The sequence below is a fragment of the Pogona vitticeps genome, chromosome 6 (genome assembly GCF_051106095.1).
Source record: "Pogona vitticeps strain Pit_001003342236 chromosome 6, PviZW2.1, whole genome shotgun sequence".
In the NCBI taxonomy this organism is placed as follows: domain Eukaryota; kingdom Metazoa; phylum Chordata; class Lepidosauria; order Squamata; family Agamidae; genus Pogona; species Pogona vitticeps.
Genome location: NC_135788.1, coordinates 17,578,431 through 17,722,609, shown reverse-complemented (window position 1 = coordinate 17,722,609; position 144,179 = coordinate 17,578,431). Strand labels below are relative to the sequence as shown.

The window sequence follows — 144,179 nt, the reverse complement described above, 5'->3', positions numbered from 1 at the left end:
ATGTAGTTCAGATATATTTGTAACAAACATGATCTGCAGAGTTTATTAGAGAGAAGCTTTTCAGCTGTAGTTGGAAGGTCAATTAAAACTGTAGGGTCCCTATTTCTGAGTATGTGAAATTTAATATGAATTTCTTAACTTGTTTCCTTTTTTAAAAAAACATTCATTCAGAATGTTCAGAACTGGGTCTTGAAGATGAAATAGACTGTCAGTGACTTGCCTTGCAGGAGGTATTCATGTAATTCTACTTTACACAGGTAGATGAGGTGGAGAAAGGCTGGAACCTCAAGAGTGTGACGGGGAAAAATAACTAATGTCACAATGCTTGCAGAAGTCAATAGCATGAGACTCTGCGACCCTTTTATGCCATTTTCGACAGTATAATGAGATTCATCAATGCACAAGATTTTCAAGAGGTCACAGAGATCTCTTTACATTCTGGAAAGAGGATCTATATGGGCATGCCTTGATGTGCTACTATGCCAACTAAACTAGACTTAATATGCCAGTCTACTGTATAGAGGTGCATAGTTATTGTTTTTCATTCAGTGTTATAAAGTTGTTTTGTTGTATGACACATTTACTTGTTTTAAAAAAGGACAATGCCTGAAATCCAGTAGCAAGCCACAATAGGCGCATTGAATCAATGGAACTTAAAGAGTAAACTCACAAAATCCCTGATGATTCAATGGGCCTACTGTAGTTGCAACTTACTACTGGATTTCAGTCAGTATTATATCATGGACCGACAAATGGGGAAATTTTTCCTGATACCAGGGATGAGAATGTTATTCTGTGTCTGAAGCTATGCAAAAACTACTGTTTGAGGAGTACAACTTAGTTTGGTAGGAGGGCTCACACTTGTCATATTATTCCAGAATAAATTAGTGATCTAAACTGGTAATATATGAGGTTTTCTTCTTCTTTCAGAAAACAGAACTGAGAAGTCAATTTCGAATTTTACTTAAAGACTGTTAATATGAGGAGACTCCAGAGGATAGTTTTGGAAATCTACAAGAATCACAGACTCTGGGATGGCTCAATCTTCCTTGTTTTTCCTTTTGCACTACCTGAGATAACACACTTGAACAGTCCCTTTCTCTTTGGTTACAAGTAGAATAAACACAACTGTCCTATTGAGCAATCACATGGACCTTTAACTGTTTTGGAATGTACATTCTTGATAAAAGACTTGCAAAGTTGAAGGTTCTTATTGCAGCTCTTACTGAGAGAGGTTCATTCTAGCTTTCAGAAGAAAAATCTCCCTTAGTGTAGAATCTTGCAAAAAAAAAAAAAAAAAAAACACAACCCCATAACAACCTTGTAAATTGTTACTTTAATATGACTTATTTTATATTTTTGCTGAGGTCTTTCCCCTTGGCAAAAGACAGTGGAAATAGTAACTCTAACATAATCAGAGTTTGCCAGATACATAACTAACACCATTGCTGAGAGGTTTAACATATACTTGCTGCTACATAGCGGAGTAAATTGTTAGTAAATAAAGTACTATCAAATGTTTGAGACTACAGATTGTACTTGCATAAGTACTATCTCCACTGTATCTTTTTAAAACTTGCTAGATGAGTTGGAATGTGGCAGGATAACCCAGTTAACCCAGTGCACAGGCTACAATGCTGGGAGAGAATGACCGTATGTTCTTAGCTATCTAGTAATCCAACCATCAATGGAATCTAAGTTCTTATTCCATTGATTTCAGTATGACTTACGTTGGTACAGTATATCTGGATTACATCAAGAGGTAGTCATGTACTTAAGTTTAGTGAAATCATTTTATGAAAATATCTTCAATTTTATCTGAATTCTGTACCATACATACAGTACTCAAAATGCATGCTAAAATTAGCTACACATTGCTGTCTTAGTATGTGTGTGGAAACAGTCATAATTTGGCAAGGGTCATAGGCAAGGGCCACTCCAGAGAAAGCCTGCACCCAGTACCTAAAAAGGTACAAGCAGAGTTCTTTAACTTGAGCTACCTTTGTGGCTTACGGCGCGTAGACAAGTAGTGTCTATGGACAGGATATTAATAAGCATTTCATTCTTTCTAAAGCTGTGAACCTCTAACTGGGCTGTACTGATCTAAGATAGCAGGTGTTGGCTCACAAGATTGAATACTCCTACTCAAAATTCCCCGCTGAGGAAAGCCAAGTGTTAATTGAGCAGATTAGGCATGAACTTTTCCTTCTGACACATAAATTTTTTTGGTATAAGCTGTCAAGTATTGGGACCTCCTGGCTGAACAGTCCAGAGGCATAAGGCTACTGACGTTTAAGGCCAGGTCAACTCTTTATTGCTCATGTTAACTCCTCATCAGCATTCTCAGCCTGGATACCTGTGAGACAGCAGTTGGTGCACCAGCTTTTTATTTACACTGGGCTGGGACCAATTCATTGTTTTAAAAAATCTTTGGTATAAAACAGTAAAGAGTACAGAGCTCATCCTTAATCTGCGGCCTTTCCTCCTCCCTGGACCCCCTACAATGGCAATTTCCTTTATTCTGTAATTGATTGAAGACGATTTTAGCACAGTCACTTTACTGAATTTTTAATTGTTTTTATTGAGAATATTCATCTTTGAATAGAACTGCCTGTTAATTCCAGCATCTCTCAAAATATAACTGGAAAGAGGAAAAAGAAATAATGAAGGCTAATGTTTCTTCATGTGATCACTTCTTTGTTGCTACGATGAAAATAAAAATGGCAAACCTTGGAAATAACGTTGTAAAACATAAGCCGTGTACCCTGCATGAATCTACTACAGTCAATTAGCCAATTTTGGACTAAGTAATAGAGTATGAGATGTTTCTCACTATGAAGTCTTCAGACGGCTACATCAAGAAGCTCATGACCTTGAACTTTGAAAAGCACCTTCACCTGTTATATGCTATAAATAATGTAATTACAGGAGTAAAGTTTCTGCCTTGCTTAACAGAACATGATTTCAAAGTTTAGTTTTACAAGGTAACTCATTTTAATCTATTGTAAATACATTTATCAAATAAAAGGTGTATATTGCCTCCAAATACTTAAAGCCATTGCATGAGTGTATGCAGTAGCAGAGGCCAGTTCAGTGACTTAAGGAATATGTCTAGTTTCTTAACTGCTTAGATGTAAATAAGTAGAACAAGTATACTGTTGGTTGAGGGCCTATTGCTTTGTCATGGAGAACTGTTGTTGTTGTTTAGTCGTTGTGTCTGACTCTTCATGATCCCATGGACCAGAGCACGCCAGGCCCTTCTGTCTTCCACTGCCTCCTGGAATTGGGTCAAATTCATGTTGGTAGCTTCAATGACACCGTCTAACCATCTCGTTCTCTATTTTCCTCTTCTCTTGCCTTCACATTTTCCCAACATCAGGGTCTTTTCCAGGGAGTCTTCTCTTCTCATAAGATGGCCAAAGTATTGCATACTCAGTACCTGGAGCCCAGGAAAGTAAAATCTGCCACTGCCTCCGTATCTTCCCCTTCTATTTGCCAGGAGGTGATGGGACCAGTGGCTGAGATCTTAGTTTTTTTGATGTTGAGCTTCAGACCATTTTTTGCGCTCTCCTCTTTCACCCTCACTAAGAGGTTCTTTAATTCCTCCTCACTTTCTGCCGTCAGAGTGGTATTATCTGCATATCTGAGGTTGTGATATTTCTTCCGGCAATCTTAATTCTGGTTTGGGATTCATCCAGTCCAGCCTTTTGCATGATGCAATCTGCATATAATTTAAATAAGCAGGGAGACAATATACAGCCTTGTCATACTCCTTTCCCAATTTTGAACCAATCAGTTGTTCCATATCCAGTTCTGACTGTTGCTTCCTGTCCCACATATAGATTTCTCAGGAGATAGATAAGGTGGTCTGGTACTCTCATTTCTTTAAGGACTTGCCATAGTTTGCTGTGGTCCACACAGAAAGGCATTTGCATAGTCAATGAAGCAGTAGATGTTTCTTTTTCGTGGCCTCTTTGAATGCACACAAATGGGTCTTGTCTGCGCCTGCGCTGATGTTCTCGGAAGATTCTAGAGCTAAAAGTAACAATTTTATGGTGTGATTCCCCCATGAGACACATACTCCTCCCACCCACCCCTCCTCTCAGTTCCTTTTTTCCATCGAGATGTATGGTTCTCTAGAAAGACAGAGCTAGCCTTTAACTCTTTTGAGACTATTTCCTCTCTTATCAATCTTATTCTTTAATTATGTAATCAATTGATCCCCTTCATTTCGCTGTGTTTTTTCGCTTTCCCGCCTTTTGATTCCCCCCCTCCGGTTGGCACTTATGGCCTCTCCAGCACCTTTCAATGTTTTTCTGGAACTCTCTGGCTTTGTCCATAATCCAGTGCATGTTAGCAATTTGGTCTCTAGTTCCTCTGCCCCTTCGAAATCCAGCTTGTACTTCTGGGAGTTCTTTGTCCACATACTGCTGAAGCCTGCCTTGGAGGATTTTCAGCATAACCTTGCTAGCATGTGAAATGAATGCAATTGTACGGTAGTTGGAGCATTCTTTAGCACTGCCCTTCTTTGGGATTGGGATGTAGACTGATCTTTTCCAGTCCTCTGGCCACTGTTGAGTTTTCCAAACTTGCTGGCATATTGAATGTAGCACCTTAACAGTGTTATGTTTTAAGATTTTAAAGAATTCCACTGGAATGCCATCACATCTCCACTGGTCTTGTTGTTAGCCATACTTTCTAAGGCCCACTTCACTCTCCAGGATGTCTGGCTCAAGGTCAGCAACCACACTATCTGGGTTGTCCGGGACATCCAGATCTTTCTGGTCTAATTCCTCTGTGTATTCTAGCCACCTCTTCTTGATGTCTTCTGCTTCTATGAGGTCCCTCCCATTTTTGTCCTTTATCATGTCCACCTTTGTACAAAATGTTCCTTTAATTGCTCCAATTTTCTTAAACAAATCTCTGGTTTTCCCCTTTCTATTATTTTCCTCTATATCTTTGCACTGTTCATTTAAGAAGGCCCTCTTGTCTCTCCTTGCTATTTTTTGGAAGTCTGCATTCCATTTTCTGTAAGTTTCCCTATCTCACTTGCATTTTGTTTCCCTTCTCTATTTGTAAGGCCGCGTTGGACAGCCACTTTGCTTTCTTGCATTTCCTTTTCTTTGAGATGGTTTTTGTTGCTGCCTCCTGTACAATGTTACAAGCCTCCATCCATAGTTCTTCCGGCACTCTGTCCACCAAATCAAGTTCCTTAAATCTGTTCTTCACTTCCACTGTGTAGTCACAAGGGATTTGGTTTAGATTATACCTGGCTAGCCCAGTGGTTTTTCCTACTCTCTTCAGTTTAAGCTTGAATTTTGCTGTAAGCAGCTGATGATCAGAGACACAGCTCCAGGTCTTATTTTTGCTGACTGTATAGAGCTTCTCCGTCTTTGGCTGCAGGGAACATAATCAATCTGATTTTGATATTGCCCATCTAGTGATTTGCATGTGTAGAGTCGCCTCTTTTGTTAGAAAAGAATATTTGTGATGACCAGCTTGTTCTCTTGACAAAATGTTATTAGCCTTTGCCTTGCTTTGTTTTGAACTCCAAGGCCAAATTTACCTGTTGTTCCTTTTATCTCTTGACTCCCTCCTCCCATTCCAGTCCCCTATAATGACAAGAACATCTTTCTTTGGTGTCAGTTCTAGAAGGTGTTGTAAGTCTTCATAGAACTGGTCAATTTCAGACTCTTCAGCATCAGTGGTTGGTGCATAAACGTGGATTACTATGATGTTGAAAGGTCCGCCTTGGAGAACTGTTACCTGTTTTTTTATAGGACCTTCCTAGGAAGACAAGCTGCTTAATGTTCTCTGGTTGCCATCTTCTCCAAATAAGGTAGGTTTTAAAGTAAGTTGGCAGGGGAGAAGATTTGGAGTCATTTAATTCTTGCCTTTACTGAAGCAAGAGACTAAGAAAAATGTGGACACACATGGTCCCTGCAATACATCATGAGGTGACTTGAAATTCCACTTTTTAACTGGTCTGACCTGTTATCTGAGCCATTATTGGTGCTGATTTTGAACAGAAAATCAAACGAGTCCCAAGTTAGTAAACTCTTAAAAGCTAGTTGCTTCACAAGTTGCTATTTACCGTTCTGTTTTCCTAGGATGACGTTCAGCATAGTGTTTTTAAAACCAACAAGCCTTATATACATTACAGATCAGCAGCACTCAAGCTGATGATATCCTGTAATTCATTTGGTCCCAACCATTTTGACACCAGGGACCAGTTTAGTGCAAGATCATCCTCCCAAGGACTGTGGTGGTTGCGGTGGTGTGTGTCTGTCCATGCAGGGGGGCATGTGTGCATGTGGAAGGTTGGCAGGCATCGGTGTGTGCATGTGTATGCATTCCTTTGGCCCTCGAAAAACTGTCTCAGCAGCCTGGTCCTTCCAAGACCACAGACCGAGAGCAGTCTGCGGACCGGGGGTTGAGGACCCCTGCTGTAATTGTTTATTTTTCATTAACAGGATCTATGAATAACGCCTCTAGGCAGAATAATGCTGAATTCTGCCTAGAGGCACAGAAGTGGTGCTAAATGAGTGAGGCAGTCCACACCATGATTGTTAGATGGGCCACTGTTAGTTGTTTCGTTTTCAATGTGACAAATGATGGACTGGAGAGTGGACTAGAAATGACAAGTCTTACCCACGGAAATCACCTAACAATATGACCAGCAAAGACAGTAACATTTCAGTTGTACAAGCAATTAAGTCCAACCAAGGCACTGATAACAAAGGCTGTCTCAAGCAAGGCTTACTCCGGCTTTTTTGTTTCATTTGTTGAACGGGCCTTAACTCAGTTGTCATCACAATAACCAAAGCAGAAATCTAACAGCATGTTTGCTAAAAGTACTATTAGTAGCATAAAACCCTGTCTAAGGGTGGATAAAGATAGGCTATCTTGCCATCTGAACTGCGGATGTGATGCACTGCACAATTAAGAATGATAATGCAACTATTTTTGGTAAGCTGCAATAATACTGATTTTCTGTATATCTTTGTGATCAGTTTTTGAGAGCAGAAAAATAAAAAGGTGCTCATTTTTATTTAAACATGTTCCAGTAACAACAAAAGAAGCAAGGTCCTAAAAGAAATGACTCATTTGTTGTAATCATCTGAAACACCTAATTCAAGGAAAGCTACAAATCTCACATTTGTACTGGCTTTTAATCTAAATTTTAAAATATATAATCAGTTTTAATTCAGAATTTATTGAAGCTTCACTTTGATGTTTTTTGTATTGGATTGTAAATCTATATGGACCTCAATATACACTTCATGATCTCATTTTGCTCAGAGTGTTTTAAGTAACTGGCTTGTAGAAACAACCAGTTTTTGGTATTTAAAACTTGATAAGTTGCATCTGTAAAGCAAGATATAACAGTTAAAAGCTACTGGGGTTTTTTGATAGTTTTTACATCTAAGATAGCTACATTAGACACTGACAATATATTTGGAGACAATTAAGGGCAATGATCAGTTAGCAGCAGAACCTAAAATAATCCAAAGTCTGTAAATAGTCTGAATTGCCTGACAATTTCTGTCTCCCATAATGCCTGGCACCTGGAGGGACAGGAACATTTGGCCTGCACAGAAATTTATTCTCAAGTGCAGCTTCAAAGTGGTCTCAACACTAGTTTCAAATAGATGCCTCCCATCATATGCAATCCCTAAGGTGACTAGTATTTCAAAATATAGCTGCATAAATATACAACACATTTCATCTCCCAGTTATGCTTCACAAATAGAGCTCACCCCCCCCAAAACACTGGAAATATTCCATAGCAGCAGAAAAATACATTTTGTTCAGTGTGAAAGTGTCATACCACTGTTACGTTATACATGGCAAGATTTACATAAGGTGCAGTAGTAATTAGAATAAAAATACGATGAGAAGCTGTTTAGAATTAAACAGTTCACTACAGCTTGTAAGAACAAAAATATAGAGAGCTAAAAATCAAACCAGGTTTTAAAAACACGATGGTTAGAAAATCAGGATAAACCAGTGTTAGGAAGTGCAAGGATCTGGACAAATTCCATTTTCTCTGATACTATAAGCTGAAACCAGACACTGTTAGATGCTGAGCATTATTCCTAGCGTCGAAATAAGAAGTATCAGTTTCATCATTTGGCTGAGGTATGAAGGGCATGGTTTGATTATGCAGATTATTCCAGTCTACGCCATGAAAGAGGGGGTGACGTTTCAACTCTAAAATGAAAAAGCAATCAAACATTAGGATCCACAAAGAAGTCAATTCCTTTGAAACCAATTCAGTATGAAAGCCTCACATTCTTCAAGCTCTTCCCCTTCTGGTTCTGAATGTATTCTTTTGAATTAAGACCCTGAACTAGTCCATCTTCCATGATCATAGTTTAAAAGGAACGTGTTAAAAGCTTTGCCTACTCTGCTTTAGATCTGCATTAGGGCAGCAGTTCCCAGCTTTAAGTAACCCAGGTGTTTTTGGACTGCTATTCCCAGAAGCCTTCACCTCCAGCTGTGCTGGCCAGGGTTTCTGGGAGTTACAGTCCAAGAACACCTGGGTTGCTGATGGTTGGGAATCACTGCATTAGGGCGTTTAAAAAAAAAAAAACACTGCAGCAACTCTTGCCCAACACTTGTTTCTGGGAGATGCGAATGGCAGCTTTTTGATTCCCAAGATCTACATGTCAGTCTTCTCCATTTCCACATACTGTGAAACTGTCCTCAAGGAATGCAAGAACTGGGCAATCCGGGAGTGGGAAATCCACAACAGACAAAACAAGTAAAAACCTGTGTGTTGAACAACAATAGAACTTTTGATTCTCTAGGTATTTTCAACTTCCAGCTCTCAGAAACTCGTCACCATATATTTCTGTATCGGCCCACATCCTGTTGCTTAGCACAGTAAATCACAATAGAGTAGGTCCACTGAATCAATGGGAATTTGGTGAGTCAACTCCTCCGTAAGTTCCACCAGTTCCAATGGACCTACTCTAACTGCCCTTTATGTTAGTATACTAAGTAAGAGCAGCATTCTTCCTTTGATTTTTTTTCTTCTATAATTTCTCTTCCATTGACCCCACTGGGAAGAAAGTGTGTACAGCAGCTATAAGAGAACATATCTCCGATACCCACCTCAATTCTAGGGTGGTGCTGGAAGAAAAGGAAGGTTGCAAATCCAAGCCTTTGCCTCCTCTTCCTCTCCAGTACAATCTCAGAGTGCTCCCTGTGTGTGCCTCTTCCAGTGTCAGAGCTACGATGTGAGAACCAAGTACAGTGGTGCCCCGCATAGCGAGGTTAATCCGTTCCGGATTAACCATTGCTATAAGAAAACATCGCTAAACGCGATGGAAAATGCCATTGGAACGCATTAAACTTAGTTTAATGCGTTCCAATGGCTTCTGTACTCACTGTTAAGCGAAGTTTTCCCCATCCGCAGCCATTTTCGCGCCCTCGGTAAGTGAGGGCAGGGCGCGAAAATGCTGCGCGTGGCCATTTTGGGCGTCTGGCGGCCATTATGAAACCGCCGAACAGCTGATCCGCGGGCGTCGCAATGCGAGTTTTGCCCATTGCAGCGGTTGGGATGCCTTTGCATTAGAGATCCCAAAAAAGGGATCGCTATGCGAATTCATCGTTATACGGTGCGCTCGTTAAGCGAGGCACCACTGTATTCTGCAAAGGGCAGGCTAAAAAGCTAGACCTCTCATTATGTGATTTAACCTCTTACTCCTCTCCTGGAAAAGGAGATCCACAGCATCCTATGACCAAAGGGACATCTCTCTTGGGACCACTGGATTGCAACTTCAAACTATTTAATATTTGTGCTACAGGCTTGTGAATTGCTATGTGAAGCTCAAATTGCAAGGTTGTAAGGTTGACTATAACATACTAACCCTTGAGCCCAGCTCGCTTGGTACTATCAATGGTCAAAAGAATATCGATGGCACTCTGAGCATTGTCCGACAGCTTCTCTTCACCTTCAGGCCAAGGAATATCTGGGGAGGGGGGGGAAGCAACACTTTGATATTTATGCTAAATAAAAACAGCCTTTGAACTCAGTTTTGACAAAACAGATAGTTACCCCTTTTCAGAATATTCTGGAATACTTGCTGTGGTGTTTCATCATTGAATGGTGGAATTCCAGTTAAAAACTCGAACAAGCAAACGCCAAGTGCCCACCAGTCTACCGCATGACCTGAGGTAAGGACAGTAAATTTACATTAACAGAGGCTCCACAAGACCTATCACAGGTTGGCAGCTGTGTGTGTCAAGGAATGAAGCAAGCCTGAGCTTTGTAGTAACTAATCACCTCTTGTTTACAAAGTAGAAATTGCCTAAACACTTTTTCTTCAAATGTTAAACTTTCCTTAAATGTTTCATGACTCAAAACAGTGTGATGCTTTTCATTTCTTAGCACACAGGGACTTCCAAAGACCAACTGTGTGAGAAAAACCAGAACATTCTGTTACATTTCCTTTACTTTTGAAAAGTGTTACTGGCAAGAATCTCAAATTTAGCAACAAATTGTATAACATTACTTTCTTAGTTCCATAACTGCGGAGACTTCTGTGTTTTCAACTTCTCTGCATCGGCTACAATACTAGAGTCTAATGAGAAGCTTACACTCAACTGCAAGTTCTCCGTTTAAATTTAATTAAGACAATGTCTACTTCTTCCTCTTAGTTGGTTTTTAGTTAGAAACTTCAGTATATTGGTAGAATAAGTGTAGCAAAGCACAAGCAGGCAAGACTGCTGAGACACCACAACCCATTAATAAGCAGCATGCACATTACAGCTGCTGAACTGCTCAAGCTTCAGCCAGTGCATTGTGTCAGGAGCTGTGGGACACATTTGTGTGAGAACCTGTTTGGCTTTGCAGATGGAATTACACATTCAGATAATGTTCCCTCCCTATGTAAGGATGGCTCAGCATCGCAAAGTATTAACATCTGTATAATACAGTGGTGCCTCGCTTAACGATTACCTTGTTAACCGACGAAACCGTTTGACGATGAGGTTTTTACAATCGCTTTTGCCATCGCAAAATGATGTTCTAATAGTAAAAATTCGCTTCATGATGATCGGTTCCCTGCTTTGGGAACCAATTTTTCGCTAGACGATTTTAAAACAGCTGATCAGCGGCTCTAAAATGGCCGCCCACTATGCAAAATGGCTCCCCGCTGTGCTTTGGGACGGATTCCTCGCTTTACAGGTACTGGAAAATGGCCGCCCTATGGAGGATCTTCACAAAATGAGCAGGTATTTAGCCCACTGGAACGCACTGAATGGTTTTCAATGCATTTCAATGGGTTTTTTAAATTCGCTTGACGACGATTTCACTTAACAGCGATTTCAACGGAATGGATTATCGTCGTCAAATGAGGCACCACTGTACAGTGATGAACTGAGCAATCACAGAATTCAGCCCATAGTCATTTCTGTAACTGCAGAAGTTGTTGCCGATAGCAAGGTATTGTTTGTCTCACATGCTGCTCATGAATACTCAATTGAGGATGGCCAGGACCACCCACATGATCAACAAGGTAATATCTGAAACTAGACTATTTCATTTAGATGATTTTGCCTAAAAATAAATGGTTAGATGTCTCCTGAAAGCCTGCTCATATTAATCTGCATCTTTATTTTGAAACCTACAGTGAAGCAAATAGCATTTCATTTATTCAATCTGATTAGATCATGCTCTGCATTTTCATATGGTTGAAGTTGTAGAATAGATGTGATCAAATTATCCCAGCTAAGCTTGCAAATTTTAGCTGCAAGATATAGGTGTTATATGGCCAACACTTCCCCAATGTTTCCTTTGAGAGTTTGTTCTGTAGAGTGCTATATACAAACTTACCAGTGATCAGAACTCCTGTGTGTGAAAAACAAATCATGTAAGCATAGTGGTATTTCTACATTTAAAAAGGATCATACTGCATCTAATTACTAAATTATGCTAACAATGAACAAGTATTCTATCACACAAATGGTAGTTTTCCAAGAATAGCTCTCCAAATTTCCTTTCTTTAAAGACTGTTAACTAGAGATGAGGGTTTTCGTAGACAAATACAAATATCTCCCCGTAGGTGGAAATAACGAGGGTCTGGCCTCCATTCGACATTTGGCTGCTGCCGTGGGCACAGCGGTGTCTTCCTATCGCACTGTGCTCTGCAATGGATTAGCCACTCCTGCCTAGAGGCGGGATGTCAAGTCTCGCTGCCAGGTCACAGTGTGGCTAATCCACTGCGGAGCACAGCATGATATGAAGACGCCACTGTGCCTGCAGCAGCATCCAAACAGTGAGTGGACGGTCTGGCTCCATGCGGCCAGACCCCCGTTATTTCCACCTTCAGGGAGATATTTGTATTTGTATACAAATAACCCCATCTCTACCATTAACCTATTTCTAAAAACACATAATAACTTGCATCTTACTGAAAAATATTTTGCTATAGTAAATACACAAAAATATAACTGTGACATTTTCAAACAACAGCCACAACTTCCTACACAATATGCAGCCCACTTTCAGATCTCTCCTTCCTCCTGCAAACCCCCCCCCATTGTAGTCGCTCAATGAATTTAAGAGTTTTGAATGTCTATGAAACAGCGGAATAATAACAAATTGGCTAGCATCCTACTGCCTCGTTATGAACACCCAAACCCACAACCAGCACCTCATTAATGAGTGCCAATTAGCCACCAGAACGTCTGCAACTTCTCTTACACAAGCATAAATTGGCCGATATACCATTCTAACTGTTAAGAGAAACACCCAGCAAGTGCTCTCGTTATAAATAGATCCAGGATCTTCTTGAAAGACTGAGGAAATTCATATAATGATACACAAAAATTACACTGCAATAAATTGAATTACTTACCATGAGCTTTACATAAAAGCAGCTCAGGTGCTAGGTAGTCTGGAGTTCCTAAAATACGTTCTTCTACTGGGGCTGTCCCTCTTCGGACACTCTTTGGGGTTCTGTATGGTGTATCAGCATTTCCCTGAGGAGTCTGATGTCAAGAACATATGTCAGGAGCAAGTATCACACAAGCTGGTCAAATTATTCTTTGGTTGTAGGTTGGAACAATGCATTGCAGAGCTGAAAACAGTTCCAAACCAATGGTTCTCAACCTTTGGCCAGGCAGATATTTTGGACTTCGACTCCCAGAAGCTCCAACCAGTTTGGCTAATGTGGAGGGATTCTGGTAGTTGAAGTTCAAAACATCTGTGAACCAAAGGTTGAGAAACACCAGTCTAGTCAACTGCAGCAATGAAGTTCCCTCTGGATTTAACATCCTGCACACTTGCACAACGTTACAGTTTTCATTTATACCCACTTTCTGATGAGAGGAAGGCTTTGCTTGTCTTTTATATTAAAATCTCTACATATTCCATCAATTGAACAACTTGTTATACCTTGAATATTGCATGAAAGACAATATTTTGTCTTGGATAGCCACTATTTGTACTTAAGATAATTATTTAATGACACCCAAGCAAGGAGCCTGACAAAAGCAAGGTCTTGAGTCCAGAACCTGAGAGTCTGTTATGCCTCTCTTTTCCCCCCAAACAAAAATAATTATGTACAACTACAAGGTGCCTTCCCTTTTATAGAAATCTACATAACGCACATGAACAGCAAACATGTGTTTATTTCACTGAACTGTGACTACTGTCAATTGTCAATGAATTCCTACAGTATACACATGCAGCAAACTGGATGTATATATCTGTACTAATGCACATGAGATAAATGCTAATTCTGTACTTTTCACGTATCCATTGCCTGCATTCCTCTCCCAACCAACACAAACAACAACTGTGTGCCATCAAATCAATTCTGACTTATGGTGACCCTTTCCAGGATTTTCCCTATTGTGTACTCAGAAGTAGTTTACCACTTTCTTCGGGGCACCCTGGGACTGTGCAGTTTGCCCATGATCACACAAGGCTAGCTCTTTTCCCAGGAGGCACAGTGGAGAATTAGACTCCCAACCTCTGATTCTGCAGTCAGATATCTAAGCTATCCATCCAGCATATACACAACCTAGCATGTGTATAAATATATGCCAACCAAGGCAACATTCCATGCATCTGATGAAGTGGGTTGCAATCCATAGAAGCTTATGCCAAATAAAGCCTACTGAAGTCAGTGTAAACATAATCTTGTCGCATTCCACAAATTGTTTAGGTTCACAAGGTGTAGAGAAATAGTTGTCATTTGTAACCTCTTCCTAAATTGCTGTTTATTGTACAGATTCAGATTATTATTAGCCTACTAACATTAGAAGAAACACACACACATGCACACAAGATAGTGTACTTGTGGGGATATACTTGTGGTCGAGTAGACCACATAGGCAGGGTATAAATAAATAAATAAATAAATAAATAAATAAATAAATAAATAAATAAATAAATAAATAAATAAATAAATGCAAATTTCTGTATGGAGGCAATGCTCATGCAAGAGATTTTTTTTCTGTAGCAAGCGGCTCCAGGAATTATGCTATTGGTGCCTTTTTCATACCAACCTGATATGGTCTGTAGGGTGTCCCCTTTTGCGCAGGTGTAACAGTCATTGGATAAGAGCCACTACAAGCAGAGACATCCATCCCTTCCACAGACATCATACTAATTCTTGACGGCTCAGACATATTAGACACGTTAATCTGACTGTTATAACTCCGAAAAGCAACGACATTTTTCTTGAGGTGGTTCAGTGCTCTCCGCATCTCCGCTGATGAAGAAGAGTGAATGTCAACAGGTGTTTCAGTTACACTTCTCAAACTCACGTCCTGATCATGAGGCAGTGGCTTGCCTTGCTGGACTGTAGGTGCCTCCTGACCTCGCCAGACCTCTGGGCAACCAGGTGACACTGACGCAGCCTCCACTTTTAGTTCCTCAAAGGTGACACCTTTCATGCTCCCATCTAAGTCAGAGAACTGTTTTTCTAAATGACTCTCTGCAGCAGACACTTCTGGTAGGGATAGATCCGAATCCACGCTCATGCTTGCTAAAGGTTTCTCATCATCAAGGCATAAAAAACTCGAATTTGTCAGTTCCTTCTTCCCGTCCTTTTCACAATCTGCATCCAGATAATCCAGAAGATTCTTGGCTATCAAGGGAGTTGCTGGTTTGCTACCCCTGTTTCGTTCATTGCAAGTGCAGCCTTTTGCTTGCTGTTTGTTCATACAGGTGTCTTGCTCAGATCCATCAAGGTTTAGGCAACAGATTTCAGTGGTTAAGCCAGTGCTTTTTTTATCTGGAATCTCAATGATTTGACACCCACGTTTGTATTCTGCATTGTTTTTCTTAACAAGGATACGGTCTTCAGAAGGACTGGTGTCAATTAAGCCAAAGCATCTTTTGACACCCAACTTCTCCACCTCTTTCCTTTCTTCCCTAAGATTGTCCAATCCTGAAGAGATGAGGTGGCAATTAGAGGAATTTGATGCCTCCTTAGCCAGAGCAGCTTTTTCAGTAGAGAGTTTTTCTTCCCATTCTTTGTATTCTGAAAGACACTTTCGGACCAGATCTTTCACATCACAAGTCCTTACAGAGGTTTCAGATAGGTTACATGGTTCGGTCCTTCCATCAAGTCTGGTCCCGGAATCGTTGCTGCTAATAGGAGAGATGGCAGACTCCAGTGCCTTTCGTTTAAGGCTTTTAGTGCCGTTAGCAAGCAGGAGATCTGTATTCTCAGGCTTCTCTGAGGCATCCATTTTGCCCGGAGCAGAGCACAGCATGCCTTCCGCTTCCTGAAAATCAAGTATGTCTAAGAGTTTATGAAAATGCTGAATAAATTCATAAGTGTCATATATTTATTACATTATTCACATCCCATCTTCAGTCCAAGCACTATCCACACATAAAATCACAAAAAATAATTTTTAGGGTTTAAAACAAAATTTTGATTTGGGAAGCCAATAAGCTTACAGCTAGAGTAAAAAAAAAAAAGAAATTAGCAACATATCATGCTTTGGAGATACAATATCAAAGCAAATGTATAACAATATGAATATGCAGAAATAAGATTTCAAAGATAGTTGTGATACTCTTGGGGGGGGGAACCACCCATGACTGCAGCTCTAGGGACCACATCAGCTCATCTGAATTATACTGCAAGTGATTGGAAGGTCACTTCTAATCAGGGGAAAAAAAATCAAACTTTGGGCTTTTTTAAAAGAACCCTCTTCTCCCTTCTTGAGGCCATAAAAACAAAACCAGCAGACCATACGTGTCCCAGAAATCTTATAATTCCGACCCATTTCAAAGCCTTGGGAATGTTCTATGCTCCTATTCTATGTACTTGAATAATTTCCTAACAAGAGAGAGGAAACAAAGTCACCAGAAAAGAAAGAAGCAGTGCTGACCTGCAGGTCCTTCTCCCACTGGGGGCTGCTGCAACATTCCGATTCCACGCTAGACAACTGCGTACGGGAATGGCTACTGGCGCTGGAGGTTCCGTACCTTTTCCTGGACTGAAGCAAAGTCGGCGTCAGACTCCTCACGGGCATTCCAGGCGTGACAGCTGACGAATCAAAGCCTTCAGCAAAACAGATGTTTTTAAAAAGTCAGGATTATACATCCATCCAAAAGCACAGACATTCATTTCAAAGCAAATCTGGTGAACTGCCCTATGCAAAATAAGGAAAATTAGATTCAATATTTGGGAAGCTTACTTTTTTTGGACTATGACTCCCCAAATGCCCAAGCCAACATGGCCAGATGCCTCAGAAAAAGTTGTTTTTCTATGGCCGGTGTGATATAATCAGTTTGTTCTTCCATACAACTAAATACTTTTTCCTCATTATTTCATAGTGCTTATTATTTTTACTACAATATACGACTAGGATACAATAAATTATAAAGCAATTCTGCACAAGACAAGAAAACAAAACAAGTTAAAAGTCTGCTCTAAGGTATTAGATATACTGTTGAACCACTGAAAGGAGGAAGAATCATAATAAAATGTATCCTCTCTTTTCTCTCCTATAAACTGCTTCTTAAACTGTACTGTCTAAAATTGGGCATCTGTGCTACTGGAAAAATCTGCTTTTAAAAAACTCTGCAACTGAATAAAACAAAAGCAACAGCAAAACACATGTATGTGTATATGCTTGTGCACACCTCACACATTAAAATGCACCGAAAAAAGCAACAAGTTTTATTGCACACTTCTGATATGCTGTTCTCCACTAATCTGATCTCAAACCTGATTTTCTCCTGCTTAAGATCAACATTTAGCCACCAACTTGGGTTGATGCCAAAACCCTTGTTCTAGACAAAATACAACTTTCTCAGTACATAAAACTCATGATTTGGCCTTCACAAGCCCTACCAGGGCAGCTCACAACACAGATAGATATACAGTGGTGCCTCGCATAGCGAGGTTAATCCGTTCCGGATTAACCCTCGCTATGGGAAACATCGCTGTACGGAAATAAAAAAGCCATAGAAACGCATTGAACTTTGTTCAATGCGTTCCTATGGCTTGAAAACTCACCGTTGTGCGAAGTTCTTCCATAGCACCGCCATTTTTGCGCCCTCGGTGAGGGCAGGGCACAAAAATGAGGTGGGGACCTTCCGGCGGCCATTTTGGAACCACCGAGCAGCTGTTCTCCCCTGCTTCGTTATGCGATATTCGCTAAGCGAATCGCTTAGTGAATAGCGCAATGCGAAAAACCTCCATAGGGGCCATCGCTGAGCGAATGCTCCAGCGACGGCCCAGAGCCCCTCGTTAAGCGATTTAATCGCTCTACGGGGCGCTCATTATGCAAGGCACCACTGTATATGATAATGAAACATCCCATTCACAATTAAACAATAGAATAAAAGCAACATCCATCTAATCAATGCTTTTTAAAAGAAGAAAGCATTGGAATGAGAGCCAGGTGGACTGCCAATAAGCTGTGTCGTGGATTATCTTCTCCAAATTGAAGACCCCCCTTCCCAAGTAACCACTTGGCAAAGCTCTCCTGGCAAAGCATTCTCAAGAAGAGCGACTATTGCTAGATGAGTAGCTTTGCATGGAGATAGGCAGTCCTCATGCTTCTCACACTTGTTGAAAGAATCTTCCAGAACATCACCTCTTTTGCACCTGTCCTCATGCATGCCCAATAGGGGCATTCTGGAAGTGAAAATGTAGCTATTCCTTTCTCTCTCTCACTGTCCTTTTGCTCCTTCTAAAGACTTAAAAGATTCAACACTTTCTGGCTCCTCTTCTAATCCTTTCTAACCCACAAGTTGTTAATATTGCTTTCTTGAAAGTGGTCTAAATTCCTCCTTCTCTGGACCTTGTGCTCAGCCCTTGAGACATTGTTTTCTATGAAACTTGGGGTAAGATAAACTATACAGTGGTGCCTCGGCTTTATGATTGCCCCGCACTAACGACAAATCCACTTTACGACGATCTTTTTGCAATCGCAATTGCCATCACAAAACGATCGTCTAAATGGGGGAATTTCGCTTTGCGATGATCGGTTCCCTGCTTCGGGAACCGATTCTTCGCAAAATGATGATTTTTAAACAGCTGATCAGAGGTTTCAAAATGGCTGCCGGGTTAATAAAATGGCTCCCTGCTGTGTTTAGGGATGGATTCCTCGCTATACAGGCAGCGAAAATGGCTGCCGTATGGCGGATCTTCGCTGGATGGTAGGTTTTAAGCCCATTGGTACGCATTGAAAGGTTTTCAATGAATTTCAATGGGCTTTTTATTTTTGCTTTACGATGTTTTTGCTTAACGGTGATTTTTCTGCAACGGATTATCACTGTTAAGCAAGGCACCACTGTAAAATGTCTTTTGAAATAAACTCAGTAAATTTTGTTTAAGATGAACCTTTTGTCTGGTTCATTGCTTCGGAAAATAAAACAAAGTGAGTTTAAAAACGGACAGGAACTGTTTAGTCTAACAAAGAGTTCTAACAGAGCTTCTCATAGACTGAACAGTTTGAATCAAAATTTACAATAATACTTACATGCTCTCAGGAGCTTATTTGATGCAGAAGGATATTCTTTGTGACTTACAGACAGAGGGGAAACAAATCCTTGAGAGCTGTTGGCACAAACCGGACTTGGGCTAGGTGCGTGCACTTTCCCTCCAGCTGGAGCGCACTGTGAAAAATAAGAGGAGCCTTTTTAGTAGAGAGAAATATATATATGGACCCAAAGATATTAGAGCAAGAATTTATTACGTCAGATCCCATACTTGACACAACTGCCGATTTTTACAGCAAAAGATTCATAGAATAGATTTTACAGTAAAGGAAGGAACAAAATGGTAGCAATGCTGTCCTCTCAAAAAACATGACATTGTTTTAAAAAGCCAAAACAGCTGTGCTGAAATAATCTGACTCCAAATTACAAATCAAATTGTCCTAACTGGTATGAGGCCCAGACTGAAGCAGAAAGGCTAGATTTGGTTCCAAGGTGAACCAAAGGAAATTTACAAATTGATTCTGATGCAGGGCACGAATCATACTGGAGGGGTACATCATCATCATCATCATCATCATCATCATCATCATCATCATCATGTACTGTCAAGTCAATTCTGACTTATGGCAACGTTTTTCAGGGTTTTCCAAGTACAGAATACTCAGAAGTGGTTTACCACTCCCTTCCTCTGGGGGCATCCAGGGATTGTGCAGCTTGCCCAAGGCCACACAGGCTGGCTCTACTCACAGGAGGCACAGTGCGGAATCAAACTACCAGCCTCTGCCTCCGCAGTGTGATATCTAAACCACCAAGCTATCCAGCAAGCTAGGTACAAAATACCTGAGACCAAACTGGGAACTGCTCCAAAGGCCTGAACTGGCCTGTGAGCTGAACTGGGAGGACCCACGCACAGCCCTGTATTGGGCTTTACAGCCCTGTAAAAGGATTTACAGCCATTGCCTGGAATTCCCAGATACAGCTGGGAAGGATTCCTGTATGGAATTGTGGAATGCTGCTGTCAGTCACTAAAGACAATACAAAGGTGGCCCATATAAAGCAAAGGTGACAAACCCATTGCTTGCAGCCTGTATGAAGGCCCAGCCTGTTTTGTTAGACGCCAGGCCTCTCCTCACAACCCGATTCTTTACACATGGAGAAGTCGTCATTTCCCAAAAAAAAGCTGCAGCCTTTACCTTGTTTTGCCCAGTACTCTGCTGGGGTTTTTCCAAAACCAAAATTGGATGTTCTGCTTTTCTTGGTTTCCATTTTAGGGGCTGCTGTAGCTCCCAGCAGATCCTAGGAACAGAAACTGGCCCCAATCCCCCAGAGCTTAGGTAAAGATAAAGGCTCCCCTTGACATTTTAGTCCAGTTGTGTCCGACTCAAGGGGGTGGTGCTCATCCCCGTTTCTAAGCCACATAGCCAGCGTTTGTCCGTAGACAGTTTCCATGCTCATGAGGCCAGCGTGACTACACACGGAACACTGTTACCTTCCTACCATGGTGGTACCTATTTATCTAGTCACATTCTTTCAAACTGCTAGGTTGGCAGGAGCTGGGAGAAGTGACGGGAGCTCACTCCATCGCATGGATTTGATCTTATGACTGCTAGTCTTCCGACCTTGCAGCACAGAGGCTTCTGTGGTTTAACCTGCAGTGCCACCACTCCCAGAGCTTGCTCACCTTCAAATTATACCATAAAAATTCTAGGGGAACAAATTATTTTAAATACTTACAAAACCAAAGGAGCTGATGAGAGACAACACTTGTCCAGGAGTGCGCGAATAGTCTTGCTTAGGTTTGGACATGGATGGGGTAGTGAGGATATCCATCATATTAAGCTCTGAGAAAAGTTTGAGAGTACTAAGCTTCACATGAATTATTTCACTGAAATAAACTGAAATAAAATATTTCCTCCTAACATTTTTCTGTGGTTGTGTTACGGGCTCTATAAAGACAAGAGCAACAGCACAGCAGTTGAATCCAATACCTGGGGAGCAGCTTTAATATCATAGGACCATTCCTACCACAAAAGACAGAAGTATAAAGCTGAAAACAGGGCAGTTGTGTGCTCTATACAGCTTTTTTGTTTTGCTTTGCTTTGTTTATAGGGGCAGTCCCTATAAACAACAGGAAATCAAATGTATTTAATAAGCTTTTTTGAAAAGATAGATCGAAGCTATTCATACTGTGTTGTTTGGGAAAAAATCAAAGCTGAAGGACTCATCTGTGGCAAATGGCCACTTCACAAAGCACTACTTTAGGCTCGCCAGAGTTTTGGTATCACCACCAGGATTTCTGCCGTCTTTCCGTGAACAGCAGACCCCCTCACCATGCCACATCAATTAAAAGCCACTTTAGTTTCAAAGTTAGATTGCCAGATAGCTAGGTATTTCTGTGCAACTATGTTCAAAGCCCTCTCAGTCACGCTGCATGAGTTGTGCTAATCTTTGAACATCAAACCTAGCATCTGCACACAACTGTGAGTCTTGGAAAGATCAGGATTGTTACTAAGGAGGGAAAATGTCATCTGATCCGCCTGAAGTATATTTAAGAAGAAGAAGAGTATCTTTCAAACACCATTTTGCAAATTATTCCACAAATGATTAGACTACCAAAATTCTGATTTGTCCAAGTGTTTACATTTATCAAGTGTTTACATACCTTTGACTGCAAACACAATCCAAAGCCTCTTTGTATTAAAGAAATTTTACTTCCTGTTTAAGTAGACTGCAAACAAAAACTAGCCTCTGCCTCAAAAAAAGAGTGAACCAATAGAGCACTTTTGCCTTTCAAACCAGAAAATTATCTTTAAGCCGCTCTGTACCAAAGTGTTGTGCATTCACTCTGACCCATCTAAATTTTCTGTCATCTCTAGTTTTGGAAGGGAAGTTTTAAATATATATATTTAAAATGCCAATGTAAGAATCCTTGAGATTCTCGTGAGGTCAAATTGTGTTCATATATACCATCCTTTTTAACATGATATAAGATTTTTTTTAATTTAACCTTTCTTATTGGAATTTCCAGGATTGGGTGCATTCTGTATGATTAGCATCTTATACCATGCAAGATACATGCTATATTTTAATGAACAGTGACCATAATAAAGAAATTGATTGATTGATACTGCCTGTTTAGGATTGTACTGGTAGACATTATGAATCTGGAAAAATAGAGAACAAAGCGGCTTGAAGGTAGTGTCCTGGAGGACATGTTAGTACAGTGGGGTCTTGACTTGAGAACTTAATCCGTATTGGAAGGCGGTTCTCATGTCAAAAAGTCTGTAGGTCAAGTCTCCATTGACCTACAGTGCATTGAAAACCGATTAATCCCGTAACAGGCCGTTTTTGTTCCATTTTGGTTTTTTTCTGGTCTGTGTCAATTCTCAGGCTGCAAGTCAAACCTAAATTTTGCGGCCAGAGAAGTCTGTAACTCAAAAAGTCTGTAAGTCAAGGGTCCACTGTAGTCACTGTGTTATAAGGAGTAGGTGGGCAACACTTTTGGCCTACAGCGTTCATTAGCCCTAACCAATAAGGCCAATAGTGAGGGATTACAGGAGCTGCAAACCAGAAGCGCATGGAAAGCCAATTACCTATATCTGCCACAGACAAAGAGCTATTCATAAACCTGCATGTGTTGACTTAAGGACAGAAATTTCCAATGTGGCTTCTTCAAATATTTAATTCACTATATTACACAAAAATATTCACTTAAAACACAGTACATTGCAGACAAACTATTTGCACTCATAAGTAGGCATAAATATTACCATATGTTTGGAAACCACATGCTCATTCATATACAGTGGTGCCCCGCATAGCGAGCACCCCGTTTAACGACGAATCCGCATAGTGATGTGGATTTTGTGATCGCAAAAGCAATCGCATTGCGATGTTTTTAATGGGCAAACATCCCATTGTGATGATCGGTAAGCGTTTCGCTTACCGATTTTTGCATTGCGATGTTTAGAAAGCAGCTGATCAGTGGTCCCAAAATGGCCACCGGGTAAATAAAATGGCCCCCGCAGCGTTTTTGCGCCCTTTCCTTGCTTACTGGGCAGCGAAAATGGCGGCTGGATGGAGGATTTCCGCATAGCAGTGAGTTTTTTCCCCATTGGAACGCATTAAACGTGTTTTAATGTGTTCCTATGGGGGTTTTTTGCCCCGTATAGCGACGATTTTCCTGGAATGGATTATCGTTGCTATGCGGGGCACCACTGTATTCACCAACATACACACACATATACATGCATGCACACTTCTGCATCTGTATGTTGTCTCACCTCTGTTCAATGTAACTCTGGACAGTCCAAAGTCTGTCAATTTAATGTGGCCCTCATTTGATATCAGCATATTGTCTGGCTTCAAATCCCTGCAGATACAAAGAAAATTAAATAAAATTAGTGGTATATGTGACATACTATAGTATTAGGTCATATTAGTATTAGTGTGCATTTACAAAGATCCACAACTCTACATTTGGTGCAATGTAATACTGTAACTATCCATCAGAACTAAAAGCTATATGCATTGGCTCAGCAATTCTAAATACTGTACTACATGCCTATCACAAACAATTAAAGGGAGATTTCTCTACTAGATACACGTTACATACAGTATTTCTTTAAAGGAAGGAGGCCTAATTGTCAGGTGAGTAACATTGCTATAGTTCTCAAGTAAAAAAATTAATCACAACAAACATTCATAAAATGCCCCCCCACCACAAAAATAACTTTTCCCTGTAGACTATTGGTTCCCAACCTTGGGTCCCTAGATGTTCTTGGATTAAAACTCCCGGAAGCCTTCACCACTAGCTGTGCGGGCCAGGCTTTCTGGGAGTTGTAGTCCAAGAACACCTGGGGACCCAAGGTTGGAAACCACTGTGATAGACCATTGGTTCTTGATCAACCTATTCCGCCTCCTCCCTGAAAACATGAAGTCATTCCGAAATGTAATAAGTTATTTATTCTAAGTTAAAACGAAGAAGGATGTGTATTCAGAAAGATATGTCAAACTAAAATCCCATCTAGTTGTTATTCATCGACTTAGCCAAGCTGCAAGAATCATGGTAGCCCCACCTCATTTCCACTCTCCTCAAACAAAAAGCAGATGATGAAAAAAAGAGGTTTCTGTATACACAGGGCTTTCCATTTGTGGAAGAACCCAAAAATCTTGCTTACATGGAAAGCTTCCACATGCAGAGGAACTCTACCTTTTCAGACTGGCCACTTCCCTCACGCACAAAGTGATAGGAGGAGGCTAGCACATCCAACTCTTCACATCTTAGCTCAATTGAGTAGGTAGTGATTCTATAAGGCTTAAGTGACATAGCATCTGTTTGGCTTTGAAGAGGTTTGGTCTTTTGTTTGGAAAACAAAATCCTACTAGGAGAGGGACAAAGAGCCTCTGGCCTACAGGTTACATTTGGCCCATTAGGCATTCCCATCTACCCCCAAGACCTCTTCCCCCTCAGAAAGAAGGAGGAGGTCTGAAAATGGCTCCTGGCTAGACCATTATCTCAAGGTACTTCTGGCAGCTTGAGTTGCTCAATGTTAGGATTACAGGAAAAATGTACTTGGGCCAAGAGACCTCATATTTGAGGAACTGTGATGAACTGCTACAGAAGTTATACTAAAAGTGGCATGAGGGTGTAGTAGGGCAAATCATATTGCTACAATTTAAAATGTGCCTGGTCTACCAAACGTAATCTTGGCTGGAAAAATACAAAGGAGTAAAACAAAAATAAACCAAGTTTACCTATGGATTATTCCATGCCTGTGAAGGTAATCAAGAGCCAGAGCTACCTCAGAAATGTACTTCACTGCCATTTCTTCATCAAAATAACCATATATGTGAAGAAGAGATTTAACATCTCCACCAATGAGATACTCCATTACCTGCCAATGAAAAAAATCACTGTGAAACACAAATCAATTGCTATCCTGGCATACAGTAGCAACCATATAATTATCTCAAACACATTTTATGGAATATGCCTGACACTCTATAAACATCTATAATGACCTCCAACTATATGCAATTATTATTAGCTATATTAGCAACTAGAATATAAGCAAAACCTGAGATTCAGCTCAAACACAATAGGTCCATATTAAAGTTACCCTACTGAAGATTACACCTATGGTCTCTATTACTTTGCCCAGTTGGCTAGCTCAAAATAGTCACAATTAGTGTTCAAGAACTGAACAAGAGAGATTTTAGTTGGGTAGTAAGCTAAGTACAATGATAATCTATATATATATAGGAAGTTGCTTTAAAGTATTGTTTACTCACCAAATAGACGTTATTGGCAGATTGAAGAGAATAATACAAGTGCACAATGAAAGGACTTTTACTAAGAGCCAGAGCATCTCTTTCTGCCTGCACCTGGTGGACCATATTCTTATTGATCAAATCAGCTTTTTTTACTACCTGTAAAACAAGGTATGTAGAAGTTAGGGCATGGAAGAGAAGTCGCTTTCTCCTTTACTTTTTTAATTACCCACATTAACTCACTGGTAAAATCAGCTTTTTCGGACAAACCTTTTCATACTGTGATCCATCACAGATTATTATCCACATTTATTTCCCTCACCTAGCAGGGTGGATTAAAAATAATAATTTTTAAAAAAAGTTTATTTAAATCCAAATTTAAATTTTAAAAAATCTATTTTTGATTTAAATTGTAAACAAATCTGATTTTTTAATATTTAAATTGTGATTTAAATTGTTTTTTATCATTGATTTTTATTCATCCTTTATCCATTTGATTTAAATCAAATCCACCCTGTCACCTATACCAGAATCCTACTGCATTTTACCATAAGCAGATTTTGCCGTTTCTAAGCTGTCCTTTGAATTATTAATTGATTACAGAACTGGAAAACGGCCAAACATGAAAAGGACAGCTGGAAAGATAGCTAGCACTGGTTGTGCTACTGCCCTTCCATGATCATACAGTATAACCAACAGGATTCTGGTCCTAAATATTAAGTACTGTACAAGCTCATTAATGCATGGTTTCCAACACTTGCCAACCTAGTTCACTGGAATGCATATTCCAAGGACACACCTATCCTCAAGAACACCTCTCTTAAGCATTCTAGAAAAATTGACCAAGTTTCCTCTTAACTTAATTTCTGGACTAACACTGGAGCCTTCTAAAAAATCTTGTGTTCTCAAACTTTTTCCTGTTTCTCAAGGCTGATGTCACAGATCTAAACCTGCTCATATTTAGAGTAAAATAATATTAATTCATTACACATTATCAAGCCAAGGTGGATTTATGATGATCCTTCCATGGTTTTCTGGCTGTTCTGCCAGGAGGAAAACCAGGGAAACAAACCCCTGACCTCTGGCTCAACAGTCAGTTACCTAACTCACTAAGCTATGGGTAATTTACCACTAACATGTTTGAACAACTGAAAAGGAATGAAATCCTATTCACTATGATACTATGCCATTTCATATATAAAACTGCACCAGAATTTTTGGTAAATGCTTCCTTGATATAAACATCTGCAGTCTGACAAAGTGCAGCAAGAAGCTATAGTACACTTTTTAAAAAAAAGTTTTACATATGTGTCATACCAAATTTATATATTAAGGCATGTCTGCACAGCTGACTAAATATCTGAACAGGATACAACTCAGTAACTTATAAAAATCACCTGTACAATTGTATAATTTTTATAAACATTGGGAATAATATGAATGGGCATTTTCAACACACCAGACAAATTTAAGTTCAATTATTATGCCCGTTAATGCTTTCTGAACTGGGAACCTACCACTTTGTGTTATATATAGATCCATGGTCACTATCTGACTGGTGCTCATGTTTATGCAACTTTCAGTGTTTTAATAGAGGCTAAGTGATGAGGTCTTGGGGGTGCACCTGGATCACATGGCTGGTCACAAGCCTGACTGAGCCACAGATATGCAGCCTGGCATCTCACTGACTAGTTATGCAAACCTTTCCAGAGCAGGAGTACAGCACCTTGCTCCTTGCTAATTTAGCTACTCATGTGAACATAGGAGCCCCAAAAGCTTTTTTTTAAAGGGATACATGTATGACTCTCATGGAAAATTGATCAATATTGGGGTGTCAATTTACAAATGGAAACCAGGACAGAACGCCTCGCCTGCAAAAAAAAAACAACTACTGTGTTCTGATGCTTCTGGCAAAGGCTTGGATCCACTTATACCGGCAAGGAGACCCACGTTGCACCTTCTGTCCCGTTGATTTTTCACAGGACTTTTCTAAGCGTGGCCACGTCTCCGATCCACAGCCATGTGTCGATGTGCAGCTGCCAGGGGAGGCGGCCTGCAAGGTGCCCCCCCCCGAACACCAGCCCTGCCATTTCTCCGCAAAACTACAGAGTGTTTGCTTGCTCTCCCCCCCCCCCCTTTGCTTATTAATCTCCGGGCGCTTCCGAGAAGGCGAGCGGGCTAACTCCGCACATAAGTCGGCAGGGCCGAGCCTCCCTCCCTCCGAGCAGCCCCACCCCGGCGGCGGGCGGCTCACCTTGACGGCGTAGAGCCTCCCTCCCTTGCGCCCCAGGTAGACCTTCCCGAAGGCGCCGCGGCTGATGGGCTTCACGATGGCGAAGTCCTGGATGGAGGGCGGCCGGGGCACGGCGAGGCGCCTCCCCAGCAAGGCGTCGGTCTCTTCCGCCGCCGCCGCCTCTTCGCCCGGGCGGCCTCCGGCCTCCACCGTCCCCATGGTCGCCCCCCGGGGGTTCCTCGACGCGGCCGAGCCCGTTGGGTCCCTCCCGCTTCCCCCCCACCCGCCTTCCCTGCGGAAGCCTCAGCTCTGCCCCGCGACAATTCAAAGCGAAGCTCCGCCCCCAGGGGGGGACGGCCGACGTCACACGTCAGCAACCGAAAAACGCACCGACGTGCCCGTTGCCAAGGCAACCGGGAGAGCCCCGTTATTTTCATATCGGGGGAAAATTCGAAGAAACAAAACGAAAGGAAACGAAAAAAGAGAGAGACTACAGCAGGTGGTATCTTCAGAGCTATTATATTTTAATGTGAGCTTTCGAGGACACGTCCACTTCGTCAGACATACGGGGAAAATAAATAAAATGCTAGATAAAATGCTTATACACAAATGAAACATAACTAAATATTCATTGGCTCTGAGAGTAATACTGTACCTGAATGGGAGTAATATCTGAATTGAGTACAGTATTTGGTTACAGCTCACATGCAGTGATTTACGGCCTACAACTAGAAACATCATTTTCAGTATGTCACTTTTCCCCATCACCTTGTATTTCCCGCCATCCACTTAACTATTGTGACACACACACACACCCATATTAACAAAAATAAAATTGAACATTAATCCCTGGGGCATTTTAAGATCAAGAGATTTATTTGAGTGTGAATGTCCCTGGGTTACAATCCATTTCCTCAAATCCTTGGAGTGTAATATTTAAGACACAGAGTTACACAGTATATGATATATATTTATATTATGTAAAAATGTTATACAGGGATAAGAATGAAACAGGGCGCAGAAAATGACAATTGTACTATTCACACTGGTTATAAACTTTGAAAGTGTTGACCACAGTTGAACTTTCAAGGTGAAACAGAAAGATAAGCAGCGAGAAGTTACTGACTGGAAAGCATGTGAACCTTTTTTGGATACTGGCACATCATTGTTTGGAATGGTTGCATCCAAGGTCAATACAGCTATTATGATAACCAGTGGGAAAAGAATAAGAAGTAAAAGAATACATTAAAAACCTAGAACATTATTTATTAAATAATAATGGCATGCTGTCTAGTCAATAGTGACTGATTGCAACCCTTTCCAGGGTTATCTATGTAGAGAATGCACAGAAATAATTTAGCATTCCTTTCTTCTGAGTGATGTGCCCTGGACTGTGCTGAAGGCCAAACAGGCTGGCTTCTATGATACACAGTGGGGAACTGAACTCCCAGTCTATGGCTCTGCAACCAGATGCCTATAACACAGAGCTGTCTGGTCAGTTGGAACAGTAATTAGCTCATGCTAAATGTCTGCTGCACAATAATAAAGCAGAAAAGTAAAAAGTCATACTACAGTACAGAGCTATTTTTAGTGAAAAATATGTAGTTCTTCAGATATAGATGGATTACAACTATTGTGATTTCAATTACTGACTATGATAGCCGAGAGTAACAGGAGTAACGCAACATGTAAGAACCCTGAATTAGAGCAACATGACCCTTGCACAAAAAAAGTGATGCATTTGATTCTGGGCCAAATCAGAACCAGGAAAAATCATTTCTTCCCCTAAAAAGGTATGAGATTCAAACTCATTTTCTTTTCTAAGAGATTTCTAAATCTCAGAGATTCTAAGAAATTTCTAAACTTAGAGTGCTGTCCTCTGAAGATGCCGGCCAGAGACTGGCAAAACGTTAGGAACAACAACCTTCAGAACACGGCCAAAAAACCCACAACAACCAGATTTCTAAATTTTTGCTGGTTTTGGGTTTATAGCAACTTAATGGCCCCATGAAAGTGTGAGGGGAGATTTTGTAAACCCCTTCCAAATGTCAGAATCACATTTGAAAGAAGGCTTGTCTCACTTACCCTGGGCTTTGTTTTTAAAGGTGTACAGTAAATCACCATAGCCTTCCTCATATGGCCACGATCCAGGATTAGAGCGAGGAGCACTCGGGGAAACAAATTAACAGAACTTTATCCTGATTACACCAATGGAGTGGGTGTTGGAATATTGGAATGCTCTCCACTAAGGCTGGGTTGGGGGCAGACTGTAGACCACAAAAAGCCATGCTGTACATGCTCTACTCATTCATATACTGTACAGTACTTGAAACTGGCTACTATATTTCTGGCCTCCAGGGCTCTCGAAGCAATATACAGTATTAAAATTATTAAAAGCAGATGAAAAACATCCTCTAAAAAGTTTTGAAAACCAATCCTTCCAAAAAGCCCACACGCTCTCGAAACAGCGCACGGGCCATCACAGCCACTTCGAAATCAGTCCATCTACTGTACAGAAAACCGAATATTATAAATTAATAAAACATATGGTTCGTCCTACGTAAGCCCAACGGTCTATGCCTACGTCATCTGCTACATTCTGTCGAAGGCCTGCCGCTTCACCCAGCCAATCACTGGACGGGGGGGGAGGAGGAGGAGGAGATGGTAAACAGAATGACCCGGAAGTACTATAGTCACGTCTTGTTTCCGGGACTGGAGTCCGCCCTAGGACTGGAGTCGGCGGAGCCTGTGCCGGCGGAATGAGGCGGCCATTTTCCTATAGAGCGGAATAGCTGCCGAGTCGTTTTTTCCTGCGGAAGGCAGAGCCGGAGAAGCTAAGAAGCCGTCTTCAGAGTGCTGGTCCGCCTGCCTCGGGGGCGGAGGCGAGGAGGATGTTTTCCTTTTCTACCACCGTGCAGCCTCAGGTAAAGGAAGGCCCGCGGGGTCGGTAGGGGAGGCCGCTGGAATGCGTTGTGGGACGTCGCTATTGTTCTGCGTTGCGGAGGCTGAAGGGGGGTCCCGTCCAACCGCGATGGCCGCGGGGGTGGAGAAGGATTGGTAGACTGAGGAAGGAGGCTGCCTCCTGGCGGGGGTCTGACGGGGGGGGGAGTGAGGACGGCGAGCGTTGACCTCGGTGTGTGTGTGAGAGAGAGAGACAACAGTGGGAGGCGGGTGAGAGGGAGAGAGAGGACTTCCAGCGGGAAAATGCTTAAGAACGAATAAGGGATTTGTCGGGTTCTTTGCTTATTCGCGAATAGCCAGGGGCCTCGAAGAAGCCTGCGAGCCAAATACGCTTCCTAGTCCGCAACGAAAATCCCGACCCAGCGAGCCAGCACACACACACACACACACCCCGATTGAATGTTTTCGGCCTCTGGTATTCGGAGGTGTAATGCCCTTGAATGTGGAGGCTCCCTGGAATTGGCCTTGATGAAGCGGATCCCTGGTCTGTTCTTCATCCTTTTATGTAATCTTCTGTTAAAGCTGAGGAAACAAAGGATTCTTAATGCATCTTCTGCAGGATAATTCTAACAGTTAACTGTGAAACAGCTTTTTCTGTTAACATAACCTGCTGTTCCTGAATTTCTTAGGATATGGAATTCTGGTATAAAACAGTGCAGGGAAATTATCCACTGGAAATTATCCAGTTTCGTAATGCTACAAAGTTTTTTTTATGTTCTAGTTTAATTGCCATTTTATGAACTATACCTCCCACACGCCTAAGCCTTTTCCTGTTGGATTGTGGCTGCCGGTATAGAAAACCTGTAGGTGAATTGGCAGTGCTTTAGGTTCAGAGGACAGTTGGGAGCACCGTTTCTGAGACCTCAGAGGCTGTACTGTACTAATACAGTATGTAGTGGATAAGAACAAGGAACCTATGTAGTTGCCTTACATGATTATTGATCAATCTAGCCCAGTACTGTCTTTGAACAGAAGATGTTCTTTTCAGAAAGCTCCAAACTGAAGTAATTTGATCACATGTGGAAGAATTTTGACTTCTATCTTGGCTTGATTTACAATCTGTGGCAGTTTGAAAACAGTCTCTGAGTGATATGCTTGGGGTATCAAATATGGACAAAATCCCAGTGGGCAATCAGTAACCTAGATCAGTGGTTCTTAACCTTTGGTACTCAGGTGTTTTTGAACTGCAACTCCCAGAAACCCCAGCCAGCACAGCTGATGGTGAAGGCTTCTGGGAGTTGCAGTCCAAAAACATCTGAGTAACAAAGGTTAAGAACCAGTGACCTAGATTATCTACAGTGGTGTAGTGGATAGAGTAGGGCTCAGGAGGGCTGGGTTTGAATCACTACGCAGCCATGGAAGCTGACTGGGGATATATGGAACTGGTAAAACCACTCCTTACATATTTCACTTAGCTTGGAAGCCTTGTTCGGGTTGTTATAAGTTGGTTCCTACTTGACAGCAGGTAACCCTAGTAAGTGACATGTGAGATCAGCTTGTTGAAAGGATTAGAAAAAAGTGGCAGCTACTTGCATCTTTTACATTATGTGAACTTGTGTTAGTGTAAGAAGTCTGTATTCTTCCTTTCAGCAACTCAGCTTTTTGGGCGAATGTATGTATTCTTCATCTTCAGATGAGATGTCTGAGAATTTTGAGGCAGAGCAAAAGCAAAGCGTGCTGCTTATATACCGTCCCATAGCGCTTCAAGCACTCTCTGGGCGGTTTACAAGTTACTTATGCAGGCTACACATTGCCCCCCCCCCCCCCCCCAGCGAGCTGGGCATTCATTTTACCAACCTCGGAAGGATAGAAGGCTGAGTCAACCTTTAGCTGGCTACCTGGGATTGAACCCCAGGTCGTCAGCACAGTTTTGGCCGCAGTGTAGCAGTTTAACCACTGCGCCATGAGGCAGTAGTATCCAGTGAGAAAATTTCATCCATCAGTACGTATGTAGAATGTTTGTTGGGCATAATGCAACTAGGAATTTGGGAAGGCAAGAGCATAAGGAGGGCTGGAGAAGTTTATTAAAAAACATAGTTGTAGGGGGAGAGAGATCCAGAAAGCCACTTTTTTGAATGGTAACTTCCAAGCTCCCCGAGTGTAGGAGTTGCAGCCAAAAGTAATTTCCGTAATCTCTTTCTTGGAAAGTTATAACTTTGCACTATAAAATCCAGTAGCGTGTATATTTTGTAAAGTGAAGCTACTGACAGAAAGGTTATAGACTGAAAAAGCATTTAAAATATAGAGAGATTAAGTTTGTTTATAGATAAGATGTTAATTAAGTTGGCACATATCGGGTTTCAAAGCCTAATTGGTATCATAGTAACTTCATTCTTACTGACTGCATTTTTCAGTTTCTGTCTCTAAAGTGATTATATTTCTTCCTTATTCTGTGGAGTCCAGTAAATATTTAAAGACATTTAGAGATAACTAGGCAGGCAGTATGTGTTGTATTAATATTTTCTGTCTAAATTGCATAGAGTGTTTATAAATGTTTTAAAAGCAGAAACATTTTAAATGATTTCACATAATTTTTATATCAGGTCACAGTTCCTTTGAGTCATCTCATCAATGCCTTCCATTCACTCAAAAGTCCAGTTCCATCTTTCACTGCAGTATCTACTCAGTATGTGCAGAAGGAAATAGCACCTGAACATGATGTGCAGAGCAGTGAGGTAAGAGTTCTCGGCTGGGATAATAGATTTATATGTGTGTATATTGTTTAGGATTATTCACATGTAATATAATTCAAGTGTTACTTTCAAGAGATTCTTCCCATGTTGTTTAAGGTTTGGTGCTGTCTGCAGAAATCCAACAATACTATGTGGTTTTTTTAAGTATACAATCAAGTTACTGTGCAAATATTTCTTTGTGCATAGTTGATTAAGTTGTTTTTGTTAACTTCAGTTATAACTTATTATTCATAACAGTATGAAAAATTAGTCTTTCATTGCCTGCATGTACTATTTTCCTTTATATTTGAGTAAAAGAAACCAAATTCAAATTTTGGACTGGAGGACCACACAATATAATTAATTGATAGGAAATTTAATAGTCTGAAGAAGTATTAAACACAAAATGAATGCCTGGGCATCCAGAAATGAAATAAAAAGTAAGTGGTTTCTGGCCTGCTTCTTCCTTTCTGAACATTTTTAGAAAGAAGACATCTCAATGCTTAATTGTTGGATCTTAATTTTGGAATAATTTAATTTCCATAAATGTTTGGCAGCTTTATCTATTTTTTTACAGCCAGTACTTAATCTGCGTGACCTGGGACTCTCTGATTTGAAAGCTAGACAACTTGAGGAACTGGTGGACAACCTACTTCCTGGGTTCTCTGTAGAAAACAAAATTCCTTCACATTGGCAAACATCGTATATATCTGCGGAGTCCTTCTTTGAAAATAAGTATGGTAGGTTTTTAGATATTGTCTTAGCATAATGGGAGTGTGGAGTCACTTACCGAATTGAGTCTTAGGCAATGTTGTGCCACATACCCTGATATTCTGATTGTGAAGAAGAGCAGCCTAGTGTGCTGTCCTCCGAGGATAACAGACAAGAGTTAGTGACTGGCTGTGCTGTAGGAGAGTTGATCCAGATAGATGAAAGAGAAGTGAGATGGAATAAGGCAGTAGAGGTATTCCTGGCAGAGGGTAGACAAGCCAGAGAAGGGGAGGAGTTGATCTGATGAGGTGGGACGGGAGTATAAAGGAGGAGGAAGAGAAAAAAAGGAGGGAGGAAGTATGAAGTTGAGAGAGAAGATCAAGCTGTGCAGACAGAGGAAAAGGGGCTTCAAAGCTATGAACCAGTTGAATTAGTTCATGAGTTCCCAAACCTCAGAACTGGAAGAGGTTTACTGCCATATCCCCCGAACTTGGTGGAGAAAGACAAGCCTAAGTTGAAGATGGAATGGAATATGGTAGCGGTGCCACGTCCCCAAGATATAAGGAAGAAGGTAACTTACATTGGTACCACCAGTTACCTGCCATATCTGGAGGGGAACTAGGTAAAACATCCCTGTTGCGGGATGATTTGTGCAGCCTTGAGTTTCCCAACCTGGAACCAAACTGTTCAAACCCCTCATGGGATGAAGAGGGAATGAAGAGTAAAGAATGGAAATGGAACGAATGTTAAGAGTTACAAGTTATTGCCAGAGTTGAGTTTGTTGGACCCTTTTTGTGTTGATAACTCAGAAGTTAAAACGAATAAAGAAGCCCTGTTTGTACCTTTATCCTCGTCTCCGTCTATTTTTCCTGTGGAAAAGAAAGACCCACCCCCAACAGAGAAAGAACCCAATCACACTGGTATTGAGACACACCTGTTTTCTGTGTGGTTGCTATGCCAATTTCTCTGAAAAGGCCATTTTTATGCCAACAGGAGTCAAGAACCTATGCTAGTTTTATTTTTGCCATTCTTTGTTTTTGCCATTTTGCTAGTATTGCCATTCCCTGTTTTGCTTACTTTATTTACATAATCCTAGTTATAATATGCAAACAACTACTGTTGGTATTGGTGGTGGGGATAATGTTATCATCAACCATAGAAGAATTAGAAATTTGTAAAACAAATATTGACAGCCTTACATTTATAAATATTAGTAAATATAAATTTTATAAATATAAAATTTGTACACTACCCAGTTTCCCCAAAAATAAGACCTAACTTGAAAATAAGCCCTAGTATGATTTTTTAGGATGCTTGTAACATAAGCCCAAAAATAAGCCCCAGTTAGGTGAAATCTCACCCTCCACTATTGTGCAGCAACCAGAAGAAGATGGCATGACTGCATTTGAATAAATGTAGATTGCTGTACATGAAAAACATAGACCATCCCCTGAAAATAAGTCCTAATGTGTTTTTTTGAAGCAAAAATTAATACACTATAAGACCCTATCTTATTTTGGGGGGAACACGGTAGTGTCCATCATCTTGTAACTACTTTGCCCTACCTTCAGAAGCTTCAATGGCCATTTTTCACTGCCCCCCTCCCCACACAAACACCACTAGCTTTCTGCAGTTCTCTTGCTCCTTCCTAAAATGTAGGAAATAATGGGGTCACAGAAATGGGTTTCGAGGCCAGATTTAAGAAGTAATTAGTCCACTGTGCCAATTTCTGAAACTTGTGTTTATTTTGTCTCTGTTATTGAACTGTAATAGCACACTTGAGGTTCTGAAGTGCTTTGTTGTCCAGAAGCTGCTTAGGTTTAGCAATGGTGCTGTACCATGTGCCTTTAAAATATATTTTCAACTGTTTGCCACCTAACATTGCTTCCAATAATGATCTTTTTCTTGAAATTTTAAACTATTGTACACTCTCCATCTCTGTTACTGTTGTTATATAGGCTGGTATAGTTTAGTAGGTTGGAGCACCTGTTTGCAGAGCTAGGGAGTGAATAGAGAAGGAGCTCAAACCTACACCCAGTGGTTTTGCCTGAGCACTGGATAAGATATGTGGAGGGTTCCATGCCAAGAGTTTGCTGAAATTGATCAGAGAAAAAAAAAAGGAAATGTAATATTTATTCTATAATTACATATCCACAAATTTGTCATCAAATTGCGTTGTAAAGATACAGTAGATAGGTCGCAATAATTTTAAATAGTACAGGAATGCACACTATGTTATGTTTCATTTTTTAATACTGAGGGCTGCAGGTGCACTTCTATTTCAAAAAGTTTTCTTTTATGGTAACCCCCCTGCAAACTATAGAAGTATCTGAATTTTTTAGAAATTATAGAAATATACTTTGTTGAATCTGTATGCTACTATCTACTCTTTTGAAGGAGCTTTCTTAATGGCAGTAAAGTGTAGATTTGGGGCTAAATCCAGTTTTAAACCCAAATATTTTAACCTCATTTTAAAATATTTTTTATAAAGTTTCAAAGCAAAATACCAAATTTTACCAGTTCTAGTCTTTTTATGTCAAAAGAGAAATAAGTAATTTTTATCATCATTTTTTAGGTTTCACAGATGTCTTTAGAGTCTTGCATTCATCGTACCCATACAGACGAAATCCTAGCCTCCTCCAGAGCATACGTTCAGATCTTCAGCGTTGGCCAGGTAGGAAGCAGGAAATTCCTTATTTCTGAATATGGTTAACAAATCAAGGAAGGAAGTATGCTGTGGTTTAGATACAGAACTTTCAACCAATAGAACTGTGCTCATGGAAATAATTCTGCTTGAAGGAGAAGGTGATGCTTGCCGATTTCTTCCCCTGAAATGTTATTCCAGAATGTTGGGTGATCCCTTGCAATAGTGCAAGAAGTGGTTCCCTAGGATTAGGGGGAAGGAAGAAGTAGAAATCACCTCACCAAGTTTCTTGGAGTTCAGTCCTTTCTGTTTGCAAAACAAAGAATCTGGATATAGGCTGATAACATTCCATTTTTCTGTTAATCAAGTATAAAATAACATGTTTGAACTTGGAAATAGTTGCCATAGTCTTTTATTCTTCCTCACAAGAGTAAATGGCTAATTATGGCCATTGAGCCATCCAGTATCGTTTATTTATTGCTTAAGTACAGAATTATGGGTTGAACTCTGGTTAAGATCAAGAGTTGGCATGTGAAGCTAGCATGTGCTAGTGTGGCAATGGATACATGGGTTCAAAGTTCAAATTTGTGATTTGAATGATATCATCAAAAACAACTTTTTTCTGCAAGTCCTCCCAACTACAGCAGCTTTTGAAAACTCAGAAATGTCCAGGAAGTTAACTGTTTGAAACTGTTGACTTTGTTACAATGAAAGCTACAAAAATTCTTGTATTAACAGGTTTTATTTGGCTTAAGCATTTGTGAACCATAACTATTTGTGAGAAACTAGTCCATAGGCCACAAAAACCTTTTGTCAAATAAAACTAGTTACTTTCAAGATCCCCTAAGTCTACGTTCTTATATAGAGAAGATCTTCAGTTGCTGAGCCTCTCTAGAAAAATATAAGTTTCAAAGTTGTGCTTAAAAACACAGTTACATCTCAATTACTGTTCTGTCTTGTTATGGCACCTCTATAATGTACATTTTAGTCTTACGCACTTTTCCTTGGAATAGGCCTCATTGAATACTGTGGAATTAGGGTCTGAGGAAACATCCTGTATAGGATTGTACCAGCATTGCTTAAATAGCATAACTGTTATCAGGATGCCTCTTCTAAGCTTGTTTGAGAGATTTTGCTTTCTTTAATTTGAACAGTAGACACCCCTGTGTAATATCATAAATTGCTTTACAAGGAAACTACTAAATGTGTAGCATGATGTTGATCAATCTTACTGGGGAGTCACACCAGTATAAGTGTAATTGCATAAATTGCAGCAGTGGATGCTTCTGATTGAGTTGCCATTTGCATTACTGGTTGTGTGCCAGGTCACAACACGTTAATTAGTGGTATCACCATAGCAGGTCACATAATTACACTTGATGTCAACATAAATATCCAACAGGACATTGGCTGTTTAAGTATAATACATCCCTGTATGTTTTAAGTTTTCATTCAGTCCCGAGGTTTTAAGACTCTGAAATCAAAAGCAAGACGGCTGCAGTCAACATCAGAACATGCAACAGAGACAGAAACTGTTGTTCCCTCATTTGTAAAGGTAAGGATCTTTTACATCATGATTATGGCATGACAGATTCTTCAGAAGATTATTGTTCTCCTAGCTTTTTGCTGGAGTCACTGAAAAAAGCTAGGAGAACAATAATCTTCTGAAGAATCTGTTTAAAGTGGAAAACAAAATAGGTAAAATTGTATAAAAAGTAAGTGTTGGGTTTTCATATCAAGATGAGTGTGCAGATGAGATTAATTATCTAATTGGAGTGTTTATGTAGAAAAAGATAACTAAGGAAGAAATTGCACTGGGTATGCAGGAGAAACCACCATGAACTAAATAATAAATAGCAATCTTTCTTATGTAAAAGCTTCGCAAGTTCAGTTGAGTGGAACTGTAATGTGTAGCCTGTATAAGTAAATTGTAAACCGCCCGGAGAGTGCTTGTAGCGCTATGGGGCAGTATATAAATCCAAAAAAATATATATATATATTTTATAATCCAGCAATAAGAATGTCTTATCAACTTCTAGATAGTTGAGATTTCACTTCATTTATTTTAATGATTTTTCAGTATTCTTAGAAAATAGTTTTCTAAGCTATGAATTAGATTTCCAAGTATGTGTGATAGTGGGCTTACAGCTCTTAATCACCTATTTATGGAAGGGTTCCAATGGCGAATGTATGGTGGAAATCAAGAAATATTAAATCCACAAAATTTATTGATGTTTATGTTAGAATTCAAGCATTTAATATATTTAGTTTGTTCTTTTATTTTTATTCGTTTCTTTTACAAACTAATTAAAAATCAAACAAATCTTTAAAAAAGCTTTTGTACTGATACTTCTTAATTTTTTTAAATTAAGTGTTCTTGATACCAAGGAACATTACAGGGCAGAAACATTTGAATAAAATAAGGGATTTGGTTGTTCCTTGTAAGAATTGGTTGTTATTTAAATAGTAATATAGCTGGTTTTTAAATCGTATTCTTAGGGGTTTCTACTAAGAGATAGACGACCTGTGGAGGAAAGTTTAGAAAAGGTGATGAAAACAAAACACATACCTGAAGCTCATCAAGAAGCCTTTAAAACTGGGTTTGCTGAAGGTTTTTTCAAAGCACAGGAGCACTCTCAACGTACAAATGGTCAGTTGGTGTATTTTTTTATCTACACTGTTTATAGAAAAATGTTTTGGCAAATAAATTTCCATTGTGACCATTCTCCTGTATTGCATTACATTTGTAGAAGAAATATAACAAGATGTAAATTTCTCCTCTATCTACTGTACTTTTGTCACTGTTCTCATTCCCTGACACATCCATCAGCTGATCTAGTTGATTCTGCTTATTGGCTTCCTGTATCTTGTGGGAAGTTTATCATGCATTCATATGTTATTTTCTTCTTCAGATGCCTTAAGACGAACCCGTCTCATTCTTGCTGCTATATTGATCCTGGGTGTTTATGGTTTGTTTAAAAATCCATTTTTATCGGGTAAAGGCTCCTTTTCTGATACTGGTTTGTTAACTTTTCATTCTTTTAAATTTTCACTTTTTCTTTATGCACTAGCTTACAACTGTGTTAGATATAATCATTTAACAATTAATATCATAAGCTGAATAAACTCACAAATAGTTCATTCTTGTCTACAGTAATCCGCTGGTTATGGCTAATGTTTAATTTTTCTAAAACAGTATTTGGGAAGAATATATCTTTTAATTAGACATATTTTGTTTAAGCTATAGGCAGTTCAGTCTTAGCATGATCTTGAGTGGCATGATCTTGGTAATGTTTTCCAGTACTGTACAGTGCAGATGCTTTTAATTCTGTTTATGCTGCTATTTGTAAACATATAATTCTGTACCAGGAAGTCTTAAAAGCAGATATTCAATATTATATTTATATATTTCTCCATAATCTTCTTTAAGATGTTGTTGCACTTATTTGGGTAAATGCTCTCCCAATAGAAGTTTGGTTACATAGGTGATATGATTCAGAGGGTGCTGAACTGCTTAAAATGTTGTGGGAGAAACAAACATTTGCAGTATTTGTTTGGGACTCAGTGACTGAAGTCCTGTTGCTTATCTTAATAAGTTGCACTAGAGCACACTCATTGAATTAGTGGGGATTTAGTAAGTCGACTCCTCCATAAATTCCATTGATTTAAATGAGCCTACTCTAGTTGTGACTTATGGTGTAGTACCTATGTGAATCAATGGAACTCACCAAATTCCCATTGAATCAGTGAACCTTGTTGCAACTTACTGTGCTAAGAAACAGAATTCAACTGGTTAGTGTTATAGGAATACTTGGTGTTGAGGTACATTATTTCTGAAACTAAACAGTTCTTGGCCCGACCTCTCCTGACAGTCACGTTAGAGTGAGGTATAAGTATAATCAGTCATATTTTTGAAGAATTATTTAGTTGTACATTCATCAGTGTAACACTAAGAGTAAAAAAAAGTGTTGTGAGAAAAATGTAGACCTAATGGCTTTGTCTACTTTGCAGTGCGTTTTCGAGCAGCCTCTGGACTTGATGCATCAGTGGACCCTGTTCAGATGAAAAATGTAACTTTTGAACACGTCAAAGGAGTAAGTTAAGGTGTTGGGATGTCCAGTAGTTGTTCAGATGAATTGAAATTTACCTTCCGAGGTCGGTAAAATGAGTACCCAGCTTGCTGGGGGGGCAATGTGTAGCCTGTATAATTAAAATTGTAAACCGCCCGGAGAGTGCTTGTAGCGCTATGGGGCGGTATATAAATCCAATAAATAAATAAATAAATAATCAGTTCCTGAAAATGGCAGAATTTGGCAAAATGAGAATTTGTAAAGACTTTCTGCATAAAATACTTCCTTTAGATCAAAAGAATTAAAATGACCTAATAATAATGTGAATGAATCTACATAGCAAAGTAGATTTTCAACTCTGGGAGGCTTGAAAGTAGAGACATCACTGCTACAGTTCCCAGGAAACCAAATAATCATGGGCATGATACAGATTCTTCCAGTGCCCAAGACCATATTTGTTACTGATAGGTGTGTGGGGTGGGGAACATCTTTAAAAGTGAAGTGTGTCACTGGAAAGGAGGAGGAATCCTCATCAAGGGAGGAGGTATGGGGTAGCCCTGTTTCATTGCAGAAGGCAAGGAGTGTATCCCCAGTGAGTGCCAACTGTCAGATGCCATTTCTGGAACTGGATGGAGTGATGCATAACAGAGGGGTTCCCTTGGGGCCAAAGAGGGAACAAGAGCACAGAAAATAGTGTAGAAGCCCCAGTGTCAGGTCAATTAAAGATCATGGCGCTGTTCTGGTCGTCGATTTCCTCCAGACTGTCACCCAGGCGTGTTTTTACATTGCTCCCTGAGAGTGTGTAGGGTGCGCTCTCCCTGCAGCCTTTGGAAGAGAGAGCAGGACTTTCCTTAGTGAACTTTGGCAACCCAGCGATCGGAGGATTGCCAGTCATCAGAGTGGGTTGCGGGCAGCGGGATTGGCTGCTCATTGCAAAGACTCACCAGCTTTCATTGCTAGACTGTCATTGCTTCAGCCTAGGAGAGACAAAGGGAGGCGCACTCTTGTTTGCGGCGAGTAGGAAGGGGAGACTCGGAGGCATGCCATGTTGCCGATGACATTCAGTCACTCTCTTGCATGCCTTCAGGGGACATTTAAAAGTAATTTTCACGGTTGTAATTATAATCTACCTAAAATTAGTACAAACAGCCCAAACTATTGTAAAAATGTTGTTCAATATGAAACATTGACACAATTTATAAACAAATGTATTTCCCTTCGTTTCATTGAATACAGGTTGAAGAAGCTAAGCAAGAGTTGCAAGAAGTTGTAGAATTCTTGAAAAACCCTCAGAAATTTACTGTACTGGGAGGTAAACTTCCTAAAGGTAAGTTTGATTTTGCATTAACTGACAGCTGCTTTGGTAGAGATATTCTGACAGGGTTTTTTTTTTTTTTAAAAAAATTTAATTTAACTTAATTTTTTTGGTAGTACCTCTCGATTTCAGTGAAGCAGTGTTAGGGCTATGTGACACTTTGTCACATCCTCTTCTTACAGATTGAGTAGATTTCAATTTAAAAACATGTCTAGATAAAAGTAGTTCTAATGCAGTCCAATTAACTATTTTCACAAAGGTACATGGAAGAGTCACCTTTGGAAGCCTCTAGCAAAACTTGCTCCTCCATGCACCTTCAGCAGTCTCAGGGCATCCTCACAACTCTAATGCCATTTTCTAACTTTCTGAAGAAACAGCATAGGAATGGCATGGACATGAGAGGACTACCTCCTGTCAGTTTGAGGGCTCCCAATCATGTAATTTGGCCTGGAGGGGGAACAGTTTCCCGCCGCGTTATGGGACTCGGAGTTCTTTAATTCTGAAAATCCCATCCATATGTTCATATTTTTAGTATGTACAATTAAACACGTATCCTTTATTAAACAATTGTCCTAGTTGTAGGTATGCTGAAAACTGTAATGAGCAATATTTGCACTTATTAAGATACTACAAAACAGAGAACAAGTGTATATTTTGATGTAATTAGATTCCGATGCCTTTATTTTTCCAGGTATTCTGTTGGTGGGCCCCCCAGGTACTGGCAAAACCCTTCTTGCCAGAGCGGTAGCAGGAGAAGCTGATGTTCCCTTTTATTATGCTTCTGGGTCTGAATTTGATGAGATGTTTGTTGGTGTGGGAGCTAGTCGTATCAGAAACCTGTTTAGTAAGTTGAATATAGTTTATCGTTTCTGGCCTTGCAAAGAGGTGTCAGTAATGTGGATAGACCAGTAATATAGGACTAAATTTTTTCAAGACTTATATTTATACTTAATTTCTTCACACACACACTCCAGCCAACTGAATAGATTGCAGTGTAGTGTTAAACAAGTTTGACAGTTTCAAAGTTGTCTTAATTTAAAAAGTTGCTTTTATATTCTTCAACAATGTTAGAACCCAGAGCATTAATGCTGCAGCTGTTACAAGATAAATATTTTTTGGGTGAAAGCATATAAGCCACAAATACAAATAATAATCCAAAGTAATATCCATGTACGAATTGACATTTTGGATATATACCTTTAATCCGAATTAAAATTGTGATTAATGTTTCATTTTCAACAAACATACATAGAAAAGTCTCTTCCCCTCCTCCCCAGAACTTTTATTTTTTTTCCTCCCACAGCTCTGAATCTCTGATATACCACACTGGCTCTTCAGTTATAATTCTGTGTGGTCCACTGATACATTTTAGATTTACGAGGCAAGGCAAGCAAAATGTTGCCTTGCTGGTAGTCTCTTGTTTTGTTTGGGGGGGGGGGAATTGAACATTTCCAACCACCCCTCCTCTCCGAATTCTGAGTATCTCTTAGGATCCATTTGTTATGAGGAAACCTTTTTGTTGTGGGGACACAGGATGGGGGAAGGTGTAATTTCTGAAAATCGCTGCTGGGATTTTACTAGCAGTGCACTTGTTAGAAATTAAATATTTCTACAACCATCTTTGAACCCCTTTGAATCCCATCACTGGGGCAGATACACTTGAAGGTGTAACTCTTTATTACTGCAGAACACTTTCAGCTCTCTATTAAAATTAAAAAAAAATCAAACTGGCAAATCTTACAAGGAATCAAAAATGTTATCTTTTAGGATTTGCATTTTTCAGGAATGTGAATTCTCTTGGACCCACTGTGATATAATATCTGGCCACTTTGGAGCATGTTTTTTTGCCCAGTCTGGAGAGAAGTGTTTTATTTTTTCCCCCTTTGGAAAAATAATAACAGTGGTAGTTTATCTTATGGAAAAGTGCAGGTTTTATGGCAGAAACCCTTTGGAATTTTGTATTTAAAACAAGGGAAGAAATGAACCACTGTGTGAAGAACTAAGATGACATATTGTATTCTTAGGGGAAGCCAAAGCAAATGCACCTTGTGTCATATTCATTGATGAGCTGGATTCTGTTGGTGGCAAAAGAGTAGAGTCTCCAATGCATCCATACTCAAGGCAAACTATAAATCAGCTTCTTGCTGAAATGGATGGGTAAATACTCAATTTTGTTTCTAATTTGGGGGATTATTGCTTGTGTTGTAACTGTATGGTGTAAGGATAATAGATGTTGGGTTCAGAGAGAGAAATATGTGGCCTCAAAAGTAAAGAATGTGAAATCTGGTATAGACTTCAAAAGTGGAATATTTTGGCTATTTACAAGATGATCCTCAAACTACCAATTATGGTGCATCTGAATGTCCAGTCTTTCCTGATTTTTCAGTACTCCAGGCTTCATGTTTGGGGGCATTGAAAGAGGGATGCAGACACTCAGGAGAGAATACATTCCATGTCTTAGTAGAAGGTGGTCTAAGAACTTCATTCCTTACTTTCCCATTTACCTTTAAAGGTATACTTGTGGTTTTGGCTAATAAAGTTCTAGAATCACCGTGGTCACATACCTTATGCTTTGAAAATGGCTTGGGCCGGCCATCAATAACCATAGGATAGGCTATACAGTCATTGTCCCAATGGGAAGCTCTGATCTGCACTTTTGTGAGAAGAGGTACATTTATATGGATGAATAGGTTTGGGATGGATGGCAAAGCATGGGTGAATGGATATGTGTGAGTATGCACTCGAGAGAAAGAGAATGAAAAGGGAAAGAGAAGATGAGGTGACAGAGAACAGGGCTCTGCCCACTAGCATGGCTTAGCATTCTCAGTGCACTGGATCTGCCCACCAGGTACATGGTACCCAAGTGCTATTCCTTGAGGAAATACAGCCCTCAGTTTGAAAAAGATTCTGAAGCCTTGCTGTATGAAGTATCTGTGGTATCTGTTAGATGCTTCTCTAGATAGTATTGGAGTTGGGCTGGGCTCCAGTTCTAGGTTTATTCCGATTTGTATTAACTGAAGCTCTTTTTTCTTTTCAAAGGTTTAAGACTAATGAAGGAGTCATCATAATTGGTGCAACAAACTTCCCTGAAGCATTAGATAAGTATGTGAGCAAGATATGTAACTGCTATATGACAGTTATGACACTGGTGAGGGTGGGTGGGAAGAAATAGATTTCTAGGAGTCAAAATGCTGCTGCTGAATGGAAGGTCAGTGAATGGGTAAGCAGCAGCTTCTAGAAATTGGTTCTGGATGAGCATACTTATTTGGCCTCCGTGGAGAAGATCGGGCTGGATGAAGCTGAGGGAAGTGGGTGAACCTCTTAGCTCCATCTGCCAGGCTTCTCAGAACAGTAGCAAGGAGGAGTGTGGTCTTTCAAATTTTTGGATTCAGTTTCCGAGAATCGTCCATGAATTTTAGGAATTGCAGTCCAGACACTGGAATCAGTACGCTATAGGTCTCCCTGGCAGAAAAGTGCTTTTAAGTTTTTTATCTGCATTGTTGACTTTTCCAGCCTTCCGGTTTCCTGTTGCTATTTCGTAAAAGAAAGAAGGAAGCTGCTATGATTCTTTGAGGGAGCCATAGTCTCACTGCCCTTTAGGGCTCTGTAGAAGGCTCCTCCAAAAGAACCGTGACTCCCTGGAAGTATCATGGCAGCTTCCTTTTTTTCACAAGTCAACAACAAGAAACAAGGCCGGAAGAGCTGCTGGTGCAGATAATAACTTGAAAGGCTTTTCTGGGTGGGGAGAGGCTACAGGAGTGCTGCTTTTGGGTTTCTGGGTTGCAATTTCCAGAACACTTGCAGGATTCCAGGAACTGAAGTCCAAAAATTTGAAAAAAAAAACATATCCCTAGATCCGGCACAGTGTTTGCACACATGCACAAAGGGGCTGTGGGAGGAGAGTGCATCCAGGGGTGGGAGATCTGTCTCTGCGGCCTGGTCCAGCTCAGGTCATGGACCAGCACTGGGCTGTGGACCAGGGGTTGGGGACCTCTGCCCTAGATAGTTATAAAATGTATGTTGAGGGGTATCTGCTTATGTAAACTAACCTTTAGTTGTCAACTAAATATATATTACAAGTTTTACCAGTATACAGCTCTTAATTCTAAGGAAACAAACCAACAAAAATACTTTAACATATTTTGGTCAAAAGCAATTTTATATTTGTTCTGTAATTCACAGAGTTTTTCTCTCCCATTTATCTATTTACTTGATTTAGCGCTTTGATACGTCCTGGTCGCTTTGACATGCAAGTTACAGTCCCCAGGCCAGATGTTAGGGGCCGAACAGAAATTCTAAAATGGTACCTCAATAAAATAAAATATGATGAAAGTAAGTAAATTATGTAATTTTTACCATTTTGAAAAACAAAGATACAGAAAATTGCTGATAGGTGGTGTTGGTGTTTGAAGATCAACTCACCATAGGAATATATCTTTAAGGAAACATTATCAGTTAAAGCTTGAATTAGGAATTGTCTGCCCTTGAATAATATTAATATAATGGTATGTCATCAAGTCATTTCCAACCTAATGGACATATTTTGAATTTCAACTGCCACAAGTCCCTACCAGTGGCCAGATGAGAGTTGTAGGCCCAAATATCTGATAAAAGCCAAATATCCTCCCACCACACTAAGGGATAGGAATGTGAGGTATGACGATTCCTAATTAGAGAGGTTCTTGCAGTTTTCTTTACAGTTGCAACTGATGATACATGTGCAAAATCTCTAGCTACATCCATAGACTATCTTCTTTTCAGTGAAAAAAATCATTAATCCATTGAAACAATTGCTATTGATTCTCAGCTTTCTCTTCTTATTTACCTATTTTACAAGTACTAAGTTAGCTGTGTAATCAAAACATTCATTTGGAATGAAATACGGATATAATAAGTCACTTTTTTGCATTTTATGTATGTACTACCCTTTTCCCCTGAAAATAAGACCTAACCTGAAAATAAGCCCTAGTATGATTTTTCCGGTTGCTCATAATATAAGTCATACCCCCAAAATAAGCCCCAGTTAAGTGAAGCCCTGCCCTCCACCATTGTGCAGCAGCCGGAAGAAGATGACATAACTGTATTTGAATCAAGGTAAAAATAAAACATCCCCTGAAAATAAGCCCTAGTGCATTTTGGAGAAAAAATTCATATAAGACCCTGTTTTATTTTGGGGAAAACACGGTAGTCAGTTAGCTTATCATGAACCTTTTTTGCTGAATTAATATAGAATTTAGTCATTAACTTTTAATGTGTTCTTATTCATATAGGCATTGATCCAGAAATCATTGCAAGAGGTACAGTAGGATTTTCTGGAGCTGAGCTGGAAAACCTTGTGAATCAAGCTGCATTAAAAGCTGCAGTTGATGGAAAAGATATGGTTACTATGAAGGAGCTAGAATTTTCAAAGGATAAAATTCTTATGGGTAGGCTCTTTTTCTAGGTAAAACAAGATTATTTTAATTTTGATACTGAGTTTATTCAAGTATATACTTTAGAAACATTAATTTTTTATTAGTAAAGTTGCAGCTGTCATTTTGGAATACATTGGGTTTGAACAGATGCAAGTGTTTTTAAAATATACTTTACTCCTGACTCCCCAGGTTCGAATGTCATTGTAGTGGGTAGCAAATATGGTATTAATATGCTTCCATAATAAATTTTGGGCTCTTGCCATTAAAGACTGGGACAGATATCTATAAACTATTCCCTGCTCCAGACGACTGAGTAAGAACTTAGCACCCCACTGTTGAGTCTCTTATGCTGAGAGCATGTTTGGTTCCCTTGTGGCTGGTATTTGGATGTGCCATCTCTTTGTTCTGTCATAATTTTTGACTTGGTCTTTCTAATCCTCTTATTTTGAATATCTGACTTCTAACTTTTTAGCTTATTGTTCGTGTTTTATGGATTATATTTGTATTTGAGGAACTGAAGGGGAGGATATAAATGCCTTAATAAATAACTGCAGATTGTAACTGTAAAATTAATGGCTAAAATCCTATTGGTTACCACTTGTGCAAATAGCATAACTTTTAAAGTCAGATAGCCTCTAGTTAAGAAATTAGACATTAGCACACTGTAGTTGGGTTTGGTGTGCAACAAGTAATGTTGACTTGTTAATTGCAGTTAATTTACCTCTAAAAGTTTGCCAGTGTAAAATCTCAGCAGGGTTTTGGTTAATATAAAGATAATATATCAGAAATGGTTAGATAAAAAGTCCTTCCAATTTAGAGCGGAAGCATTAGAACCTAAATGAGTCCAGATGTGTTATTCTGAGTTATAGGAATAATGTTCATGTGCAATTAAGACCCCATTATGTATTCATTTTCAAGGGAGTATTATGACCATTGTCATGAAGTAATTTTTTTTTAAATTGTCAGAAGATAATCTGCTGTGTTGGTGTGAGTTAGAAATATAGAAAGCCCATCTTATCTCCATCTTTAGGGATAGATCTTTGAAATGTTTTAATCTGAATCATGGAACTGGTAAAAAAATCCGTTATGTGTTACATGCTGTCAAGTTGGAACCCATTCATAGTGACCTAATAGGGCTTTGAAGGTAAGATATTTAAGGAGTGGTTTTACTAAGGGCTGGCCTTAGTAAGAAGTCTTTCCAGCTCTGCAGTTCTATGATTATTATCATCATTTAATCTTCATTTTATATACTTATTGGGAATTCATTCTCTGGTTGAAATCCTGTTTGCAGAGGTATGCCATCAGGGACTGATGATGACACCAACTATAGCAATTTTTCAGAAATAACAAATTTCCAGTCCCTCCCGCGAAGTCTGCAAGGCTCCTGTGGGATCCCTTTCATTGTGGGGACTGCAGGAAAGGAGAGGAGTCTTTAAGTTCCAGAAATTACTGCTGGTGGTAAAATAATCAGTTTTACAGAACACTCCTAAAGTTGCAGAACAGGATTTTGGCTTCGGATTATGTATTCTTATTGAACAAAATAATTTTGCACATGAAGGGAAGTATTTGCAGACTTGGAAAATGTCACAGTTTCCAGAACAAGGAGATTAAACAGGACAGGGGTGGAATAAATTATTTGAAACTCAAACTCTGAGGAGGATGACTCCACACTGTAATATTTGGTAAAAAGTTCCACTTACAATTTAAAATCTTAGATTTAATATGTTCTCGTTTGCTTTCCTCCCAGGCCCTGAACGTAGAAGTGTGGAAATAGATGAAAAAAACAAAACCATTACAGCTTATCATGAATCGGGGCATGCCATTATAGCATATTATACTAAAGATGCAATGCCAATCAACAAAGCAACAATTATGCCACGAGGACCAACACTTGGACATGTGAGAATTTTGAATAAGCTTTGACTGTTTTGCACTTGAGAAAATTCCCAGTAGAACTATAATGTTGAAGATTGTTGATATGATTACATGGAATCATTTTAAGCCTAGTTGAACAGTTCTGTCATTAATTGCAGAGTAGATGTTTTAGGGAAACTTTGTTTTACAACTATTACAGCTCAGAAAAATATATCAATGTAATTCAGGGAGAGTATTTTATCTTGGACTACTTCATTTTGAACTTCAGGACTACAGTGCTCAAATACCTCAACATGATAGCTCAGTAGCCTAGGTATCTGGCTGTAGAGCCAGAGGTTTGATTCCCTGCTGCTGCTCCTTGACAATGGATTCAATGATCCATAGAGTCCATCTCTGTATTTCTAAGATTCTAAGGAATATTTCATTGCACAGGTAGTGTGACGTACTACAGAATAGATAGTATTATTCATGCTTTAAGGAAGATTTCTTTGGATTTAAATAGTGATTGTGTACAGTCTTCTTAGTATGAAAACAGTTGTACCTCCTTGGGTTGCATAATGTATTCACATTTAATGCTGTGAAAAATGTGCAGTCTGTATATTTAAGGATTTGAGATATATGTTTTTTGGGAATTCACTCCTTTTCTAAAAGTTATTGTGAACTGTAGTGCCAGATTATACTGGCTTCTTAAGTAGCCAGCTAGTCCAAATAAGCAGATTGCTCCTGCAGCCATAGTAGCATCAGGATCTATTTCTCAGCTTCAGTAGTATGGGGTGTGTACATGTGTAATTTACTCTGCTGATCTCAGCTTTGAACAGGCAGGGCAGCTTTCCAGAATAGTGCAGGGGCAGATAAGTTTTGTTCAGACCTTTTTAGAGTGTGTGTGCATCACACACAATGGAGTGAGCACGTTAGCCAGGCCCTATCCATTATTTCTTTCAACACATGCCAGTGACAGTCTGAAGACAGGGATGCTGTGCTGTCTATGTAGAATCCCTGCAAGAGCCAGAGGGAGCCAGAACACCAGACTGTATCTTTCATACGTTGAACATGATGACAGACAGGTATAGCTAGCACTCATGATTTGGAGGATAGATTGGCCAGTAGCTGCTGTTTATCTATTTGCTTGTTACGGGGCAGTTGCTTCTCACCTTAAATAATATTTCACGGCCTGTGGCAATTCGTGTCAGAACTTTAAGGACTTTCTGGATAATGCAAATATTCTGTATTCAGTAGTAGATTTGTTCAGTAGCATGGAGGAAACAAAAGAAGAGCTGAGAGCAGATATCCTGGACTCCCATCAATATTTCAAGCAGATAAAAGTAGATAGTGGTGGTGAAATCTAATTACTGTTTTCTCAGCCACTAATATCTTCTTATGCAATTTTGAATTAAAGGTGTCTTTGCTGCCTGAAAATGATAGATGGAGTGAAACTAGATCTCAGCTGCTTGCACAAATGGATGTTAGTATGGGTGGAAGAGTAGCAGAAGAACTCATATTTGGGGGTGATCACATCACAACAGGTCAGTAGACATCAGAAGAAAATAACCTTCAATCAGTATATTAGCACACCTGTATAATGTATCTTCGTGGCCTTAATTGCATCTGTGTCCTTTTTCGTTAGGTGCTTCTAGTGATTTTGACAATGCTACTAAAATAGCAAAGCTCATGGTAACTAAGTTTGGAATGAGTGAGAAGGTAATATTTCTCTTAATCTCTGTTTAAGTTCAGATATTGTCCTTTTTGCCTTGTCTTTTTGAATCATGAAGGACCAGGGCTTTTATATTAAAATGCTGTTATCTGCTGCTGGGCCCTTTAGATTACAGTAAAATCTACATGGAAACGTGCAAATAACATCAATCTTTGTTGATTTTTTTAAAATGCCGTGTGTGCTGTAAATGGTAAATGCCTTCTTTCACTGGTGATTGTGCTAATTTTGTACAAAATGATCTTGACAGAATAGCCATTTAGCTTTCATTTTAAGTGAGCAATACGCTGAGCCTTGATTATCCAATACTTTCACAAGACTCTGTAGTTCATGCTATACAGACTTGAGTTTCACATCACATGTAAAGGTGCAGAGGATGGTGAAGCAGTGATAACAACAGCTTCATTCTATATGCCCATGCCCTGTAGAGGAAGAGTCATTTTAAATAATGTGTCCTTCCCATCATCCCCTGCATGCAGGGGATTTTGAATACTGTAATATGATTTATTTTTGTTAATTAGCAGCAATTACTGAGAGTTAACACCATTTGACTTCTGTTGGCATAATTAAGCAGCAGGATTTTGTCCGTTGAGTATTATAGGACATTGAAATGTTCTTTTAAATATGCAACAAAAATAAACACTTCTCTCTTGATCCTCTTCCTGTTACTGTAAGCTTGGTGTCATGACCTATACAGAAACTGTGAAGATCAGTCCAGAAACCCAGTCTGTAATTGAACAGGAAATAAGAACACTTTTAAAGGTAAGAACAATTTTGAAGCTTCAATTCATGGAACAATTAAAATAAAAATTGAATGCTTACATTCCTTGCCTCTTTTAGTATTCATATTAAGAATTGTACAATTAGAAGTGAAGCTTCACTGCAAAGTTCAGAAAAACTGCTCAAATTGTTTATAACAAACCTCTTTAACTAGTTTAATAATAAAGTTTGCTTCTCAAACATTGCTGCTAATGAGTCTTTTTCCTTAATAGCATCTATTTCTTATTTTTCTTTAATTTGCGGGGTGGACCTACCCTTTACTTTTTCCAATAAGTGTGTATGTGTAAAGTATGAGTAAGATTGTGATTACATTGTTTTAGCATATATTTTCAAATTTATTATGAATACTAAATGCACCTTTCTGTGATAGGACTCATATGAACGGGCGAAGAATATACTGAAGACCCACGCAAAAGAACACAAGAATTTAGCTGAAGCATTGCTGACCTATGAGACTTTGGATGCCAAAGAAATTCAGATGATTCTAGAAGGGAAAAAACTAGAAGTGAGATGATAGTGTCTTTGTCAAGCATGCTGATTGCTTATGCAACAGTTTCCTTTTGAAGTGTAGCTTTTTCTTCCTGATGTGTGTGGTAATAATCACATTTCTTAAGGATAAACACTTTTGTCTTGTGAGCTTTTGTTACATTTTATAAATGTTTGTCTTTCCTTAGAAAGAGATGCAAGGAGCAAATGAAGTTCCCACAAAGATAGACGTGCAATCTCAGGGCTGGATCTGACTTGTTGGAAACCTCATACTGAAGCTGAATAGTATGCTTTTAAAATACTTTTATCTGCTTACTGCTCCATATGGACTGTGGTTTATCTGCTTGCTGTTTTCTGTCATGGGGCAGAAGAATATTCATGGCTACTAGCTATGATGGCCAAATGGTGTCTCCAGCATCAGTGGCCGTATGCGTCTGAGTACCTTTTGCTGGGGAACAAGAGTAGGAAAGTGCTCTTGCACTTACACCTTGTTCCAAGAGGCATCTGGTTGGCCATTGAAAGAGTTCTGATCCTGTAAAGCAATTACATTCTCAATTTTGTAGCTTTAGACACTGAAGTTCTTCAGAAGAATGATACTTCTGTTATTTAGAAAAGATAACATAATTTATTTAATGGGTCATACAGACTTTAGGAAGTCGAGGGCAGCCAAAGCATTACCACCTTTTCCCCACTGGTCTTTGTATATATGCAAAAGTGTTGGAATCATTTGAGCACAATAGGAGACATGGGCAATAACAGATCAATAATATCTCTGTGGATTCCTTTATCTGTATTTTAGAACATCATATTTAGGAGAGAAGGATGAAGAAATACATGTGCCACATCTGGGAAGTACACAAATTGTATGGGATGTGACTTCAGAGCTTTGAAGTGTCTATAGTGTTGGATCTTTAAAAATAACATTTTGAAAGTCTTGTCAGATTTCCTAATAAGTATTGGTCAGTCAAAGAGTACTTAGTTTTCTCTTCCGCTTTGTCAACAAATGCCTTTTGTGTTTTGTCTTTTTAGCCCATTTTAGACATATGTGCTGCCCACATGCTGAAGTCTAAATCTGTTTATTAGCTCCAATTAGAGTAGGCATGATCAATAAATAAGCTAGTTGCCTAAATCCAATTGAATGCTCATTAAGTGAAGATCCTTAACAGCACTGCAGTGCCAAGTTGTAGAACCACACGGGTTGTATTGTCTTCATGCATCCAGTCATGCTTCCTTCCTGCACCCAAATGTTACTGCCTTCTAGCTTAAATTGTGCTATGCCTTTACCCAGGAGAAGAGGGTAGATGACAAGGGAGCTGCAGCAGTTGCCAGTGTGATAGGCAGAGAAATGCCTGCAGGTGAGGATGGGAAAAGAGAATGGAATATGTGTTCACTTCACTTTGGAGAGAGAGACCAGACAAGACAGATGAACAGATAGAAGGAAGTCAGGCATACTGTCATGAAGGAAGGAGGCTCTAAGTACATAAGAGAGGCAGGCACAAACTGCTGTCCATGCACATTTTGCCCAGACAGATAAAATAAGATGTACACCCATCCAGAACAACTACTGGGACTTCATATCTCTGCCCCTTATAGTATGTATAAAGCAGCAGGGCATGCAGTAAATGGGTATCATCTTGCTCACCACTTGGGCTGTTCTCTATGCCCCCTCCCAGGAAGAAGGTGAACTTGTCAGAGAAAGCTGGGACTTCTTCTGCTGCATGTTGACATAAATATCTCCTTCTCTCTGCTGCAAGGACATGATTGGGATCAGCGATGTTGCAGCCATGAAAACCATACACATGAGGAGGTAGTGGATGCCTCCTTACACGTAGTTGTGAAAAGTACAACTGTGCAGAATGATGTACAGGGATAATGCCTCAACTGGATATAGGCCAGGGAGTTTTTTCTAGTTGAGATTAATAATTGACTTTAATCCTTCAAGGAAATGTATTTAAGCATTTTGTAAAATGCTGGAATTGGAGTAGAGATGTAGTACGACAGTTGCTACTAATACCCAAACTCTTGTTATAACTTTAACCATGGCACTTCACTATCTAAAAAGGTCTTTATTTCAAGATTTTTGAAGTGTGTTGTGCTGAACAGTGGGGAAAAGTTGATAATGATTTCCATTTAAAACTAGGGCTAATATGGTGTTTTGCTGCAAATACCACTGATAATGCAAGTACTTTTTAATTAGTAGAAAATTATTTTTATTTCATTGTATCCATTATTTCAGCACAACTTTTTTTCTTCTTTTTCTGTTCAGGAACCTTAAAGCGGTTTTTAAAAACAAAAAACCAAGATGCCATGCTGACATGTACCCTTTTATATTAATACCTAGTAAAAGATGAACGAGTGCACCATGTTTGGCACCTCCCTTTTTAAATAAACATTTCTTGTAAATATGCAGAATGCTTCACCCTTTTTTCAAGTGTAAAGTGCTTTATTCTGGTTTCCCTCTTATGTAAATTGAGGTGTATAAAACATATCTAAAGCCTGTAAATAAATTTGAGAGTTAAGCAAATGTGTATTGTTTTTAATTACTTGGATTTCCAAGTAATTTATTTAAAAATGAGAAGTAGATAAGTTCTTCTTGCTGGTTTTGGTCTTAGGCTACAATATAGGATTTATTTTTAACCTAAAATGGGATTATAAAATACTTGTTCACCAGGATCTAGATTCTGTGGAATCCTAGAACTTCCAGCAGATATGTTTCCCTTTAACAGATGTTAATTGGACGGTCAAAATAATAGTGTCTGATCCTACATAAGAAAGGAATTAAAATTTAATAAAGGACTCTTGAGTTTTTCTTTCTTTGTGCAAAGGAATAGTAACCTAGTTCTCCATACCAAGATGTTAAAGGGGGAATGTCCCTCTGCAAGATCTATCAGCATTCAGTGAGAGCATCTTTTCCTGAAAAGGTGGTGACCCTGGCCAACATTTACATATAGAGAATGGGGCAAGAGCAAGCTGCCATTACATGAAACATATCTCTACTTCTGTAGGAGTATCTTCCCTCTACAAGAAAACTCAGTTTTGTTTCCAGCTCTGTGTTTTATTTCAGTGAAGTTTTCAGAGAGGTCGCCGTGATAGCCACTTTCTGCAAAAACAAATCAATGGTTCTGAGACACCTTTGCGACTAACACCTTTAAGACACAATTTATTTCAGTGTGAGTTCTTATGGCTTGTAATCCACCCCTCAGACACATGGAACATAATATTTGAGTCAGAGGTTTGTATACAGCATACATGGGAGGAGGTATGAACAAGGGAGGATGGATATAAGAAATTATTCAAAATTGTGGGATCTAAGCTTTCGGCAATGGTTTCACTACTGACTCTTAAACATGCTGAGATTCTACCCTGCTACAGGGAGGCGTTCACCACTCCTTTGGCCCAGTCAGCTAGTCCCTCTCTAGTAGCTTTTATAAGCCAAGAAGGGCAAGGGTCCAACAGACTTGTAGCTTTCACCTCTTCAAGACTCCCATCCACATCATCAGGCTGCAAAAACAGAAACTTTCCATAAATGCAAGACAAACTCAGGCCATAGTTATGTTCACAGGACCTGCATGAATTACAGCATCCAAGTCAGAGCAGATCCGAGCAATTCTACCTGCAAAGTACCATACAAATTCTTCACGGCAGGCTATAGTGTAGTGTGTGTTCTCCTCCAGCGGGCCAACCTGTAATAGGTGCTTGACCATTCAGGAAGAGAGACGTTTGAGCAGCAGGGTGGGCAGTTGACCAACAGAATCCCTGTTCTGTCCTGGGCTATGATGTCTGCTTAAGGAGGGTGGAATCACAATAGACCATTGCAACTCCACCTTCCTGCCCTCCAGGTCTTGTCTGCTGCTATATAGAAAAACCTAGTGGGCAAAGCTGAGTGAGATTAATATCCCCAGCCTCGCACAACCAAGTGTCTGTAATACAACCCAGTTTAGCATGCTCATCCAGGATGGTGGTTTTCCCATTTACCAACCTGGCATTTAGCAGCAGCACATTCAACCCAGGGGGCCGATACCAAGGTTATCCAAGCTATTCAAATGTAGGGACAGCTTAGGGGCAGCTAATACCCTCTCCCACTTCCCCCTTACATAACGCGGTGACTGTTGTCTCCCGTCATATCTCCCCCTGTCCTGTACACTTTGATGGCTATTCTCAGGCTCCTCGCACTGCTCCTCCATTAGTACACAGCTTCAATCAATATTTAAAACTAAGGTTCTTCATCGTGGTCTTCTGTGAATGCACACAAAGGGTTAATACCAGCGCCAGCATTGGGCCTCTCGGAACATTCTCTAGCTGCAAGAGAAAAGTAACAATGTTTAGGACTACCCCTACTGCGCATGCCCAGCCTAACCGTCCCTCAGTTCCATTTTTCCGCCTAGCGGTTTGGAGCCTCTCGTCTTAGCTGCGTCTATTTGCGATCTATTTGATTCCTTGGTTTTGACCTACGCTTCGCTCACGGACTACCCTAGCGCTTTTCCCTTCAACTAGACGACTCGGTTTATTCTATTCTTGGCTTTACTCGGACTGATTTCGGACTGCTCTGCCTTCTCCCTTAAACTAGTCGTTTCGGTTTTGCTTACTGCCCTATGTCCCCTTCCGGGCCATTCAGCAGGTGTGTGGTGTGCGACCGCAAGATTCCCCACCAGGACGGCCACGATACTTGTCTGTATTGTTTGGGGGAATCGCACAACTCCAAAACTTGCCCACACTGCAAAGCTTTCACTACAGCCGCTCTTAAGGCTCGCCAGCAGCGCCTTAAACTCCATCTGTGGGAGTCAACGTTGTCTTCCACGGCGCCCTCGGAGGGGGAAATGGCTTCCACTTCTCGAGCAGCTCCTGTTCAATCGGTCGTCTCCAAAGTTTCCAAAATGTCGAAAAAATCCGCGTCGTCGAAATCGGCCGCTCCTGCTTCGAATCCCGAGCCTCCGGCTCCAAAAGCTAAACCGTCGAAGACATCTAAAGCCAAGGCAGCCGCCCAGCTTAAAATGACATCCATTTGACTTTCTCCGAGCTCGGGCTCGATTCCATCACCGATTCTCGAGGAGTTGTCGAGACGCTTCGAGGCCTCATCCGAGGCACCCGCTCCTCCTCCGGTTCGACGCACTGAAGCGGCACCACCATCGGGAGTGTCTTCCCCGACGCCGAGCCAGTTAGTCGGTGTCACTACTGGTCTCACTTCTGCCCCACATAGCCCTTTTCCTGCGGGCCAGGGGTCGCCTCCCGTGTCGATCTCGTCCGTGCACTCGGACTCGAGATCTCCCCGAGACAAGGTACCTCGTTCACCTGTGCATTCGAGGTCGAAATCTCCTCGAGGCAAACGCTCCCGCACGGAGAAGCATCGCTCCCCGAGTCGGTCCCCTTCCTCCGGCCGCTCGAGGTCGAAGTCTCCTCGACGGAAACGGTCGAAGAAGAAGCATCGGGCTTCCACTCAGTCCGACTCTTCCCATCGTTCGGACTCGAAATCCTCTAAGCGCAAACGCTCTAGGAAGAAGCGCCGCTCCCATCGGCGTCGTAGCAAGCATCGACGTCGATCCTCTTCTTCCTGCTCGGCGGATTCCGACCGCCCTAAGCGTCGTAAGCGCCATCGACGTCGACGCGAGCGTTCGAGGTTTCTTCCCTCGTCTTCGACGTCCGCATCTCGAGACCGGTACCACAAAAAGATCCGGTACATATACCTGTCTTCTTCCTCGGAGTCGAACCGGCCTCGACGTCAACGCCGAGCTATTCGAGTCGGAGAACAGCCTCCTACGCTACCTGTTGCCCCTCCTCCGCAACCGGTTCCTTCCACCTCGGCGCCAACTGCGGTCCCAACTCGACCCCCGACAGCGCCGGTCGACATCGAGAAACCCCCTCCAAAGAAGAAGAGGGATGTCTTCTCCTCCGATCCAGATGAGGTGTCCATGGAGCAGTCTTCTGACTCTGATCAGGAACAACCCCCACCCCTTCCACCGCACGATTTACCTCCGGGTGATGTGGTGCTCTCGGATACGGGTGATCCTCACGCCTCTTCTCCATCTGAGGATTTTTCTTCCTACTCTCAGATGATGTCCAGACTTGCCAAGACCCTGAAGCTGGACTTGAATCTCCCTTCCCCTCCGGGTGAGGACTTGTTCTTCGGGGACATCAAGAAGGACAGTACCGCTCCCCCTAGCATAGCCTTTGTGCCTGTAGTTATGGAGGCCATTAAGGAGTTCTGGGCCCAGCCTGCGACTACTCCTAATGTCCCTCGCCGCACAGAACACTTCTACAAGATTCATGGGGCTGACACTCACTTCTTACTCAAGCATCCGATTCCGAACTCACTCATTGTTGAAACGAGCTGTTCAAGGCCATCGGCCAAGGCTCACGTTACCCCCGTTGACAAGGAGGGTAAGAAACTGGAAATCATCGGCAGGAAAATCTACTCCCTTGTCACCTTGTTACTTCGAGTCATAAATTATCAGACTGTTCTAGGGGCTTATCACAAACAGTTATGGCTTAAGCTTTTGCCAGGACTGAAATTGATACCTGAAGACACCCAGCAAGCTTTCCTAAACTCATATGAGGAAGCTCAGACGGTATCCAAATATGAACGCCTTTCCATCAGACATGCAGCAGAGATTTCTGCCAGAGTTCTCATGTCTGCCATCTCTATCCGGCGCCATGCTTGGCTCCGTTCTGCAGACATAATGGAGGACGTCAAGTCAAAAGTCGAGAGCCTCCCCTTTGACGCTACCGGGCTGTTCAACGAAAAAACCGACTCCCATTTAGAAGACCTTCACAAGGCCAAGAGGACTGCCAAGTCCTACTCTGTTCAAACTCAATCTAGACAGCGACGACCCCAATGGCGTAAATCTTATGGTCAATATCAGCCCTCTCAACAGTACCGTCCGTACAAACACTTACCTCAGCAGCGCTCTGGCCAGTCCTCTTCTTCCGTCCAGGGCTATCAGGGATACCGGCCTCGTCCGTCTCATCGCCGCCAATCCTTTAAGCCGCCTGGAAGAAAACAAAAACAGTATCTTTGACTTTTGGCCCCCCATTTTTACCCACTCACCACCTACCACCCGTCTTCAACCATTCCTTCACAACTGGTCTACCATCACAAACGACACTTGGGCTCTAAAAATTATTCAGCACGGTTACCAGCTGGAGTTTATAAGATCTCCTCCGCTGGGTTTCATAAATCACTCTCCATTCGACTCCTCGCTAGAGGAAGAAATATCATCTCTCTTGCGAAAAGATGCCATCTATACAGTACCACCCCGCGACATACAACGCGGGTTCTACTCCCGCTACTTTGCTGTCTCAAAAAGAGGAGGAGGCATAAGGCCCATCCTCGATCTAAGACTCCTAAACACTTACCTGCGACCCAGACGGTTTCGAATGCTCACCTTGGAGTCCATCATGCACCTACTGAAGAAAAACAACTGGTTCGTCCTTATAGATCTAAAGGACGCATACTTCCACGTCACTATCCACCCCGACCACCGCAAGTTTCTCCGGTTCATCTTTCAGGGCACAATATACGAATTCCAGGCCCTGCCATTCGGCCTGTCCACAGCTCCCCGGACCTTCACCAAGGTCATGGCCCCAGTGGCAGCTTACCTTCGTCTCAGGGGCATCCACGTCTACCCTTACTTGGACGATTGGCTCGTAGTCTCCACCTCACGAAGACAAGCCCTGAAAGATACAAAATTCATCCTGTATCTTCTCTCCAATCTCGGTCTCACTGTCAACAGACAGAAGTCTCAACTCATCCCCTCCAAAACAGTACAATACATAGGAGTCTGCTTAGACGCCATAAAGGGTTGGGCATTTCTTCCCCCGGAGAGGATACACAAGATTCAACGAGCCATCAGGAAATTTCACCCTCGTGCTCGGGTGACAGCCCATCACGCCCAACACCTCCTCGGCCTGATGTCTTCTACAACACCGGCGCTCGCTCACGCTCGTCTCAAGCTCCGGTCACTCCAATCATGGTTCCTCACCCTTTTCGACCCTATGATGGACAGCCAGAGGAAGCGCCTCCGTGTCACCCCGGAGCTAGCCAGACAGCTCCAGTGGTGGATGTACACACCCCACCTCACGGTTGGCCGGCCCTTTCGTCCACTCCGTCTCACTGTTCAGGTCACAACGGATGCCAGTCCATCCGGCTGGGGGGCGCACTGCGGCCATCACACCATTCATGCCCTCTGGACCCCACAGGAAACCATGCTCCACATCAATCACCTGGAGCTACTCGCAGTGATCAAGGCCTTCAGGTCCTTCCGTCCTCTGCTCCAGGGCCGCAGAGTTCAGCTGGTGACGGACAACACTACCACAATGCACTATGTCAACAAGCAGGGCGGAACCCGCTCTCACTCACTCCTATACCTTTCCATCCTCCTCTGGGAGTGGTGTTACCGTCGTCATATCTACCCGGTAGCCATCCATGTAGCCACAGAGGACAACACAGTTGCGGACACTCTGAGCAGGCTTCAACATCAGACACACGAATGGGAATTGAACCCTCTGGTCTTCCAGGACCTTTGCCACCAATGGGGGACCCCAGTGCTGGACGTGTTTGCATCCCCTCACAACGCGAAATGTTCCCGGTACGCGTCTCGGGCAGGTCTCGGTCTCCATTCGCTCGGCGACGCATTCATGATCCCATGGAACCAGGGTCTCTTGTACATATTTCCACCGATTCCGTTGATACAGAGGTCCCTGATCAAACTCCAACGTTCAATGACTCCGGCCATTTTCATTGCACCCTTTTGGCCTCGACAAGTGTGGTTCCCCACTCTAGTCAGCATGGCTGTGGACTCCATGACCCTTCCGTTGTGGCCGGACCTGCTGACCCAGGAAGCAGGCAAAGTCCTTCACCCCGACCTCGACACGCTCCATCTGACGGCGTGGAGGATCGTCCCGAAATCCAAGAGGTCTTGACCAACGCCGTCAAGCCCTCCACGTCTCGCTTGTATGCCTACAAGTGGAAAAGTTTTTTGAAATTTACCCAGCAGAGGGATCTTGTCCCCTCCCCTGTATCTCTTTCTACGCTTCTACAGTATCTCCGTTACCTGTTTGATTTCCACCTGTCTATATCTACTATCAAGGTGTACCTTGCTGCGGTTGTCTTCTTCCAACCCAGAGCTTCTCCCTCTTCACGCCTCTTCTCTCACCCTACCGTCAGAATGTTCTTGAGGGGTCTCTCTAACCTCCGACCTCCCGTTCGTCCCCCACTCCCACAGTGGTCCCTTCACTTGGTTCTACATGCTCTTTCCAGACCCCCATTTGAACCCATGGCTACCTGTGACCTCAAGATGCTTTCTTTAAAAACGCTGTTCCTGGTGGCTATCACGTCTGCTCGTCGAGCTAGCGAGTTGGCAGCTCTCCGTCATGACCAACCTTTTCTTCAATTCTTTAAGGACAAGGTTATGCTTTACCTGGACGTCTCTTTTCTCCTGAAGGTGGTCTCCGACTTCCATGTGAATCAACCACTAATTCTACCAACCTTGTTTCCGTCTCCGACTACTGATGTTGAACGCATGCTCCACATGCTCGATGTTCGATGGTCCTTAGCTTTTTATGTCTCCAGGACCAAGGACTTCCGCCTGGCCAACAGACTCTTTCTTTGTTACTTTGGCCCAAAGAAGGGCTGCCTGGCCTCGCCGTCCACGCTCTCTAGGTGGCTCGTATCTACCATCGCCCTTGCCTACGAGCTCCATCACAGAGATCCTCCAGAAGGACTTAAAGCCCATTCCACCAGGGCTGTTGCCTCATCGACTGCCTTACTCCGTGGCGTCGACCTGCCCGACATCTGCCGGTCCGCTACCTGGTCCAATGCCTCTACCTTCATAACCCACTACAGATTGGACATGAGGGCAAGAGAGGAAACCAGATTCGGGAGGGCAGTGTTAGCATCGGCTCTTCAGTGACAGCCCACCATCCGGTTAGTAAGCGTGCTAATCACCCTTTGTGTGCATTCACAGAAGACCACGATGAAGAAAGAAAGGTTACTTACCTGTAACGATGGTTCTTCAAGTGGTCATTCTGTGAATTCACACAATCCCGCCCGGCCTCCCCTCTGTCTGTCTGTCACTGGCATCTCTATGACTCGAGGGCCTATGGCGGACAAATGGAACTGAGGGACGGTTAGGCTGGGCGTGCGCAGTAGGGGTAGTCCTAAACATTGTTACTTTTCTCTTGCAGCTAGAGAATGTTCCGAGAGGCCCAACGCTGGTGCTGGTATTGACCCTTTGTGTGAATTCACAGAATGACCACTTGAAGAACCATCGTTACAGGTAAGTAACCTTTCTTTCTCATTGGGAAGCAAGTACTGTAATTGTTAGTTGAAGACACCACTAGGTAGTGATTTCCAATATTTGAAACTGATTTTTGTAGGTACTTTGGGGGAGAATGAAAGGGGCAAACATTCCCTTCTCACCTTCTATGGTCCCAATTAAAACCGCTTTCTGCTTGTACAAGAGTTTACTGAAGACTCAACTACTGTTTTATTTTGTAACATGCTAGCAGAATGTTTGAATGAGTGCAATTACTATATGCACAAATATAACTGCCATAATCCATATATAATGACAATCTTCTTATCTGTATTTTGGAAAACACTAAATAATTAAAAAATAGGCATAAAGCCTTTTCAATATACTCCAACCCAGCATGTTTTAAAAACATCATAGGCATTTCAGGTAATTGTGCATATAGCATCGTATTTAGTATGATCCAGAGAAATGCTTTCAAGGCAAGGGGACTAAGCCTGGTGGCAGGCACTAACAATCATCTTGATTATGGTGTAGGCTTTCTGCTTTTGAGTCCTTTTTTAAAATCAGATTTTCAGTAACTGACTCAACCTCTCATTCTCTGGTATTAGCAACAGGGAATACTCCTAATGCTTAAGAGTGTCATGCATTCTACTGTAAATGCTATTGTTAATTTCTTTTTCCTTGGAGCCCATTATTCAGTTACTGGTTTGAGGCCTTTCCTTTCCTGTCTGCTCCAGGTGATTATCTTACTCATATTTCATTAGGCTTCCATATTTATGACTCCTGACAAAACTTTTAACACCATCACCAAAAGCATGTGTTGTTTACATGTCAGAAAAGAACTCTAACTGGTATAACCAGCCAGCCTAGTCTGGAGTGTGGCTAGAGAATCTGAAAGGCAACTAGGGAGTTCCTTTGTAAAGACAGAATTCACAGTGGCGACTGACATTGGACTTTATTTCTTTGATTACAACTGATTCTCGAAACAGCCTATGGGATCTGAGAAGTGTTCTCTACTTCAGGTAGGTTTTATTGAAAGGCCAGTTTGTACATATGGTATGGTATATCTTAAGTTGGAACCTAACAGACTTCTGTAAGTCGCTTTCTGTATTATACTATGCATACATATAGGAACAAGTGCTTATAATGGGGTAAATCCAACATTAGTCCTACATAAAGCAGGCACACTGGAATGATTGGGTCTTTTTAGTCACAACAGACTTTAGTTTCACGGACATTAATGGGGTTACACAAGGTAGGAATAATATTGGATTGAACCCAGTGTTTGATTAATGCACACATACTGTATGCAGATCAAGTATTTCATGTTGGTAACTAGGATTCAGTCTTGTAGCTAATATTCCAGCAGGTTAATTCTCATCCATGCAAACAGAATATGAATGGAACTACCTCGTAAAACTAGTTGTTCAGGACCAATTTCTCGCTATTAGACATTTGTTTTTGCATACTTATCTAAGGCATGTACATTTGAAGATCTTTCAAAATTAGAATGAATAATATCTTATTTTTACATCACTGCTTGCAAAAATAATAAAGATATATGCTTTCTTTACGCCTACACAGACGCGCAGCAGGTTTTTTTTTTTTTTTTTGCAACATGTCTATGCTGTTTTTATCAAAGGTAGTTCAGTATCAGTCTATGATAAGATATTTTAATTCTATTGCTAGACATTACATCCGTTTCTATAGCAGTACTTTTGAAAATATCACAGACAGGGCACAATTCAGTCAAGTGGAACATTTTTATGTTTCACAGGTTAAAGTGGAAAGTTGAGTGCTCAATTTCCTAGTGAAATCAACAGGACTGAATATACCTTGCATTGTTCAATTTCTTTATGTGAAAACACTGCGCTAAAGTCAAAGAGACATGCAAAATAATCCAAAACCTGTTAAATTGGATGTTCAGGGGGCTTTGTCTCAGCTAAGTGTGCACAGGATTATAACTTTCATTCTGTATGATATGTTTAGAAACTATACTCACTTGCTGGAGCATAACAATTACTCTAGAAAATAATTTGCCCATAATTAATACTAGTAAAGCATATTATTCTGAAAATGGCAGCACAATCTGGATTATTTGTTTTACAGACATGCAAACATAAAACCAGTCTTGAAAGCTCAAAGGCTTTTACATGGGCCGCAACCATGAACCATTAGTATTACAGGAACTTTGACCCAGAATCATATCGGTGCAAATAAACTCACATTGTCCTAAAATTATTGAACATAATTCACTTAACAAATCTGTGGCACTGGCTCCGTATCTAGGATATTTTTTTTCAGGATATTGTTTCTCAAGGTCAGCAGTAGTAGTAATCCATAAATATAAATACCAACATGATGACAAAGGAAAGCTTTTCCCTCCATGTGTTGCTTATAAACTTCCTGAAATCATTTCTTTGCCCATTAATGGAAAGAGACTGCATGTATAAATGTACCTTTGATATTCCAAGTATTATGAAAACATCAGACATGTGTGGGAGATAGGCTATGCAGTATTAAGTTGCTTAAATTTTTAATCATCAATGCAGGAAGGGACTTTTTACATTACATTTTTACAGGCGGAATTATTTCCTCTCATAGCCATAGCTGATCTACTACATTCCTAAACTGTTGTAAAATGTTTGCACATGTTGTTTATGATAATAATCTCTCTGTGTCATGTACAAACTACCTGGTTATGATGACTCATTACATCAAAACAAAGTCAGTTTTAAAATCAGAAATATCATTCAAATAAATCAGGCCAAAATTAAGTGAAATAAAGAACAGGCAGTCATATCAGTAGAGAAAGAGACTTTTATAAACAATGTATGTGTAAAATACGTTGTTGAGAGAGGCTCTCTCTCTCTATGAAACCATCAAAAGGAATGCAACATACATTGGGCCATAATTATCAGGACTTAAATCTGAGAGACAGTTCATTATGACTCAGTCTTGGAAATAAATATTTTAATGTTCTGGAGTAGATGACATATGATGTTATTATTGGGTTTTTGTTGATTTCTTTTGCTCAGGGACAACAGTTTATAAAAGTACCTTATTCATTAAAAATACAACGGCTTATTTAATTTGCTAACTAGCCAAGGCAAGCTGTTTATGGCTGAAATAACACTGGTCAGAAATGGGAAAGGAATTAAAACCTGAAGGATGAGATTTGCTCCAACACTTAATAACAAAATATTCTAAATGTAGTCTTGTGGTGGTAAGATTGCCTCTTAAATTAGTCTAGATATGGTTTCCTTTTTGCCTTCCAAATAATTGAAACCTTTTTCACAGGATAACGGTCTTACCTTGAAACAGGATTCTTTGCTGTGGAGGGCATATTTTCATACCTGTGTTCCTCCTTACTAGGTTTGTTTTCATTGCTATTGTTTTGAAAAAGCATCATATATACAGGTAAATGTCATACTTCTGCTTGTAGGCAAACAAACTGAAACAGGCTATTTACGGCTGAAACAATACTGAGCAGAAATGCTAAGGAAATAGAAAGAAAAGTAACAAGTTCTAATTAGTTCTAAATAAGTTCTAAATAACTAGTAGTACATTACTTCCCTTTCCCAATATCTAATACTACCAGATCATAGTATTGCAATAGATATATTAGATACTACCAATACCTAATACTATCCGTCAGATTGTGTTTTACATTCTGTACAGGAGTGTATTATAGATTAATACAGTAGACTATACTTCTGTCATTATTTCAGGCTGTTCTCTTATAGGTTTTATAAGAAAAGACAATAACGAAAATCAAGTCTTGATTTCTTAGTCCTGCAATACTGGTTATTGCACCAGAAAGGAGAACAGTGTGGCCAAAATGAGTTCCCATATATTTAATGTTCAGAGCCATAAAGCTTGATAACTAAGACTTATAAGACCTAAGTTTAAGGCCTGACTGAGCCTGTAAACTCACTGGGCGCCTTTCAGCCAGTCATTTTCTCAACTAACTGACCTACCTCACAGGATTGTTGTCAGGAAAAACTGAGGCGGAAGACAACCATGTAGCCACTCACTGATGGAATGGCCAGGTACACTGGTAAATGTAACTAACAAATAAATTAAGTATTTGAAGTGACAAGGAGTCCAAGGGAATATCAAAAGCCAACAATAAGTGGGTGAGAACAACAAATAAAAGAAGTAAGAGAATTTTAATGTAGTAAGAATGTCACACATGGTCAGCCAAGACTCTTGAAGCCATCAAATGAGAAGAACTGAACTGAATGTTATTTATAAGAAATAATTTGAGAGTAGTAAGCCTGTGGAAAAATCCCTCCACAGGTCTGGAGAAACAGATAAATCCTGATTTGTCTTTCAATGGGAAATAGCCAAGGTTATTTGTACATGACATTGTTGATGTTGGTAAATATGTTCAGGAAGCAACAGCGATTATAGGTTTTATGTAAAAAAATGACAGCTTGGCCATTTTACATTAAAAGGCAGGCTGGGCTGTTAGTTGACAGAGAAAAATACTCCCAGGTTTAATTTTCTTCTACTTTTGGAAGGGTATCAAACCTGTTCACAGGAATTTACTCTACTCATATTATTTGTTACAAATAATGTTACATTCAGCTGTTTTCACTTCCTGCTTCAGGAGTCTTCAGGCATGGCCTTCTTACCTCACTAGAGGTTAGTTTAGATGTCATCGTATCCAAATACGAGGCCTCAAAAGTCTCCCCTCGGAGTGCAGCAGTCAGAAAGCCTCTGTATTCCACAAAAAGATACTCTGCTCCACAACAGTCTGACAGACGTGCAATATGCCACTCAAAACCTCACTCTTGTCTGTGGGGCTCCATGTGTTCTCTCAGCGAGAAACTAGATGCCAACTTAGTCCTGTGTTTACCTCAGGCAACACCACAGATCTTCATTCTCATTCTCTCTGTTCCGAGTCATAACATGCTGGCTTGCTCAGGTTACCTGTTGGTGGCCACCTGCCGTCCTCTTAGTATATTGCAATTTTTAGGGGATTTTGTGATATGCAAAAAAGCTGATTCCCTCCTTCCTAAGTGTACAGCTACACTAGAAGGGAGTAAGCCAGTATGGGCTGCTAAAGAATTGCCGGACTTGATCAGAAGGATCTAATTAAACCTGACTGTTTAAACAGAAATGGCAACAGCCAATATTGTGAAGTGGCTTAAGAAGTCAGCCACCTCTTGATTTTGGCAAATTAATCACTTCCCTCCTTTGCAGAGGACAAGGGAAATGGGGGGAAACTTTTTTTTACTGTATATTGAGGATTCCTGATGTGCTGCATCATTTGGTGTGTGTGTGTGTGTGTGTGTGTGTGTGTGTGGGAAATACTTTCTTTGCCTTCTTTAAAAGGGCCGGTAGAGGAGCCACTGCCATGGATTTGACTGTGGGAGGTTTCTTGACTGACCCTATATGACAAGGCAAAGAAAATATTTTTATTTTTTAAATAACTGATGTAGCACATCAATTAGAATCTACATACAGTAAAAAAAATTCCAGGGCCTCTGGAGGAAAAAAAATACTTTGGTTGTCAAAAAATACCACCAGATTTCTGGTGGTGGTCCCAATCCCAGCAGTGGTGATCTGGCTGCAATATTTGACTATTGAAGGTCTTCATCTCACCATCTTAAGGCAAAAGGAAGCCCAAGGGCACCTTGAAATCTGAAACAGCGAGATAGGAGGTTTCAATTTATTTAAATTAAAAATTTTATCAGATGATGACATCATCCTGCTTTACACCAGCTGGGTTTTGCCCTATGAGTATCATACAAATATTTCCCTGTGGTAATGTTCATGTCCATATCCTTTATTATACTGAGAGTTCTCTTAATGTATTAGATGTTAAGTAACAGGTGTAGGTACTGTAGAGTCATTGGTTAAGAACACTAGAACACATTGCAGAAAATCCTGTTCCTTAGAGTAGAAAATCTCACCAGAATAGGCCCATGGAATCAGTGAGGATTTGGTGAGTCCATGGATTCAAATGGATCTACTTTAACTGTCATTTACTTTAGTAAATAATGTTAAGTAATGGTTATATCAGTAGTACATCCATCTGAATCCATGGAACTTACAGAGGAGTTGATTCACTAAATTTCCATTGATTCAAAGGGCCTTCTCCAGTGCAATTTACTATGCTAAGCAATAAGATATTGACTACTGACTGAAACTTTTTCTAAAGATAAATGTATTAATTACATATCTGTTGTTTGTACAGTATTTTAAAAGTAGTTTGCATGCCATCTTTTTTATATTTGCAGTGTTAGAGATTATTTATCTGTACATTTCCAGTCAGAAATGTTCTTCACTGGGGATATAATTTAGAACATTCTTTTGATAAATATCAGTACAGAGCATTATTTATATTTCTAACTCAATATATAAAGTGACAAATTAAATGTACATATTGGTAATTCTGTTTTCTACAGGATGATCACCTTATTTAAATAAATTAAAAAATAAATAAAAATAAATATGACATCTGAGATTGAAATAGCTATTGTGGGGATAGGATGCAACTTTCCTGGAGGTAAGTTTTTGGTAAATTAAAACCTATATACCGTGTGTGTGTGTGTGTGTGTGTGTGTGTGTGTGTGTGTGTGTGTGTGTAAATGTTCATTATTTTTGTTATCGTAATTTTATTGTATATTATATTATATATAGTATAGCAACTATACTGTATTCAGAAGGGCTTGTATAACTGAAATCCTTCACTTATGACTGGAAGTAAAGAAATTTTTAAAAACATATCAATAAATAGTAAACATTTGTAATACTGCAGTTATTCTAGAATTATTATTTAAGATGTCTCTGTTTAACAGGTGAAGGAATTGACTGTTTCTGGAAAGTGATAGAGAACAGTAGAAACTGTACCACAGAAATACCTCCAGAAAGATTTATTATTAGAGAACGGTATGATCCAAATGATAAGAAACAAAGTAATATACGTACAACTCATGCTGCTCTGCTCGATGAGTAAGTTTCATACTTTAGTAATAAATCATTAAAACTTTTAAAATTCACATCCTGGTAGTGCAGCACATTCTCCTGCTGAACTGATGGGCTAACTGCTCTGTATAGATGTTGTATGCTCCTTTTAAAAACTTCATTTACATGTAATGAGGAGGAAGAGGATTTATATGACATTTCACATTTTCTCTGCAGTCTATATTTGAACCCATAAGCAAGTTCAAACATGTTTATGAGTAATCTGGCTTTTTTTCACAAGATTGCTCATAAATATATTCAAACTTACCCATAAGCCCAAGCATAGATTGCAGAAAAAAAATAAGACATGACATAGAAACCCTCCCCCTAATAAGTATTGTGGTTGCTGAGCAATCACAATGATGTGTGTATAAATAATGGAGAAATATGTAGGTACCGCTGACATTGCTCTGTTGATGGATATTATATGGGATATTATATGGACATTATATGGGAGGGGATATAGTATTCTCAATATATAGTAATATATTAATGTTCCTCTCAGTGACTGCCATTTGCAGGAGGAGTGTAGAAAATGTTAAAATTATGACATATCACATTTCCCCTAGTCATGTCATAAAACAAGCCATAATAAATTAATTGTAAAGATGACGGTGAAAAAAAAATTGGCTTGGACAGCACAAACACAAAATTAGATAATTGGCATGCACAATCATGGCTGATAGCAGCTCAAACATATCTAGGTCACACCGTTACTTATGCAGTGAATTGCACAACCAGGGACACAAACAGCTCAAAAAATTTTTAAAAATTCCTTGATAAATTCCCCTCATGCATTTTGTATTTCATAATAGAAATCTGGTCAACAAATGGTAAGAACCGCAAAGAGGAAAACTGTGTACAACACAAATAGGAGAGGGATCGGTGCTTGGAAATAATGGGCAGAATCCTAGTAGTGTTCATGCAAGGACTGAGTAAGTCACTGGACTAATTAACTAGGTTTTCTGGGTCTGAGTTGGTTGCTTACTTGGTCATGTACCCAGTTTATGCACCTGGCACCCCACCCTCCAATATCTGACCATTTAGCCATAGTTGACTGGGGCAACTGATGAACACTAATAGGATATTGAACAAGGTGTTAAAATTAATGCATTAATATTAAATCTATTACTAGCTTTAAATGCTAATAGCAAGAAATTAATCCACCCATGCCTAATGTTTCACACCAAATAATTATTTTTCAGACCTTACATTCCAAGATTTGAGACATATCTTGAATATAAGCAGTTTTCAGGTGTACACAGCTGTAACAATGTAATAAATTACATGTCATTGAAAATACACTTTTATAGCAATAATGTACTTCTAATATCCATTACACTTACCTTCATTGCATACCTGTCCCCCCTTTTTGGTTCTTTTAAAAATTAATTGGTTTTTATTTTTTAAAATTTTCCCATTCCCCTGGCAGTATAGTGATGTAGCTATCCCTGCATGGCCCTGGATCATGCCATTTGACCATGAGCCGAAGGATATAATCTGGGTAATCTGCAAGGCAGCAACACTCTATTTTAACACCTTTCTATTCCCATATGGGAATTTGCAAGACACACCTCTATACTGCTTTTCCTGCTGCAATAGTTCTAAGCTATAGTGCTGCACTGCTGTTTACAACATGTATATGCTATGAAAATGTGACTACAATGATGGCTGTAATGCACATTTGTCACTAGATACACCAGCCTAAAAGATTCATTTTAAATACAAATACGTATATAGGATTAAGTTGTGTATGGACCATGTTATATGCTATAGAACTATGACATAGCATAGAACATGCTATGCTGTGTCGTACTATGTCATCCTTCTTATTGTTTAGATTCAATGCATTTGACAATAAGCTCTTTGGTATTAACAATGAGGAAGCTGAGCACATGGATCCTCAGCAAAAGCTGCTCCTGGAATGTACATACAGAGCCCTGGAAGATGCAGGACTTACAATAGAAAATATCAGTGGCACTCGAACTGGAGTTTTTGTGGGTAAGAAAATATATTGGTGACTAAACCTTACCTAGTTTGTTTGTTTGTTCTTTCAACTTGTATACACACAATCTCCCAGTGTGTGGAGGGAGGATGGCAATTTACTGCCCCTTGTATTCTACCACTTGAGAAAGGTGTCTGTGGTATTTAATAGGAGATCACTTGCAGCTCCTGGTCTTTCTTGACTACGGCAAGCACAAGGTAAAAGTTAAATAAATAATCGTGTAATCGTTTTTTCTCCTCTAGTAGTCTTAGGCATAAATTTGAATATTGGTCTGATGATCGTAAGAACCTTAACAACAATGGTTCTGTGTTTACAGGTCTGGTGAATCAAGACTATGAGGCCATAACCAGTGGGGCAGCTGCTAAAAAAAACCAACATGATACCACAGGGAGAGCAATGAGCACAGCAGCTAATCAAATTTCATTTACTTTTAATTTGACTGGACCATCCCTTGTCATTGATACAGCTTCCTCATCATTCCTTTCTGCTTTACACTTTGGCTACAAAGCCATCAAACAAGGTATTGGAATCTAGAGATACACATGTGACTGTTAATCACCACAGTTTTTATGCATACTGTGCGAGTAATTCTCAGCTTTTCAGTGTTTCAGGCTCTGGTTGTTTTTATGTATATTTGATGCAGGGGACTGTGAAGCTGCTGTTTGTGGAGGAGTGAACTGCATCATGGATCCTTGGAAGTTTGTATCTCTCAGTAAAGCAAAAATGCTCTCTCCTGATGGAATCACTAAACCCTCCTCTAGTAAGGGAGCTGCCTATGGAAGAGGAGAAGGCTGTGGTGTCCTTTTGTTAAAGCCACTGACAAAGGTAGGATGTTTAGTTTGTGCTCCCCATTTGCCTAAGTAATGAGACATTCTAGGGACATTTGTATGGATTTAGTTTCTTTATATCAAATTGTAAACATTCTACTTATTTAAAAGGAGGCAAACATAAAATATATAATATAAAGGGACTCCTTCAAAGCAGCACATTTACAGCTTCTCAGATTCTCAAAGATTATCCTTGGATTCCAAACCTCTCCATCATCAAAGTACAATGATCAGAAAAAGTATTCTTGAAGGTTTTCATGGCTGGGATCCAATGGTTGTTGTAGGGTTTTCCGGGCTGTTTGACCATGTTCTGGAGGTTTTTATTCCTAATGTAGCACTGAAAAATACATCCTGCAAAAAAGGTCAACAAACTCTACCCAGCCACAAGGACTGGTGATCACCACACACAAAAGACTAGCTAATGACACCCATAAATCACAGTGACAGATAATATCCCCCATCACATCAATACACTCATAACAAAAAACATCCCAATCACCATAATCACCCAATCTCCTGAAAAGGATAAAAAGCTGATCCCACAGCTACAAATACTCAACTATCCCACACACTATACCAGGACACAGACAGTTCTAACTCCTGTCCTCTGAAGATGTCAGCCACAGAGACTGGTGAAACATTAGGAAGAAAAACCTCCTGAACATGGCCAAACAACCCCAAAAAAACCCTACAATAACCATCGGAAAAAGTGTTCGATCAGAACATCTGATGCTTAAACACCTATAGAATGTTAGGAAAAATCAGAAGCCTGTGATTGTCAAAGCTGGCTTTCATCCCTGAAAGGATAGAAAGAAGATTTACTATTAAGTAAAGAGCCAACTCTGAAACAGCTGATGGCTGCTATACATTTAATTAATTTATTTGTTTTTATTTATTTATTTGATTTGTATCCCGCCCATCTGGTCTATGCGACCACTCTGAGCGCATAATTTATTTAAAAGAAATAAATACCCAAATGTTGACATAGGAAGACTTGATTATGCTGTATAACATTGTATCCCTTGCAATCTTTCCTTCCAAAACAGGCAATGGAAGAATTCAGCAAAATATGGGGTGTCATTAGCATCAGTGCCATCAACCAGAATGGAAGTATGGTTGCTCCAGTCACCACAGAATCTAAAGCACAACAGGAAAAATTGTTGCTCAGCATTTACCCAGCGTATGTTGATCCGTCAGCAGTTCAGTACATTGAAACATGTAGCATAGGAAATCCTGCTGAAGATGCCAGCGAGGCAGAATGCTTAGGCAATATCATTGCTAAAAAGAGACCTTCTGAGCTGCCTCCTCTTAAGATGGGTTCACTTACTGGGAACATTGGATACACGGACTCAGCTGCTGGGGCAGCAGCATTAATCAAAGTACTTCTCATGATGCGTCATGGAAAGATTGTTCCATCCTTGTACTTGTCAGAGAGCACCAGCAGCATCGACACAAAGAAACTAAATCTCTCCATTCCCACAACAGTGGAGGAATGGGATGAATCGAGTGAATTTGGCAGAGTAGCTGGGATCAACTGTTTTGGACTTGGAGGTAACAACGCTCACATGATTGTCAGACAGGTGAAACAAGCCCAGCTTTTGGCTTCGGTCAAAAGGCCTTTTGAATTATTTGTCATTTCTGCAGCTTTGGGTAATTCCCTCAAAATGACCATGGATGACACAGCTAGGCACATCAACGTAAGTGACACAACAACACTGCCGAATCTGGCATATACCTCTGCATGTAGAAGGAGCCATGGAAACCATAAATATAGAAAAGCATTTGTGACTTCTTCTCTCCAGCACCTACAGCAACAACTTCTTTCTGCAGCAGAAACGGAAGCAACCCCATCAAATAAGCCTCCTCCTCAATTAATTTTTGTGTTCTCTAATACCGCACTGAACTTCAAAGGGATATGCAAAATCCTGCTGAGATCTGAGCATGTCTTTAGAGACAAATGCATTGAAATCAAGCAATTGTTTCAACAGCTCTCACCTACTAGAATTCTGGAGTTAACAGAAAGTGAACACAAGGATTTGTCCAAGCCTGACCTTGCCCAGCCTTTGTTCTTCACAATGCAGGTGGCCTTGGCTACACTTCTGAAACACTGGGGGATTAAGCCGGTGGCTGCTGTTGGATATTCAGATGGCGAGGTGGCCGCTGCCCATTGTGCTGGCTTGATTTCCCTAGAAGATGCTGTCAGAATTGTCTATCACAGGAGTAGGCTGCAGGCTAAGGTCACTGGAGGCAGAATGCTGGTAGTTAGTAACATCCCCATTCAAGAAGTATCAGCAGCCCTTGGAGCATACTCGGAGAAAGTTTGTGTTGCAGCTCTTAACAGTCCTATGTCTTGTACATTGTCAGGAGATACAGACTCCATTAATGCCCTTCAGAAGCATCTAGCTGACGTATTCAGCAAAACGAACATATTTCTTCATGTTTTAAATGTGCCAGCTGCATCTCATAGCCACATGATGGATCCAGTACTGGCAGAGATGGTGGCAAGCTTATCAGAACTAAAGAAAGGCAAGCTGGAAATTGGCCTGCTTTCTACAGCAACAGGGAAGGCTATTTCAAATGATGATTTTGTCACTGGCCATTACTGGGCTAGACAGGCTCGTGATCCTGTTTGTTTTGCAGATGCCATAATGGCATCAGCCAAAGGCAAGGATAACATTGCATTTGTAGAAATAGGATTTGAAAGAGAGTTGCAGCGATATATCACTGAAACGTTAGGACCACAAACCAGAGTTTTCCATTCCATGCACATTGGTAGAGAATATGTCACTCTCCTTAATATGGTAAAAGATTTATTTGAATTGGGATTTCCTGTAGATTGGCAGTATTTTTATGAAGGGTACCAAAGTGTTCCGTCAGCCTACCCAAGGTATCAATTTGAGCGTAAGGAAGTCCTGCCACTTTGGAACATGAACCAGCCAGCAAACAACAGGGAGGCAAGCTCAAATCATCCTTTAATTTGCAGTACCAATAGGGAAAATTCAGAATTCATCTGTACCATCTCAGAGTCACTGGCACCTTATTTGTATGAGCACAAGAGCCATAGAGTTGCTTCAATTCCTGCTGCCTTTTTTGCAGAACTTGCTTTGGCAGCTGTCATTACTAGTTCAAGACCAAAGGTGCCTGTAAGTTTCTGCCAGATGAATATAGTTTTCACTAAACCATGTGTTGCAAATGCAAATTCTCATGTTTTGAAGGTAAGCCTGGAGTCACAAGAAAGACTGACGGAATTCCGGGTACTATCCGGACCAGCTAATACAGTTTATGCATCAGGAAAAGTCACAAAGAATCCAGAAACATCAGTGGAAGAAAAGATCATTTCCTTGAACGATATTTTTCAGAGATGTAGGTCAATTGTTAACAAAGGTGACATTTATGAAGCATTGACACAGTCTGGATTTCATTGTGATGCTGCTTTTAGGCAGCTAAATGATATATGTTATTATGAAGATTTAAAAGAGGCAATAACAACAGTGAAAGTGAAGAGAGAAATAGCAGAAGAAATGCATGAGTATAATATTCATCCATTAGTCCTGGACTGTTTTCTACAAATAGTAGGAATTCTGGCTACAGTTACATCAAAAAACAAAGGAAGTTTTCTTTCCGGTATAAGCAGTCTCACTATTACACGACCTCTGCAAGAAGAAATGATGATATATGTAAAAACAAGCAACTCCACTGACAAAAAGATACAGTTTTGTGGGTGCTTCACAGACAAACATGGGTCTGTCCTAGCAGAACTGAAAGGTGTCGAGATCACTTTTGTTAAGGAGGTTCCCAAGAAAGAAAATGATTTACTGTTTGAAAATAACTGGAAGGAAATCACATCCGACCAAACGATGCAAAATTTACCCAAGGCACCTAGAGTTGTAGTGTTTGCTGACAAATCTGGTATAGCACAACAGCTCAAGAATTACTTGCACAGTGAATCTAGGTTTGTCACATATCAAGAATGGGATAAACTGTTGGTAGCCAAGAAAGGAGACACTAATGCACAGAATAAAATTAACCTGGAGCTGCAGGGATACCAAGATGTCCTGTTTATGTGGGGCATCCAGAAACTCAGTGAATCTTTACCAGAAAAAGTGGTGAAACATTCAGTAAGATGTTGTGAGGCATTTCGCCAGGTTGTTCTTGCATTAAAGGAGAAGAAGTCCTCTGGTTCTGTTACAATTATCACTTACAGAACATCGGAGGGGAAAGTAGACCATATAAATCCAGGCTTGGCTTTGTATGGCATGGCTCGAACATGCATGGTTGAAGTTCCTGAAATCACATTTCAGATCATTGATATCAGCTCTACAAGTGCCATAGATATCTCAGCTTTGGCAGATGTTTTAGTAAAGTATAAAGCACAAGATTATCCAGAAGTCTGGATCGATGAAGGAAGGATTTACAGTTCCGAAATTAGGCGCACCCAAATTGAACCCACTGCCTCCAGTACACCTTCCTACCCATTTCAGGACTCAGAACTCTATGTTTTATATACAACAGATCCGTATGATGTGAGTGAGCTCTCGGCTAAAGTTGCCAGTTCACGGACTCAGCTTGGTAACCGCAGCATTGAGGTACAGATCGAAAAAATAAGCATTCACTCAGAAGACTACTTTCCTGTTACTATATCAAGTCGTGCATTTGGAAAAACCTTATACTGGACTTCGCACACAACAGATGAACACAAACTATTAGCACTAGACTTTATGGGCACTGTAACTGCAACAGGTATCGAAGTGAAAAAAGTCAAAGTGGGAGACCATATTGTTTCATGTTATCCAGTTTCTGCAGCTTCAAGAATTCATATCCCAGAAACAATTTGTTTCCTGATTCAGAAATTTCCATGCTTTAGAAACACACCATGCATGTCATTCTTCTATGTTGCAAGAGTAATTTTGCATCAGACACTGCCAACGCCAAAACATGGAGACATATTAGGTATTATATCTATTGAGCCCGAGTCAGTTTTGTGCAAAGTGCTTGCTTTTTCAGCCCAGGAATTAGGATGGAAAACAATAACTACAAATCATGTGACTGGTCTGTGGCAACGTGTTAATCAGTGTAATGCCCTCATTTTCCTACCACCTCTAACTGGGATGTTTAAAGATGGCCTTTCTTGCCTTTTTCATCTTAGAGATGTCGTACTTGTTTATGGTAACGGACAGCCAGATTGTTTAGAATATGTGCCTGAGACAGATAATGAAAATATCCATATCCACACTGTCAATCTTATCCATATTTTTCAGAAGGCATCTCTGATACGATCTCAGAAGGAAGTCTATAGCTGGCTTAAATCAATGAATATGAAACAATTAAAAAATCTCCCATATACCCTTTTCCAACAAGCAGGTGTGAGGTCAGAGAATGCTGCATCCTATTTCACTTGCAGAAGTGTCCCAGTTGCAGTGCTAAAAAATGAGGAGGAGGAGAGTAAGATCTCGGATATTCCAATGAGTGTAACAGACCGAAGACTGTTTAAGCACAATGCTGTTTATATAGTCACAGGAGGACTTACTGGACTTGGCTTAGAAACAGTAAAATTTATAGCAGAGAATGGAGGAGGTCGAATTATCATACTTTCACGGAGAAATCCAAGTGCTGAGATCCAAAAGGACCTAAAAGATCTCCAGGATCACTGCGAATGGAGCAGAGTAGTTAGCTTACAATGCAATGTTGTTTCCAGTTCTGAAGTTGACAAGGCCATCAAGTCCATTGGTAAAATTTTTCCGAACTGTCCTGTCAAAGGTGTGTTCCACAGCGCAATGGTTTTACATGACGGGCTTCTTGAAGCCCTCACTATGTCTCACTTTGAGGAAATTTTAAATCCAAAGATCGCTGGGGCAATCAATCTTCACCATGCCTTACAAGGGCAGGAGCTTGACCATTTTGTGTGTTATTCGTGTTTCTCAACATTTCTTGGAAATCCAACACAAGCAAACTATGCAGCTGGCAATTCCTTCCTGGATCTTTTCTGCCATTACAGGAGAAATAGTGGCCTTGCAGGGCAGTCCATTAACTGGGGTGCCTTGAATTTTGGAGCTCTGGAAGGTCAACATGCCAATCGAACTAGTATGTTAGAAAGCAGAGGTTTAGAGGAACTGCAAGTGAATGATATTCACGAGTACCTTAGAAAATGCTTAATTCTAAACAATCCTCAGCTAGCTGTGATAAAATTAAACTTCCAAATGTTAGCATTTAATGTTTTATCTCAAACTTCATCACTGAGGAGTCGTTTCTCTAAATTGGTTTCTGAGGAACTGTGTAGTAGTAACTCTGAGCCCACAGGTGAAGGTGTGTCCCAGAATCTGTCTCTCAATGGACCTGTAAGTTATATCACGTCACTTTTGAAAAATGTGAGTGACACAGTTCCTGAGAATCTTTCATTGCATACACCACTTTCCTTACTGGGCATAGATTCTACGCTAGCCTTCACTCTGAAGAATCGCATTTTTGCGGAAACAAGGGTGGAAGTACCTCTCACAAAACTAATTGATCCTCAATCAACTGTAGCAACTTTAATCTTACATTTGAAAGAAAATTCTGATATCACAGATTCTCATGCAGCTGAAGGTATTGATGCTGGAAGCTGGTTGTAGGAATGCCTTTCCAGGTGTTATTCCAAATGAATTTTCCCACTGAATTTTCCCACTATTTTGTCTATTTGTTCAAGATGGATCTCAAAGATACCTTGACTACCATGCTATCAATTGTTGATGTGGAAACAGATCTCTGTAGAGGACAGCTCTGGGCATGCCTAATGCTGCAGGCCTGCGGATGGGCTGGTACATTAGGAGGCTTGTGGCAACATAGATATAACTGCATTGTATATTTCCCAAGTAGAGGAAGCCTATCTTGTATACGGGATGCTTTTCCAGTCCTTTACAAAATACTGTACATTTCGATGTAGTGAAGCTTCTGATTCTGAAAATGATTTTATATGTGTAAATAATAAATATGCAGTATGTCCAATCCTGTACATTGGGGTGGAGCACATGTGGTCTACAGGCCGCATATAGGCCTCAGCAGTCAAATACAGCTTATTCAATACTCCTGGGCCCGCCCAGCAATTTTTTTGAAAAAAAGTATTGGCTTATGAAGTCCACTTGTATCCTCTTATTGGGGTAAACAAGTAAATTTTGTCATGCTTTCAGGGCATTCTAGCATTGTCCTTTCACTCCCCTCCCCCACTTTACTTTTTTTAAAAATTGGAGACTAGAGGATGAAATATGACTTTCCCAGTTTTTAAGAGCATTTTTGAGGGGTATGGGTCAGGAGAGCAGCCCTCCAAGCTTCAGACCTCAGACCTCTGAATACCACCCACATAGGACAATGTTAGGGCAACTTATTCTACCGCAGGGATGGGTGATATCCCAAGATCCAGGGGTTAAAACGTGATCATCCCTGGAGTTGGAAGAGCCATACTTGCTCCCACGATCCTCATCCCTTAATTTTGACCTTACAAAAATTCAGGGGTTTTTAAACAACAAAAGGTAAAGGTAAAGGTAAAGGTTCCCCTTGACAATTTTTGTCCAGTCGTGTTCGACTCTAGGGGGCGGTGCTGATCCCCGTTTCCAAGCCATAGAGCCAGCGTCTGTCCGAAGACAATCTTCCGTGGTCACATGGCCAGTGCGACTTAGACACGGAACGCTGTTACCTTCCCACCGAAGTGGTCCCTATTTATCTACTTGCATTTGCATGCTTTCGAACCACTAGGTTGGCGGGATTTAAACAACAAAACTTGTGGCCAAAAATGAACATGCAGTTCAAAGGCCACATGTTGCCTGCCCACAATGTATGGGGTGCAGGGATTTTTTTCCTCCTCAGGTGATGTAACAGAGAGGTCTGGTAGCAGTCCAAGATAAATTAATCTAGCCGCAATGGCATGTTTCTTAATGTGATCAAAAGAGCGGGTCATCAAAAGGAATAACTATATCCAGACAGGGGTCAGCTATTAGATATTGTATGTGAGTACATCCAGCTACAGAGGCGCATACTCCAGGGGTAGTCTCTAAATGTTGTCACGTACCAGGAAGGATATATATAGTCACCCCCAAATTGCTTCTATCAAGGGCAAGATCTTCCTTGACTACGCTGCTTCTCTGTCCTTTGTGAGGAGAATTCTGCATTGTGGTTGACACTGAAAAAATTGGAGTTTTGTTTTGCAGAATCCGTCCATCTTGTCCCCATCACACTGGCCTACTCTGAAAAAAGAGCAACTCTGAAACTTGGTCAAAAAGGTCCAGACGGGACAGAGCATGGTCAGGTTGGTTTATAATATGCGATATGTTGTCTGTTCACCAGAAAACAGAATGAACCAGATTGTGTTGTCAACATTCCAAACTGAAGTCTAAATAATCATTTGACCGTACACTTACTGTTATAATACAGCTTTTATTTTGTTGAAATTCGGAGGAAAATGTTTCCTATGGAGTAACAATTCTCCCTGAGTTGTAGAAAACCTCACATTTGATATTGTGTGCCTTGTGCCAGAGGCATAGCAAATATTCCATGCAGAAGTCAACAGAGACCGCTGCAATAAAAATAGTATAAACTGCTAAGAAAATAACATCACACTACTGTACTTATGTCTGGACAATCATGTCTCAGCTTGAGAAGCTGGTGAATGGGCTGTGGGATCATAAGCCTTCGCGGTAACTCCCCACCGCATTGGCAGTAGTTTATGTTTCCATACTGGAAAGTGGGCAATGACACAGTGTTTCCATCTAAAAAAATAAGGTTCTTTGATGCTGGCTGAATGTTCGTAGCAGTGGCCTTTAGCTATCTACTCTGTTTGAAAAACCAGCACAAAAGCCAAAAAACGTTAAAAAGACAGGAATAAAAAGGAGACCATGCAGAGTCCCAAGCAATATCACCAAAAACATGATCTTAAAAAAGGTTCTAAAGATGTATGTGGATGCCATTGATAAAACAAGGACTCCCACAAGGGTGGAAGCAGATGCCTGTAAAACAGGGTAACCAAGGCGGTACAGAGCATCCACAGCCTTTTCATCCACATTGGGTTTCTCACTAGAAACAAAGGCATAAGACATATGAGCAGAGTAATCTACTGAGAACCCAATGCAAATAACAAGGTTGATCATGGATATGGAGTCAAGGGTTACATCCCAATAGGCCATGAAACCAGTCACACCAACAATGACAGATGCAATAGCAAATGTTACCCACAAAGAGCAAAGAGGATTGGGAATAAGCAGCAAAGAAATAACTAACATGGTTCCAGTAGCAATCAGAATGCTTTGAATGGTATTCTGAACTACCACAATAAACTGATCAAAGTATATGAAACCTGGATGATAAACCATCAGGGGTATCTTGCAGTCTTTTGCAAGGTTTCTCAGTTGACTTAAGAGGTTTTTCTCATCCACTGCACTAGTAACATTAACTGTCTGTATGAAGAACCGTGAAGCTGATATTTCTGTAGCACTAGAATTTAAATCCCACTCAAAATCTGGATTTGCTGTAAACAGGGCAGGTAAATTTCTCATGAAAGTAGTGCGTTCCTTTATATTTATGGACATTTGTTGGGCAACAGTTTCATAAATTCTCAGCCATGAGAGTGATAAATTCTTGTCCCCGTAAGTTGAGGTTTCTAGTGCATGCATGCAGTTCTCAAGGTCTGCGCGGACCGATAAATCCCAATATGATATGCTTTCAGTGACCACAACCATCACTCTTGGACCATATTTGGAAAAATAGTCCTCCTCCCAGTCATAATACTGAACAACGTACGAATGATCTACAGCTAAATGTCGAACATTTAAACCTTCTTTAACTTGGGTGCATCCATAAATGCTACTACCCACGTACAGGAGATACAGAAGCACCGCAAACACCTTGGTCCTCCTATGTACAATGAATGGACCATAATGATTTCTAAAGAATATGTTCATGGGATGTTCAGTCTCTGCCCCAGTGGACTCATCAAAAGATCCTCCTACACAGCATATATTATACAGATGACCCTGAGACTGTTGGGGTTCATCCTTCACCTTCATGAATGTGAGCCAATGTCTGTTGTCTTCTTCTCTTTTGCCATTTAGTGCCACAACAGCCCCGAGGAATGTCAGGTTAAATAAATAGCAGAAAACAAAGGCTGTTCCTGTGTATATGCAAAAGGACTGAATTGATGGGAAGGAACTTCCAATTCCAATGTAAAAGGCTACAACATCTGTAAGGGTGGTGATGGTGACTGACACCGCTGCTTCTGCATAAGTGTCCGCCATCCGATCTTGGACACTGTCCTTGACTTTGGTACGTTGCCAACAAGACACTATGATGAACATGTCATCCACCCCAACTCCTGAAAAATGACAAAGGCATAACATGTCATTTTCCACATGTCACAAGATATATGAAATATATAGAAGAGGTACATGCTTACTAATTAGCATTTACCAGTTTTTGTTGGCTGAAACCTTTCTTGTGCAGCTTGTTGTATCCCTAGCATTGTCACTGATGACATCAGCTGCAGCAGTAAATCACAACTGATTAATAGTCAATTTCTGCCGATTAAAGATTTGTTGCAAAGAAATCACCAAAGAAATGTTTTAATCAGTGGCAATTTGATAGTGATGATGTCATTACTACTGCACATACCAGGCTGCACAACAAGATTTCAGCCATTATTTGCTTGTTTTAAGATCTGTGCTACAAAATTTAAACTCACAAAAGCTTTAAATGATGGCAAACAAAGAATAGGGATAAAACACTACACAAAAAGCAAACTTATTCTTCTCAAGATGTGAACTGGACCAAGTTCCCTGTGAAAACAAAAATGCCTCTGGATTTGGGTTAATGAAGAGTCCAGAGCATAGACATAATTAGTCACCAATTATTTGACACCCACACAGCAGTGGCTAAAATAGTTTTGGAGGTCTAAAACTGTAACTAAATACTTTAAAAAATAATTCTTCAAACTTTGGAAGAGTTTTAAAAAAAGAGAAGACAATATCCAGTTTTGCTGGAGGCAGATGAATGCGGTGTGTAAGTGTGCATACTTCTTCTCTATCAGCAATGAATAAGGAAACATGACAATGTCCAGCAATGATCAGGAAGAGTAAGAAAGAGAAAATATGACAATGTCCAGTTTTGTTGTAGGCAAATGAATGTAGGCTAGTAGATTATAAAGGAGATGATGCCTGGTTCACATGACAGTGAGCAAGATCGAAAATGTGCCTATAGAAAAATTTGCATCTCAGCCTACCACTGACTTTTGTAGAATGCAACCGACGGCAAAGAAATAAAAAATGAGGTCTAGTTAAAGAACAATAATTAATCTCTCCCCTTCATGGATTGCTGCCTTGTTGTGGCGAAGGGGCTTGAGTAACTCAGGGAAGCTATGGGCTATGCCGTGCAGGGCCACCCAAGATGGACAGGTCATAGTGGAGAGTTCCGACTAAACGCAATCCACCTGGAGCAGGAACTGGCAAGCCACTCCAGTATCTTTGCCAAGAAAACTCCATGGACAGAAACAAAAGGCTAAAAGATATGACGCTGGAAGATGATACCCTCAAGTCGGAAGGCATCCAACATTCTATTGAGGAAGAGTGGAGGACAAGGACGAGTAGCTCCAGAGCTAATAAAGTGGTTGGGCCAAAGCCGAAAGGATGCTCAGTTGCCTGGAAGTGAAAGGAAAGTCCGATGCTGCAAAGAAAAATACTGCATAGGAACCTAGAATTTAAGATCTATGAACCTCGGGAAGCTGGATGTGGTCAAGCAGGAGATGGCAAGAATAAACATTGAGATCCTGGGCATCAGTGAACTAAAATGGATGGGAATGGGAGAATTCATTTCAGACAATTACCACATCTACTATTGCGGGCAAGAATCCCATAGAAGAAATGGAGTAGCCTTCAACAAAAGAGTGGGAAAAGCTGTACTGGGATTCAATCTAAAAATGAAATAATGATTTCAATACGAATCCAAGGCAGACCTTTCAACATCACAATAATCCAAGTGTATGCACCAACCACCGATGCTGAAGAGGCTGAAGTTGACCAATTCTATGAAGATTTACAACACCTTCTAGAACTGACATCAAAGAAAGATGTTCTTCTCATTATAGGGGACTTGAATGCTAAAGTAGGGAGACAAGAGATAAAAGGAACAACAGGAAAGAAGTTTGGCCTTGGAGTTCAAAATGAAGCAGGGCAAGAACAAGCTCGTCATCACAAATACTCTTTTCTAACAACACAAGAGGCAACTCTATGCATGGACATCAACAGATGGGCAATACCGCAATCAGACTGATTATGTTCTCTGCAGCCAAAGATGGAGAAGCTCTATACAGTCAGCAAAAACAAGACCTGGAGCTGATTGTGGCTCTGATCATCAGCTTCTTATAACAAAACTCAGGCTTAAACTGAAGAAAGTAGGAAAAAACCACTGAGCTAGTCAGGTATAATCTAAACCAAATCCCTTATGAATACACAATGGAAGTGAAGAACAGATTTAAGGAACTAGATCTGGTGGACAGAGTGCCTGAAGAACTATGGATGGAGGCTAATAACACTGTACAGGAGGCAGCAACAAAAACCATCCCAAAGAAAAGGAAATGCAAGAAAGCAAAGTGGCTGTCCAATGAGGCCTTACAAATAGCAGAGAAGAGAAGGGAAACAAAATGCAAGGGATATAGGGAAAGTTACAGAAACTTGAATACAAATTTCCAAAGAATAGCAAGGAGAGACAAGAGGGCCTTCTTAAATGAACAGTGCAAAGAACTAGAGGAAAATAATAGAAAGGGAAAAACCAGAGATCTGTTCAAGAAAAGTGGAGATGTTAAAGGAATCTTTTGGGCAAAGATGGACATGATAAAGGATAAAAATGGTAGGGACTTCACAGAAGCAGAAGACATCAAGAAGAGGTGGCAAGAATACACAGAGGAATTATACCAGAAAGATTTGGATATCCTGGACAACGCAGATAGTGTGGTTGCTGACCTTGAGCCAGACATCCTGGAGAGTGAAGTCAAGTGGGCCTTAGAAAGCTTCTCTAACAACAAGGCCAGTGGAGGTGATAGCATTCCAGTGGAACTTTTTAAAATCTTAAAAGATGACACTGTTAAGATGCTACACTCAATATGCCAGCAAGTTTGGAAAACTCAGCAGTGGCCAGAGAAGTGGAAAAGATCAGTCTACATCCCAATCCCAAAGAAGGGCAGTGCCAAAGAATGCTCCAACTACCATACAATTGCACTCATTTCATACGCTAACAAGGTTATGCTCAAACTCCTCCCAGGTAGGTTTCAGCAGTATGTGGACAAAGAACTCCCAGAAGTACTAGCTGGATTCCGAAGAGGCAGAGGAACTAGAGACCAAATTGCTAACATGCACTGGATTATGGAGAAAGCCAGAGAGTTCCAGAAAAACATCTACTTCTGCTTAATGGACTATGCAAAAGCCTTTGATGTGTGGACCACAACAAACTATGGCAAGTTCTTAAAGAAATAGGAGTGCCTGACCACCTTATCTGTCTCCTGAGAAATCTATATGCGGGAGAGGAAGCAACAATTAGGATATGGAACAACTGATTGGTTCAAAATTAGGAAAGGAGTGCGACAAGGTTGTATATTGTCTTCCTGCTTATTTATCTTATGTGCAGAATACCTCATGCGAAAGGCAGGACTGGATGAATCCCAAGCCAGAATTAAGATTACCAGAAGAAATATCAACAACCTCAGATATGCAGATTATACCCCTCTGATGGCAGAAAGTGAGGAGGAATTAAAAAACCTTTTAATGAAGTTGAAAGTGGAGAGTGCAAAAAATGGTCTGAAGTTCAACATCAAAAAAACTAGGATCATGGCCACTGGCCCCATCACCTCCTGGCAAATAGAAGGGGAAGATATGGAGGCAGTGACAGATTTTACTTTCTTGGGCTCACTGCAGATGGTGACAGCAGCCACGAAATTAAAAGACACCTGCTTCTTGGGAGGAAAGTGATGACAAATCTAGACAGCATCATTATAAGCAGAGACATCACCTTGCCAACAGAGGTCCACATAGTCAAAGCTATGGTTTTTCGAGTAGCGTTGTATGGAAGTGAGAGCTGGACCATAAAGAAGGCTGACCACCGAAGAATTTATGCTTCTGAATTGAGGTGCTGGAGGAGACTCTCAAGAGTCCCCTGGACTGCAAAGATAACAAACCTATCCATTTTGAATGAAATCAACCCTGAGTGCTCAGTGCAAGGACAGATCCTGACGCTGAGGCTCCAGTTCTTTGGCCATCTCATGAGAAGAGAAGACTCCCTGGAAAAGACCCTGATGTTGGGAAAGTGTGAAGGCAAGAGGAGAAGGGGGACGACAGAGGATGAGATGGTTGGACAGTGTCATCAAAACTACCAACATGAATTTGACCCAACTCCGGGAGGCAGTTGAAGACAGGAGGTCCTGGCGTGCTCTGGCCCATGGGATCACGAAGAGTCAGACATGACTTAATGATTAACAACAACAACAACAACAACAAAAATTAATCTCTGGCAGAGACGGGGTATTAACTGATCAATTGTATATACACTTACCAAGAGGTAAGCCACACTTAACTTCATTCTCTATACACATTCACATGATTGTGCTGTAAGCAGGACATCCTTAAGAAAGGAAGACAAAGAAAGCTACAATTCCTCTGCCAGTTCAGGAAATGTACAGATGGCTGGATGGAGGTTCTTTTTATTTATTTATTTATTTATTTATTTATTTATTTATTTATTTATTTATTTATTTATTTATTTATTTATTTATTTATTTATTGGACTTATATACCGCCCCATAGCGCTACAAGCACTCTCCGGGCAGTTTACAATTTCATTATACAGGCTACACATTGACCCCCCAGCAAGCTGGGTACTCATTTTACCGACCTCGGAAGGATGGAAGCCTGAGTCAACCTTGAGCCAGCTACCTGGGATTTGAACCCCGGGTCGTGAGCACAGTTTTTTAGCTGCAGTACAGTGTTTTAACCACTGCGCCACGAGGCTCTTTTTCATGCCTTCTCAGACAGATTCACTGAGATCCCATTGGATAGTGAAAACACACAATAAAATATACATTTGCTCACTTACCAAGTATAAGAAAAGGTGAATTTGCAGCTGTGATAACAAATGGAACGCCACAGAACAGCAGTAATCCAAAGCTGCTGACGACAGACAGACCTGCTGTTAGTACGCCAAAAGATGCAACCCACACTTTTGTTCGTACACAGTCTAGACTGTAAAACAGATTAAGAAGAACCTGACTGGAGTCAAGAGTTTCATGGTACATACACTTATCTACTTCCTTTTTGAACAAAATTTAAGAGTTTGGAAAAGTTACTTTTCTGGACTATTTATTTTTGCTAGACTACAGCTCTGATTTCCAAATCAAAAATTAACTGTTCCAAACTCAGATGCAGCTAGAACACATGTAGCTGTTGCATGTAATATTCTCCAAAACCACAAGAAATGGAAAAGTACTTAAATTTTCAGAAAAACTCACATTCTCATAAATGGATCAAATATGTTTAGGGCAGGTTTGGGTAAAATCAGTGTTAATCAGACACTCCCAGGCTGGTTCGCTCTGGCGATTATGTCATCTGATTGCTGATAAAAGGAGTGAACCAGCCCATCCCCACAACAAATCAAACAATGGCCCAAACCCCCTCATGACCAATTTTGATCTTCTAGTCCCTTTCCCAAAATGTCTCTTCTAACACAAAAAGGCCAGAGAAGTGGAAGACAATGGGATGATGTCACATCTAGCTGTGCTGTGCTACATTTCTGTTAATAGGCAGAAATCCAAGTCAGCTATAGCTTCAAAGATGAAGGGATAGTGTGAATGATCTATGTATGGAAGGTTTCTGCCTTTAAGAGGGGAGACCCTCCCCCCCAATTATTCCTCATGTCCACTGATGTGAAGGAGGCAGTGTTATCTGTATGACTGCTGCGGCACAAACCACACCAAGGCTGATACGTAAAATGGTATGTAGATAGGAGCAGATGAAGACTAGCAGAAGAATGAATGATTGCATGCTAAACAGATAGCACCCCACTATCCTCATGATCAGGATCCACGGATTCACTTATTCACTGGCTGAAAATACTAAATACCCCCGCCCCAGAAATAACTACAGTATATGTATTTCCAAGGCATATTGACCAGAACTGGCCACTAGAAGAAGCCATGCAATATACAGAATTATTGGATGCATCTGTTTTTCAGCATCCTTGTATGCGGTGGAGGATTGGCACTGATCCCCTGCAGATACCACAGTCCTACTGTATACAGATTACTGGCTATTTAGATCCTTCAAACATTTCCACTACAAATGCATTTTGCTTCTGGACAAATAAATCCTATTTGCACAGTTTTATATATGTGTTTTGTCTGCTTTTGATTTACTATGATTAGCATAAAAATGGTGGATTTCTTTTAATGCGAGTACAGATTTGTTAATTCAGAAGGGTGCTTCCAGACCAAGCTTCTAGTTTATGTTTATTACAACTAATTGCTTATCACACAATAATTCATCATTCATCAAACTCTAAGATGATCATTCATGTAACTTTCATCTTGGAGGCTACACCTGACGTGAATGCCTACTTATTAAACGAAATGAACTACAGCACTGCTAGAGTTTATGGGAAGTCCAGATGACATTCCGTCTGCTGCCTTCTCATGACGTCCCATTCCTTCTCTCTACTTATCAATGAAAATCAATCAAGAATAACTTGCAATTATGAATGGTAAGAGTTGTCTGTCAAAAAAAAAAAAGATAAAACATGAAAAAAGTATTTAAAAACAAAAGAAAAACAAAAGGAATAAGAGGTTTTCCCCTTCCTTTGCCCTGACTTAAAGAGCATTAACATTGGCAAAATATTACCTTGAACATGACATGATTGTAAAAAATATTGTCAGAAAATATGTGACAGAGATCAAGGGGATCACATCCTTGGCGAGTTTCTCAAATTCTTTCTGTCTGGACAGTGAGGTGAAATAGGCTACCTGGAAGGTTGGGAATGCAGAGAGAGAAGGGGGGGGGGGAGAGAAGGAACGTGTATTACTATATATTTTGTTTTGTGAGATGTATCTGAATGCTCACATAAAATATTGAAACTTGAAAATAACTCCTCTTTTTCCATTTCCACTGAAATCACTGCTACACCATATTCTAAAACAAACTGCTTGCTGCTGCTTTTCCAGATTTTAATAATCTTCTTAAACCTCCTTATCAAAGGATGTAGAAGACTGTGTTAGTCTGTGCAAGCATTATAGGTAAAAAATAAAAAGTTAAAAACAGAAAGAAAAGAACAAATATCAAAGGATTCAATGGTTGCAATATCCAGGCAAAAATTACGAGAGTGGCCTGATTTTTAAAGTTTCGCCAGTCTCTGTGGCCAGCATCTTCAAAGGACAGCACAGAGTGCCGGCCACAGAGACTGGCGAAACGTTAGGAAGAACATCCTTCAGAACAGGGCCAAAGAGCCCGAAAAACCCAGAACAACCATCAAACTGAAAAGAGTTGCTACAACGAAATAAGTGCAAATATGAAGATAATAAAGTTGATTAAGCTTCACGGAAAGGTACACTGGGATCGTTTTTTCATCAAGTGTGAATGGTCTCAAGAAAGCCCCTCCGTACCCGGATAGAGGAGAAGTTTAGGGAGTCGAGGACTCCCGGGATGCGCTCCAGAAAGGCGTCGAGCCATCGCCGGCTGTCCTCTCGCCTTTGAGCGTCGTCCTCCTGCAAGTAGTAGACGAGGCGCAGGGCTTTGGCGGCCAGGAGGGGGCGCGCCGGTCCGTCTCCGGGGCCGAGCGTGACGCCCCCCAGGAAGAAGCCGAGGAAAAGGCGCCCCTGGAAGAGCGGGAAGGTGAGGTTGGGCAGCAGCGCTTCTATGCCCGCGGCCTGGCCTTGCGCGGCGCCCAGGAGCGGGTTGGGGCTGCTGCAGGCGCCCTGGCTGCTGCGCGCACAGAGGTCCTCGAAGGCGCGCCCGCCCGCCGCCGCCCGGAGCCCCCGCACGGCCGCGTCGAGCGCCAGCAGCTGGGCGAAGGCCTCCCTCGTGAGGAGCGACCCCGTCCCGCCGGCGGCCACGGCGATGAAGGAGGCGAAGGCGCCCTCGGTGGCGAGTCTCTCGGCCGAGAAGCGCCGGGCATCGTCGGTGGGGAAGCGCGCCTGGACGAAGCGGCGCTCGCCTTTGGCCGGGCCCCCGACCGGCGTGAACTGGCCCTCGAGGTCTTTGGCCTCGCGGCGCCGCAGGAAGACGAAGCCGGAGCCCAGGGCGGCCGAGAGGGCCAAGGGCAGCAGCAGGAAGGGCCACGGGTGGGCGCCCACCAGGGCCCCCAGCGCCCGCAGCGCCCGCGACAGGGGCCGCTCCAGGCAGTCCGTGTGGCAACCCCGCCGCGGCATCTCTTCCCGAAGCTTGGCTTTCTCGCCGGCTTGAGAGAGCGGGCCGGGGGGTGGCTTTCAGACCCGGGGCTCCGGGCTGGTTTCGAGGGCCGTCCGTTGGCCGGTGGGGCGGCGGCCTGGCCGCATTCCATTCCACAGCCGTGGCTCGCTCGGGCCGAAGCGCCAGCGCGCACCCTTCGAGGCAGCTCCTGGAGGGCGTCACTGTGGTGCCTCAGAGCGGGAAGCGCGGGTTGCCATTTGTGGCCGTTCCCTCACGTCGAGATGCAACAGTAAGCAAACTTTTTTTATGCAGGAAAGCAAAACAACAACAGCAACCACAAAAAGAAAAACCACATCTTAGGCAGAGGGGAGATGCTTCTTCGAACTCTGCCTGCCCTGCCCCCTGCTTAAATAATTTGCTCCTTACTGTCCAACACACACACAATACCCTATACACAGATGATGGGTTGGAGGACCATTTTAATAAATGCTCATTCTCTCTCCTCGGAGCTGGCGCTCCTCCTGATGCGCCTCCAGATGGGAAGGACACCCAGTTATGATCTGGTTGAATGTGCTGGTTGAATGTTTCCAGCTTTTCCCAGGTTTGTTTGAAGGAAAATATTCAGAGAGGCTGTGACCAAGGAATGGACGTCACAGTTCTCAATATACTTGCCAAACATGAAGGGTCCCTGGCACTGTCTCACCTTCTAGGGATATGGTGGATCAGGCCAAAGGCCCTTCCAGTCTACTGTTGACAGGGTAGCCAACCAATTGTCTTAACAGTAAGTCCGCAAGTAAGACATCTCAGTACAACAGCATCCCACGGCTGGTAGGTACTGATAGGAGCATAATCTGTGCATTTTTCCAACCCGTCTTTAAAGCCGTCCATGCCAGTGGCCACCCTGCCTCTCCACACTGCATTGGCAAAGCAGCCAACATTTTTTTTTTTGCATAGATATTCATTGGTTTTCCTTTAAGGACATGTGCCATCCATTTATGGATCTTTTCAACTGAAACATCCCACCTAAGGACACTGTGATTCCCTGGAATGCAGTCTACAAGCCACTGCATAAGGTGGCAATGTTACTTGGATATCATCCCCATCCTAGAACTGCAGAGCTTGAAGGGACCCTATGGATCATTAAGTCCAGCTCTTGACAAGTAGTCATTCAAACTCCCTACGTCAGGCTCCACATCCAGAGACCTAAACCACTGAACTATCATTGTTTATTTATAGAGAACCACTAATGTTACTTATAGAACCTGGAAAAACAACACTGGAAGTTCTTTTTTTTTTTTTAAGTAACTTTTCCAAGCTCTGATTACTCATACTATTGTATTTTGTACAGTGACACAATCATGTATGACAAACTATTGTAAAGGACTGGGGATTGGATTACATTTTGTCTCTGTGACAAAGTATAGCGGCTTGAATCCTGGGGAAATAAGTTTTCTTTGCACAGAAATGCCAGCCTGAAAGGAAACAAAATAAAACAGACCACTGTGAGAAATCTGAAAAAATATTTATTATGCAGTTACTTGCCCACTGTCATCCATCCCATTTGTAAGTAAAAGTGGTTCATGCAGAAGCATACTGTAATATGTAGCAGGAGAGTAAACAAGAAGCCTAAGTCTACCTAAACACAGGACAGAAACTTTACTCTTCTGCTCAGTCAAGTTGTCGTTCGCAGGGATGTGTTCCTACAGACAGAACCTCGTACTCCTTTCAAGCAAGGCACAATCATACCAAAATTAAGGAAAATAGATAAAGGAAATCAGCAGAATAATAATGAATATTGCAATATCCATGAAAGACATGAAAGAAGGTTCCAGGTTCACATGAGAATCTGTCCTGTTTGCATTCAGCCTTGTTTCACACTAGCATTTTTCTCCTAAACATCTCCCAAAATTCAGACCTTCAAAAAAAAATTACATATTTGATGCTTGTTGATGATTTTGTCCTGCCAACTCTTCTTGATTGTCCTAATTTGATTACTGGTGAGATGGAGCTTGAACTAAGATAAAAACTCTCCTTGTATTTCTTTTTTAAAAAACAATTATCTCAGTAAAAGGCAAGCCCATTTGAACTTGATAGACCATATCATCACCGTCAGCCAGCCCTCTTCCTATTTTTGCATCACATTTTCTTCACCCAAATTTGCTTGGTAGCTGCCACAATCCTGACTCTGAGCATCAGTTAGAACACTGATATACGGGCGGGTTGGTTTGTTAGCTCAACAGCATGTTGTTAAACAACTAATTTAAAACATACTCTATTACAGTCTTCTATATTTATTCAGAGTGCACCACATTATATGCAAAAGCCTGCTATATCCCATAATATATGCATATGTGATTTGTTTTAATAAATAATGTAAAATAAGTAAACAATTTCATACAATCTACTAAAACAAGTACAGTATTCTCAAAGAGGACTTCCTGTATTGCAGAAGAAAGGTTACATTGTTAGCATGCTATATATTCACAGGTATTTGGGGGAAGGTAGTTGCATGGAAGTAACCATTGCATCCTTTTCCAAATTTAAAGCAGCCTGTTGCACAGTTTCTTCCTAGAAGCTGGCGTTCTTCAACACGGTGTAGGTTTTCATTCAGTGATCATTGTTTTTGCACCATCTGTTTGACAATCAGCTACAAAAGCCAAATAGTGTTAAGAACACAGGAATAAATAGGAGACCATGGGCAGCCCCAAACGTGATCACTAGAAGTATTATCTTAAAACAGTTTCTAAAGACGTAAGCAGAGGACATTGAGAGAACAAAGACTCCCACAAGAGTGGAAGCTGCTGCTTGCAAGATAGGGTAGCCGAGGTGAGATACAGCATCCACTGCCCTCTCATTTGTTTCAAGTTTCTTACTGGAAACAAAGGCGTAAGAAATGTGAGCAGAATAATCTACTGAAAACCCTATGCATATAACAAGATTGATCATGGATACAGAATCAAGATTGATGCCCCAATAGGCCATGAAACCAGACACACCAACAATAACAGACACAATAGCAAAAGCTACCCATAAAGAACAAAGGAGATTAGGTATGAGCAGCAAGGAAACTATGAGCATGGCTCCAGTAGCAATTATGACAGTTTCAATGGTGTTCTTAATTATCACAAGGAACTGGTCAAAGAGTATAAAAGCTGGATGATAAACCATTAATGGGATCTTGCAGTCTTCAGCAATGACTCTTAGTTCAGTTAAGAGTTTTTTCTGATCCACTACAGTTGAAGCATTGACTATCTGTATGAAGAACCGTGAAGCTAGTATTTCTGTAGCACTAAATTTCACATCTTGCTCATACTCTGGATTAGCAGTAAAAAGAGCAGGTAGATTTCCAATGAACACATTGCGGTCATTTATATTTAAAGACATGTTTTTAGCAAAAGTTACGTAAATTGTCAACCACGACTCTGAGAAATCCTTGTCCACATAAGATATGTTTCCTATCATATCAATACAATGCTCAAGGTCTTCACGAACAGAAGGATCCCAATATGCTATACTTTTAGTAACAATCACCATAACCCTTGGACCATATTCAGAAAAATACTTTTCTTTCAAATCATAATATGGAATGATATAGGAATCATCTGTTGCTACGTTTCTAAGATTTACACCTTCTTTGATTTGAATGCACCCGTAAAAACTACTGCCCAGGTAAATTAGATATAGGATTATCACAGACACCTTGGCCCACGTGTGCATAATGAAGGGACCGTAATATTTTTTAAAGAATGTATTCATGAGATGTTCAGTTTCTGCACCTGTAGACTTGTCGAAAGATCCTCCTACACAGCATACGTTGTACAAACAGCCCGAAGAATCTTGAGGTTCATCCTTGACTTTCATAAATGTGAGCCAATGTCTGTTGCTTTCTTCTCTTCTACCATCCAGAGCAAGGACAGCCCCAAGGAACATGAGATTATAGAAGTAGCAGAAAATGAAGGCTGTGCCGGTATAGATGCAAAATGACTGAACTGATGGGAAGGAAGTTGCAATTCCAATGTAAAAGGTTAGAACATCAGTAAGAGTTGTGATGGTGACTGACACGGCTGCTTCCGCATAGGTGTTTGCCATCCGAACTTGGATGTTGTCCTTCACTTTGGTACGTTGCCAACAGGATACCATGATGAACATGTCATCAATACCAATTCCTAAATAGGGCAGAGATAATAATGTATAAGAAGGCACATGTCATATTGAAGGGAAATAGAATATGAATACAATAGATGAACATGTTCAGTAATTGATATTTATTTAAACCCTTCTTTAAAGGCAATTTGTACAAAATAATAAAGGAGACGCAGGAAATGACAGAGCCTTGCTGGAATTAATAATGTATTACATTAGTTCCCATTCATATGAAGGAGATATGCACATATATTTGACCACATTCCTTTTTATAAACAATGAAAATCAAGCCATACTCATGCCTTGCTTCCATTTCTTCAGCAACCTCCGAGGCACCTCTTTAAAAATAACTTTTCATTTTTAGGGCAACACTTCTGTATCCCATAAACTCAATTTTTAAAATATACTGACATATAATTTGGGCACAGATCTGACATTTTTGGAGGAGTATGGTGTAAAATGTTTACTCTTTCATCCTTGAAAGAAAATTTGTACTTCCTACTTGGGCATATACATACAGTACCTGAAAAAAAGTCAGTTCCACACCTTGGAAATACCTTGTGACCAAAAAGTACATTACTTATACAGTCTGGGAAGTAAATGACTGTTTGTGTTCCAAGGACTTCCAATGGTATTATCTGCAGTTAAATTTATACAAGACTGAATCCTAAGAAGGATAATGTTGAGAGAGAATACCAAATCTATTATCGTAATTGAGGAGTCAGATATATGGATGTTCATGTTGAGTACAATGCGAAGAGGGGGTAAAGAATTTAGGCGCTCATTTACTTACCAAGTATAAGAAATGGTGAATTTGCTGCTGTGATGACAAACGGCACACCACAGAATAGCAATAGTCCAAAACTGCTGATGACAGACAAGCCTGATGCCAGCACCCCAAAAAACGCAACTGAAACTTTTGTTCGCACGCAGTCAAGCCTGTAATATAGGTTAAGAAGAATTTGGCTGGACTCAGAGTTAGAGATGGAGATGAAGCACTTTGTGATAAGTCATCTAAGTTGTCGGCTTACCGTAGATGACCATCTCTACTTAGAGTACATTTACTAATTTATTTACAAAACAAGAATACAACACACAGCAAAATAGAAATGAAAAGTGTAAAACAAAAGCTGACATTCTCATAAATGGATCAAATATCTCTAAAAACTTTGAAACAGCGCAATGAACACTCTGCACCCTTAGGTTTACATGATGGGCCCATTCTGATCAAAGGAAGGACTTATTTCCTAAACTAGCTTCATGAGACTGTGGGATGACCATGGGACAATGTGCCATTGCATGTTAACATTACCATAGTCCTTACCACACCAAACTTGTCTTGACCACACAAGCATAGGTAGAAGTTCAGAAGGTTTGAAATATTCTCAGTCCTTTCTCTTCATGCTGTCCCAAAATGCTATAAGTGCATGCTTGTTTCAATACAGGCATCTACTACCCAATGCACACACTGATCTCGCAGTTAGCCCCAATGAGCTCTAAGGGACCTATAAGTCTGAATAGATGTTCCGGAAAGACAGCAAAGATAGGGCCTGCCTGGCCTCCTGTGGGAGGGAGTTCCAAAGTCTGGGAGCAGCAACAGAAAAGGCCCTCTCCCATGTCCCCACCAAATGCACCTGTGAAGCTGGTGGGACAGAGAGAAAGGCTTCTCCTGATGATCTTCACACTTAATTACATAGGTAACTGTGGAAAAATCCTTTGTCAGTACATTCTTTACCCTCCACAAATAATGACTATTAGATGGGTTTAATATATTTTGATGTAGATAAATCCTCCATACATGACATAGTTGTAGGTTTTCTGTCTTCTAAGAATTAAGAAGAAAATTTTTTTACCTTGCACATGATACAATTGAAAAAGATATTGTTAAAAAATAGGCAACAGAGACCAGCGGAATCACATCCTTTGCAAGATTTTTCAATTCCTTCTGTCTGGACAATGAGGTAAAATAGACTACCTGTGGGTGGGCAGAAAAGGGGAAAAATTCAAATTATCTAATACTTTCTTGCCGAGCATTTACTTTAATATTCATACAATTAAGTCACTGTTACAAATTCTTTTCAAGCTTTTCCTAATGCATTTCAAAATTATGTTGAGAAAAAAAGACTAAATGTTGAAACCTCCTTCAACAGAAAAGCCCCCAATATTGTCTGCAACCCTAGTTTTGCCAAAGTTATCTATTTTCAGTTAACAAATGAAACCAAATCTGATAAACTAATCATTGCATTATTATTGATTTTGTTATTCCCTTCTCTACTATTTGTAAGGCCTCATTGGACAATTATTATTGATAGCCACCTAATAAAGAGGGTGTATAGATTGATTTAAATGTTATGCGCTTCACGAATTCATTTCATGATTTTTAGTTTCAAGCAAGTCATGAGTTCTTTTCATGATTATAAATTTTATCACCAAAAAAAATATAATATCCCCAAAAAGTGCATTAAAACTAAGACAGCTAACAATCAACACATGATCGCCTGCGGGGATGTGATAATGTACTCGTTAATACTGTACTCAGATTCTCATTCACCCGGACGGAGGAGAAGTTCAGGGAGTCGAGGACTCCCGGAATGCGCTCCAGAAAGGCGTCGAGCCATCGCCGGCTGTCCTCTCGCCTTTGAGCGTCGTCCTCCTGCAAGTAGTAGACGAGGCGCAGGGCTTTGGCGGCCAGGAGGGGGCGCGCCGGTCCGTCTCCGGGGCCGAGCGTGACGCCCCCCAGGAAGAAGCCGAGGAAAAGGCGCCCCTGGAAGAGCGGGAAGGTGAGGCCGGGCAGCAGCGCTTCTATGCCCGCGGCCTGGCCTTGCGCGGCGCCCAGGAGCGGGTTGGGGCTGTGGCAGGCGCCCTGGCTGCTGCGCGCACAGAGGTCCTCGAAGGCGCGCCCGCCCGCCGTCCGGAGCCCCCGCACGGCCCCGTCGAGCGCCAGCAGCTGGGCGAAGGCCTCCCTGGTGAGGAGCGACCCCGTCCCGCCGGCGGCCACCATCAGGAGGGTGGCGGAGGTTCCCGCAGTGGTCAGCCTCTGGGGCGAGAAGCGCCGGGCGTCGTCGGTGGGGAAGCGCGCCTGGACGAAGCGGCGGTCGTTTTTGGCGGGACTGTTGACGGGCGTGAACTGCTCTTCCAGGTCGTTGGTCTCGTGAATGGGCACGAAGAGGAAGCCGGAGCCCAGGGCGGCCGAGAGGGCCAAGGGCAGCAGCAGGAAGGGCCACGGGTGGGCGCCCACCAGAGCCCCCAAGGCCCGGAAAGAGCGCGACAGGGGCCGCTCCAGGCAGTCCGTGTGGCGACTGCACGCCGGCATGGCTCTCCTCTCCCCGCGCTTTTCTGGCCCGCCGAGAGAGCGCCGCAACCCCGCAGCCGAGGGGTGGCTGTTGGCTCTGCCGCGGAGGAGCGAGGCGGCCCCATCGGTTGCGGGGTGGTCGTTTTCCGCCTGACGTGGGCGGGTTCCATTCGAGCTCCAGGTTGCGCTCCGCTGGAAGCTCCCGCCTCATTTTAAAAAACGGCATTCCTGGCCCGTCAAATGTTGTCGTTTGTTCTATCGCTCACTCTACTAGCTGCTTATAACAGCCTTGGGGGGGGGGGGGGCGGGCGGTCAATAGGTCTCCAGCTGGAGAGAGACGCTTTAACACAAGGGGGTTGCTAGCAATTGAAGGGCAGGTAAAGAGGGACAAGATCAAGAATGGATAACTACCATCTTAGATCTGTGGAGCATTGGGCATCCTTTGTTGTTGTCATGGCCCATCAAGTTGCTTCAGAGTTAGGTTAGTCCCTGTCATCATCACTTGAAGATTCATTAGGCTACATAATGTTTACTTGATGCTCCCAGAAATTAACTAGGATAGATGTTAAAAAGAGGAACTTCACCAGATGCTAGCCCAAATTCTCAGCACTGTACAGTATTGTCTTTAAAAAGTAATAGAAATTCTCAGGTGTGGGTGAGGTGAGGTCTATGATGCATGTTTAGGCAGGAGTGGCCACACCAGATACTATATTTGTCACATAGGATTACTGTGGAGGCTTACAAAAGACTCTCATCTAGATCGGCACCTTTGGCCTTCCGTGTGATCACAGACTAGAATGCCCCATCCCAAGTATTGTTTGCATTTTGGAGAAACTTAAATGCTCCCAGAGATGCCTCAGAAATTACTGGGGAGCAGGAAAATAAGTCTTGCAATATTCTAAGTTTGATTCTTGGTTTCTTGGCCTTCCATACAAAGTTTGAAGTCAGGCTGTCCAGATTCTTGAAGTATTTATAATTTAATAGAATTGGTAATTTTTGGAATAAAAACAACACTTTGGGTAGTATCATCATTTTTATTGTCAAGATTTTTCCCATCATCGAGGTTTGTAGCTTGTTCCATTCTTCCAAGTCTTTCTGAATTTCCTTCTGTGTTGTGAGAGAATTTTCTTTCATCAAATTACTTGGGTTTTTTTGTAATAATATCTCCTAAATATTTCACTGAAAATAACTTTTCTTGTATGGTTCTCATTAAAAATTTGTTGGCCGCTGTGAGAATCATGATGCTAGGCTAGTTCATCGAGCTGATCCTGGATGGCTTCCTTGAGGAATCTTGGGCCTAGTTTCATATGGGATTGATCCCCATTTGATACAATGACACCTGAGCAAACCTGTAAAGGTACTAAGTATAAATTCACTGGCCTTTGTTGTGGAAAAAATTAAGGTTTTTGAGTATTTTAGTTATAAACATCCAGAACATGCAATGATACTCTCCAAAGATTTCATAATATGTATCACCCTCATATCTTCTCCTGTTTTGGAATAAACAAGTTATAGTTTTTATGCTCTTTGCTTATGATCAAATGTTCTCTGTACTGAAATATTGTTCCTCTCTTTGTCAATGAATCATCTTTGCCTCAGTTGATGTGATATAATGGTAGAAAGTCAGACAAAGATTCAGGAGACCTGGGTTGAAATCCCCACTCAGTCATTGAAGCTCGTAGGGGAGAGGGCAATGGTAGATACTTCACAAATATCCCACGTATCTTGAAAACCTCATGAGGTTTGCCATAACTTGACTACACATAACAACAACCATTTTGCTGCCGCTCATCTCAAGTCGTCCTCTCCTTGCATCTTTAATGCAAATAAAAATTAAAGATGCATATTTATATTAAAAATACTGTACAGTAAATCTGTTACAAACATTTCTAGCTGGCAGTTCAGCTCTAGAGCTTTGTTGCTTCCTTTCTTCATGTGGTACCCATGGAGAGATGGGGGATACATGGAAGTAAGGAACCAAGGAAGCCCAACGCTTCTAACCAGGTCACTCTCCTTTTCTTGCCATATTACACTATGTGGGGCTAGTTCCAGAAAAGGGTAGGGAAAAGAGGGTCGGTTTTCAACCCACACTGCCTGCACTTATTCGGGGAAAAAATATTTATCTTCTTTTTTAAGAAATCAGCATCTCTTTAAGAAATTGATTTTTTTAAAAAAAACATTCAAAAAGCCTGAAGAAACCCAAGATTTAAAAGAATCTTGTCTGCTAGTTTGCTTGTCTGCTAGTTTGCTTGTTTATATAAGGTAAATTTGCAGCTGCTGAATACTGCCATTAGAAGCTTTTTTTCAGTTTTCTAGTGAAACAAAGAAACACCAGCCAAACAAGCAAACTAGCAGACAAGATTCTTTTAAATCTTGGGTTTCTTCAGGCTTTTTGAATTTTTTTTTTAAAAATCCATTTCTTAAAGAGATGCTGATTTCTTAAAAGAGAAGATAAATATTTTTTCCCCGAATAAGTGCAGGCAGAAAGCCAGAGAAAATGTGTGCTCTAGTATGCTTTAGTGGCAACAGCTGGCACAAAGCAGGGGGGGAACAAATTCTCCATCTGGATAAAGGTAAAGGTTCCCCTTGACAATTTTTGTCCAGTCGTGTCCGACTTTAGGGGGCGGCGCTCATCCCGCTCTTCAAGCCATAGAGCCAGCGTTTGTCCGAAGACAATCTTTCTGTGGTCACATGGCCAGTGTGATTTAGACACGGAACGCTGTTTACCTTCCCACCGAGATGGTCCCTGTTTATCTACTCACATTTGCATGCTTTCGAACCGCTAGGTTGGCGGGAGCTGGGACAAGCAACGGGCGCTCACTCCGTCGCGTGGATTCGATCTTACGACTGCTTGGTCTTCTGACCCTGCAGCACAGGCTTCTGCGGTTTAGCCCACAGCGCCACCACGTCCCCGCCCATCTGGATAAGCTCTTTAATAAAAAAAACTTCCAAAAGACACAACAGAACAACAGAATGAAATTCAACAGGGATAAGTGCAAAGTCCTGCACCTCGGAAAAAGAAAGCAATTGCACAGTTACAAGATGGGGATATCTGGCTAAACAAAAAATGAGTGAGAAAGATCTTGGAATTGTCGTGGATCACAAGCTAAATATGAGCCAACAGTGTGATGTGGCTACAAAAAAGGCAAATGCTATTTTAGGCTGCATTAATAGAAGGATCAGATCCAAATCCTGTGAAGTGCTAGTCCCCTTCTATTCAGCACTGGTTAGGCCTCACCTTGAGTATTGTGTCCAGTTCTGGACACCACACTTCAAGAAGGATGCTCAAAAATTGGAACAAGTTTGGAGGAGGGTGACAAGGATGATCATATTTTGCATGTTTTAATATTACTTTAAACCATATATTGTTTAATTTGTCTTTTAATATTTAACTTACTGGTTTTTTAATTGTGTGAATTTTAATGTTGTGAGCCGCTTTGGAGCCCTTGTTGGGAGAAATGTGGCATATAAATAAGACGACGACGATGACTCCTCCTCCTCCTCCTCCTCCTCCTCCTTCTTTAGTCCCCAAGATTAGAAAAATATAAGAGTGGGTTGTTCTTCTTTCTCAGTCTGCCACTAGATAGCACCAACGATCTGCTTATTGGTAGATCCCTTGCCAGAATCTGCAGGAATTTTAAGAGTACAGTATAGCGTTTTCCCCTCTGTATACAATAGAGACACAGTGACCAGAGTTAAGATCTTTCTTAACAGGTGCAATTTCTAATCCGTGGAGGTCATCTCAAATCTACCACACCTTGGTGGCATATAGAGGGGAAATGTCTGAATGCTTCCTGTCTTACATCAAATTAAAGGTTTTCTAGATTTCACTCCTATTTTATTTTATTTTATTGGTGCAGTTGAAGAAGAAAGATTGTATCCTGGACTTTAGCATGTTTTGGCTGCCAGATTGCAGTGTGCTTTTGTTCATCTTTTGAATCTGTCTTTTCAATTTTCTTGTTCATCCATTTATTTCTTTAGCACTGTCAGTGTTTATGGTGTAATTTAGTGTCCAGAGGACCAGTCTTTGCTTCCAGTAGCATAAAATCCAAATAAACAAAGCAAAACAAAAATAGATAAAAACATGTGGCGCCTTAGAGGCTAACTAATATAATATACGTAATAAATCTTTAAGATGCCACATATTCTTGTCCTTTTTTGTTTTGTTTTGTTTCTTTGGATTTTGCCTGATATGCTTGCACACTAACATGTCATACTTAAATGCTGCCTTTCCCCTGAAAAGGATCTCCTGAAAAGTATTTAAAAAGCAACAATATTAAAAGCTAAAAACAATACATTATTACAATACTTACATGGAATCAAACAAACATAATATTAAACCTCATAAATAAACACAGTATTAAAAACACATTAAGAACAGCAGAAATGCAACAGTCCCTTTAAGAATTCCCTTTTAGTCAACCAGTCAACAAAACAAAGCTTGCCTGAAGAGAAAGATCTTTGCCTGTTTGTGGAAGGACAGGAAGGACGGGGCCAGTCTGGCCTCCAATGGGAGGGAGTTCCAAGTCTGGGAGCAGCAACAGAGAAGACCTCTCCCATGTCCCCACCAAAGGCGCTCATGGGGGCGGCGAAACTGAAAGAAAGGCCTCTGCTGATGATCTGAAAACCTGGGCAGGCTCATAAAGAGAAATGCAGTCTTTGAGAGAGCTCAAAGGTAAAGGTTCCCCTTCACAATTACTGTGGAGGCTTACAAAAAACCAAAAACTGGCATAGGACTCTCATCTAGTTCAGTACCTTTGGCCTTCCCTGTGATCACAGACTAGAATTCCCCATGCCAAGTATTGTTTGCATTATGGAGAAACTTAAATGAACATAGAAACAGAAGCAGAGCCACATATTAGAGATCCAACCCCTTGTTTGTCGTGTCTACTTAACGTGTTCTGCATTGATTTTAATCTTGCCCACCTGGTTAATCCTGTATGATGGTCCAGAGACATGCTTAAGAAGAAGAATATGGACATGCTCTGTCTATGAAACTGCAGGCCATTTTAGTCCATATGTTTCCCTGCCATCCAGTCTATTCTGGTAGACCAAAACCAAAAGAGAGTGATGTAATTATATGGCCTCTCTACAGGAAGACTATCCTATGAGTATTCATATCTCTTATACAGTGGACCCTCGACTTACAGACGTCTCCACTTACAGATTTTTCGAGTTACAGACTTCTCTGGCCGCAAAAGTTTAGGTTGGACCTGCCGCTGGAGAATCGACCTACAGACCGGAAAGACCCCCAAAATGGAACAAAAACGGCTGGTTACGGATTAATCGGTTTTCAATGCATTGTAGGTCAAGGGAGCCTCGACCTACAGACTTTTCATCCTGCAGCCACCATTCCAATACGGATTAATTCCATTAAGTCGAGGGTCCGCTGTATAATTTTGATAGGGGTCATTGAGAGTTCTTCCTGATACAGTCGTGCCCCACTGGACGATTACCCCGCTGTACGACAAATCCGCATTACGCCGACGTTTTTGCGATCACTTTTGCTTTTGTGATCACAAAACAATGTTTTGTATGGGTGATTTTCGTTTGACGACGATCAGTTCCCTGTTTCGGGAACCGATTTTTCGCATTATGACAATCAGCAAACAGCTGATCGTTGGGTTTTAAAATGGTCACCGGTTTTCAAAATGGCCCCCCACTGTTTTCTAGGACGGATTCCTCGCTATACGGGCACCTAAAATGGCCACCGTATGGAGGATCTTCGCTGGATGGTGAGTTTTTCAGCCCATTGGAACAAATTGAACGGATTTTCAATGGGATTTCTTCGTTTCAGACATGGATTATTTTCCTCAGATTTGGCATGTTGCTACATCTGTCCTTGGAGATTCAGCTTGCACAGATATTTATTTCATTTTTATGCCTGTTCAAGTGTGGCCTTTTGCCAAAGTTGTTGAGGTCTTGAACAGGTTGTAGAATCCATTTTTAACTTTACAATTTTCAAACTGTATTTAATTTCTTAGATAATTCGGTAGGTTTTAAAGATGTTTCAAAATAGCTTGGAAGTGGGAGTAGAATGCAATTTTATGATGTATTAATACTGTCAGAACTCTTATGTTTGATCTTCTATAATATATTAATTTAGTTTCCAAAATTAAATGGTTGACTTCTTGAAGGAAATCTGAGTGAAATTAACAACCTTTGCCTCATACAGATAAGCCTGTAAAATTTAAACCAGGTCAGCATGTTCCTCCAAGATCAGTTCCTGGTTAGCTGTTTCTTTCACATTTCCCAACCTGTCATTTAGCAACGGTACTTTCAACCCGGGAGGCCTGATGCCAAGGATATCGAAACTATTTAAGTTTGGGGACAGCTTAGGGGGGACCAGTTCCCTCTTGGTCTTCCCTCTTACATAGCCCCTGGGACCGCACCAGACCATCGTGCCTACACCCAGAAGGAGCCAAAGATCATCTGCCGGCCATAGCTCACTGTGTGAGAGGCAGTGAGTCTGTGGTTGGGCCCCTACTGGATCTCCCTCTGTGGTTACAGGCCTTGCGGCCTGCTGCTCCTGGCTGCCTCACCCCCTCTCAACATCAACCACCTGGCCTAGGGGGAGAGAGAGCTTTCAGGCCGGAGCTGCCCCTGGGACCGCACCAGACCATCGTGCCTACACCCAGAAGGAGCCAAAGATCATCTGCCGGCCATAGCTCACTGTGTGAGAGGCAGTGAGTCTGTGGTTGGGCCCCTACTGGATCTCCCTCTGTGGTTACAGGCCTTGCGGCCTGCTGCTCCTGGCTGCCTCACCCCCTCTCAACATCAACCACCTGGCCTAGGGGGAGAGAGAGCTTTCAGGCCGGAGCTGCTCCTGGGACCGCACCAGACCATCGTGCCTACACCCAGAAGGAGCCAAAGACCATCTGCCGGCCATTAAGAGCCTCGTGGCGCAGTGGTTAAAACGCTGTACTGCAGCTAAAACTGTGCTCACGACCTGGGGTTCAAATCCCAGGTAGCCGGCTCAAGGTTGACTCAGCCTTCCATCCTTCCGAGGTCGGTAAAATGAGTACCCAGCTTGCTGGGGGGGCAATGTGTAGCCTTTATAATTAAAATTGTAAACCGCCCGGAGAGTGCTTGTAGCGCTATGGGGCGCTATATAAGTCCAATAAATAAATAAATAAATAAATAAATAAATAAATAAATAAATAGTGCTGTCGCTGCCTGTCCCCCATCATATCTCCCCTTGCCCTGTACAATTCCAATGGCTTCCCTCACTACTCTTCTCATGAAAATACATCCCTTCAAGAGCACGCAAAGAGTTTATACTAAAAACAACTCTTTCTTATCTTATTGTTGATTGAAAAAAAACCCCAACCATAACTATAAGCATATACAAGAATAATTCCACAGAAAACCATTCCTTATGAGAAACTGATATCCAGTGTTTCTATTCAACTGATTCCAGGAAGATCAATCCTTAATAAATCAATGAATTTTGTGGTTCTGTTTTTTATGAGAGATAATTACAAACATGTTTTACTCTAGTTTCTATGAAAGCCAATTTCTATTTTTCCTGGGTTTTCCCCCCATAAAGAGTTGACTATACCAACAGAAGTCATAGCAACACTGCCCATAGCAGCAATATGCATTTAAGCAGGAAGAGCCACACTAGGCATGGCAAACACAGGCTGCAACTACATTGTGAAATGCTGTGGGTGTAAAATGGATGAATTCGCTTTTTAAAAAACTGTTCACAGAATCCAAAGGCCATTTCGAATCAGTTTGGCCCTTTTTGCTCATGACATGGGGTTTTTGTCTCTGATGTTGGGGGATTCTCCTTTCTTGAAACAATACCAGTTTTAATAGACTTTTCCCTATGTGACCGTTTGTTTCATTCTCCAAAAGGATGATGATGTGTGTGACTCTGGGTGGTATTTGATTCTTTACATTATAATATTGTTTTAACTCTATATAAATTTCACATTCTTAGATCCTCAAGTGAATATTTGCTTTAAAACCCTCAGAAGCTAGAAGACGAAGTCCTTTTCTTCCATAAAGATAAGAGAGTGAACTGTGACATTATGAGTAAACAGGAAAGGCCTAAAGAATGCAAGTTGAATAAATAACTATAGCTAACACCCACATATTCCAAATCTTCTCTGAAGAAGATGTATTAATGTATTCTGTATTAATGTATTCTTGACATAACTTCTAACTTAGGCATTATCTATTTTCTTGATTAGAGAAACTTTCTGAGGAAGGATGAAGTTGTCATGATGTGGTAAGATAAAAAAGTGAATCCAAATGTAGCAGCTTTTTCTTTTGCTTGTCTTACTCCATTGTTCATTTGTTCATTTCCTGGCTCTCTGTTTGTAAAGTTTGAATAAATATATTTGACCACCCTCTGTTCGCTGCTGTTTCCTGGCCCACAATGAGCTGATGAACTTTAGGGGTTCTGCATAACTCTAACAGTGTTCTAGTGATGCACTAAGTTGGCCGTGATGTTTCTACAGTTGAGAAACATACACACGCTTTAATCTCTCTTTGGGCAAGAATACTTCCTGCACTTCAGGCAGCCCCAGATGACACCAGACAAGGCTTCTTGAACACGCATGCAGAAGCCCTAACTTTATGAAAGCATCAAGGTTTAGCTGCATGCCACTCAGTGGATGCTGCTGCAAAAACACTTATGTCTGCTGTTAAACTGAGAAGACATGCATGGCTTAGATCTTCAGGCATCATAGATGATGTTAAAACCCGTATAGAAGATTTACATTTTGATGCCAAAGGGCTGTTTAACGAGAAAACCGATGATAACCTTGAAAATCTACATAAAATAAAAAAGACAGCAAAGTCATATACCATACAACAACAATCCAAAAACAAATATCAGTGGCGTAAACACTACCCACAGCAATACCAACAACCAGCTTCCCAATCATACTGCCCTTTCAAAAACCAGAGCCAGGCCAAATCTTCACAAGCCTCATCCTCCACTTCTATGTTCTGTACACAGCCTGTCTCACAACCCTGTCAATCATACAAACCACCTGTGAAAAAATCTAAACAGTACCTTTGCCTCGGATCTACAAGACCATGACTACACCATTCGACTGGTACCATACCTCCACAACTGGATAAAAATTACAAAAGACTCTTGGGTCTTAAGCATTATTCAATTCAGCTACTGTCTGGAATTTACAGAATTATCTCCTCTAGGACAGGTCAAGCTTACATCCTTTGGTTGTTCTGGATTTTTCGGGCTCTTTGGCCGTGTTCTGAAGGTTGTTCTTCCTGACGTTTTGCCAGTCTCTGTGGCCGGCATCTTCAGAGGACAGCAAATGAGTACAGGTTGCTGTCCTCTGAAGATGCCGGCCACAGAGACTGGCGAAACGTCAGGAAGAACAACCTTCAGAACACGGCCAAAGAGCCCGAAAACCCCAGAACAACCATTAGATCCCGGCCGTGAAAGCCTTCGTGAATATATCTTACATCCTTTGATCCTGTTCTAGAAGAACAGATTTTCACCCTTCTACAAAAACATGCCATTCAAAAAGTGCCAATGCGGGACGTGGCAAATGGATTCTACTCCCGCTACTTTGTGGTATCAAAGAAAGATAGAGGCATAAGGCCTATTCTAGACCTAAGGGAATGAATCATGTCCCTTCATCCTCGTCGATTCCTGATGGTCACGCTAGAGTCCATTCTGCACCTGCTAGGAAAAAAGGACTGGTTCGTTGTAATAGACCTCAAAGATGCTTTCATGTGACCATTCACCCACATCACAGAAAATACCTCAGGTTCATGTTCCAGAACACCATATATTAATATCGTGCTCTTCCGTTCTGGCTCTCAACAGCTCCAAGAACATTCACAAAGTGCATGGCCCCAGTAGCAGTCTACCTTCGTCTCCAAGGCATACAGATATTCCCTTACATCGGCGACTGGTTGGTGGTATCTCCATCCAGGCGAAGGGCTCTGCAAGACACCAAGTTAGTTCTCCCATGCTGAACGAGCTTGGGTTATCTGTCAACCACAAAAAGTCCCACCTTCTACCATCACAGGTGGTCGACTACATAGGAGGAAGGCTGGATTCTCTCCAGGCATGAATTTTTCTACCACCAGATCGTGTGAAGAAAATCAAAAAGGCTCCACACTGTATCAGCAAAGCATGCATAACATCTGCTGGGTCTAATGGCCTCTATAACACCTGTGTTAGCACACGCCCGCCTGAAAATGCGATCTCTCCAGGCATGGTTCCTGACCCTATTCGGCTCCATTCAAGATGCTCCCTGGAAGTGACTACCTGTCACAAAGGAATTAGTACAACAACTGCAATGGTGGACATTCTTACCAAATCTCCTGCTCGGCCGACCGTTTCATCCGCTGCAGTTGACTGTTCAAGTAACTACGGACATGAGCCCCATGGGCTGGGAAACGCACTGTGCATCCCATCACATTCATGCACTGTGGTCCAGATGGGAAAAGCACCTACACATCAACCGTCTGGAGATGCTTGCCATCATGAAGGCATTCAAGGCATTCCTTCTTCTAGTACAGGGTCATGGTGTACAAGTAATAACAGACGATACCACGACCATGTACTACATCAATAAACAGGGAGGGACACGCTCCACGTCTCTACTCTTTCTCTCGATACACCTGTGGGAATGGTGTTACCAACATAATGTATTCCTGGTTGCGCTTCATGTCTCCACCACAGACAACCAACTTGCAGACAGATTGAGCTGCCTTGCAACTCAGACCCACGAATGGGAGCTGGACGAAGAGATCTTCCACCTTCTATACAGCAGATGGGGCACTCCTGTCAAAGATATGTTTGCCTCTGAAGTCAACAAGAAGTGCAAGAGGTACGCCTCCCATGCGGGAAGAGGCATGCACTCCCTAGGAGATGCCTTCATGATCCCATGGGAACAAGATCTCCTCTACCTGTTCTCGCCGATACCACTCATCCAGAGGACACTAGTCAGGGCTTGATAACTAAAGTCCAGTGCAATTTTCATTGCACCATGGTGGCCTCCTCAGCCTTGGTTTTCAACCCTCTGGATGATGACAATGGATGTGTTATGAAGCTACCGAACATCCCTCACCTTTTAACACAGGACTCAGGCCAAGTCCTGCATCCAGACCTCAAATCAATACACTTGACAGCCTGGATGATAACCCATCAATCAAAGAGGTCTTAGACAAGTCAAGAAAACTGTCAACCAACGGTCACGTACTAAAGACTTACGTGTGGCTCAAAGGCTGTTCTTATGCTTTCATGGACAATACAAAGGCTGCTTCCTCTTCTACTCTCTCCAGATGGCTTGTCTCAACTATCTTGCTTGCCTATGAACTGCAAGGCAAAGCTCCTCCTGAAGGTCTCAAAGCACACTCCACCAGAGCTGTTGCAACATCTACGGCCCTGCTGCGTGGTGTTGATGTGCCAGACATCTGTAGAGCAGCTACTTGGTCCAATGTGTCAACCTTTGTAACACATTACAGGCTGGACCTTAGGGCTAAGAAAGAGACGAGCTTTGGGAGAGCAGTGCTGACATCTGTTCTACAGTGACAGTCCTCCTTCTGGTAAGTGAGCTTGCTAGTCACCCTATTGTGTGCATTCACAGAAGCCATGATGAAGAAAGACAGGTTACTTACCTGTAACCATGCTTCTTCAAGTGGACCTCTGTGAATTCGCACATCCCACCCAGCCTCCCCACTGTTCGTCACTGATTATGTCTAGGCTGATTATGTCTAGGCTAAACTCAGGCTAATGTGGCAGATAAATGGAACTGAAGGCTGAGGCGGGCGGAGTATGCGCGATAGGGGCAACTCTAAACTTTGTCACTTTTATCCAAAAAGTCTAGAATATTCCGAGAGAACCAGCGCAGGCGCTGTCAAAACACTATTGTGTGAATTCACAGAGGTCCACTTGAAGAACCATTGGTACAGGTAAGTAACCTGTCTGTTTGTTCTCCTTGCAGTCCAGGGGACTCTCAAGAGCCTCCTTCAGCACCACAATTCAAAAGCATCAATTCTTTGGGGGATCTGCACCTAAAACTGTGCTCACAACCCGGGGTTCAATCCCAGGTCGCCAGCTCAAGGTTGACTCAGCCTTCTGTCCTTCCGAGGTAGGTCTGTAAAATGAGTACCCAGCTCACGGGGGGGGGAGGGGCAATGTGTATGCATAATTAACTTGTAAACCACCGAGAGAGTGCTTGAAGCACTATGGGGTGGTATATAAGCAGCACACTTTGCTTTTGGTTTTTTGCTTTGATTGCACCTATTTCTTCTTCAGCAGACCATATCCTATAGCTCAGTTTATATGTCCTATACACATGTCAGTTTTGACATTTTAAGGTACAGACAGCCTGAGGTATCTAAAGAAATAGCAGATGAACCTGTCCCCCAAGTAAGAACCTTATCAGGGGGCCTCTTCTGTGTAGCTCTGACTTGAAAAGGCCTTTTCTGCAAAGATCGGCTAAAGATCCTCTACTTCCAATCTCTCTCTCTCTCAAGAACAATGGAGCTGTACAGTGAAGCAGGCACACCCAAAAATTGAACAAAACAAGTTAATGTATCACAACCAATTCCTCACAAGTTAAGCAGTTTTATAGCTGCCTCTCGTGACTTTGCTGGTGTACTTGTAAGCAGTCGTTAATTTTTTATTAAGACCATATCTCCCTATACAAGTGTCCACGTGTATTAAGATCCTCAGGGGACTGCTTTCTCTCAATTTCCTTGTTCTCACATTGGTGAGGATATGAGATGGCTTTTTATGTGGCTGCTCCTACATGATAGAACTTCCTTCCTCAGAAAGTGGGGTTGGCCCCTTCTCTCCCTTCCTTCTGCCAGTAGGTGAAAAGTACCTCTTTGGACAGGCTTTTAGGGAGCCAAGAGGAAGCTGAGATGAGGTTTCTTTATTTTTAAATTTAAAATTTATAATTTTTACATTAATGTTTTAGATATGTATCATTTCAAATCTTACTCAAATTGTTTTAATTATTGATTCTAATTTTCTGGTATGCCATGTTGGGTTTCCATGAGGAGAGAAAGTCGGGATAAAAATAAATAAATCAAATTAATTCATTTATTAGGTGATTAATTTCTTTTTGTGTGTAGGGTCCAGTGATGGAAGCTGTCATCCTCCTACACTTTCTCTGCTCCTAAGTCCACAGAGGGGACATAAAGAGTTTGGAGAGGTGTGTGTGACTATGTGAAAAGTACATGGTCTACCATGTTTCTGTTTAAAGTGAACTGAAGCTTAATTCTATACAATAGTCAAAACCTTAATAGTTATGCCCAGTTGCCATAAATCTTATTGGGAAGTTGCAGCAAGTTTAGAAATTACCAGAGGTTTTTGCTGTTGCAATCTTGAATCATGAGGTACGGCTCATAAAGGGAAATGAGACTTGACACACAACAGCCAATGCCGACACTAATTTTTAAAATCCTGGCAATTTGCCAGTGAGATTTATGCCATTTGCATGAGGCTGACATAAGAATTCAATCAAAATGTGGTTCCTCTCTACTGTCATATAAATTCAGTGTCCTTCAGAGTTGTAGTTTCCAAAGTAGAGAGAGGGATGTTTGCTTCTTTTGTAGGGCAAGGAAAAAGGTGAGAGGTATCAGTGGGTGTGTATTACAAGAATTGAAAAGTGTGGAGCCCTTCCTTCTTTTACCAGATCTGTTTTCTCAGAGGCAGCATTTGTTTTGTCAGATGTAAATGACACTGAATCCAGTAGGGCCTTCTCTTGGGTAAGTGGACATAGGAATCCAGTTTCTATCTTTCAGCCTTGAATTCCTGAATATTTATATGGACTTGATCACTGCATTCTGTTTTGTTCTGACTGATTTATCTTGATCATATGATGTAGGTCTTATTTAATGTATATGTAGTAATGGCCAACTAGTCTGAAAGAGGACATGATTCATAAATTGTAAGGAAGGAATTCTAGGACCACAGAGGTTTACAGGGATTATCACAGGGATTATTCATGGAGGTAATTCTGATAGAAATCCTAATTGTTTTTAACAGCTGCTTTTGTCTCTGGTCCCTTGGGTTCTTTTTTAACTTTGGAGAGAAATGTGTATATTTCTCAAGGAGGTAAGAGGGATGGCTTGTAGACAAAGGGCCTTTTCGGCAGCTGCCCCCAGACTATGGAATGCCCTCCCGACTGAAATTCGTCTGGCGCAGACGTTGATGACATTTCGGCACCAGGTCAAAACCTTCCTGTTCCAGAGGTTTTTTTAACTGAAATAGTATCAACTGTGGGTCCTGATGGCAATTTTAATTGTATTTTAATCATTTTATCTTTTATTGTATTTTAGTTGAATTTTAATTGTTGTAAACCGCCCAGAGACCTTTGGGTAGAGTGGGCGGCATATAAGTTAAATAAATAAAATAAATAAATAAAATAAAATAAATAATTTGGTTAAGTATAATGGCTCATTTTTCAACTAGGTGAGGGTCTCTTTAACAAACACAGAACAGGAATTTTATAGATTGAGTTCTGCCACATAGAAAAGCCAACTGATAAAGATAGTGACTTAAGGGCTCTTTTGTTTTATAAGTCAAACTGCGACTTTCATCATTTATCAGAGTAGGATCATTGGCATGAAAGTGGAAGACTCAGGCGGAGTGAACATAGAAAGCTTATATGGATCACTTTGTAATGCAAATTAGTTTTGTGCAAAGATCTTTAGTTGTTTTTTCACATCTGTTTGAAGAAAAAGTTAAGGGAAGAGGAAAGTATGCACTCTCAGGTAGCATTTCTTAAAGCTACAGATTCGTATATGCCTATTCTTAGAATAACCCCTGTTAAAATCAATGTGATGTAGTCATGACTAATTTTAATTCCATAGATTTCAGTGGGTCTGTGAGAAATGTGACCAGGTCTGGTGGTAACTGGAGTGTATCAATCTGAATTTTGGGACTTCAGCTCCCAAATAGCTGTCTTGGAAATCTGGATGTTGTAACCCCAAACCACAAATCTGCACACCTCTCATTCCAATCAAGGTCAAATTTAAATTGAAACCCTCAAGGCAGAACAGTAAAATAGCAGATAGTTTCTCTGTTATGCCTTTTGAGCGAATCAGTAACTTTGTATGGCTGTGCTTATATTCTGATTCTGTGGACAAAGTAGTTTGTGGAAGAACTAATATATGTTATAATCAAACACCTGTCTAAATACACTTGGGTTTGGGCAAGCTGCCTGAAAAGGATCATGATAAGTTAGAATTGACTTGACGACTCATGATGAAGATGACTTCAGAAATAAAATGTATTATTTTGCAGTTATAAAACACATGGGAATAAATGGAGTCTGAAGATGAAATAGCCATTGTTGGGATAGGCTGCAATTTTCCTGGAGGTAATTTTTTCTACTGGCTATATTAAGATATACATCAAAGGCATATAGACCAAAGAACATACCCCATCAATAAGGAATAATATAATGGGACTGAGACTTAGCAGTATTGGTTTAGCAGTGACAATATAGTACAAGAATGTTTTGAACTTTAAGCAGGACTTAAATTGATCACAAGTAACCACAATATTACTAGTATTCACATTGAAAGCCTGTTGCTTAGAGTAGTAAGTTGCACTAGACTAGACCCATTGAATCAGTGGTGAGTAAACTTCATAAGTTCTATTGAATCAAAGGGGCCTACTCTAGTTATGACTTACTACACTAAGCAAAAGAATCTCAACAAATATTTTAGAAATTTGGTTAAAAGGATCACATTATTATTTGGACAGATGAATTATGTCTTAGTGGTAGGCTGACAGACACAGAATGTTACATGAATTACAGTGTGTCACACACTACTTTAGGATAAAGAGATTTGGTTTCTCCATGAACATCTGGCTGCTGTAGATTCATTTTTCAATCTGAAAAAATTATTGCATAAGCACTTCTGATTCAGTCTGACTGTAATGCCAGTAGAAAGTTGCAAACCAAAATGTTAAGTAGTTAATATCTTCTGTCCTGTATGCTACACAGACAGAGGCCAGAACTCTGTTTTACAGGTTACACTGTGCACATCTAGTGATGCCATAAGCCATGGCAGTGCCATGGCCATTTAAGAGGAATCAAAGCCTTCCCATTCTCGCTCTGCCCGACTTCAAGGATCCCTAGGGATCTTTTGAACCCTAGGAAGACTTTGGTAGAATGGGATAGGGATAGGGAGTGATTTCCAGCTGGAAAATTACCACTAGTTGTGGTGACCTTCCATCTAGAAATGATCCCTTATCCTGTTTTATGGCTTCTGAAGGTCTCCCTAAGACAAAAGGAGTGGTAGTGGGATTTGGAGCTTATAAATGCCCCCAAAGAGCTGCAGCATGGCTATGTCTCATGACACCACTTGAGTTTTGTGGCATAACTGGATTCACCTAGATTCCAGCCGCTATATTTCACCTGCCCCATTCATAATGATAGGAAGATCTGCGATGAATGGAGAGCTTCTGAGTTACTTTTTTGCTTCTGGAATTAGTAGTAAAAAGTAACTTTTCCTGAGTCTTCATTTAGACTTGATCCTTCAAGCTCAGTTCAGATTGGGAAAGTTCACCACACCACGAATTCTGTTTGGGCCCTTACTAACAATATTTATTGACAAGGGAAGCTGCCAGTATATCAAACAGCAGAGTAATGATGGGTTTGAATTTTAAACAGCTCTCCACATGGAGTCTGCCATGCATTGCAAGGTTAAGATATGTAAAGTTACTGTATGTGTACCTGAGCATTGTAAACCAAGGCAATGGGGTAATCATGGAATAAATGTTCTCATAGTGAACGTTGCTGAATGTAGTTGACTGCCACTTCTAAAAAAGGGAAATACAAGCAAAAAACCAAAATAAGATAACCTGCACAAATGTACTGATAATTGGCAAAAGAAGTAATGTGTATGTATTTGCTACAGGTGAAGGAATAGAAAATTTCTGGCAAGTGCTGGTAGAAGGCAAAAACTGTACTGTCGACATACCTCCAGAAAGATTTAATACCCAGCAATGGTATGATCCGGATAGAAATAAACCAGGAAAAACATTCACAAGACGTGCTGCACTTCTGAATGAGTAAGAGTGTAACTGTGTTCTAAAAATCCTATAAGATGCCTCTTCGCCTTTAAAATGATAATACAGTCAGGAAGGAGAATACCTTAACAAAAAAGGGGAACACTTGTTTTTCTTCTGTTATCTAGCACACATTGAGCTGTCCTTTGCATGCCTGCAAGCTGTTGAACTCGAGGTTACTTCTGAGTAGTCATTCATAGAAATAAGCTGTAGTTTGTACTCTTGGTGGGGAAACGTTCCATGTGTGTGTGCACTTTTATATGCAGGCCCCATTACACCTCTAGGGCAGTGGTTCTCAACCTTGGGTCCCCAGATATTCTTGGAGAACAACCAGCAGAAATCCTGGCCCACACAACTTGCAGTGAAGGCTTCTGGGAGGTTTAGTCCAAGGACGTCTTTGGAGTCAAGGTTGGGAACTACTGGTCTAGGGCAAACTTTACACAGTAGGGTTGCTTGCGCTCATCTCAGCATCCGTTTTGTAGTGAGCTCAACTGATGAGTGCCACCAGGAATTTAGTTAAAATAGGACTACTGAAAAACAACAGGAATGTAACACCCTAATCAGGGTGACTATAAGGTTTTAGAAGGCTAATATATCTTTATGGGAGAAAATATTTAAGGTGGTTACCAGTTGCCCCCCCCCCCCCCCAATCCAGGCCATTTAAGACTGATCATGCTGAATGTCCTCAGAATGCTGAGTTTTGAGAGGTGGGGTGGGAAATGGAGATGTGATGGAACATATCGAGGAAGGGGACCTGGTTGGTTGGTGTCCTGACCTGGAACATATCACGTATCTTGTAGGACAGTGGTCGCTAACCTTTTTAACACCGCGGACCAGTGTTGGGGAAGGTGGGGCACCCCGTGGGCTCATGCGAAGGGGCAGGTGCATGGGCATGTCAGAGTATTAAAAATTTACAGGCATGAACAGAACAGAACAAAACAGATCAAAAGTAATAATGAGCTGCCATGTTATACAGGTGTGTAATTTGCTGAGTCACAGTGACTCTGGAAAGGTGGTGCCTTGATTGATGCAACACCTGCTGTGATTAGATAAGGGCAGAGGCTCAACTGTATATATATGAACTGTACAGAGAACATGCACACCACCTTCATTTGATGATGCCATGCTGTCATGCTGCCGCTTTCTACATTTTTATATATGGTGTAAATACATGTGTCGTGTTGGAGGAAGCTGAACGTGTCTGCGTGATTTATTTTGCCTCCTGGATCTGAAAATATTAACTCTGCTGGTTCTACGCGGGTTCGCGATAACAGGGAGGGCGTGCACCTGCATGCATGTGCGAAGGGTGGGGGTGCTCATGCGGGGGGGCATGCACTCACATGCGAAGAAGCTGTGTGGGGGTGGAGTGCGTGTGGGGTGGGAGGGAAATCTGTCTCCACGGCTCAGTCCAGCCCAGGCCACAGATCAGCACCCCTGTTGTAGGAGATTCCCTTTGAAGTGTTCTGAGAAAGAAACTGAAGATGCTGTGCAAGCCCATAGGAACTAAAGTCTAGGAGAGATGCTTGTTTTAGCTAAGTAGCTCAGCCAGTCACTCTTTCTAATCATCTTCATTCTAAGTCACACTGTCACCTTTTTAGTTAGCTCTGAAGGCATTGCAGGGAAACACTTTAGGGGTGTAGTCTGATGTACAGATTAAACATCTGAGATTGGTGTGATCAAAAACAAAGAAAAAAGTGTAGATGTCTTCAAGTACTAGTCATAGATTTGGAGAAATCTGCTGCCTAAACTGTTAATGCTAAAATAAAGATGAACAATCCCACACAATAAGTCTAAATTAAACTGTGGTACCTTAGGGTATACTCTAAAAAGTCCAAAATATTAAATGTCATATTTATTTATTTTTGACTATCCATTTCATTTTGATCATGCCATATCAATAACGCCAACCATCCAGGTTTAATTTGATGTGTTGACAGTGGTGTTCTGATAAATTCTGAAGTGCAGATACTTACCAGGACAGCCCCCATAGCTAACACCCCTCTCCTGCAAGTAGTGTCCAAAAAAAGCTGCTAGATTAATTCACGAGTTCTAGCAGTTTTTGTTTCTCCAAGACAGAGGCATTTTGTAAAGCTAATGGATCTTAAACACTCATTCAAGATAAAATCACTCCAAAGCATTTTATATCTCCCAACTATTCTGAAGACAGTAAGTATGCTGAGAGTAAACAAGAAAGTGTTGGGAGTTGCAAGGTGTTGTTGTACATTAGTGGCTTCTTCCAGAAAAATATGTTAAATGATGCAATATATTTGTTCAAATAGAACCGTTCCATTTAGCCAGCTAGCTAGTCAAGAGTTCTCAGCCACTTCATCCCATTCTGAAGACAGCAGAAGTGAATAGTAAGGAAGGAGACCTTATCACAACAGTAGAGACATAGCTAAAGCTGTTATACATGGGTTCTTTTAATTTTGGTCAGTAGTAGTCACTGTGTAGGTATCTTTCAATCTCTACATGCAGATTCAATACATTTGACAATAAGCTATTTGGCATCCATGACCTGGAAGCTGAACGCATGGATCCCCAGCAAAAACTACTCCTGGAATGCACCTACAGAGCCCTGGAGGATGCAGGAATACCTAGAGAGAGCATCAGTGGCACCAAAACAGGGGTTTTTGTTGGTGAGTTAATGACCTTTACTGAATTTTGAACTATATTATTTTGTAATCCTAGTAATATTAATTGTAAAAATCATTTCTTCATGTCTTACTTCTTTGCAGGTTATTAGACGCCCCAAAGATATAAGCCTCAGAGGTCATATCCCTCCACTAAATCCAAAGCAATGACAGGCAAACTCCCTTGGGTTAATCTGAAAACAGGGTTTATCAGACAAACCTGTTTTCTAAAGAACTAAAGAAGCAGTTTGATCTTTTCCTGTGATGGAATTCCTCCATCACAGCTGCCGGGCTGTTCTTCTGATAGCCTGCCTACTGCCAGCCCTTATCATCCTAAGGTGGGGAATTCAGAGAAGACACTGGGATGACAGGCCCTATTGAGCTGTTTCCCTCCCCTTCTTGGCAGGCAACCTTATTCCTGGCTGAGTGCCTTTTATGAAGTGAAGCCCATCCATGCTTTATGCACATGGCAGCACCATCACAGAAAATGTTGATAAGTTGATTTTGAAAACAAGAAAATTAGTTCTGCCATTGGATTCTTCAGTATCCTTCTATATGGGTTTCACTCTGGTAAAACAACATATCCATTTTGTATGGGTTCTAACCGTAGTGAATTACAATATGCTTTGCTAGTCTTGTCGAGCCAATAGCCTTTTTAAAATGTGTTTTGCCAATCTGGTGAAATTAGCTGTTTGCATTGAAACAACCACTAATAGGCATGCAGTATATTGCTGTTTGGATCTCTATATTGTGATGACATCTCACAATATTAACTCTTCTCAGTGTGGAGATTATGGAGGGTGTGGATGAAGGGCTGATTTATATTTTTCGTTGACCATTTTCCCACTTAAAAATCATATTCACAAACCAGCTATTTGCTCTTACCCTGTGTTGAAATAAAACATTGTGTGAAATGAGAGTGTGGTGATGTTTTTCCGGTGAGAATACAGCATGAAGGCAAATATTAAAATCTCTTCTTCTGTAGAAGCAAAGCGGAAAGGTTTTTTTTGGTAAAGTTTGCAACTAGCCATGTCACTTTGTTTACAGAATAGAATTTGACAGCATAGTATCTCTAATCCCAGAAGTATAATAACATTATTATTATTCACAATTATACCAACATTTAATCAATGTTCATGTATGATTTGCATAACTGGCAGTGGCTGATTCTAGTGGATTAATGAGGAGCTGAAGGACATCTCAATTGCATGCTTGGCAATGTGTCTGACTGCCGAACTCAGATATGTCCCACCACCTTATGTGAACATCCATAGGGGCCAGCCAGTGTTTTCTATGGTGCGAGTGAAACCTCTCCAAGATTACTCTTAGGACTTTCCCATCTCATATAAACATTTTTTGTATTCACAGGTTTGATGAATCGTGACTACGAGGCTATAAATAACAGTGCAGTAACAGAAATAAACCATTACGATGGAACAGGCATAGCAATGAGTATAGCTGCTAACCGGATTTCGTATATTTTCAACCTGACTGGACCATCACTTGCCACAGATACTGCCTGCTCTTCTTTTTTTTATGCACTGCATTATGCCTTACATGGAATCAGACAAGGTATCAGACTATTAAGGGAGCAAAATCTGCTGTAACTGAATCTTCCTTTGTAAATGTTCACTAGAATTAAATTTGTACTTGCCACTTCAAGGTGAAAATTATATACTGTATATTTATCAAATCTCTCTCTCTCTCATACACACACAAACACACACACACATAACTGATAACAAACAAGTATGAATTAAAATAAATGTATGGATTGTTGGAACAAATTCTGTGGCTTTTGCACTTAGAGAGCCAAAACACATAAGTGTGACCAGAAATGTAGGCAATCAATCTCCAGTGAATGACACCTATAGCTTAATGGTATTGCTGCTAGCTGGCTGGAATGTTGTGAGTATAATGCTTATAAGTTGGTCGGTGAATAAAATCGTTAATATTTATAGCCTGAAGATACTATGCTAAGTGGTTTACATATAGCTATGGTGTACATTAGGTGTAATGTAGAATATCAGAATTCTGAAAACTTGTGAAATAATGTGATTTTTTTAAACAGGAGACTGTGAAGCAGCATTCTGTGCTGGGGTGAGCTGTATAATAGATCCCTGCACGTTTGTATCGCTGTGCAAAGCAAACATGATCTCTCCTGATGGGACAAGCAAACCTTTTTCTAAAAATGCAGATGGCTATGGAAGAGGAGAAGGATGTGGCGTTGTTTTACTGAAACCCCTTAAGAAGGTACTGTTATTTTTCACGTTCAAGATCTCCACAGTAAAGGTTGAAGAGAGACAGGTTAAAGTGACTATAACATCTTCCAGACTGATATTGCACACAAGTTTGGGCACAATATTTTTTATTCAGCCCTTGGGGATTGTTTATGCCTGTGTGTGTAATTCATTCATTCATTCATTCATTCATTCATTCATTCATTCATTCATTCATTCATTCATTCATTCATTCATTCATTCATTCATTTATTCATTTATTAAATTTATACACCGCCCATCTAGACTGAAGTCTACTCTGGGCGGCTAACAATAATAGATAAAATAAAAACAATATAATAAAATAAAAAACAGCAGTAATAATATAATTCAATTTGGCAAAAGTAATTAGGTGATGACATGAGGGAAAGCCTGTCTAAAGAGCCAGGTCTTATGTTTTCTCTTAAAAACGCCCAGCGAGGGAGCCAGTCAGATCTCTGGGGGCAGACTCTTCCAAAGGTGAGGGGGCAATGCCGAGAACACCCGGTTTCTTATTTTTTTCTCTCTGGGCCTCCCTTGGCATTAGGCCCCTCAGCCGCCCTTCCTGGCTGGAACTAGTGATTCAGGTGGATTTAGGTGGGAGGAGCCGTTCCACTAGATATCGAGGTCCTAAACAGTTTAGGGCTTTATATGTCATCATCAACACTTTGAAATCAATGCAGAAACAAACGGGCAGCCAATTCAGGGCAACCAGAGTGGGGGAAATATGCTGATATTTTCTCACCCCAGTGAGAAGTCTGGCTGCTGCGTTCTGCACCATTTGAAGCTTCCGCATCAGTCTCAAAGGTAGCCCCACGTAGACCGCATTACAGTAGTCTAATTTTGAGATTACAAGTGCATGGACCAAAGTGGTGAGAGCCCCAACATCAAGGCTCTCACCAGAGTGGTGAGAGCCCCAACAGCAGCTTGGCAATCCACCACAGATGGAAATAGGCAGAGTGGACCACTGACACTACCTGGGTTTCCATGATGATAATGAATCTCTCTCATTCACTTATGCGTTTCCTTTTCCCTGTGCCCAAAACAAATATGTAAAACTGGTGCTAATATGTATGCTGGGGAGAAGTTTCAACTTCTTGCAGAAACATTAAAAAAAGGGTCTTTCTGCAGATGCCATGAAAGGACCCTCTCAATGGATCTGTTTTCTTAGGAGAAATGGGTTTCCAATGACTATACAATGTAGTCAAGAACTTGCCCGGAGCAATTACATTGTAGATTCAAAAATGGCAAACCCAATCTATTATCTATTTATGGTGATCTTTTTCAGATGTTGTACAGATGCATACAGTCGTGGGCAAAAATATTGGCACCCTTGCAATTCTGTTAGAAAATGCAACCCTTCTCTCAGAAAATTGTTGCAGTTGCAAATGTTTTGGTACTCACATGTTCATTTCTTTGGTTTGCGTTGGAACAACACAAGGGTACCAATACTTTTGGCCATGACTGTATGCTGATTTGTAATAGTCTTTATGAGCAGTTCCATGGTTTGGCAGTACCAGATGGACTGGCTATTCAGCCTCTGATGTATTACTACATATAAAGTGCAAACTCGAAAAGATCTAGAAATGGTATAAGACACAGAAGAGCTCTTTATCCTCACTAAGGGCGTCATAAGCACTAGTGAGAGGTCCACTTAACATATCCAGCCAATTTCCACATGTTATTCACAGTACCAATGAATACTGTGGCTGGCACAATAGGAAGATCTTATGTTTTCCAAGTGATATTGATATTTTAAATAAAAGAAATGTGACATTTATTACATGATATTATGAATTTAACTACCTATTTGCATCAGTGTGCATGCATGCATTTCTACTTGGTTCTAGAGATAGAAGAGATGTAACTATTAATTCAGTTAGCCAGTTTTATACTTGGAATGCAAGAACAATACAATGCCATATTTGAGTACTCTATAACAGAGGTCCCCAACCTTTTTGGGGCTGTGGACCAGCTTGGGGGATTGAGTTCCATACGTGGGGGCATGGGGGGCACCCCTGTGCAAGTGCGGTGGACGTGTCATGCTCGCTCGGGGGGGTGACATGCTCACGGGGTATGAGCGTGCATGTGAGCGTGTCATCCCCCCCCACAAGCGTGACACATCCATCGGGAGAGCGACATGCCCCTGCGTGAGCATGACACACTCTCCAAGCATGTGGGTGTGTGTGGAGATACATATCCATGGCCCAGTACCAGCAAGCCCACGGACCGGCACTGGGCCACAGACCAGGGGTTGACGACCCCTGCTCTATAATACTGCAGTTGAGTACCATTGCATAAAGGACAAGGCACAAACCAGGAATTCTCCAGCTGTCTCCTGTAAAATTGCTATAAGTTACATATTGATTAGTTCGTTGCTAGCATTTTTGAGAAAATTATGATTTTTTACATTTTGTAAGTTGATGGCTTTTTATTTTATCAGTACTTCAACAAATCATGTACTCCGGTAATTGACCCATGGTATTCCATTCTTTAACAGGCACAGGAAGATTACAACAAAATATGGGGTGTCATCAAAATCAGTACAGTTAATCAGGATGGAAGATCTGCCACTCCAATCACCAAACCATCTCAACAGCAACAGGAGAACCTGCTGCTTGGCATCTATCCAGCTCATGTTGATCCATCCATCGTTCAGTATATTGAAGCTCATGGTACAGGAACTCCTGTAGGAGATCCCACTGAAGCAAAGAGCATAGGCCGTGTCATTGGTAAAAAGAGGTCTCCTAGCATTCCACCTCTCAAAATTGGCTCCGTTAAAGGGAACATCGGCCATACAGAGTCAGCTGCCGGAGCAGCAGGATTAATCAAAGTTCTTCTCATGATGCACTATGGAAAGATCGTTCCTACTTTGTATGTTTCAGAAAACTCTACTAGCATAAACACAAAGGAACTAAATCTCTCCATTCCGACAACAGTGGAGGAATGGGATGAGTCTAGTGAACTTGGCAGAGTAGCTGGGATCAACTGTTTTGGATTTGGGGGGACCAATGCACACGTGGTCGTCAGACAAGTTAAGCAACCACGGGCACTTTCTCCAGTCAAAAGGCCAGTGGAATTGTTTGTAATCTCTGCAGCATCAAGTAAATCTCTCAAACTTACAATGAAAGACACAGCCAAACATGTAAAAATAAGTGACTCAGTAGCACTCCCCCATCTGGCCTATACATCTGCATGTAGAAGAAGTCACATGAACTACAAATACAGAAGAGCTTTTGTGGCATCTTCACTCCAACAGCTAGAACAACAGCTTTCTTCTGAAGCTGAAATGGAAATAACTCCCACAAAGAAGCCACCAGAGTTAATCTTTGTGTTCTCAGGAAACGGATTAAAATTAAAAAGTGTATTTCAGACCTTGCTGAGACTTGAGCCAGTGTTCAGAGACAAATGCAAAGAAATAGAAGGATTATTTCAGGAATATTCCTCCATTGGCATTCTAGAATTAACTGAAAGTGAATTTCAGGATTTGTCACAGCCTGAGATTGCCCAGCCCTTACTGTTCACGCTCCAGGTGGCCTTGGTTACACTTCTGCGATATTGGGGAGTTAACCCAGTTGCCACTGTGGGCCATTCTGTTGGGGAAATCGCTGCTGCCCATTGTGCTGGCTTGGTTTCTCTAGGAGATGCAGTCAGAATTATCTACCACAGGAGCAGGCTACAGGCTAAGGTCACTGGAGGCAGAATGCTGGTAGTTAGTAACATCCCCGTTCAAGAAGTGTCAGCAGCCCTTCAAGCCTATTCAGGGAAAATCTGTATTGCAGCATTTAATAGCCCTCAGTCCTGTACCTTGTCAGGAGATGCTGATTCGATCAGTGCCTTTCGGAAGCATCTGGCTGAAATCTTCAGCAAAAGAAACATCTTTCTTCATGTCTTAGATGTGCCGGTTGCATATCACAGCCACATGATGGATCCAGTACTGCAAGAGTTAGCAGAAAGTTTATCAGGGCTACAAAAACAAAAGCCTAAATCAGAGGTGTTTTCAACAGTAACTGGGAAGATTGCTTCAGAAAACGATTTTCTTGAAGGTGGCTACTGGGCCCGGCAGGTTCGAAACCCTGTTTTTTTCTCAGATGCCATCGTGAGTTCAGTGGAAGGCAAGGAGAATACTGCCTTTGTAGAAATTGGCCCTCAAAGAGCACTGGGGAGATATATAAGCGAAACCTTAGGGACACAGATGAAAGTGTTTCCTTCCTTGCTGGTTGATAAACCATATGCAACCCTTCTTGCACTTGTAAAGCAGCTTTTTGAACTGGGGTTTAATCCAGATTGGCAACACCTCTATGAGGGATATCAAGGAGCACCAGCAAGCTATCCCAGATATCAGTTTGATTCTAAGAAGCACCGTTCCGTTCCGGACTTTCTACAGTGGAAAACTGAAACAGCGGCAAATTTAAACCATGTCCTAGTTGACAATGTCAGCAATGGCAATACGGAATTCAGAAGCTATGTATCTCAAGCAGCAACCCCCTATCTGTATGAGCACAAACACAATGGTGTTGCTCTAGTTCCTGGTGCCTTTTTTGTTCATCTTGCTTTGACAGCTGTGATGACGACCTCAAGACCAAAAGTGCCCTTACGTTTGTGTCAGATGAGCATCAGGTTTACATCACCATGTGTGTTAAGTGAAAGTTCTCATGAATTGAAGGTAAAAGTGGAATCACATAAAGAAGAAAGAGACTTCCAAATATTGTCTTCCTCTGGAGCAGTTTATGCATCCGGACAAATCAGAACGAACCCAGAAATCTCTCTTGAAGAAAAGAGCATTTCCTATCATGATATTTTTCAACGGTGTAAATCTTTTGTTAGCAAAGAAGAGATATATGAAACACTGTCTTTTACTGGATTTGAATATGGGACAGCCTTTAAGCAGTTAGGTGATGTGTTTTATTGTGAAGAACTGAAGGAAGCCATTAGTACCATAAAGGTAACAAAACTGATCTCAGAGGAAATGCACGAGTATCACATCCATCCAGTTCTCCTAGATTGTTTTCTACAAATGATAGTTGTTCCAGCAAGAAAGACCTTCAGAAACCGTGTTGGTATTCCTTCTGGAATAAACAGCCTTGTAGTTGCTCAACCTTTAGAAGAGGAGATGATGATATATATGAAATCAACCAAGTCCGCTGACAATTACTTAGAATTTTGTGGATGTTTTACCAATAAACATGGCTCTGTTCTGGTAGAGATAAAACGTGTTAGGATAACTTTTGTGAAGGAAACTTCCATGAGGGAAAATGATCTACTCTTTGAAAATAGTTGGAAAGAGAAAATCCTTTCCCACGCTATCCAAAACTCAAGAGAAGCCTGTAGATTTGCAGTGTTTGCTGATGAAATTGGAGTATCTCATCATCTCAAAAAATACCTCCATAAAGATTCCAAATTTTTAATCTATGAGGACTGGGAGAAATTACTGGGATCGCAAAACCCAGAACTGGCTGCACAGAACAAAATTAAACAAGAGGTACAAGATTACAATGATATTTTGTTCATGTGGGGAATTGAAAGACTGAACGAAGAAAATGCAGACATTGTTATTAGAAGCTTATCAAAGTGCTGTGAAGCTTTTCGACAACTTATTATTGCAATGAGAGAAAAGACGAGTCGTTGCTCTATCAGGTTAATCACTTACAGGACAACAGATAGGATTGTAGACCATATTAATCCTGGTTTTGCTTTGTGTGGCATGGCACGATCCTGCATGGCTGAAGCGACTGAAATTGCATTTCAGATTATTGATATCAGCTCGACAAGAACGCTGGACATCTCAGCTTTAGCAGATGTTTTAGTAGATTCTGAAGTAAAGAACTACCCTGAGATATGGATTAACGAGGGAAGAATTTATATTTCAGAAATTAGGCATAGCCAGGGCAATGATACATCCTACATTCACCCTTTGCAGTCTTTTGAAAACCCTGGGGAGTTTACTCTTTATACTTCTGAGCCATATGAAGCCAGAGATGTATTTGCAGAGTTGAGTGACAACGCTAACACTCCCCTTGATAATAACAGTGTTGAAGTGGAAATTGAAAAGATAGGCATCCATTCTGAGGACTATTATCCTGTTAGTGTTACCAGTCGTAATTTTGGAAATGCATTATACTGGAGTTCAGAAACGAATGATAAACATAAGCTCTTAGCATTGGATTGGGCAGGAAAAGTGACAGCAATTGGCAGAAATGTGGAAAAAGTCAAAGTGGGGGATCGGATAGCTTCATGTTATCCATTGGTTGCATCTTCCAAAGCCAGGGTTCCAGAAACAGTCTGCTTCAACACCCACAAATGGCCGTGCTTTGAAAATGTCCCTTGTGTGTCCCTCTTCAAAATTACATGGGAAATCCTGCATCAGATTTTACCGAAGGTGAAGCGCAATGGATTTTTAGGGATCATTTCTGCTGAACCAGAATCAGTGTTGTGCAAAGTACTGGCAATCTCAGCTCAGGAAGCAGGCTGGAAAACTTTAAGTACAACAGTTGATGGAAGTCTAGAGCAATGTGCGGTGCAGTGCAATGCTCTCGTTTTCCTGCCTCCCGTAGAAAGATTACCTCACCATGTTTTAACTCGTCTTTCACATCTCCAGAATGTTGTGGTAATATGCAGCAACCAACACTCTGAATGCCTGGGGCCTCTCCTTACCTTTGATCATGAAAACTTTCAAGTTCATGTTCTGAGTCTTGCAACTATTTTTCAGAAAGCATCTTTGAAACACTCTCATAAACCTTTCTCCCACTGGATGAAATCAATGAGACTGAAAAATTTAAAGATATTACCTTGTTCAGTTTTTCAGCCAACAGAGAAAGATGAGAAGACAGACAACACAACCATATCCACTCTTGCCTGCAAGTCTCTCCCATTTGTTGTGATGAAAACTAACGTGCACAACAGCTTCACTTCTGACATACCAATGTATGCAGCCCAGGAGAGGCTGTTTAAGCAAAATGCTGTTTACATCGTCACAGGGGGTCTGTCTGGTCTTGGTTTTGAAACTGTAAAGTTTATTGCTCAAAACGGAGGAGGATGCATTGTGATTCTTTCCCGGAGAAAGCCCAGTGCTGAAGTGCAAAAGGAAATAAATAATTTGCAGAGTGAGAATGAAAGGAGCAAAATAGTCAGCCTGCAGTGTAACATCATATTTAGGCCTGAAGTTGACCGAGCTATCATTTCAATTAGCAAAATCTTCCCAAAGTGTTCCATCAAAGGGGTATTCCACAGTGCTGTGGTTTTTCATGATGGATCAATTGAAGCTTTAACTTTTGCTACCTTTGAAAAAGTTTTAAGTCCAAAGGTTGCTGGAGCCATCAACCTTCACCATGCGACTCAGGGGCAGGACCTTGACTATTTTGTATGCTATTCGTCAATTACTTCCTTTCTTGGAAACGCGATGCAAGCAAACTATGCTGCTGCCAATTCCTTCCTGGATCTCTTCTGCCACTATAGGAGACATTGTGGATTGTCAGGACAATCCATTAACTGGGGTGCTTTGAATCTTGGAGTACTACACAATCAAAGTCAGCTTCAAAATCTTTTAAAGGAGAAAGGCATAGAGATTCTGCAAGTCAATGATTTTTATGAATATCTTAAAATTTGCTTAGTCCAAAACAATCCTCAGCAAGCTGTTGTGAAGTTCAATTTTAGAACGTTATTCAGTCAAAAGACATATTTATCTCGCATGTATGCAATTGTGACAGAAGCCTTGGGCAGCAATCTTCAGCTTTCAGAATTAACTATGTCCCAGGATTTAGTTCCAATAAAACCTGAAGAATATATCAAGTTGTTGGTAAGTCAGCTCAGTGGTACGGATCCAACTGATATTGCAATGGATACACCACTTTTATCTCTTGGCATGGATTCTATGTCAGCAATGAGCCTGCGGAATCGCATTTTCAGTGAAAGAAGAGTAGACATACCAATTGTGAAGCTCCTCAGTCCTACTACTACAGTGCTTAGTTTAGCATTGATTTTAGAAGATGCATCTAAGTCAGTTGAAAAACCTGAGAAAGAACAGAGTGAGGAACAGAATGCTGAAGGAGAAAACTGGAGTGTTTATTTGTAGCTTCCCTGTTGATAATGTTGCTATGCTGTTAGAATTGTTAGAATTGTATGCTTTTATAACAAGTAACTACTCTCAGGAAAAGGTGAAGCTGCCTGCATTTTGGTCTCTTGAGAATACTTACAAGTACTATTGAACAGTGATTTATTAAATCTGGAAACTCTTTAAAATTTTTCCTGAATTATCATTTTTATCACTGATATATACCTCAGAAAGTGCAATATTTGTCAGATTTTAAGTTATTCCTTCCTAGAACATATTCTATTAGCTTATGATTTCCACATTTGGCCTTCTTTTTTAAAAAAACTGAATAGTAACAGTGGAAAGTCTTTGTTTGTGAAAATTCAAATCTTCATGTCAATGCAAAGATTTTTCGTTGGTGTCCAATTATGCCCATCAATGTATGTGAGATAAGAATAAAGACAAGTACACAATGTGAAGATTAAAGTTAACCTTGTAGTGAACAGCCCTGCCCTCACCTGTCCGTCACCGCAGAACATTGAAGAAGGAGCCAATGAGTGGATGGAAGGCGGAGCCAAGGGTGGAGGGAGCTGGATATAACGACTGGTGTATGGAGTCTGAGGGAGAATCTGGGAGAAAGAGACTGTGTATCTTGAAAGTGAATAGAGAGTGAGTTAGAGCTCTGGAAGAGTCTAGATTGAAGTAGAGTGTTAAAAGAGTTTTGAAGTTGTATCTGAATAGATTCAAATATAAGTGATTGGCAGCCTGTGATTGATCTAATGAATATTTATCATCTAATAATTTCCCTGATCAAACGTTAAGTTTTTAACAGCACACTTGTCTCTCTACATAATTGATATTAAAGCATTAATATCTGGTGGCAGCAAAGAAGAAAGGAGGGTGAGAAACTCCAGAAGGCCTGGAGGGGATAGGGGCTTCAGAGGAGATGGCCACAAATTGGTTGCAGTGGTGGGATCGAATGTAATCCAGTGATGCCTAAGAAAATAAAGGTTCCCAGAGCAGAAAAATATATTTTAGTTAGGGGATCTGAAGTGGATGGAGTGCGTAACTTCCTAGAGCTTTCCAGGGGGAAAAGCTTAGTGGGGAGGCTCCTAAACTCAGATTGGGGGGCTAAGATAGGGACAGGCTCTGAGGAAACCATTTCTGGAAGGAGTTTGCCTCAGGCAGAGAAAGGACCAGTTGGCTTGCTTGTCCTAAGCTCAAAGGAGAGAGTTCTGAGGGGACAAAGCAGAGGCCAAAGTAAGGTGACTCTAATAAGCAAAAGCTGGAAAGAGTTAAAGCTGATATTTCTGTTTATTTGGGGCTAGAGGCAGGGAGAAACTTTGTCTCACGCTAAAGGCCTGGCTGGGAGCCAGAGGTCTAAACACAGTATCACAGTGAATATTGGCAGGGAAGCAACTTGATTGCAGAGACTCTAACTCAGTGGTTCTTAACCTTTTTGAAAGAAACGCCCCCTTGAGCCATTGAGGAAGTTATCATTGCCCCCCTCCCCGCGGTGATGATATTTATTTATTTATTTATTTATTTATTTATTTATTTATTTATTTATTTATTTATTTATTTATTTATTTATTTATTTATTTAAGACACTTAAATCCAATGACCCCTGAAAACAAAATTCAATTCCAAGAAAATGAAATGCCCCCCAAAAGTAACACTTAATGATTTAGTTGCAAGCGAATTTTAAGACGCAAAAAGAAATATAAAAAGGGCATAAAAACAAACCGCAATGCAGGAACTAAAAATTTCAAGATGAAAACTCTGAAACTAAATTAAGATTGGAGGAAAATATATATTCATGCACACTGTAAAAAGGCTGCAGCCATCTTCACAGGTTTGGCTTGCTCCAGCGCCCCCCTACCGCCCCCCTTCTGCTCCAGCGCCCCCACGCCGCCCCTTTTCGTTCTACCGCCCCCCCTGAAAAATGAAATCGCCCCCTGGGGGGCATTATCGCCCACGTTAAGAACCACTGCTCTAACTCATAGGAAAAAATGTGTTCTGTTTAAATCTGAGGCTTGCAAACTGAATCAGAAGCCTAAATAAATAAACATGCCTTCCATGCAGGGGGAAAAGTGGCAGAGTTACCTCCTGAGGTTTCAGATGCCTCAGCTCAAGAGGGGGAAGTAACTTAAGAAGGGATTACCTCAGAGGGGGAAAAGACTCCTAGAATTTCAAAAATTTCAAAAATAGAAATTACAAATGGAATTGAAATTGAAAGCATTAGTGATTAAAGATGAGCAGGATGCCAGTCAATTGTCCTTTGAGCAGAGAGAAAGACAAATAGAGTTGGAAAAGTGGAAATCGGAACAGATATCCCAGTTCAGACAGATGGAGCTATACCTTAAGAAGACATGGAAAATATTGGCTGGGGCTGAGAAAAAAGCTTTACAGCTCATAGCTGAGGTGGAAAATTCAGTGATTCTGAAAGAAAGATAGAGCCCAAAATTGTTCAAGAAGCAGGAGGGGTCGCTGATTTTATTTCACATACTGTATAAGAAACCCAAGTTTTTCTGAGGTAAAAGTGGGAAGGAAAACCTGGGATGACATTAAAAAGGATCCCAGAGGTTACCTCAAGAACAAGCAGGCAAGTGGCGGCCATTTTGTAGGCAAGCCCTTGGAACAGAGCCAGCATAAAAACAAGAACTGGGAAGGGAAGGGAGCTAAAACCCTTAGTTCAGAACAGAAAAACTTCAGATCTTCTTTTGGATGCTGAGAGAAAGGCCATTTCATTTCACAATGTATTAAAGCTAAAGAAGGGGGTCAAAAGGCAAATTTACCCAAGCCTAAGTCAGTGTACTGTGTGCAGCAAAAAAAAGTTACTTCAGAGAAGGGCAAAACAGTAACTCCTAATACAAGGGCAGAGGGTCTGGAACAGCAAGCAGGACAGCTGCCTGAAGCGGAGATACTCCATTGCTATCTAATCAAAACCAACCAGGAGCTTTTTAAAAGTTCTGGAGATAACATTTGCATAAATGAGACAAAATGTATGGCTCTGAAAGACTCTTGTTCTCAAGTTACTTTGTGCCATCCAGACATAATCCCTCCAGAGTACATATTGAAAGGGGAAGAGCCTGACAGTTAAAGGGATAGGTGCAGAAATCATTACCATGCCAGTGGCCAAGGTACCCATAAGATATCAAGGGTGGAAAGGATTATGGAGAATAGGTGTATCTGATCGATTGCCTGCGCCATGTTTAATTGGGATCGATCTCACAGAGCATGTTAAAAGTGTTTTAGTGCAGACTTGCTCCCAGCAGAAAGAGGAAGAATAAGCAAAGAGGAAATGTGAAATTCATACAGAGCTGGTGGGAGGAGAGGATTCAGCAATTGAATTAATACCTATTAAGGTTCCCCTAGAAAGTACATTTAAAAGGGAACAGAAAGCAGATTCCATGTTGGATCAATGAGATTCTTCCCTGAAAAAGACCTGTTGTATAGGGAGACCTTAGGAAATCCCAGAAGGGGAGGAGAGACTCACCACAAGCAGCTGATTGTACCTCTCAGATATCGAGTGGGGATAATGGAGCAAGGGCACGCTGGTACCTTTTCAATTCTTTTAGGTATCACAAAAACTGAATCAATATTAGCTCGAAACTTTTACTGGCTTGAAATGGAGGAGCAGATAAAAGAATTTGGCCAGAGGTGTGAAGTAGGTCAGGGGCAAAGGGATAGTAGTGACAAATCAAAAGCGAAGTTGTGTCCTTTACCTGTCTTCACAAACCCTTTCCTACACAGTGGTTTAGACACAGTTGGACCATTGCCCAGATTTACCAAGAGGGGAAACAGATTCATTTTGACCATCATTGACTATGCCACACATTATCCCAAAGCAGTTCCCCTGAGAAATATTGAGACTCAATCCATTGCTGATGCTCTGCTGATGTATATGTGTAGCATGGGGTTTGCTTCAGAGTTAGTCACGTTTTTTAGGAACCTCTTTCCTGTCCAAGATGATGCAAGTAATCTCCCTAGTGAACGAAGTAGATTACATTAAACTGTTGGAGGGAAGGACAGGCAGGATAGTGGACCAGGTGAAAATGATCACGCCCTACTATAGAAAGGAAAATGTTGTCTTGCTGGCATTGAAAGAAGCAGACAGTGAAAATCTTGAGTTATCTTATGGGGAAGGGAGGGGCAGAACCAAATACACCCCAGAGGGGGTCCAAATCAGTCACTCACTTTCCCCAGAAAAACAAAAAGAAGCTAGAGCTGTGCTTATGAAGTACATACAAGCAGGCTTTCTCCAACAAGCCCGGAGTAGCCAAGGCAGTAGTGCACAGGGTTGACACCGGGGATGCACGCCCACAAGCAGTTGCACCTTATAGAGTCCGAACCTATCTAGTCAAAATTTGGAGCTAGAAAGCAAAGTTTGGTCAATATAAGAGAAGGGAAATGTCCAAGAGAAAACATGCATGGCCGAAGAGAGAGGTCTTTACATGCCTGTGGAAGGACAGCAAATATGGGTCCAGCCTAGCTTCCCATGGGAGGGAGTTCCAGAATCTGGGAGCAGTGACAGAGAAGAAACTCTTCCCTGTCCACAGCTGAAACCTGGGCATCCAAGCTCAGAGATTAATCCAGGAGCAAACCCCAAGCTGCATGTCTGTGTTTTCAGAGGGAGTGTAACTCCATCCAGCACAGGCTGCAACCCTATTCCTTGATCTGTTTTTTAAGTTTCATTTTATTTGCGCTCATCCAGTCCATTACTGACACCAGACACTGATTCAGAACAGAGACAGCTTCCTTAGGTTTAGACAGAGATGAGATGTAGAGTCGGGTGTCAACAGCACACTGGTAACACCAAACCCTATAACTCTGAATGGCCTCTCCCAGTGGTTTCATGTAGATATTAAATAGAATAGGGGGCAAAACAGATCCCTGAGGAACACCACAGGCCAAAGGGAAAGGTGTCGAACAGGAGCCCCCAGCACCACCTGCTGAGTTCTCCCCTCCAGGAAGGGCCAGAGCTACTGTAAAACAGTGAATCCCAAGTCCCATCCCGGAGAGAAGCCCCAGAAGGATACCATGGTCGATGGTATCAAAAATCACTGAGAGGCCCAACAGAACCAACAAAGAGACACTCCCCATCTAGTTCCCAGCATAGGTCATCCACCAAGGTGACCAAAGCAGTCTCTGTCCCATAACCAAACCTGAAGCCAGATTGAAATGGATCTAGATAATCCGTCTCATCCAGGAATCCCTGGAGGTGAGAAGCCACAACTCACTCCAACATCATGCCTTCAAGCAAGCTGGGATCCTACACTGCTGCAAGGAGGCATTCACTACCCCTTAGACCCACTCGGCCGGTCCCTCTCTGGCAGCTTTTATAAGCCAGGATGGGCAAGGGTCTAGCAGACAAGTGGTAGGCATCACTGATCCAAGGGTTCTGTCCACATCATCAGGCTGCAAAAACTGTAACCAATTCATCAACACATTACTTATTTACATTAAGACTCAATTTATATTTTAGGAAATATGTAATTCAAACAAATTATAAATATACTACCTGGATATGAGCTTACTACACTTTTTAGAATGTTTATACAGGAATAGTGTCTTTGAAATAATTGGTCTAACCATGACTAATTTTTGAGTTACGTAAAAACCAATGAAAAATAAAAGAGTGAAAATATGTACGGTATTTTTACATGTACACACACAGACACAGACACACACACACACACACACTCACACGTGTACTGTTCATAATACTTTCCCAAAGGCCAAAATACTGTTTGTGCATGTGCAATGTAAAGTTCCACGTGTAAATTTGCTGGGGCCACATCATGAAATTATGGGGTGTGATTATGCAGCCACATGATTCCCATAGTGACCATCACACAACATACTGGCAGGAGAGCTTTGTAGATAGATAGCACTTTCATTTTGGCATTGCTGTAGCTACCCTGTACGTAGTGTTGAATTATACTTATATAGCTACACAACAGGATTTCAGCTAATGAGAAAATATATCTCAGTTTACAACAAGAGCCATTTTTGGTTTGCTGATGTCTTTCACACATAAAACTGAAGTACTGAAACAGTAGCCACCATTGCTGAGAGACAAATTAGTGTTGAAACTTGCCCTTATTTCAAATGTGGTTTGCTGTATGATGTGGCAGACTATTGCAGCACGGGAGACTAAAGAACTGATGCACAAAAATAGTGACAGGGTTTCCTATAAAGGGCCACCATTAAGAATACAGAGCTCTCAGGTGACAGCTGAAGGCTCGTGAACAATAATATGTAACTGCCTACCAGGTTCCTTGTTCACTCATAGTCTGCAAGCATACTAGTTTCCCTTAGAATAATGTAGTAAATTACTGTTGCAGTGTAATTCAGTGGTTGACCTATCATTGGTGGGACACAGAAGTAATTTAGGTAGGACAGAGTTTTCATAATGAATTCACTCTCCCTTAATCCCCCCAGCTTCCTGCAAGTTGATGTGCTATCTCTCACTAATGCTACTTGACAGGAATTATATATCTGGGCCTCTCTGGCATCTTAGTCATAGCTTTGGTCCAGAAGTATAATAAGACATTTTGGATTCTAGGGCTTTGCTGTCGTATTGGTTAAGCCTTGATCATGTGGAACTGGAGAAGATGAAAAATTGGGAAGAGATGTCTGGGTCTGAGTGTATGACAGCCATATTCATTTTGTGCTGAACCTATTATGTATTTCCTTCTGTCTGAGGAGTGACTGGACGTATTATATGTGTTTGGAGTAGCAAATTCACACTCTTCCAGCAGCAATTTCAGTGCTCTTGGCCAAAGCCCCTGTGACTCTGCCTGTTATGCCTCTGTTGTAGACATTCACTGTATTCCCTGAGGGAGGAGTAATTTGGACTAACCGTATCTCATGGAGAAGACGTGAGGCTGCTCTTTAGAATGACTTTTTTTGTTGATATAGAAACACTTATTAAAATGCCAGTGTGATCCTGTATGACATAAGAGTTGTCTTAATTGGTCAGAGTGCATCTCATGTGCCAAAGAAAGTCAAGAACAGGTTAGGTATTTTCTGTGTTCACCTCAGGATTTAACATTGTCAGGCAGCAGCAGAAAAGAAGTCGGTCCTGCTTCTTCCAAACAATTTCTGCCTTTTATTGTAAAATCAAGAATTATCTGACCAGTTTTGACTGGTAATTAAGGAACACAAACACTTTTCTAAAGGTTCATTCTGCACCTTTTCTGTGGAAAATATCTCAGTCCTAATTTCATGTGGTGGGAAAAGACTGAAGGATTTTTACCTCAGAATATTCCACTTTAGTACTGCAGGAGGAACTTGGAAGTTGGGGAAGGCCCTGCAATAGTATAATGAAACAACTCTCTCACAGTACAATGCAGCAATAACATAAGGTAACAATTTACTTGTAGAATCAGAGCAAAACAATGAGCAATGTAACCACTTCCTTTCAAAATGTAACTTCAGATATCAAAAACATAAAATAAAATTTTCCTGTTGAAATAATAGATCATGACAAAAACAGAAACAGAAAAATAAAATACAGGTACAGTATATGGATAACAATGTTCTAAAGGAAGGTTCCAAATTGTCTTCAACTATTATGCAAAACATTATAGTATATTATTTTATTTATTTATTTAATTAATTTATATCCCGCCTATCTGAATCACATAGGACCACTCTAGGCGGCTAGAGTAAACATATCTAGAAACTACTGAGAGCACCCACATCTTTATTTTCCAAAGCTGTGTGTGAGAGAATGACAACTGGCATGTCTGTCAAAGCTGACTGGAAGTGCTGCAGGTGACATTTTCTTTCTGAAGCTGCACCAAGCAACAATTTTTTTTTTTGGGTAAGAAAATAAGCATATCCATATTCTAGCCAAGTATTGGCTGATCCAGTATTGGGATCAAAAACAAAACAAAACAACCCACTGAATGCTGTTTTTTGGCAAACCAAAAATGCCAGCAAATAATATATTCTAATTATTGGAATTAATTGTTATAATTGCATTTTTGTTGATTTTATATATGCCATACTGTTGTTTTTATCCATGTAAGACGCCCCAAGTAGATGTTGTCTAGAGGGGTGGGGTAAAAATCGAATACAAAAATAAATAAAATAAATTGTAAGTAAATTATCCTCATCTGACAGGGGCTCTAGAATTCTCTAACTATTTGGAAAATATAACGTGAGTAAATTTAATCCACACTCTAGCCCTACTGCTAAGTCTCAATAGATTGGAATTTGTGTGGGAGAAGAAAATACCCCCCAAATTACTCAAAGCAATTTTTAAAAAATCCTGGTAGATGAGGATTAAACTGCATGCTTTGAAGACCACACATAGCTATTAAAACAAATTTAGTATATGTATCTATAGGCTGGGTAAAATAAGACTGACCACAATCCTTCTAGCTAACAAGCTACATAATAATTAAAGAAGATTTTATGGGCAATCTGAATCTTGTTGAAATGAAGGCTGCTGGGTTTCTATTGTACTTAAAGGAGGCAGTTTCATAGTACCATTTTGAACAATGGCTGAGTTTTCATAGCACTGGTCATCCATTTGCGGTTGTCTTTTTGTCTGCCTGCCACAAAAGCCAAAGAATGTTAAGAACACAGGAATAAAAATGAGACCATGAGCAGTGCCAAACAAGATCACCAAGAACATGATCTTAAAAAAGGTTCTGAAGATGTATGAGGCTGCTGCAGATAGGACAACCACTCCCAGGATGGTGGAAACAGCTCCCTGTAGAACAGGGTAACCAAGATGATAAAGAGCATCCACCGCCTTCTCATTCACAGTTGGTTTCTCACTGGAAACAAATGCATAAGAAATATGAGCAGAGAAGTCCACTGAAAACCCTATGCAAATAATAAGGTTGATCATGGATATGGAATCAAGACTGACATCCCAATAGACCATAAAACCAGTCACACCCACAATGACAGATGCAATTGCAAACATTACCCATAAAGAGCAAACAGGGTTGTGAATCAACAGCAAGGAAATAATTAACATGGCTCCAGTAGCAATAGCAATATTCTGAATGGTGTTTTGAGCTATCACAAGGTACTGATCAAAGTATATAAAGCCTGGATGATAAACCATCAGGGGTATCTTGTAGTCTCTCTCAGTTGGTTTAAGAGATTTTGGTCATCAACTGCAGTAGAAACGTTGACTGTCTGTATGAAAAAACGTGAAGCATATACGTATCTCCGTAGTAGTATAATTAACATCCCATCTAGATTCTGGATTTACTCTAAACAGGAGAGGTAGATTTCTGATGGACGTAGTATGTTCATTTATTTTTATAGACATTTGTTAGGCAACAGTTTCATAAATTCTCAGCCATGACTGTGATAAATTCTTGTCCACATAAGATGAGCTTTCCAGTGCATATAAGCAGCACACTTTGCTTTTTGCTTTATGGTAACCTTTTTCAGGGTTTTCTATGTAGACAGTATTCAGAAGTGGTTTACCATTTCCTTCTTCTGCAGGTACCCTGGGACTGTGCAACTCGCCGAAGGCCAGACAGGTTGGCTTTACTCACAGGAGGCACAGTGGGGAATTGAACTCCCAGGTACCTAAGTGACCCCAGTAGTCTGTGGAATAAATGATACATGGTTTTAGCTGAACAGGATCAACAGGATCTGGAACAAATGACTTCAACGAAAGAGAGTGAAAATCTACATGCTTAAAGCATATTGAAAATGCAAACATGACAAATGTGGAGTTTTGTGTGTTTTGGTTCCTGGCCTCATTGCTAACTTAAGTCTAAATAGCTTGGGGTATGATTGCCTGAAAGACATATTTTGTTTTTTCCTCAGATCTTTAGAGGCCTTGTTTGAGGTCTGACACCAAAGGGTGGCACTTAAGTTCCAGAGCAGTCTTCAAAGACAACCAGCTGTAAGGGGCTCCCAGCACCAGGTGAAGATGTTTTTATTCACCCAGACCTTTCAAAACACTCTCAGACCCAGGCCTCTTTGTTTAATATTAGTGGTTGTTTGCCTGAATTTATTTTATTGTTTCCTATTGACTCTTAATATTGTATTTGTGAGGCCTGTGTGATGAGTTTTGCTACAGGAAAGCTATTAGTACAGTAAAATATTTTGTCAAAGGGGAGAAGATATGAGCATTCAATGGTGTATGTGAAAAAACGGCTCATAGTATACCTAATGTTATGTTTGTTTAGTATCTCAGGTGTCACTGCAGTTGTCATCCAGCTGTGTTTATATATATTCAGTTCAGCTGAAGATGCTGGTGATGGATCCGGAGTGGGGTCTCAAGGCACGTCTGTGCCTGGGGTTCCCTCCTCCGCCGCCACTTCTGGTTCTGCCACTACAGCCCGCTGTTTTTTCCTCCTCCCAATTTGGGCACTCAGGGCCAAAAAGGTTTGTCACCACTGGCCTACAGGATACCCTCTTCTGCTCACTACTTTTCATACTTTTGAAAAATGGCCCTGACAATTCATAAATCCAACTTCCTGGCTTTTTAAAATGGGAATGTAAATATCCATATGCTATCCACAATTCCAATTAGAAATCTCTTTCATATAGAATTATGCAGTTGTAGAAGATTCCAGAAAATGAGCCTATGATCTGTACTGTGGTTACTGGGAGAAAACAGAAGTGAGAACTGCTTGGATGTGGATATACTTCCTCTGTGCCAAAATATTTTGAAAGGCTGCTTTGGACTTAATGAAATGGGGAAGCAAAAGTGTGAGGAGGTACAACACATACAATGGAGAAACATACACATGAGAGATGGGCATGAACCTCAGTTCAGAGTTTCAGGCCTTTTTTGGCGTGGCACCACAGGTATCTCGTGTTCACTTCCCCCACCACTCCAGGTGGCTCCCTCCCCCACTAGATGGCACACTACTTTTTTCCTGCTCTTTGCACAATTGTCCAGTTGCAGGAGGAATATGGACTTCCCTTCTCCACCTATTCTAGTAGCCACTCATTCTGATAAGGAGGTGGGGCAGGGATTCCTGAAGCGTTGTCTTTGAGTGGGCAGCTGCTGGAGAAGGCAGAGAAGGGAACTCTGTGCTCCTGCTGTGACTTGATGATCGCATGAAGAACAGGAGAAAAGCAGCGCATGCTGGCTAGTGAGTGGGGGAGCCGGCAAGGGGGCAGTGAATGCCCAGCACCTGTGCTTCCATACCAATGAAGCAGCACGAACCTCCGAACCAAGGTTCATGCCCATGTCTAATGCGTGATATACACACACTTTTATTGTTACAGCATCGAGCCATATAAATAAAACAAAATTAAATGCAGAGCTTCAAGTACTGACATATACTACAAAAAGCCAAGTCAAATAAGCAAAAGACAATAAAACTACAAATATGGCAATGTAAGACCAATGTCTAAGTTTGGCTATCTATTCTGGCTACTATGGCATGCCGCCCAAAATTTCACTACCAGTTCTGTAGTAATCCGATTTTGCTCAATTAACAATTGGTTACAGTAGTCTGAGTTTTACTGGCTTGTCATGTCTTTTAAGAGAGGTGTAATATATTTTCATTGAATCTTGTTATGCCTGTTACATCTGAGCATCATATGCTCAATGGATTCTATCTCATCAGATCCACAAGGGCAGAGTCTCTGTTCCCTCGGGATCTTCTTAAGCCTGCCTTCCAGGACTGCTGAGGGAAAGGCCTCACATCTAGCCAGAGTAAAGGCTTTCCTAAACTTATATGTCTCAAAATGCAATGGTCTGAGTGTTGTGGAAATCTTTATCTTTGAATAGAAACATGAGGGAGAGAACAAGAATTTACGGATTTCAATAGTACATTTGCAGAATTTGCATTCATCATGTGTGAGAGAGTGATGCCCCACTCGCTGGAGAGCCGTCCCTTCTCCACAAGGAGGATAAGGAAGCAGGACCCCAGCCAGCACCAGAACCTACGGAGAAAGCTCAGCAAGGGACAGAAATAGAGGAACTGAGTGAAGAGATACAGAAAATAACGATGGAAGAGGTTCAGGGGGAAAAGGTGGGAAAGGAGAGGAAAAAGAGGGTGGAGTTTGAGGCAGGAACAGGGGAGATAAAAAGGAAGAGCAGTTGGTGCCAGGCTGGGAATGGGCGTGGATTGAGGACCCCTGGACAGGATTATGGGAGAGGCTAAGAGTGCCATTATAGGAGGAGGCAGATTATAGAAGGAGAGCAGAGGTTCCACCCAGACCCTCCTATTGGGGAGAAGCCGAAGTGAGAGAGTGGAGGAGGAGGCTGAGAGAGAAGAAAGAGAGAGTAGAGAGAGAAAGGAAAGAAAGACTAGAATGGAGAATAAGGGAGATGAGGAGAAAGAGTTACAGGGAGGACCCTGGGAGAATCGAGACCCCGAGAGACGAACCCTGTGGAATGGCGATCGGGATGACGAGACCGTGGCCTTGTTGGAAGGTTCGACGAGGCAGACCATAAGAGACTGGGTCCCTCCAGATATACCGGGACCATGGAACACTTGTTGTGGAAATCTGTTCCTGTTCGAAGATTGGAAACCCCTTCAGGACCTGTTGGCAGAAGGAGAAAAGCCTCAAGATCATGTTATGGCCACTTGTTTATTGTTAAATGCACCAATAAATCTTTCACCTGTTTTGAAGCAACAAAAATTTACTGATTTCTTTGAGCCGAGCATGGAGCCAAAAGCTGAACCCTCACATCATGTTTACCCTTTCTTGTCCATTTATAAATTGCACTATAGGGGTAAAAGTCACAGTTGGTGTTGAGCAGCACAAACCAAGTCAAGCAGAAGCTGGATTTCCCTCAGGGGTATAACAAGAAAAAGTTCCAGAGGATTCTTGCATACTGCCATCTAGTGGCCCTTGTGTGCATATAGCTAAGGATTCCTTTCTCAGTAAAAGGGATGCCTCAAAAAATGGAACGAAATACAGTAGAGTAAATGCATTTAAAAGCATTGAATACTGAATTGTGTGATATCTTTTGGAAGCCATGGTAAGCTATTTAGGTTCCTTTTTAAATATAGTAGGGATGAGCAAATTTCTATCCTATCCTTACTGTTTTCCAGATTTGCTTTGTCTTGTTTAAATCAGCCTTTTTTTTTTTGCCACAAACAATCTGAAAAAAAAGGCTGAATCACCACTGTATAAATCACATAACAAATCTTCTAAGGTGGCATGAGAATAATTGTTTCCAGTCTGTGGTCCCCTTCAAATGTGTCAGGCATCCTAGGGTCCCTCATATGTCTCTGTGTTGAAAATGGCTGATCTAAATGTTCCTGAACTCCCTTTAACTCTTCTCTAAATGAATTATAGAATTAAGGATCAACTGTTCCGCTAAATGAAAAGCCATCCCTGTGGTGGGTTCCAACAATAAGCAGAATTAGAAAATATAGGGAAGATCTATTATTCCCTTAAGATGCATAAAGGATCAAAGAGTGAGGCATATTTTTTTAAAAAATCATATTGCCTGTTCCTGTTGGATAAAAATAATTATCTGATACTTGACATCAAGAGAAAAAAATGTTGTAATGTAGGGCAGGTACATCGGAGACAAGAGATGTGCACAAACCGGTTTGTCCCAGTTCATAAAGGCGGCAGCACAGGGTGTGGCTGCTCCCCTCCCCCGCCTCCTCTGGCTCAACCAGCCCCTCGCCAGGCCCAGCGTGCTTGGCTTCCTGCACCATCTCGACTGATCTTCCAGTCCCAGCAACAGCTCAGGCGTCTCTGCCCGGCCCTCTTGGCTGATCTCCCACTCAGGCAAAAGAGCCGGGCAGAGAAACCTATGCTCTTGCCAAGGAGACGGAAAAAGCAAGCCAATGGGGCCTGGTGCGTGGCTGATTGGCGGAGGAGGTGGGGGAGGGGGGCAGCACCACCTTTGCGGCTCCCATTTATGAACTGGGACAAACCGGTTTGTGCCCATCTTTATTAAAGATCTCTTCAAAAGTAAAAAAAAAAAAAAAAACCCAACATAATTTATCGCAGTAGCCATTGAGAGTGGACTGGAAATACAGTAATAAGAATTTGAAATCCAAAATACAATGGGGCTAGCTGAAAACAGCAACTCTAGTTTTACAGAAGTAGTAAAGGTCATGGAAGATGAATCTTAGTGAATCTTTTGAATGACTTTTACTGAACAAGACTCATTCTTGAAATTGGGCGGAGATTAACCCGTCTTACAATGCTCAAAAAGGAAAATGCTAATGTTTGTAATGATACAGAACAATAAACTTATTTGCTTAGGTTTTTCTTTAAAGTAACACATGGCAGAATTCATTTAAGTGCGATGAAATTATTATTTATTATTTATTTAATTTATATGCCGCCCACACTACCCAAAGGTCTCTGGGCGGCTTACAACATTTAAATGACAAGAGATCTACAACAGAAGAAAGGAAAGTAGGGAGAGAGAGCCAGGAGTAAACAAAGGAATAATGCAGGTTCTTTAATTTTCAACCAGTTGAGTTTAGTTCATACTCTGTGTCTAGTGACTAAGGTGATATTCAATAGGCTTTTTTGACAGCCTTTGAGGAGGGATCTAAAGGAATTAAATGACTGATGGTCATTTTCAGTACATGTCTCAGAGCCCCCCAATGTTAAAATCAAATAGGCATAGCACTTTTCTCTAGGGGAGTGAGTAGGTCAAACACCTTTTCAATGTACAGTATTTTACCCTGTGCAATTTGGCATTATGTATTAATATCTATCTATCTATCTATCTATCTATCTATCTATCTATCTATCTATCTATCTATCTATCTATCTATCTATCTATCTATCTATCTATCTATCTATCTATCTATCTATCTATCTATCTATCTATCTATCTATCTATCTATGTAAGTAAGTAAGTAAGTAAGTAAGTAAGTAAGTAAGTAAGTAAGTAAGTAAGTAAGTAAGTAAGTAAGTAACTTAAATGCTGCCTTTCTCCTGGAAAAATATGCAAGGAGACTTAGAGTGTTAGAAAAGAAACAATACTAAAATCTAAAAATAATACATTATTACAATACAGTACTTAAATGGATTCTACTGTCCATTTAAGAATTCCTCTTACTCAGCCAGTTAACAAAAGAAAGCTTGCCTGAAGAGAAAGGTCTTTGCCTGTTTGTTTCTCTATTTTTCATCAACTAACCACGTCTTTCCCAAACACAAAGCAGGAAGGAATTCCAAGCCTGGGAGCAGTAATAGCGGAGCCCTTTCAAATATTCCCACCAAAGGCATTTGTGCGGGTGGCGAGACTGAAAGAAAGGCCTCTGCTGATGATGTGAAAATCAGAGCAGAATGAGAAAAGGAGATGAGGTCTTTTAAATAGCTTGGCCTATCTTACATAGTGCTGTAACTGCTGCTCCTCACCATCTCTCCCTTTGCCCTGTACAGTTCCAAGGGCTGCTCTGTGACTTCCCTCAACACTCTTATCAGAGAACGCATCCCTTCGCAAATAGGCAAAGACCCTAAGTTAAAATGTATTCCTTGTTGGGTAAAAATAACTGTTATTTGCCATATTAATTAAGAAATGTGTTAATAACCAGCACATAGGATTTGTGGTACAAAATGGAAACTTCTGAGTCAGAGATACAGAGAGCTGTGCAGAGGTACTGCAATAGTCAGGAAATTAACTAGAACAGATGTGAAAAAGTCCAGCAGAAGCTAAGTCCAGTTTCTCGGAAAAAACTGTACTGTCGTAAAAAAAAAACTGGAAAGTTCCTTTTTGTGATCTAAGTGAGGTCTATGACACATATTAAAACAGGAATAGCCATACCCAATATTATATTGGTCTATGCTGACAAGAAAATCTGACAGAAACCTTTCGCAATCAGTTCTAAAGTTCTGAGGACTGCCAGTTTTAAATCCAAATTCATTGTGCTGGTGATGACATGTTACCAGATCTGTTCTTGGAGCACATGTATGAACGCTTGTGTGTTTAGAGAGACACTCATAAGGGATCTTTGAGCCATGGCAATAGTGTGTCTTGAGACAGATTGGGCTGAGTACAGTGGTGCCTCGCATGACGACCCCGCAGAACGAAGAAATCACATGGCAATGACTTTTTTGCAATTGCTATAAGTTTTCACTTATACTAGTATTGGCCTGAAACTGTGGATAAAACTGAAAACTGAATTTGTCAAGGGAGGGACAGTGGAACTGCAGAATAATGATGCACTGTTACCAAAAGACAGCGATGGCAGGTTATTTTACAAGGATTGGTACTGCATGAATTTTGGACAGTAGTGAGACTTTGTTAAACACATGGTTGGTGTTTTCTCCTGTAAACTGTGCTGCATATTGATTTCCTTGCATGTTTTTCTGAAGACCAAAGGGAAAAGTTCTT

General features: G+C 41.0%; 7 protein-coding genes across 13 annotated transcripts in view; 4 read left to right on the top strand and 3 right to left on the bottom strand.

Annotated features, from left to right (window-relative positions):
- ACBD5 (acyl-CoA binding domain containing 5) overlaps positions 1-3,046 on the top strand; it is a 25,041-nt gene extending 21,995 nt beyond the window's left edge. For both annotated transcript variants that reach the window (XM_020801257.3, XM_020801248.3), the window contains exon 13: positions 931-3,046. In XM_020801257.3, the coding sequence (XP_020656916.3) occupies positions 931-943 (13 nt within the window). In that variant the 3' untranslated portion in view covers positions 944-3,046. The remainder of the gene's footprint in view (positions 1-930) is intronic.
- Positions 3,047-7,153: 4,107 nt separating this feature from the next.
- On the bottom strand, positions 7,154-27,733 carry MASTL (microtubule associated serine/threonine kinase like). Its single transcript, XM_073003030.2, has 12 exons — positions 27,459-27,733; positions 25,226-25,363; positions 24,689-24,828; positions 23,215-23,303; positions 20,666-20,772; positions 18,973-19,108; positions 16,369-16,541; positions 14,527-15,753; positions 12,870-13,002; positions 10,067-10,180; positions 9,879-9,980; positions 7,154-8,214 (listed from the first exon to the last, which is right to left on the bottom strand). Exons 1-12 carry the CDS (start codon positions 27,654-27,656, stop codon positions 8,057-8,059), a joined length of 2,715 nt encoding a protein of 904 aa, XP_072859131.2. The 5' UTR covers positions 27,657-27,733; the 3' UTR covers positions 7,154-8,056.
- A 2,336-nt stretch (positions 27,734-30,069) lies between these two features.
- YME1L1 (YME1 like 1 ATPase) lies at positions 30,070-54,597 on the top strand. 6 transcript variants are annotated; one of them, XM_078378622.1, is made up of 21 exons: positions 30,070-30,361; positions 32,942-33,073; positions 33,648-33,810; positions 36,357-36,455; positions 37,871-37,980; positions 38,925-39,075; positions 39,338-39,421; positions 40,437-40,519; positions 41,732-41,822; positions 42,502-42,654; positions 43,835-43,967; positions 44,850-44,912; positions 46,030-46,142; positions 47,081-47,236; positions 48,972-49,123; positions 50,496-50,622; positions 50,724-50,797; positions 51,483-51,569; positions 51,958-52,092; positions 52,262-52,358; positions 54,340-54,597. In XM_078378622.1, the coding sequence occupies exons 1-20, from the start codon at positions 30,329-30,331 to the stop codon at positions 52,325-52,327; spliced, it is 2,205 nt and encodes a 734-aa protein (XP_078234748.1). In that variant the 5' UTR covers positions 30,070-30,328; the 3' UTR covers positions 52,328-52,358; positions 54,340-54,597. The 6 variants fall into 6 exon arrangements, with proteins under 6 accessions (XP_078234748.1, XP_078234747.1, XP_020656860.3 ...); XM_078378621.1 differs by having other exon boundaries at positions 53,747-54,597; XM_020801201.3 differs by having other exon boundaries at positions 39,338-39,445.
- Positions 54,598-62,367: 7,770 nt separating this feature from the next.
- On the top strand, positions 62,368-80,880 carry LOC110083044 (phthioceranic/hydroxyphthioceranic acid synthase). The gene is made up of 6 exons (XM_020801159.3): positions 62,368-68,843; positions 69,136-69,289; positions 71,142-71,302; positions 71,623-71,826; positions 71,950-72,131; positions 73,180-80,880. The coding sequence occupies exons 1-6, from the start codon at positions 68,789-68,791 to the stop codon at positions 78,739-78,741; spliced, it is 6,318 nt and encodes a 2,105-aa protein (XP_020656818.3). The 5' UTR covers positions 62,368-68,788; the 3' UTR covers positions 78,742-80,880.
- Positions 80,517-90,831, bottom strand: LOC110083051 (patched domain-containing protein 3). The gene is made up of 4 exons (XM_073003028.2): positions 89,781-90,831; positions 89,023-89,144; positions 87,227-87,372; positions 80,517-82,466 (listed from the first exon to the last, which is right to left on the bottom strand). Exons 1-4 carry the CDS (start codon positions 90,543-90,545, stop codon positions 80,920-80,922), a joined length of 2,580 nt encoding a protein of 859 aa, XP_072859129.2. The 5' UTR covers positions 90,546-90,831; the 3' UTR covers positions 80,517-80,919.
- A 1,201-nt stretch (positions 90,832-92,032) lies between these two features.
- Positions 92,033-98,140, bottom strand: LOC110082623 (patched domain-containing protein 3). Its single transcript, XM_073003029.2, has 4 exons — positions 97,220-98,140; positions 96,522-96,643; positions 95,462-95,607; positions 92,033-94,691 (listed from the first exon to the last, which is right to left on the bottom strand). The coding sequence occupies exons 1-4, from the start codon at positions 97,979-97,981 to the stop codon at positions 93,169-93,171; spliced, it is 2,553 nt and encodes an 850-aa protein (XP_072859130.2). The 5' UTR covers positions 97,982-98,140; the 3' UTR covers positions 92,033-93,168.
- A 9,159-nt stretch (positions 98,141-107,299) lies between these two features.
- Positions 107,300-129,355, top strand: LOC110071694 (mycocerosic acid synthase). The gene is made up of 7 exons (XM_078378619.1): positions 107,300-111,141; positions 113,217-113,292; positions 114,842-114,995; positions 117,468-117,628; positions 118,991-119,194; positions 119,694-119,875; positions 122,381-129,355. Exons 2-7 carry the CDS (start codon positions 113,238-113,240, stop codon positions 127,949-127,951), a joined length of 6,327 nt encoding a protein of 2,108 aa, XP_078234745.1. The 5' UTR covers positions 107,300-111,141; positions 113,217-113,237; the 3' UTR covers positions 127,952-129,355.
- The last annotated feature ends 14,824 nt before the right edge of the window (positions 129,356-144,179 follow it).

Bases quoted from the DNA above. Each gene is read 5' to 3' on its own strand.
- LOC110083044 (XM_020801159.3), top strand. From the start codon at position 68,789: ATGACATCTGAGATTGAAATAGCTATTGTGGGGATAGGATGCAACTTT. The intron at 71,827-71,949 runs GTATTGGAATCT...TATTTGATGCAG, and splicing joins CTACAAAGCCATCAAACAAG to GGGACTGTGAAGCTGCTGTT. The intron at 72,132-73,179 runs GTAGGATGTTTA...CTTCCAAAACAG, and splicing joins TGTTAAAGCCACTGACAAAG to GCAATGGAAGAATTCAGCAA.
- MASTL (XM_073003030.2), bottom strand. From the start codon at position 27,656: ATGGGGACGGTGGAGGCCGGAGGCCGCCCGGGCGAAGAGGCGGCGGCG. The intron at 25,364-27,458 runs GTGAGCCGCCCG...CTTGTTTTACAG, and splicing joins GGAGGCTCTACGCCGTCAAG to GTAGTAAAAAAAGCTGATTT. The intron at 9,981-10,066 runs GTAACTATCTGT...CCCCCTCCCCAG, and splicing joins CCAGAATATTCTGAAAAGGG to ATATTCCTTGGCCTGAAGGT.
- LOC110083051 (XM_073003028.2), bottom strand. From the start codon at position 90,545: ATGCCGCGGCGGGGTTGCCACACGGACTGCCTGGAGCGGCCCCTGTCG. The intron at 89,145-89,780 runs GTACGGAGGGGC...CCAACCTTCCAG, and splicing joins TAAACTTCTCCTCTATCCGG to GTAGCCTATTTCACCTCACT. The intron at 82,467-87,226 runs GTAAGTGAGCAA...GTCATTTTTCAG, and splicing joins TTCACCTTTTCTTATACTTG to GAGTTGGGGTGGATGACATG.
- YME1L1 (XM_020801201.3), top strand. From the start codon at position 30,329: ATGTTTTCCTTTTCTACCACCGTGCAGCCTCAG. The intron at 36,456-37,870 runs GTAGGAAGCAGG...GTATGTTTTAAG, and splicing joins AGATCTTCAGCGTTGGCCAG to TTTTCATTCAGTCCCGAGGT. The intron at 47,237-48,971 runs GTAGGCTCTTTT...CTTTCCTCCCAG, and splicing joins AAAGGATAAAATTCTTATGG to GCCCTGAACGTAGAAGTGTG.
- LOC110082623 (XM_073003029.2), bottom strand. From the start codon at position 97,981: ATGCCGGCGTGCAGTCGCCACACGGACTGCCTGGAGCGGCCCCTGTCG. The intron at 96,644-97,219 runs GTGAATGAGAAT...GCCCACCCACAG, and splicing joins TGAACTTCTCCTCCGTCCGG to GTAGTCTATTTTACCTCATT. The intron at 94,692-95,461 runs GTAAGTAAATGA...TGCCCTATTTAG, and splicing joins TTCACCATTTCTTATACTTG to GAATTGGTATTGATGACATG.
- LOC110071694 (XM_078378619.1), top strand. From the start codon at position 113,238: ATGGAGTCTGAAGATGAAATAGCCATTGTTGGGATAGGCTGCAATTTT. The intron at 114,996-117,467 runs GTAAGAGTGTAA...CTCTACATGCAG, and splicing joins CGTGCTGCACTTCTGAATGA to ATTCAATACATTTGACAATA. The intron at 117,629-118,990 runs GTGAGTTAATGA...TTGTATTCACAG, and splicing joins CAAAACAGGGGTTTTTGTTG to GTTTGATGAATCGTGACTAC.